This window comes from Physeter macrocephalus, chromosome 4 (assembly GCF_002837175.3).
Source record: "Physeter macrocephalus isolate SW-GA chromosome 4, ASM283717v5, whole genome shotgun sequence".
Lineage (NCBI taxonomy): Eukaryota > Metazoa > Chordata > Mammalia > Artiodactyla > Physeteridae > Physeter > Physeter macrocephalus.
In genome coordinates, this window is record NC_041217.1 from 76,320,001 (window position 1) to 76,435,633 (window position 115,633).

Below are 115,633 nucleotides of genomic sequence, written 5' to 3' on the forward strand. Positions count from 1 at the left end.
TCCCCTGCATCGGCAGGCGGACTCTCAACCACTGCGCCACCAGGGAAGGCCAGCCATGATTATCTTTATGGTTCCTCATATTTGAGACAATTTACAGTGTGTCAAGCACATCCACACACATGATTGTGTTTAGTTCTTATAAAACACTGAGCTATTATGGTTATTTAAAAATCTGTCATTTGAACTAAGCATATGGAGACTTAGGCATTGTGACCAGCTTAAAATCACAGCTTCTAAGTGCGGGAGCAAGGATTCTAACCCCCAAGTTATGGGGTCTTTCTCTTGGAATATCCTTTGCCTCTTTTCTCACACCCATCCAGCCATTCAGGAACAGCTGCAACACAAGGAGGACTCTGATAACAATAATAAGGTCATAAAGTATATCAAGGAATAGGGAAGGAGAAATTCTAAATGAGGGATCTGGAAAGGCTGCAAGATGGCAGTGGAGTTAGGCCTTGACAGATGTCTGCTGACTTTGGGGAGCTGGTGCCTTACAGGTACAGTGGTGAGTGTGCTGGGGAGATTTGGCTTCCAGTCCTGGCTCTGCATTAGCTAGCTGTGAGACATTGAGAAGGTCATATGCCTTTTCCCGGCGTGGTTCCTTAGGGACTGGTGCAGCGGGATGGGAGGGGGCAGGGTAGGGACTGCTTCCAAGAAAAGAGCGGCAGACAGGGTGGCCGGCTCGCAGGCGCTGATGCAAGAGTGGTCGGGCTTCGCGGTGCCTAGGGACGAGCTGAAGCAGAGTGTGTAAGTCTGTCGTAGGCCGTTGTGGAGGGCTGTGGGTAGGTGGGGTCCGTGGGACAAGGATGCTCCTGGAATAGGTGACCTTTGTGCTCCGGACAGGGAGCACCCTAGTGTGGTGCAGACAGGGCCCTGCTGGTTCTGCACTCTGACCGCTAGAGGGCGCTGCCTTCCAGTTGAAGCCTTCCTGAGACCAGCCTTTGGCCCCCTGAACGGCCGGGGCGCAGGGGTCGTGCGGGCTCGCCAGGGAAAACCTAAACTAGTAGCGGAGGTCTGGGGGGTGCAAGATCGGGTCTGGTGGGTCCTGGGGTCACAGCCTGTACTAGGGCGGCAGCTAGCCCTCACTAGCAGGAAGAGGTGGTGGGGAGGGAAGTCTGGGGACTCTCTGGGTCCACCAGGTGCTGGAGGCAGTCTCCTCTCCCTCATAAAATATGGCCAGTCCCGGAGCGGGCAAGGATGAGGGTGCAGACTAGGTTGGCACCAGTCTGGCACCCTCAACTTTCAGCCTTTTCCCGGGGATTCCTGAACTCCGTTGGCGCCCAGGGCCTGTGGACTCTCAATATGGAGAGCTCGCAGCCGCAGCCGACAGGACACGCCCTCCTTTCCCCCGACCTTTTAAAGCGGGAGGCACCTGGGTTCAGATCCAAGCTTCGCGTGATTTCGTGCACGTTCGTAAAGTTGCTCAGCCACACGTTCCTCTTGTGTTTAAAGCTGCCTCATGGGAATGTTGTGACGATTAAATGACACATGAAGCTGTGCCCAAGGTTTTCTGGTGGGGACAAGATTGTAAAAAAGAGTCTCCATTCTCTCCTCTACCAAAGCCCAGACCTAGCCTGTCAGAGGAGCTGGAACACTAGCAACCCACTCCACAAATACCTCTGTTTGCAGATCTCCCACAAAAGTGAAAAAGATGCCTCAGGCCCAGAGATGGGATCTCAGTAATCACCGTAACACCAAATTCCTTAGAGTAGAGCCAGATTTGTATGTAAGCCAAAGTTAGGGTCAGGAGGTCCTTGGAGCGCTTGTCTGCTTTCTCAGGCCTCCGGCTCTGACCCCTCTCAACACACTAGAGCAGGGCTTCTCAACCTTAACATAAATGTGCTGTGGACACTTCTGTTGTCTCGTGAAGCCTGTGGAGCCTGTTCTCAGAATAACATTAAAAGATTCATAAAATAAAATACATAAGATAACAAATTATTTCAAAACGGTTGTCCAAACATTAGAAGAATGTGTGATAGAGTAGTATAGATGCCTTTTTAGATGTGGCATCAACCTAATAAACTATTGTAATTTCATAATAGTGCTGAGCATATAGGACATTTTGAGAAATCTGTGACAACCATAAGGAGATTTGAAAGTAACTAATTTCTATTGATGGCAAGTTCTAATGTGGTTTGTTGCCTGCATTCATAGTTGAAGCAAATGCTTTCAACTAGAGACTGGTGAACATAAAGATGTAATGTTTCCCCCCGATTCACGATCCCATGGACCCTCAGTTAAGAGCTCCTGCAGGACAGGGTCCTCATTTTGCATGTAGGGAAACTGAGGCAACCAGGTCTCCTGATTCCTAGGTGAAGGGTCTTCCCACTAAAGTGTATAACTCTGGAACTTGGGGAAAACTATCTCCAAACCATTATCTTCACTCTGGAATTCCCAGGTTTACTCTGCCAAAAATGTGCCAGTGACCCAAAGTCTCCCTTTTTTGCATCACCCCCAGAGCATACATCTGGGATGTGAGCTTCCCTCAAGGTGCCTCACATGGCAAGCACCAAGCTCCATGGAGCCCAGTGGCTTTTCCCAGGCCAGGCTTTGAGGGATCCAGAGGAGAGTTTATTCAAACCTTGGTAATTTTCCTCTGGGAACTATCTCCTTTTCATTGATAAGAACAACCATTTGTCATTCATCCCCCATGAGGACTGAACAGAAGAAAGAAGCCTGGAGGATTTAAAACAGCACAAGGAATTTAGGCTTTGTCAGGTACAGTTACTTCAAGGAGTTCACCTGGATTTCCCTCCCATGAACACACAGTGTGGTTCTTTCCCATTTGAGGATATTGTCAGAACAGGCTGTATCCCTGAAAGCCCCCTGGAGAAGAGCGGGCATGCCAGCCCCGTGGGCATGAAGAACACTTCTCTTCCCAGGCTCCTGAGGGCAAAGAACATTTCAAGAAATGGGGTTTTTCAGGGACCTCACTGGAAGCCTGTCCTTGCCTGAGCAGTCCTGTCAACTGTCCCATCCCTGCTCCCAGACCCCAGGTCCCCAGTGGGGCTCTTTACCTCAGGACAAAAATTCTTCTTTCCTGCTCTCAGGCTGGGGGCTCTGGTGAAAGCACTTTGAATGAGCTCTCAGCCCTTGACTTGTTCTTCATTTTTGTTAAAACTCCATCTCCCACTTCTGTCATTGCTGGTGCCTTCATTACTGGTAGTTATGGCCTTCGAAAGCCAGAGAATGGGTTCTTTTTTAGCAGTCAGGGGTCTTCCTGCTGTTCTCCTCCTCCTCCACCCTCACTGTGAAATTTTTTCTCCTCTCTCTCCTCCACATCCTCCTCTGCCACTTTATCCTTTTCCTTTTCCTCTTTTTTTTTTTTTTTTTTTTGTTGCATGTTAGAAATAGACTAAGGTGCTGAAAGGGCTGAGAAAAACCACTCTTTGAAATTGTTTTCTTCACCTTGAGGGAGAAAGCTTTTTCACTTGATAGTTCATACTAAGGATAAGACTGATAATAGAATAACTAGAAGATATAAAGACAGAATGTGCCCTCAAGTATAAAGAAAGGTGCCTAGTCTTTTCTTGAGAAAAGACTTTGCTTAGAAGTAGGACAGAGAACAGAGCTGCTGCAGGATGAAGGGGAAGATGGGCTAGGAGCAATGCAGGGAGGCTAGGGGAGCAGGGGATATGAGGGGTGAGGGCGGCCAAAATGGTCCTGTATGTACGGGTGAAGGGATGGATGAATGACCTTATTTCTTCACTTGTGACCCCCTCACCCGTTTCTATTCTGTTCTGTTCCTCCTTGGTTGTTGATGGCTGGGGAGATTGCAACGATTATTCCTAAATTCTAGGGTTGTGCACTTTGGTGGAAAGAGCATTGGTCTGAGAATGAGAAGCTTTGGGTTCTAACCTCTGCAAGAGTGGGCCAGGCTCTGTGCCAGAGGGGACCCAGCACAACAGGAAGTCTCCTGGTTCTGCAGCAAACACCTGTCATGATTACCAGCCAGTGCTGTGCTGCCCAGGATGCCAAGTGGGGTTGGGGGAAATTTTTCATGACTAATCTAGAGTCCCTTTCACCCTTGTGTGGACAGGGAATTCCTGTTTTGTAGTGCTCTGTGCCCCCCTGCTCCAAAATTGTAATAGGACCTCTGGGGTTCGAGGTCCTTTCACGTGGCCCCATTGAAGCCATCATCCTAAGTGTTGTCAGGTGAGACAGACATCAGGAACACCTTGTTACTCCACCAAAGTATTCTGGTTTCACAATAGAATGAGTCAATTCCAGGAGCCTGGGGTATAGAAACCCTTGTTGGGGAGGGGCGTCTTTCATCCCATTTCCCTGTCTCTCACCAGCATCCTGGTCACCCGGCCAGTCCACCACAGCCCACAGGACACCTGGCCCTGCAGACATAAGCTGTTAAACTGGGCCTGGTATCTGGTGACCCAGTATCCTTCTTTGCTGTCCTTACACTAGTGGTCTAATTTATGACCTCTCTGTTCTCTAAAAAGGAGCTTGGTCCATGCTTGTCTCTGTGGGATACTTGGAAGGTTGGCTGAGAGGGCATTCAGTATTTCACATCATCCAGGGATTATGCAACGAAGATTGTTACGAACATGAAGAGGAGTTGAAGATAACAGGGCTGTAGCTGCGTGGAGGTGGGACACCTTCATCCCGGCAGCACACACATGTATTCACAGTGGTTATTGCAAAAACCTCAAAGTTCTGCAAAGACCTCAGGACTTGAAACTGAATCACAGAGGGCTCCCTTCTCACCAGTCAGGCAGCGTCGGTTCATCTTGTAAATAGTTGCATACATCATTTTCCTAAAATGTTGCCTCTTATCCCTCCTCACTGAGCATTATCGTACGGTAGGCGCTGGGGGGCTGACATGACTGAGCGCCAGGAGAACGCCGCTCCGCTGAGAGGCTCCACCCCTGTGAGACGAGGCTGACCGCTCTAGGTGCTGCGAGTTGCCCAGAAGTGAGAGAAAACCCAGGAAGGAGAGAGGGAAGGAAGGCTGCCCCGTGCACCAGATACTGTCTGCAACTTTCATGGACAGTAACATTTGAATTGAGCTTTCAGAGAAGGGGGGATTTCAAAAGGTAAGTGTTTTTCAGATAGAGGAACAACAGGAACGAACAAGGAGTGGGGACGTACGGGGCTTGTTTGGAAACCCGTGGAGCGACAGGTGGCTAGAATGTAGGCTGCTTCCTTGTCGTGGGGGGAGGTGGTGGGGCTGGAGGGGCAGCCCCTTGCCCACAGCCTTCCAAATATTTATTTTGTCAGCCTTGGGATGTCTAAGTTACCTGAGTCCAATCACACAATTTAGCAGTTGATATATTGTTTCCAAGATATTACTAGAATGCGCTCAATGTTAAAAGAAAATCTGGTTAGATGTTAAATCATATTTGTATCTCGCTTCTATAGAACTGTGAGGTCTTAGAGACAGAAGGGACCGTCAGCTAGTCCAGTCCCTCGCCGGGTACAGAAACTTCTGTGCCAGTGGTTCTCAAACTTGAGCGTGTATCAGAATTACCTGGACAGCTTGTTAAAATACAGGTGTCTGGGCCCAGTCACAGAGTTTCTGATTCAGTAGGGCTGCGGTGGGGTCCAGGGATTTGTACTCCTAGCAAGTTCCCAGGTGCTGTTGCTGCCGCTGTAATTCTCCTTGCAAACTGTCTTACGTAACACCTCTTGCCTGCCCTGCTTTCATCTCTCTAGTGGTGTGTAGCTCATGACCACCCAGAGCACCCGCCCACTGTTCTTTGTTGCCTCCAGTTGTTTAAAAATTCTTTCTCGGGCTTCCCTGGTGGCGCAGTGGTTGCGCGTCCGCCTGCCGATGCAGGGGACACGGCTTCGTGCCCCGGTCCGGGAAGACCCCACATGCCGCGGAGCGGCTGGACCCGTGAGCCATGGCCGCTGAGCCTGCGCGTCCGGAGCCTGTGCTCCGCAACGGGAGAGGCCACAACAGTGAGAGGCCCTCGTACCGCAAAAGAAAAAAAAAAAAAATTCTTTCTCATGTTGCCTTCAGATCTGCCTCACTTTCACTTCCAACCACTGCGTCTCGTTCTGCCAAGGGCTCCACACAGAACATGTCTCTGGATGGTGGTTAAGTCGCAGGCCTGGGCTCATCTGCTGACTCTACCACTAGGTATGTGACCTTGGGCAAGACTCTCAACCTCTCCGAATTTTCCTCATCTGTAGAGTGGGAATAATAATAGCACTGATGTTTAGATTAAATGACAAAATGTGTGTAAAATAATTAGCCTGGTGCTTGGCACATAGTAAGTACTCAATAAATGTTGGCTATTAGCATCACCTGGTTTTCCTTTTCTACATGGGGGCTCATCAAATCTGTGAAGAAAGCTAATCATTCTAGCTAACATTTCTCCCTTCTGGGCTAAATATCCTGTTCCTTCAACTATTCCTTATGGCACAGTGTCAATATTTCTTTCATCCTTGTTACTCTCCTCCAGAGTCTAGTTTGTAAAGTTCCCTTGTCAAGTGTGTGTGGGCCTCAGACCTGCCACCGGCCTCAGCATAGTCAGAGCTTAGTATATTCACTGCAGCCAAAGATCACTTTAGCTTTTGTGACTAATTTCCACATTTCACTCCACCACATCAGACTTTTAGGCAATGAAGATGCCTGAGACCACATCTGCATGTAGAGAAAATTTTGTTATTCTGGCACATTTCCCCTTGAAGCTCACCTGGCTGCATCTACACGTGGCTCTTACTGTGTGTGAGTGTGTGGGGTGTTGGGTGGGGAGAGCACCTCTGAACCTTGGTCTGATCTGGGGCTTACACTTGCTTTGTGACGGGCGTGACAGTCAGCAACCTGGGTGACAGGCCATGTAAGGAAGCACCTCAGAGGCTGACAGAGAAAAGGGATCTACTCCCCTTCTCTGCCTTGCCCTCAGCCTTTCCTGGCTCCACGGGCCTGGTGGGAGACCCAGAGTCTCCCCTGGGAAAGGGCAAACTGACCCCTCTGGCACAGCCAATAGTTTTCTGGAAGGAAACCAAACCTCAGGGCCAGAGGGCACTTAGAGCAAAGCCGTGTAGGCATTTCAATCCCGCCGCTGTCTCCGCTGGCCTCTTGCCCAGAGTCCTTGGTAATATCATATGAGGAGGGAGTCAGGGCTGTTTTATTGTGGGGACGTGGTGGCAGTTTCAGGGGTGTGGGTATCAGGGCGACAGGGCAGGCCCTGAAAACAACACCTCTCAGTTTCAATTTTAACTTCCAGCCTGTAGTGTGAATGGCTCACTGGGAATATTGACCTCAAGTTCTGTCTTTTAAATAGAAGGCAGGGAAAATCTGTCTGCCCAACTCACTGGTATGAGGGAGAGTCTGTTTTGTATCTTCCTGGTCACAGAGGACAGCGGTTCCTTTGCAGCCAGGCCTCCCTCCTGCAGAACTGCTGGCTCAGCAGCCCAAACACTGCCACCTGCTCCACACGCAGATCGGGATAACCTGAGCTTCTCCAGGACACAACAGCTTGACGGCAGAAATGGCTGCAGTTGCATCTCTGTCTGTCTTCTGGGCTGGGATGTCCCCTCACCGCCACCACAAAGCCACACTGTGCTGTATGAGCAAATCGGAAGATGGTTCCTCTCGGCATCTCCCTGCCTGTTGGACGCCAACGTCATGTAGCACGTGGCTCTAGAGCTGCAGATCCCCGTCCTCCTCCGATTATCACCCCTTGAGAGCTGCCCCACAAGCTGCAGGCTTGTGAGTCCCAGTGCTGAGCTCCTCGCTAAGCCTCCTGCCAAGCTTTGTCTTTGGCCAAGGGAGTTGAGGAAAGTAGCCTCACACATTTTGTGACATCTGCACTTCTTCAGCCTTCCCACAGCCGCTAGGAATCCCAGGCCTTCCTGATGCCCAAGTCTTTGAATCAGGGACTTCACATTTTGTCCTCTGGAATATTTCCAGTCTGATGTAGGGGAAAGGAAAAGATAGTGTTTAACAAAGGATCCACTGCTGAGGGTAGAATTTCAGCACTCCCATAGCTGCCTGGGAGCACAGAGGCTGTACTCCACCTTGAGGCAGATCAGATGGGATCATCCTTAATCTGACTTGGGCTTTTGAGAAGAAGATGTACTGTCTTCAGTGGATAATGAGTATTGTTTTTTTTTTTTTTTTTTTTCTGGCATGTTAGAATTCTAAGTAATGGGGAAAAACAGGGTGCACATGAATTCGTTTGTTCTCCAAACTAGAGTGTCAGGAAGTCCTGGGACCATCCTGAAGGAGGCAATACTTTGAGGCAGGGGTGTCTTTTAAATCATGCCACAGACTTGGACCCACTAGGCTGTTCCTTGTCTTGATTCTCTCTCACTGGCCTTTCACCCATGGATGGGCTGGTCCCCAGTCTCTCTGTGAGGGCTGGAGTCAGGCTGAGGCTTTGGCCTTGACATCCCTGGCACTTTCCTTGCTGTTTTCCTATCCGTAAGCTTGTCCCTTTGGGGCCCCTGAGAAACTGGCTCTTTCAGACAGGGTCCAAACTTCCCAAGGACCATTGATCCTCCATTTCTGTGTCTTTCAGAAAGAGGCAAGTAAGAGACCCTAATCCATACTCCGAGAGTGCCCAAACTTTGGTACATTCAGGAACCCAGGACGTGGCCTGTTCTCGTTCTGCATGTCAGTTTCTTTCCCCCCAGTGGAAAAATACTGTGTATTCTGACCCCTCAGCTGGGAAAAGGAAGAGGGAGGGAATGACTACTAAAGTATCCTTTGCAGCCAGCTTGCAAGTATTAATAAGTCACAGCTCTCCAGGGGTCCTCAGGCCTGCCCTGACCTGCTACCTGGTTGCTGAAAAAAACTAGAAAGTTTGGATCAGCAATCATGTGGGGCCACAATGTGTGAACCAGCCGAGGACCACGGCTTTGCCCTTCCTCCTGCCCATTGCCTCTCACTGCTGTAAAACATTTATCTCAGGTCCAGCATCTGGACCCTGGCCTAATAAATCCCTCCAAAGGTCTGCAGACTACACAGACTGCTCCTTCAGGTGTTGGATAAGGCCAGAGTAACATAGGGAGTAAAAGGGGAGATTGTCATAAACATTGACTCAGGTCAGGGACAGAAAACCACTGGAGCTTAAAATGTCAGGCTCTGAGTAAGTTAATGAGCTACTAAGAAGACAAGGATAATCAGATCTGAAGTTGGAGTAAAAATTTGAGCATATCAGGGAATATCTCAAATGTGAAGGGTGGAGGCTAGAATCTTGTACTAAACCAGGCAGACTGGTGTAGTAGAAAGGGCATCAGCCTTGGAATTTTTTTTTTTAATTGAACTACAGTTGATTTACAATATTATATTAGTTTCTGGTATACAACATAGTGATTCAATATGTTTATAGATTATATGCCATTTAAAATTATTATGTGAGGCTTCCCTGGTGGCCCAGTGGTTAAGACTCTGCTTCCACTGCAGGAGGCACTGGTTAGATCCCTGGTCAGGGAACTAAGATCCCACATGCTGCATCATGCCGCCAAAAGAAAAAAGAAAAAAAAATAAAGTTACTACAAAATAATGGCTGTCTTGCCCTGTGCTGTAGAATATATTCATTTAAAAAAAATAAATTTACTTTTATTTATTTTTGGCTGTGTTGGGTCTTCGTTGCTGCGTGCCGGCTTTCTCTAGTTGCGGCGAGTCGGGGCTACTCTTCGTTGTGGTAGCTTCTCTTGTTGCGGAGCACGGGCTCTAGGTGCATGGGCTTCAGTAGTTGTGGCGTGCAGGCTCAATAGTTGTGGCTTGCGGGCTTAGTTGCTCTGTGGCATCTTCCCGGACCAGGGCTTGAACCCGTGTCCCCTGCATTGGCAGGCGGATTCTTAACCACTGCACCACCAGGGAAGTCCCTGTACAATATATTCTTGCCACTTATTTATTTTATACATAATAGTTTGTAACTCTTAATCCCATACCCGTATCTTGCCCCTCTCCCCTTTCCTCTCCCCACTAGTAACCACTAGTTTGTTCTCTATATCTGTGAGTCTGTTTCTGTTTTGTTATATTCATTTATTTGTTTTATTTTTTAGATTCCACATATAAGTGATAACATACAGAATTTGTCTTTCTCTGACTTATTTCATGAAGCATAATGCCCTCTAGGTCCATCCAGATTGTTGCAAATGTCAGAATTTCATTCTTTTTATGGCTGAATAATATTCCATTATCTATACTACATCTTCTTTTTTCCTGCATCTGTTGATGGATACTTAGGTTGCTTCCATATCTTGGCTATGTTAATAATGCTGCTACGGGCTTCCTTGGTGGCGCAGTGGTTGAGAGTCTGCCTGCCAATGCAGGGGACATGGGTTCGTGCCCCGGTCTGGGAAGATCCCACATGCCGCGGAGCGGCTGGGCCCATGAGCCATGGCCGCTGAGCCTGCGCGTCTGGAGCCTGTGCTCCGCAACAGGAGAGGCCACAACAGTGAGAGGCCCGTGTACCGCAAAAAAAAAAAAAAAAAAAAAAAAAAAAAAAAAAAAAAATGCTGCTATGAACATTGGGGTGCATGTATCCTTCAGATTAATGTTTTCATTCTCTTCAAATGTATGCCTAGCTGTGGAATTGCTGTATCATAGGGTAGTTCTATTTTTAGTTTTTTGAGGAACCTCCTACTGTTCTCCACAGTGGCTGCACCAATTTACATTCCCACCAACAGTGTAAAGAGTTCCCTTTTCCCCACACCCTCTTCAGCATTTATTATTTGTAGACTTTTTGATGATGGCCATTCTGACTGGTATGAGGTGACACCTCACTGTAGTTTTGATTTGCATTTCTCTAATAATTAGTGATGTTGAGCATCTTTTCATGTGCTTTTTGGCTATCTATATGTCTTCTTTGGAGAAATGTCTATTTAAGTCTTCTGCCCATGTTTTTATTGGTTGTTTGTTTTTTTTTTTGATATTGAGCTGTATAAGCTGTTTGTATATTTTGGAAATTGAGCGCTTGTCAGTTGCATCATTTGTAAATATTTTCTCCCAGTCTGTAGGTTGTCTTTTCATTTTGTTTATGGTTTCCTTTGCTGTGCAAAAGCTTATAAGTTTGATTAGGTCCTATTTGTTTATTTTTGCTTTTATTTCTTTTGCTTTGGGAGGCTGACCTAAGAATACATTGCTATGATTTATATCTGAGAATATTTTGCCTATGTTCTCTTCTAGGAATTTTACGGTGTCATGTCTTATATTTAAGTCTTTAAGCCATTTTGAGTTTATTTTTGTGTATGGTGTGAGACTGTGTTCTAACTTCATTGAATTGCATGCGGCTGTCCTGCTTTCCCAACACCATTTGCTGAAGAGACTGTCTTTTCTCCACTGTATATTCTTGCCTCCTTTGTTGAAGATTAATTGATCGTAGGTGTGTGGGTTATTTCTGGGTTCTCTAGTCTGTTCCATTGAGCCATATGTTTGTTTTTGTGTCAATGCCATGCTGTTTTGATTACTGTAGCTTTGTAGTATTGTCTAAAGCTGGAGTTTTGAGAGGAAAAGTAACTGCTAAGTGATAGAATCATTTCTGGAAACATGGCAGACTAGATAATCTGAAAACCCTTTCTCTACAAAGTTCGTAGAAATACTGGGTAAAATATACCAAACTTTTTTTTCAAATAGGTAGTTGAATGTGGATGAAAGGAAAGAAATCTCTAAGTTCCAGAAGTGAAGAGAAAGCTGAAAACCAGTAACCAAGCAATCTGTTCTGCAGGGTCACTTTGGGACAAGAGAAAAGACCTAGAAACTGAGACCCTGCATGGACACCAGACCCTCAGAAGGCTACACTCTCAGTGAAAGGGTGGGATAAAAAGCAGTCCTGTTGACAAAAGGAGATTCATTTATTCACTCACTCATTCAATTCATTTTTGGAAAGCCTGCTATAAGCTAGGCTTATATTCCAGGCACTTGGGATACAGTGACAAAACAAGTACAAATCCCTACCCTTGGGGAATTTATATTCTGGTGGGGAAGAGACAGAAAATAATTAATAAACATATAAATATGATAAAAGGAGATATGTTTATGGAAAAAACAGGACAGGGTAAAGCGGATCAGGAATAACAAGGAAACCATCTGTCTTGGCCTGGACTCTGGAGAGAAAAAAGAATCCTCTCTTGCAAATTCCCAACCACAGATCTGCCTTTAGGAGGTGCTAGTGAGTACTGTAATTGACATGAATTATTTTCATGATCTGGGAACACTAAGGCAAGTGACTAACATAAATTGACCCCAGGTTTTTCATGCCTTTCCTCATCATTCTAGGGCTATGGAGAGGTGCTGCTTGACAAAAACAACAGAAAACCCTCCACTCAAGCTGCCAAGGTTTCCAGAGATAAAGCCCAGACAAACTTGAGCTCACAATAAAAAATATAAAGCTATTAATGGCAGATTTAAGATCTTAAATCTGCCATTAATGGCATCAGCATCTGATGCCAAATCCCATGCTCGTAACTCTTATCTGCATGTCCTCTACGCACACACCAGGGCAGGACTCAACTATACCGTCACGGGCAGGACCCACAGCATTTAGGTGCACAGAACCTTAGAGTTGGAAGCAATCCAAGAAATCGCCTACTCCAGTCTCCTAACAATGCAAGACATCTTTCTGTAACATGACACAGGTCAACATCAGCCTGTGCTTGAGTACCTTTAGGGAAGTAGAGCACATTCCTTCCCTGGATAGTGGGAGGCCTTATTGAAGAGGCAAAACAGTACTACCTAAGGAGACAGACAGGCTCTTTAAGCCTTCTGAGCCAGGAGATCTCAGACAGGGTAATTAACCAGATGAATGTAAGCCTTCTTATCTGTAAAAGGGGATATTGTCTCATAAGATCATGCTGAGTGTTAACAGAATAATAGATATAAAGGCTTACTAGACACACAATAGACAATGTTATTTTCCCTTCTGCATTAACCAGATCAGAGCCACTGATCTGGTAAATCTCATTCAGTTCCACATAACAGTGGGAAAGAGTTTTGTCATTAAAAAAATAAAAAAAACCAAACAATTTCTCATTTCTGTTTAACTTTGAACCAGCACTGTCTCTATATTTCCAGGCCTCTTCTATTCCCAGTTTGAAGGCTTGTGGTTATTTATCCCATCTGGACTGGGGTAAAGGATGAGTTTGAGAAGTCTCTTGATTGGGGACTGAGTGTAAGCTCCACTGTGAAGGCTGCCTTTTTATTTTTTTGACCCCATGGCATGTGGGATCTTAGTTCCCCGACCAGGGATTGAACATGTGCCCCCTGCACTACAAGCGCAGAGTCTTAAACACTGGATCAACAGGGAAGTCCCGCCTTTTCTTTTGATCAGCCAACTTTTTTCATTTTAGAAGTTTCAGGAATAAATTCTACTGATTTCGGCTCCTTAATTTAAAAATTAAGACATTATTTAAATGTAATAAAATTCATCCATTTTAGGTGTATAGTTTGGTGAAATTTGGTAATCGTAGACAATTGCATAGGCACGCCACACTCAAGATATAGGACAATTCCCTCACCTTCAAGTTTTCCCTTTAGGCCTTTGATTTTAAAAGGGACATTGACAAGTTGGCTGGGACCCAGGGCAAGAAGTCTTGAAGTCATGACATAGGCAAACCACCTGAAGGAATGAGGAGCATCTGTTGCTACCCAGAGAAAAGAAGGCTTATGGGGGATACATCAGCCTTCAAATAGTTGAAGAGCTGCTATGTAGAATAAAGAGTAGACTTAGTGTAGCTCAGGGGGAGCCATCAGGACTCAGGGACAGAAGTGAGAGATATTTTGATTCAATATTAAAAAGTTTCTAAAACCAATATTATAACAACTATTTACAGATGATGAAGGTAAGTGAGACAGAGTTAAAAATGAATTCTTCAGGGCTTCCCTGGTGGCGCAGTGGTTGCGCGTCCGCCTGCCGATGCAGGGGAACCGGGTTCGCGCCCCGGTCTGGGAGGATCCCACATGCCGCGGAGCGGCTGGGCCCGTGAGCCATGGCCGCTGGGCCTGCGCGTCCGAAGCCTGTGCTTCGCAACGGGAGAGGCCACAACAGAGGGAGGCCCGCATACCACAAAAAAAAAAAAAAAAAAAAAAAAAAAATGAATTCTTCAGCAGAAGCTGACACAGCAGTGTAAAGCAACTATACTCCAATTAAAAAAAAAAAGAATTCCTGTAGATCAAACACTTGGGAAGTGATGGAGTCAAAATTTGAACCCAGGTGTTCACATCTTTTTAAAAAATTTATTATTTATTTATTTATTTATTTATTTATTTATTTATTTATTTATTTATTTATTTATTTATTTATTTATTTATTTATTTATTTATTTATTTATTTATTTATTTATTTATTTATTTATTTATTTATTTATTTATTTATTTATTTATTTATTTATTTATTTATTTATTTATTTATTTATTTATTTATTTATTTATTTATTTATTTATTTATTTATTTATTTATTTATTTATTTATTTATTTATTTATTTATTTATTTATTTATTTATTTATTTATTTATTTATTTATTTATTTATTTATTTATTTATTTATTTATTTATTTATTTATTTATTTATTTATTTTTCCCGGACCAGGGTTCAAACCCCTGTCCCCTGCATTGGCAGGCGGATTCTTAACCACTGTGCCACCAGGGAAGTCCCCAGGTGTTCAGATCTTAAATCCAAATTTTTCCTCTTCTACCCTCCACTTTGGAGGCTCAGGGAGTATAAGAGTGAAGGTAGAGGTGACCTGGTATGAGTTATCTGCTCAGATGTTTGTCATTGACCACCATTTACCCCCTGGCTCCAGCCATGCCTTCACCCCAGGGCAGCCAAGACCCAGCAAAGATAAGAGGCCCTTGGAGCATGGCTGGAGGAGGGCAAGGCCACCCTGTCCTCAGCCTGTGGTTTGCTTTGCTTCACTGCTTGGAGCAATCTTTTGCCCTGATTTCCAGTGTGGGCTGAGGATCCAGGTCAGTGAGAAACCCAGCCCTAGGTTTGCCTGTGTGGGTGCTGCTGACAGGGGTCAGCTGCTTGTGGCTGGGACGGAGCACAGATGCCAGCCAGCTGGCCAGGCACTGGCCCAGGAGTTGCGGCAAGTACCTCCACCTGCCCAGCGGGGCTTGCCTGAGAGGTTCTGAGCGTGGATGGGGAAGGCAACTGTTGGAGAATAGAGACAGAGCACCCTCCGGTGAGAGAGAGAGAAAGAAGGAGGAGAGAGTGTCTGAGAAGAGGAAGGGAGCTGGGAAATAAGAGCAGGGGCTTTACTGGTTCAACTTCCAGGGAGCACGCAAGTAAGAACTCGCAGGCAGGCGGAGGAGGAGGAAGGATAGGTGCGCAAGGGGCTTTGCTCCATTTGCTGGGACTCCTTGGCCTGCTGGCCTCCTATTGGGTGGTGGTGACACAGGTACTGCTCCCCAGGAAGTCCTCAGGGCTCGAGGATGGTCAGGTGATGGTCCTCAGCCCTGCCCTCGCCACGGGGGATGGTGGAGGCTCCCGAGGCTTTGGGTGTTGCTTGGCTGTGACTGAGGCATCTGCCGAGGGGACAGAGCCGAGGAAGGCCCCTCCTCCCTAGCTGGCCTCCCCCTCTCCCCTCCTTTCCTCCGGAGGGAGGGAGCGGCGGGAGGGCCAGCAGGGCGCCCGGCATCACTAGGCAGGTGGGCCGGAGCGTCGGGTCGGGTTTGCTGAGCGTTTTCCAGGTTTGCCCAGCTCAGGGCCCAGCCAGTTGGCAGGAAGCAGGACAGAGGTCACTTGAACTCAGACCACACGTCCCTGTTAAATACATCAGCTTTTAAATCAACCTTTGTTCAAAGTCCAGCGAGTTCCAAGACTAGAGCTCACCAGCAGAGAGAGAATTCCCTGGTGAACCCAGTGGCTCCTCTTCTTCCAGGACCCGGGTAAGAAATGAGTCGGCTTCCCCGTGACTGAGGGCACTGACCACCTGGGCCCGAACCCCCTTCTTTTTCCTTTTCCTTTTCTACACAGTAGCTGGCTGTCCAGGGCAGAAGAGAGGCTTGTGGGGAAGGAGCCAGGTGGTGCTGGGGGTGAGGTGGAGGGATTCTCCACACTCTGAGATTCTCTCTGCTTGAGACGCCCCGACCCTGGCAGGCTGGGGTCTGCTTCACAGAGGAATTGGTAAACTGATCCCGAGAAAAAGCTTTCCCAGGGTTGCATGGGGGTTCGATGTGCAGACAAAGGGAGTGAGACAACAGACTTCACAGGTCGCGGGGAGATTCTCTCTCGCGGGACCTTCCCACCGTGCAAGGGCTTTGGGTAGTAAAGATTTTCTTCTGGAAGCAGCCCTTAAAGGATACAACCTAACAGCTTTCTCACTGGATAATAAAAACATGCGTCTCTCCTCTTTTTTAATCACATTATAGCGCTGAGAATTGTGGAGAAACCAGTGGATTTCTAGGCTGGCTGAGTTTTAAAACGTAGATCCCCAGGCTCTGCCCTTTGGAGTGTCTAGTTCTTTGGGTCTTGTGAGGTCCTGAAAAATCTTTTTTTTTTTCCCCCCAACATCTCCCCCACTCCCTCCCCAGATGATTCTTGTGGGCAGGTAGGTTTGGGAACCACTAGTAGCTTATTTCCTAAGCAGAAGTGGTCAAGGGATTTAAATGTGACTGTCATCTCAGGGCTTCCCAGCTAAGGAGACTCCTGATCTGGGCTGGCTCTGCAGGAACACGTTCCTCTTTAATTATAGTCCCTGCAACGTTGCACCCACGAGCTCTCAGTCCCCTTTCCAAAAGTCACAGGGGCTCTTTGTCTCAGGCCACGGTTGTCTAGTCACCTGGAATCACATGTTCTTTCCTGCAGCAAATAACTCAGGGACTTTGAGTTTGTGTGTTATGACAAAGTAAATTGTTTTTATCTTTGACTCTTTTGTTTGTTCTTTGTATCATAAACCATGAAGTGGCTAGTAATGATGTCCTATGTTCATAGACCAGTGGCTAGACAGCCGTTTCTCATCCTGGGGAAAGAACATGGGACGGGAATACAAATAACTTGGGTTTTGATTCAGTTGTTTGTGACGGGCCATTAGACAAGTCGCTTCACCAACCGGAGCCTCAATTTTATTGTCTATCAGACTCTCATCTTTTCCCCAAGGCTGTATTGAAAATAAAATTATAAATACGTGTCATGCATAACCACAAGTGTGCTTACATTTCTTGTTTTTAAAATTTATTTATTTTTGACTGTGTTGGGTCTTTGTTGCCGTGCGTGGGCTTTCTCTAGTTGCGGCGACTGGGGGCTACTACTCTTCATTGCGGTGCGTGGTGGCTTTTGTTGCGGAGCGCGGGCTCTAGGCACGCAGGCTTCAGTAGTTGTGGCACATGGGCTCAGTAGTTGTGGCTCGTGGGCTCTAGAGCGCAGGCTCAGTAGTTGTGGTGCACAGGCTTAGTTGTTCCACGGTATGTGGGATCTTCCCGGACCAGGGATTGAACCCATGTTCCCTGAATTGGCAGACGGATTCTTAACCACTGCACCACCAGGGAGACCCCTGTGCTTACATTTCAAATGCGTCTTTCCAAGGGCTCTGTGGAACAGTGGGGCAGCCTTGCCGTCAGCTGGGGGATCTTGTCTTTTAATCTCATCCAGCCTCTATTTACTCATTTATCAGTAAAGAGTTGAGACTAGATGATCACAAATGTTCTTTTCAGCCCACCAAGTACAATAGATCCTGGAGCTTTGAAGGCTGGCTCCTGCTTGTCATTTGGGTAGGAATTAAAATGTTACCTCCCCAGGAATGGCTTTTAAATTTAGCTTCCTCCCTCCACCTCACCACTGCATCTCATCATTTGTAGCCTTTATCATCAGAAGTCATCTTCTGCACTTTTCGTCACCTTTGGCAGACGTTAAACTTCAAGAGAGCAGGGGTCTTGTCCTTTGTGTTACCTGCTGTAATACCAGTTCTTAGAACAATACCTGGCGTAGAGTAGATGCTTAGCTATTATGATAAATGGAAGTTAGTGTGGCAGGGAGGGAGCTACAGGCATAGAGTCAATATGTTTGGATAAAATGCTCTTATCAAAGACGAGGCTGAAGAACTCTGATAGTCTCTCAGGCACCTAAGGTCCCGAGTCTGGTCAAGTGGGAATGGGTATCTCTGGTCACACCTTGGTTAAATGATTTTCACATTTGTTGCATAGGAGTTTGATGAGAGTAGCAAGGTAGAGCTAGATGTATTTTCCTCGAGATCTCAGCATCTCCTTTCCTTGGCCCTTCATGATAATCTCTTTGCCTGGTGGGTATCATGGCTAAATGATTAAAAATCAGAAACCTGAATTCCAGAGCAGATGTATTCTTCCTCTCTTATTTCCTCATCGGTCAAATGGGCATAATAGAACCTAGTTCTTAATGAGGATGAGATTGGAGAAGCTCACAGTGTCTTGTGCACCCTAAGTGCTACTATCCTGATGATCTTCAGACAGCTTTATGACGGGCATGACCCCAGGGAAGGAAGGAACCCAGGCAGTGGGAAGGAGTTTTGATAAATATGAAAGAGAGCCCCTCGTCAACTCAATGGCAGCTGTGGTCTGAGATGGCCAAGCCTCACAGGACAAAAACACTGAAGCTCCTCTGTAGTCTATAGAACTAAGTCTACAGTGCTTCCCAGTCTAACCTGACCTGCTTCTTACTTTCAACATATGCCTATTCTCTGGGCTTTGGGAACCAGTCACCATCCCTGAACATGCCTGTGCTACTCCTTTTGCCTGGGATGCCTTCCCCCTCCAAGTCTAACTACTTGGGTTCCCTAACACAGCCCTCAAGGTTGGGAGGCTGGGGGGAGGAACCCAGACTCAACTGGGTTTGAATCCAGGTTCTGTTGCTTATCCAAATAGCTATGGGAAACCAACTTATATTTTCTGGGACTTTTTTTTCTTGTAAAATGGACCATTAAGATGAAATGAGAACTCATAAAAGGTAACCTAGGCTGGCACTTGGAGCCTAGCAGGAGCTCAATAAGTGTGTATAACAATAGCAACCATTTTCTTTTCCATATTCCAGCACCCGTGTTTGGTAGTTGTGTCTATAACTTTCTCCACTTCACTCCGGGCTCTGTGAGGGCAGAGCAGTGTCTAATCTGGGTTGAGCCTCGGTAGTAGGTACTCAATGTAAGTTGTTGATTATATAAATGGTACTTGAAATTTAGAGGCTGGAGTGATTCCTTCAGACTGTGGTGGTTGGGAAAGGATTTGTATTGATATAACCTAAAATTTGAACTGAGCCGTGAATAGGTCTTGAATTCATTCACTTGGAAAAAATGTGACCTACTATAAATAAGTAATTGGAGGGTGGGGCGGCAGGTATTTCAGGCAGAGCATGTGGTGTGAGCGAAGGGCAGGCTGGGTGTGGGTGAACACACGTGGGCCAGTTTGGTGTCACTGGGGAGCAGAGGGGGATGGAGTCGGGCTGGATTATGTTGAGCCTCAAAGCCTGAGAAAGGAGTCTGGACTTTAGGTTCTTAAATGTTGTTTTTAGAGACTAACATGGTGAGAGTAAGATCAGGAAGTTTGTCTTGGGGCAGTGGCTGGGAGAGCCTAGAGGCTGGATACATAGGAAGAGAGCGAGGGTGCAGAAATGTAAGTTCAAAAGGTCTTATAAAACAAGACGCCAGTTTTGGGAGATACTCTTGTTCCAGCCAACCCTCGGCTATTTTCAGGTACCAGTTCTATCAGCAGCACAAAGATATCCTTTCTCCGAGGGCACCTTTGTGTCCACACGATATCGACTTTATCTCTTTCCCAACTTGCAGAACTCTTAGATAAGCAAGTAGAGTGGGGAAGGTCTTGAACTCCAACCAAGAGTCCTATCATATAGGACAAAGTATCATTCATGATGCATGGGTAGGGGGAAGCGACATTTAGTACCAGCAGGCCAAATGAACTTCAAGATAAGCAGATTCCATTCCTTATCATAGATGAGAAATAAGAATTACTCACTGGTCCTATGATCACCCTTCTCCATTGGAACACATTTCATTAATTTCCCACACTTGAAATCTATGGCTACCTAAGACCAAACAGTAACCATCACAGTGGGAAAGTATAATTAGCATAAACATATTTTAGAACCCCACTTATTTTTCTATTTTTGACACTAATCATTTAAAATTAATAAACTTGAGTGTTTGAATTTCCACACCTCTTGCTTTTTTTTTTTTTAAATATTTATTTATTTATTTTTTGGCTGCATCAGGTCTTAGTTGCAGCATGCGGGATCTTTCTTTGCAGCGCATGGGCTCTTTGCTTCGTTGTGGTACATGTGTGAGCTTCTCTCTAGTTGTGGTATGTGGGCTTAGTTTCCCTGTACCACGTGGGATCTTAGTTCCCAGACCAGGGATCGAACCGGTGTCCCCCTGCATCGCAAGATGGATTCTTAACCACTGGACTACCAGGGAAGTCCCCCACACCTCTTGCTTTTCAAAGGAGAAATCCAGGTGGCTTAAATATAATCTGCAGCAAAGATATTGGATCTGCTCTAGATAAATTTTTCAGCGGCCATGGCTCACGGGCCCAGCCGCTCCGCGGCATGTGGGATCCTTCCGGACAGGGGCACGAACCCGTGTCTCCTGCATCGGCAGGCGGACTCTCAACCACTGCGCCACCAGGGAAGCCCTATGTAAAATATTGTTGAAGAAGGATGAAATTGAATTGCATTTATCTCCTCCTAGCTCAAGACATCTGTCAACACCAGCTGAGATACACTAGGATTTCTTTTATGCTGTTGGAAGAAACAGTGTGTCCTGAGGCTCTGAGGCAGGCTTTGATAGAAGGCAGACATGCCTGGCCCAGGGCTGGAACCCCTTGATCAGGGCTGATGGTTGTAGGGAATTCACCATCTACAGTTGCTGACTTAACATCCCCAGTCTCCACCAGTTGTATTTTTCCAACAAAAGTCTAGTGATTTCTTCGTCTTACTCATGACATGGATGCATGCAAATGCTGAAGAGGCAGCATTTCTCACAAGGGCACGATGTGCAGACATGCCTAGTCAAGCTTCCTCCTTGCTGAAGTTCAAAGTGTTTTATAAACCAGCATGGAGTTTAGTGCAAAGTGAGTCACATTCAAGTTGAATGTTACCCGAGAGTTCCTGCCCTCTCTTCCCCTCAGGCCTCAATGAAACAGAAATAATTTACTCTATGGTTACATCCTAGGTTCTACAAATATCCTTCCCCAGTTGCAGTAACTAGGATTAAACATTATTCCCCACTGTCTTGCTAAGTTTTCACTGTTTAGTTTTTCATGGCTCAGGTGTTGGTTACATAAGTGCCTTGTGAGGAGAGGCTATGTTTTCTTTGTGGTCTGATAATGACTGCACCATTGATTCCTAACTGTTAGATAAGATGGTGGTGGGTCCAGAGTACTCGTGACTAACAGTTGTAGGATTACTGTATTTATAGAATGATCCACTACATCCTGGATTTTGGGAGACAAAGAAAACAATATTGGGGCATTTTCTTTCCTGACAGTAGTCATTGCACCTGGCTGTCACTAATGACAGTGCCCTTCTGATTTTCCCTCTCTAAGAAGAATGCTGTTTATCCCACATACTTTCTCTAATCTTTTGGAAATCCAGTGATGTTGTCTGGTGAGTGAACCTGTTCACTCATCACCCCCCGGTGACCATGATCCACCCATACATCCGTATATCAGGTGATGCTTCCCTCACTCCATCTTCTCCACCCTTTTCTGTTCCTGGGTCCCTTGGCTGGTGTATCCTGTACTCACATCTATTAGAGCTCATCTGCTACAGGTGTTGGGACTCTCTGGTCAGCTTAGTTCTGTAAAAGCTCCCTGGAATCTTATACCTCCTCGATATATGGCATTTGGTTCTATTTTTGTAATTCCCTAGCTTTCAGACTTACATGATACTGCTGGGTTTAGGGAAATCTGAGTTTATTATTTGAGCTTGACTTCACGGAGAACAAAATCTCAGCCCTGACTTTTCAGCAGCTAAAACTCACGTTGCAGAGGTGGTCCAGAGTGAGGAGATAAGAGAATCCCTGACCTAACAATCAAGATTCCAGCCCATCCCTAGTCCATCACTCAATCTCTTGACTGCTTCAAAAGGAAAATCAGGAACATTGCTCAAATGTCCTCACAGGAAATGGGCTTCCCATTGACTCAGGACTCTCACCAGAGAGCAGGGAAGATGGGGCACCTGGAGTGGGCTTCTGTGCTCCAGATGCTATGCTTAGATTGCTTTACATGATCCATCTTCAGTAATCTTTGCTGGGTCCATATGCATTTCCTATTTTAGGTGTATTTCTATCTCCAGCTCAGAATTAAGGAAGTCACGCATGTTCTCACAGCTGGCAAGTGGTGACACCGGAATCCAAAAGTGGGTTTGGCTTTAAAACTCTTGTTCTTTCTAATGTATTTACCCAGACTAGAATGCTGAAGGAAGATGGAAATAAAAATACAAACTCCCTTCGCATCAGCTGCATACTTATATGGCCACTTTAGACTTTTTGTTAACTGGAAACTGCTCCGTTCTAGACATCGTTTAAGAAGACTTTTCCTGTGTCAACCCCTTAATTTGCAAAACTGCTCTCTCAGCCCCTTCTTCTTCCCTCTCCCCATTCATCCTGCCCAGCCAGTCCCTGGAGCACTTCATCTTTCCCAGGGGACACTTGTGGCTTCTCTTCCTCGAAATTCACACTGGCCCCCCCGCAGTCTCACATTCTAATGAGTTCTGGGCTCAATGTGAACATAGAAACCCTCACCTCCTAGCCTTCTGTTTTTAAACATGTCACGCTCCAACTTGGGGTGAAAGTTACCACTTTCTCCTTCTATTCTTGTTATATATTATGGTGAGAAAAAGCCATGAGAAACCATGCTGATTGTTCTGCTATAAATTCGTGAGATTTGTTTATCTCTCTAATGAAGAAATATATTTAGCCTAAGTTGTTTCTTAGAAATTTTTATTCAATGTGTTGACTCATTATAGTGAAACAATGCTTTGGCTTTGGATAGCCTTTTTGCCAGGGTTATAACCTGCCCGTCGAGGGATTCAATTCTGTTACTTTATGTGAAGTTTCTTAAAACTTTGAAATAGCTGCCAGCTTTTAAAAATGGGGACATTTTGTATAAATCTAGACTTCCAGGTTCTCTTGAGAGATTGGAAGATCTGGCACACTGGGCTCTTATTTCCTCATAGCAGCTGTCTTTTGGTGGTAAGTACAGCTAATCCACCATCCTCTCCTGGCCACCTTCATGGATTTATCAGTTTGAGCTCAGTGGAGATTTTGGTCCACATTCTTTTTTTTTTTTTTTTTTTTTTTTTGCGGTACACGGGCCTCTCACTGCTGTGGCCTCTCCCGTTGCGGAGCACAGGCTCCGGACGCGCAGGCTCAGCGGCCATGGCTCACGGGCCCAGCCGCTCCGCGGCATGTGGGATCTTCCCGGACCGGGACACGAACCCGTGTCCCCTGCATCGGCAGGCGGACTCTCAACCACTGCGCCACCAGGGAAGCCCTGGTCCACATTCTTGAAGTTCCTGATTTGTCTTGGTAAATTGACCTTGTCTTCCTCTTTATCTCATTTTTTCCACTTCTCTCCTGCCTCGGTAGAGGTATTCCATCTCATCAAGGCCAAACCCATTTGCTGTGCTCTCCATATCATCCCTTGATATACAAACATTAAAAATAAAACCACCCACCAACCCTGCTTTCCCCTTAAGCTGCTATCCCAACTCTCTCATTTATCTGTTTCAAGATGTAACTTTATTCATGGCCTCTGTTATGTACTAGTATTCACTTGCTTCTTAGTCCCTTATCTGTCCTGAAATTGAATTTCCTAAACTTAGTGGCATTTTCTGTTTTCATTCTCTTTACCTCTTAGCATCATTTTTCATTGTTAACCATCCTGTCTTGAAATTCTTCTTTTAGCTTGGACTGTAAAATCTTGGCCTTCGATCATTCCTTCTCAGCTTCATCTTCTTGTTTCCTAGATGTCGGTATCATGCAAGGCTTTATCCTCGGCTCTCTTCCTTTCATGTTCTCACTCCCTTGCATCACCGACCACTGCCATGAGGACTCTAGTCCATCATCTCCTGAGCTCCAGGCCCACACTTCTGTCTACCTGCAGGATGTTCTGGCAAGTCCTCTGATGTAAAACTACCTCAAACTGACTTTGCCATCTCATTCCTCATAACTACACCATCTTTTTTTTTGTAATTTAATTTTAAAAATTTTAAATTTAGTTTAATGTTTATTCATTCATTCATTCATTCATTCATTTTGGCTGCACCGGGTCGTTGTTGTGGCATGCGGGATCTTTTAGTTGCAGCATGTGGATTTCTTAGTTGTGGCATGCATGTGAGATCTAGTTCCCTGACCAGGGATCGAACCCAGGCCCCCTGCATTGGGAGCATGGAGTCTTACCCACTGGTCCACCAGGGAAGTCCCAGCACCATCTTTTATCTTTTTATTTTTATTTATTTATTTATTTATTTATGGCTGCGTTGGGCCTTCGTTGTTGCGTGCGGGCTTTCTCTAGTTGCGGCGAGCAGGAGCTACTCTTCGTTGTGGTGCACCATCTTTTATCTTTTTATTTTTATTTATTTATTTATTTATTTATGGCTGCGTTGGGTCTTCGTTGTTGCGTGCGGGCTTTCTCTAGTTGCGGCGAGCAGGAGCTACTCTTCGTTGTGGTGCACAGGCTTCTCATTGCGGTGGCTTCTCTTGTTGTGGAGCATGGGCTCTAGACACGCGGCCTTCAGTAGCTGTGGCACAGAGGCTCAGCAGTTATGGCTCGCGGGCTCTAGAGCACAGGCTCAGTAGTTGTGGCTCATGGGCTTAGCTGCTTCGCGGCATGTGGGATCTTCCCAGACCAGGGATTGAACCCGTGTGCCCTGCGTTGGCAGGTGGATTCTTAACCACTGCGCCACCAGGGAAGTCTCCTGCATCATCTTTTAATGGTACAACTTTTATGCCAGTCACCAAGCATGAACTTGTGAGGTTTTGTTTTTTTTTTTGACCTCTTCCTTTCTAACATCCAGCCCAAGTGGGCAGCATTACTTGGAAGATGTATTAAGTCTTGAGCTGCTGTAACAGAATACCACATGACAGAATAACAGAAGCCCATGTGGCTTAAACAGAAATTTATTTCTTCACAGTTCTAGAGGCTAGAAGTCCAAGATCAAGCTGCCAGCATTGTTGGTTTCTCCCGAGGCCTCTCTCCTTGGTTTGCAGACAGTGGCCTTCTTACTGTGTCTTCACATGGCCTCTTCTCTGTGTACATGCACTTCTGTGTCTTCTTATAAAGATGCCAGGCCCCACCTTTGTGACCTTATTTAGCCTTAATTATCTCTTTATAAGGCTCTATCTCCAAACAGTCATAAGGTTTCAACATAGGAATTTTGGGAGTGACAAAACTGATTCCATACAGAAGGGGAGTCTAGGAAAGGTATGAAGGGTGGTTAGTAGAAAAAACTGAGCAAGGGTAATGAATCCAGAGAAAGTATACCACTTATGGGGAAACAGACAGAATGAAAAGATGGCCACAGCTATGTTCACATTGAGTGGTGACCTTAGAAGACTGAACAGTGCATGTACCACTCTGTGCAACGAGACCTCTTGAACCCACAGCAAAACTGTGTGTGAGTGAGGTAAGCTGTAATTAGGGAGAGTAATAGGGACCTCTTGTATTTCCTGGACACTAGCCACGGTCAGTGTAAATAAATATTTTGGACATCTGTATTGTACCTGTCCTGTCTGAGGCCATCTCTGCATGGAGAAATCTGAGAGGACAGGATTGAAGAGTTAATACCATATGTCACTCAGTCCTCTCTGTAGTTCCTCCACCTCTGTCACCTCCATTCTATTCTCACAGCTACCGGCGGGGGCAGGCCTTCGTTGCATGTGAGGAGGACTATTACAAGAGCCTCTTTCTTGACTTACCCCCAGTACATCTTTGCTTCAGGCCGTCCCTCTTGGAGCCCAACTCTGATCCTGTCATTCCTCTGCTTATAACCTTTGCGTGGTCCCTGACCACCAAACTAAGGCCAGATCCCTTGGGCTGGTATTCGAGGCCTTTACAGTCTAACTTGTCATCCATGACAAAAGGACATCTTGGCTGTCCTCCTGTTGGCTCTTCTTCAGTCACGTTGAGTTTTAGCTCTTCTTTGACCATACCCAAGAACTTTCCCACTTCCATGCCTGAGGTCCACACTATTCTTTGTGGCTAGAATGTTCTCTTCCTTCTTCTGTACCTATTGAAATCCTACCTATCTGTTGTCAATGTCTAAATCAGATCCTACCTAATTAGTGAAGCTTTCCTTAATTTGTCCCATGTTGTAGGTCTCATGGCATTTATACTCTGCTCATAGTGGTAGCCCTTTTTGTACTAAAACTTTTCCTTCACCCCCATTTAACTATAAAGTCCTTGAGGATAGAGCTGTTGTTTCACTTTGTTCCATCAACCACTTAACAGTGTTTTGTGTATAAGTGTGAGGCAAATATTTGTGGCATGGACAAATGAAATCACATTTGGGGTAATATGTCTTCTTGACGTTCAGTAGAATTTTGAGGGGCCTGTGTGCACGATCCCAAACAAGCTGCACCCACTCCCGTATGCTAATTGGAGAATCTAATTGATTGTCCTCAGACAGGAATGGAGCTTGGGTTTCCACCCATAGCGTGATGGAGGAGGAGAAATGGCCTCAGCTCTTAAGGTGGTTAGGTTTGCTGGCCAGGGGAGAGCCCCCCTCAGACTTAATTCCTAGGACAAAGAGCCCATGGGAGCTGTTAAAGGTTGTTTTCAGCTGCTGGATTCTGTTTCCTGGCTCAGAACTAGAACGTGGGGAGGGAGGCAGGGTCACAGCCTTTAGGTTGCCACACACTTCCTTGCTGTTGGCCGGGCAGGACTGTGGGCAGAGCTGGATCCTGAGGGCCTCTCCTAACCAGACTGCCACCTTGGTTTCTCAAGTTGAGTAAAGGTGAGCTCAGGGTAGCCGTTAATATTTCACCCAACCTTGACATTCTTCTCTGACCCCTGAGGGTGTTATCCCAAGACTGAGGGGAGAGAAGGGAAGCTGGGAGCAGCAAAGGGTGGTTTTGAGCACTAGTTTCTTAAACTCGTGGAGATTCTAAAAATGCTTATGCTCAGGTTTCAAGCCTGGATTGAGTCAGTAGATCTGAGGTGGGGTTTAAGCATCTGTTTTTATAAATCTCTGCAGGTGATTCTGTGGGCCCACTGGGATTGAGATTAAATTTGTAAGGTGATTGTGAGGATTAAATGAGATACTGTAGCATGCCTGACGTGTGGTGAGTTTTTAAACGGTAACGTGATTTATTATTACTGGCATCACCTGATGGTCTATAGATTTACACTGTCAACTAAGTAGATCTGTTCCCTCAGATGAAACCAGCTGCTGACTTTGGGTAGACAGCTCCCAGGGCTGAGGAGGCAAATAAATATCCTCTAATTCTTGCTGACTTCGCTTTTCCAGGAGTTGTCTTCTCCTTCCTCAGAAGAATTTGCTCTTCCCTGCCTTGTGTGTTAGCTGATCTATGGCAATTTCAGGATTCTTTTACAAAATAATACCTGGAAGCTTACAGGAGTTGGACAAATAATTCTGCTTTAGAGCAGGAAATAATTCGGAGAACGCTGTGTTCCATTTTGTATTGGGAGATGCTTGGTGTTCTTGTCAGGTTCCCACTGACCTTGAGACTCTCAAATATTTCTCAGGAGATCATGGATTTTTGATGAGCTAAGTGGCTTTAAGATCCCTTCACTCCTAGCCCTCCCCTGCACTGGAGGGGTATGGGGGGGACTATACTTTTTCTTCTTGACCTTGGATATATTATTGCCTTTCCTGGTAGCAATAATCTAATCCTTTTAGAAGAAGGTGGGGTCTAAAGGTCTGATTAATAATAAAGTTTGATTTAAAAAACCCTTTGGCTCTCACCACTGAGTCTTTCCTGCACTTTGTTCTCCTTCCCACAGACAAGCAACTTTGTTGCCAAAAATTGACTTTTTCCCCCAGAGTTCAGAAATGGTTGGAGCTTTCTTCCATTTCCAGTATTTTATTTTGGCTATCTGAACTGGGGAGTAAGGCCTGCTGAGGGTTTGATGGACTCCAGCCTGCATCAGATGATCGCTGATATGATATTATGGAAATCCATAGGCCTTCACTAATTGCATATCTCTCCACCATAGGGTTCTGATCTCTGGATTCTCAAGAAGCAGAAGATGGGGGTGGGGGCTGAAGAAATAGGAAACCAGTATCCTCTTTTTTTTTAAAAAAAACTATTACCTTACTTATTTTTAATTTTTAAAAATTGAGGTATATTTTATTTACACTATTATATTAATTTCAGGTATACAACATAGTGATTCAAGATTTTTATAGACTGTACTCCATTTAAAGTTATTACAAAATAATGGCTATATTCCCTGTGCTGTACAATATATCCTTGTAGCTTATTTATTTTATACATAGTAGTTTGTACCTGTTAATCCCCTACCCCTATCTTGCCCCTCCCTCCTTCCCTCTCGCCACTGGTAACTACTAGTTTGTTCTCTATATCTGTGAGTCTGTTTTAAACAAACAAACAATTCATTTGTTTGTTTTATTTTTTAGATTCCACATATAAGTGATAATATACAGTATTTGTCTCTCTCTGTCTGACTTATTTCACTAAGCACAGTACCCTCCAAGTCCATCCATGTTGTTGCAAATGGCTAAATTTCATTCTTTTTTATGGCTGAGTAGTGTTCCATTGTGTGTGTGTGTGTGTGTGTGTGTGTGTGTATCACATCTTCTTTATCCATTCATCTGTTGACGGACACTTGTGTTGCTTCCATATCTTGGCTATTGTAAATAATGCTGCTATGAACATTGGGGTGTGTATCTTTTCAAATTAGTGTTTTCATTTTCTTTGGATATATACCTAGGAGTGGAATTGCTGGATCATATGGTAGTTCTATTTTTAATTTTTTGAGGAACCTCCATACTGTTTTCCATAGTGGCTGCATCCATTTACATTCCCACTAACAAGTGTACGAGGGTTTCCTTTTATCCACATCCTCATCAACATTTGTTAATTGTGGTCTTTTTGATGATAGCCATTCTGACAGGTGTGAGGTGATATCTCACTGTGGTTTTGATTTGCAAGAAGAGGAGGAAGAAACAGGAAACAGTATCCTTAAATACAGATATCCTTCCTAGTCTTCCATATCTTGGCTATTGTAAATAATGCTGCTATGAACATTGGGGTGTGTATCTTTTCAAATTAGTGTTTTCATTTTCTTTGGATATATACCTAGGAGTGGAATTGCTGGATCATATGGTAGTTCTATTTTTAATTTTTTGAGGAACCTCCATACTGTTTTCCATAGTGGCTGCATCCATTTACATTCCCACTAACAAGTGTACGAGGGTTTCCTTTTATCCACATCCTCATCAACATTTGTTAATTGTGGTCTTTTTGATGATAGCCATTCTGACAGGTGTGAGGTGATATCTCACTGTGGTTTTGATTTGCAAGAAGAGGAGGAAGAAACAGGAAACAGTATCCTTAAATACAGATATCCTTCCTAGTTAGGCCCTGTGTTCCAGAGTTCCAGGCATCCTTATCATGGAGCAGTGACAGAGTCTTGCTAAAGTGACTGATGCCAGCCCTGATTTAGGGGCCAGTGTAAACCAGCCTGTGGACTAGACAAACCCAGCACTGGAGCTGGACCAGAGCCCAGCCCTCTTGATTCCTCGTTGAACTGTCTCTCTACAAGATGGCACAGGAAACAAATAGTTTCAGGGCCCTAGGTAAGGCCAAGCTTTGGGGGTTTTGATCAGCTTTCTCTATTGGTACAGTTGAAGGTGTTAAATATTTCATCAGTTTGGTGTGGGGGGCAGCATTAATCCTTTAGTGGCTGAATTGTGGGAAGAGCAGAGAGGGTGGAAGGACGTAATCCGGGCCTGGGGACAGCAGCTGTTTCCAGCTGAGAGTGGTAGCATCTCTATCAGTATTTTTATCGTTGTGAACTGGCTCTAAGTCTCTGTGCTTCAAACATAGATGTGAAAAGAAACTCTGACCTCGAACACCTGAGGCTTCAAAGACATAAGTGCAGATCTGAGTGATTACTGTCTGGCTGTTTGAAACTTTAAAGAAAGAAAGAAACACACAAACAACTTGAGATTTTGCCCAGAAACAGGGATTTGTGTTTCCTTGTATATCAGACTTTCAGGTTTCTATTGAGATACAGGAAAACTTTGTCTCTTCTTCTCTCCCCAAACACTGGAAGGCCCTACGAGCAAGGAGGATTGAGCTTCCATCCTTGAGAAAAAGAGTAAGATCCTGTGGCTGCCATTGCGGAGTGTGAGATGGCTGAATTGTAGGGGTGGGTTCCTTAGAAACGAGCATTCATTCGCTGATCAGAAACAGACTCATCTCTTGATGAAAACATAGCATCTAATGGCCCTTATTTTTTTGTGTGTGTGTGTGTGGTACGCGGGCCTCTCACTGTTGTGGCCTCTCCCGTTGCGGAGCACAGGCTCCGGACGCGCAGGCCCAGCGGCCATGGCCCACGGGCCCAGCCGCTCCGCGGCACGTGGGATCCTCCCAGACCGGGGCGCGAACCCGGTTCCCCTGCATCGGCAGGCGGACGCGCAACCACTGCGCCACCAGGGAAGCCCCTATGATTATTGGTACTTCCCAATTTCAGAGGGCTTTTATTTTTTTTCCCTTCAAGGCTTTTCAGGCCTATGAAATTGAGAGCTGATAGGGATCTAGGGGTAAGTTTGGACATAGATGTGGATTCCAGTTGGAAAACAGAATGCTTGCAGGCTGGATGATCAGCAGAAAGAAAAGTCATGGGTCAGAGTCAGAGGGGCCACACACAGGTTCCTGCATGTGAGGAAGCCCCACGCTGGCGCTGCCCTCTTCTCCCCTAGCTCCCTACTTTCCCCCTTTCCTCCCAAAGCAGCATCTTCCTGGCGGTTGGTCACGATAAGGCAGAGCTGCAATGCTCTCCCAGGTGTGGGTGGTGATCGTGGTGACAGTGTTTTCACTTTTCTCTGCCCTTGATCCTCATTGGGGTGGGCTTAGGTCTCAGGCCCTCATAAGAGATCACTTGAAACATTGTCTATTTATTTTTTTATTTAAAAAAATTTTTATTGGCGTATAGTTGATTTACACTGTTGTGTTAGTTTTGGGGGTACAGCAAAAGTGAATCAGTTTTACATATACATATATCCACTCTTTTATTTTTATTCTTTTCCCATATAGGCCACTACAGAGTATTGAGTAGAGCTCCCTGTGCTGTACAGTAGGTTGTTGTTAGTTATCTATTTTGTATAGACTAGTGTGGAAACATTGTCTATTTATTTCTTGTTTCCTTGGCTTCTTAGTCATTCATGCCCCTGGTGGCTTGGCTGCCAGACTCTGCTGAGAGAAAGTGCAATAGCCAAGGGATTGGGCTGGGGGAGGCTTTCTGCCCCATTTGTACTGTATGTTTCTGTGGGCACAGAAGTCAGAGATGGCCATCTCCACTCACCATGGTGTGGCTTCTAGGGAGCCTGGAGCACTTTGTTGTCTCTCCTCCGCCCTCTACCCCCAAACCCTGTGCGGGCATCTGCTCTTGTCCCTCCAGGAGAAACATGGTTTATTCTGAGTTACTGGAGGGAGCTGTGACGAGGGGAACATGAGGGCTTGCCGTGCAGGCAGTTTAACCAGCAGAGTCTAGCCTACTGCTCTCGGGCCTCTGCTCTACACCAGCAGTTCTTGGCCTCTATTCTCAACTGCTTAAGCCAGGAGGGGTTGGGGACCCCTGGCAGGAATCTTTTTTTTTTTTTTAATTTTATTGAAGTATAGTTGATTTACAATGTTGTGTTAATTTCTGCTGTACAGCAAAGTGATTCAGTTATACATATTTTTCATATTCTTTTCCATTATGTTTTATCACAGGATATTGAATATAGTTCCCTGTGCCTAGCAGGAATCTGACCCTTAATGACTGGGTGCCAGGGCCGCAAGCTGTTGGTTTTCACACTTTTCCTTTCCTCCTCCTGTGGCCCAGAGCCTTGCTCTTGCAATGGGGTGAAAGGAGGGGCAGGAAGGGTGGAAACGGAAGCGCTTCAGGAGGGAGAAATCTGACGTGGCAGCGGGAATCCTCTCTCTGTCGGGCATCCCTACTCTGTTCTGACTAGAACTTCAGCGTCCTAGAAACCACTTTTCTATCTGTTTCCAATGTACCAGGTCAGCTCTCAGGCCTGGCTTCTCTGATTTTTAATTGTTTGAGGTCTTCCTTATCTTGTCTCACCTCACCACTCCTACTAATTCTTCAGGTCTTGGAAAAGTCATTTCTCCAGGAAGCCATTCTTAATTCTTCCCACCCCATTCCCTACTCCCAAGACACTCTGTTATATTCTCCCTTATCACTCTATTCTTCCCTAGTAGATCATTCATCACATGTTTCTGTAGAAACATGTTCTCCCTGATATGAGAGGCAGAGTATAGGTCTGTCTTGTCCACAGATTTATCTTCAATGCCCAGAACTTGGCAAGCTCTTCAAATATTTAAATGAAAGTGGACTTGGATTTTCTTAAAATTTTTAGGTAATGTATTTGGAACTAATTTCTTTTGGTCAGGAGACAAAGGGGAATTTGGTTTTGGAGCTATTGAAATGGAAGCATCTCTGTCCAGTACCTAGCTGAATACATGGGTCTGAAATTCAAGTGAAAGGTCATCTTTGGGGAGAAATAGATTTGGAAGTCACCAGCAAGTCCTGGAAGATGGCTTCCTATACCCCTAATGTTGCTACCTGAACAGTCTGGATTTGGTGTGACAGAAGAATAGAGGTATAGGAGATGGAGGACAGATTTCTCACCCCAGGTAGATTTTCTGTCTTGTGGATTTACCCATTTGTTTTTCATCACAGAAATGGCCTCCACTTTCAACCCCCGAGAATGCAAGCTGTCTAAACAGGAAGGGCAAAGCTATGGCTTCTCCTTGCGAATTGAGAAGGACACTGATGGCCACCTGGTCCGGGTGGTTGAGAAGTGTAGCCCAGCAGAGAAGGCAGGTCTCCAGGATGGAGACAGAGTTCTTAGGATCAATGGTGTCTTTGTGGACAAGAAAGAGCATACGCAGGTAAATGGGACATTTGGGGTTCTTCTGCTTCTAGGATCTCTTCAGCTCCCACATCTCTGCTGATTCTAGTTTTGGGGGTCAGTGGAGCCTTCTTGGCTGCCACTGGCAAGGCAGGACACCTTTATGGCTATATTCTGCCGGCTAATCAAGTCTCCCATGATTAACCAAGAACTGTAAAAATTATTCCTAGGTTTGAATAGTGTCAGGTCTAATATGCATTGCATATTTGCTACATGAAAGGAACTATACTAGGCAATTTCATATTCATTATTTTGTTAAATCCCCACCACAACTCATGAGGTTCATATTACTATTTCATAGATGAGGAAGTGGAGGCTCAGTTACCTTAGCTTGCTAATGTGTTCATGTAGTGAACATGGGGGAGGGTCTGACTTTACCCCAATTCTGTCTGCCTCTAAGTGGGTGCTCTTTTCACTGTACTATGCTATCTCCATAGACCCAGGAGGACCTGTTGTGCTCTAGGACAGCATTCGTCCCTGGAAAGGACCAGTCCTAGTAAAAGTCCACTGGGCTAGGGTTGGGCTATACTCTAGATTACAGTAGTGCTAGAGGCCCAGCCTAATCTGTACCTGGATCTCGGGAGGGGCCTGGGCAGAGACGGCTGGGGCACGATCTGCTAACTATTCGGGTGTCAGGGGTCAGCTAGTAGAATCTCCAGGGCCAGATAATGAGCCAGATGGTGAGCCCTCCCCCGGCCCTCACCCCAGTGGTTGATAGAGGGTTATCGGTTAAAGTTAATCTTTTTCTTTCTTCCTGCTAGGTTGTGGATCTGGTCAGAAAAAGTGGGAATTCAGTGACTTTACTGGTCCTGGATGGGGATTCTTATGAGAAAGCTATGAAAAAACAAGTAGATTTGAAAGAGCTGGGTCAAAGTCAGGAGTTGAGTTTGAATGATAAGAAGCTGCCCTCTGTGATGAATGGAGAAGCACAGACTTGGACGCAGCCACGGCTCTGCTACCTGGTGAAGGAAGGGAGTAGCTATGGCTTCTCTCTGAAAACTGTCCAAGGTGAGCTTGAGGGTGGGGCAGGGACAAACAGCTTTCCAAAGAAAGATACTGTTATCTGTTAATGACTCCTTTGACTAATTTTCAGTTGCTATGGAGATCCAACAGCAGCCTCTCTCTCCCTTTCCCTCCCTGGCCTTTCCCTTGCTTTGCACAGTTGTGCAAAGAGGGATCAGGACATTGGACACTCCGGTCCCCCAGTGTTTGTCAGGCTGAGCCTTTGAGGCCAGAGGGTTAGAGGGTTGATGCTTCTTCGTGGGTAAAGACAGAGGGGAGAATGGAGAAAAAGAGGCAAGAGAAGGGAGGTTCTCCATGATAGCCACTCTTGAATTAGAATGATATCTCTTTTCATCTCTCAGAATGCCCAGGTAGTCACTTATTCAAAAAATTCTTGAGTACCTATTTATGTATCAGCCACTGTTACAGTTGCTGAGGACACTGCAAAAATCCTCACCCTCCTGTGGCATTTAAATAGTACCCTCAGCTGTGGCCAAGCTCTGAGGTGACTTCCTGACCTCTAGCTGAGAGGTACAGTGATTTGAGAAATCCCAACCATCAGAAAGCACTAGAAGTTCTGTTTCTAGAATTTCAGAGCTGCAGGCTGACCCATGCTCAGTTGACCATGGTTTTCTTTTTTTTTTTCCTGGTACGCGGGCCTCTCACTGTTGTGGCCTCTCCCGTTGCGGAGCACAGGCTCCGGACGCGCAGGCTCAGCGGCCATGGCTCACGGGCCCAGCCGCTCCGCGGCATGTGGGATCTTCCCGGACCGGGGCAGGAACCCGTGTCCCCTGCATCGGCAGGCGGATTCTCAACCACTGCGCCACCAGGGAAGCCCTACCATGGTTTTCTAATGATTCCACTGGGATTGAGGTTGGAACCATAACTGTGTTAGCCTTTTGGTTCCACCTCTAATGTTGCTCCTTCCCTGTTCTTTCTGGTATTGGAGAGGTACTGATAGTGGGTCATAATTTGGTAAGTGCTAAACAGCAGACCAATAATAAACATAAAATAGTGTCCAAGCCTTATTTAACCTGTAGGAAGGGAAATAAACTACCTATAAGAGGTATTTCTCAAGTTTGTCAGTTATTAAAACACAGTGATGTAGGTGGTCAAGGGAAGCTTGGCATTTCTCAGAGGTTGGTTATCAGTAAAATGGTAAAAAAAAAAAAAAGAAAAAAAAAGAAAAAAATTGTAATTCAGACTCTACTCATTTGGCCTTTGTGTAATGTCCACGGAGAATGGTTTAGGTTAGCTTTATGAAGAAAATTTTTTCATGACAAATACATAACGAGGTAACAGGAGAAATGTTAAGTATATAAGGAAGCAGAGTTTAAATTACTGTTATTCTTTGCAAATTGTGTATGTAGTCGTTATGAAGCTACCCTTTGCCTAGGCTGATATATTAATATCTTGAAAGAATTGACAGCATTTCTTTAAGAAGCACCTAAATCATACCACCTACTAATATACAATGACTGTGTGGATGCTTTCCTCTCCTCCTGTGCCTCTGCCCTCTTTAGCCTGCACCAGTGAGATTTATTCACTCCACTGGATGTGGTGGTTGGTGACAGCATTAATTAAAGAGGACAGAATGGAGCAGATGCCTTCTAATTCTACAAATGCAAAGAAAGGGAGTATGACACACTGATGCAGTGTGGGCATGATTTGGTACTTTCTGCTTCAAGAAGCCAGTGCCACCTGAGATTGCTTCTTTGCATTTAGTTGGGCTCAGAAATCCTATTCAAATCAACAAAAACCAGCTGAGTAATGGCTCCGTCAAGCTTTGCGCTATGAGTGCTAATTGTCATTCTAGATCAGAAGCCAAAGTCTATTTGAGTTAGCCCTAAAATTCGAAGTTCTAATTTTGTATTACTGGGAGAAAACCCTTTGCTGTTGGACTTTCTGTGTAATGGGAGTTGTGATGCTTGTTCACCTGCTACCCTCTTTCAGGTAAAAAGGGAGTGTGCATGACTGATATAAAACCTCAAGGTGTGGCTATGAAAGCAGGAGTCCTGGCTGATGATCGCTTGATTGAAGTGAATGGAGAGAATGTAGAGGATGCCACCCATGAGGAGGTGGTTGAAAAGGTATATCCCAAAGGAGTACTTTTCTTACCATATCTTTCACTCTGCTCTCATTGGAAGTGACAGGAAGACAGGAATGGTAGTTTATGATGGGAGGACTATAATAATGGGAAGCTAACCCTTTGTATTAAGAGCAAACAGACTCACTATTGGTATAAAGTGTTAATATAGGGTTTTGGAATAAGGCCTTTGCTAGTTTCATGTTGTCTTGAAGAAAAGTGTTCCAAAGAACCATTAACTTTATCTTTTGGCTCTTATTTGTAATTGATTGGAATTAATTCCAATTTAGAGGGGGGTTGGAATCCCCCTCTAAATTTATAATAAGGTGAATGTTGATCCAATGTTACTAAAATGTTTTAATACAAGCTGGAAGATAACCAGTGTGGTGATGAATATTGAGCTACACATGGGGAGTATTTGAAGACCTGTTATATCCCCAATTTTTTGTCTAGCCTGGTTCCATGACACATGGAAAACACTCAGAGGTTTTTTTTTTTATAAATTTATTTATTTATAAATTTTAAAAATAAATTTATTTATTTATTTTGGGCTGCGTTGAGTCTTCGCTGCTGCGCGTGGGCTTTCCCTAGTTGCGGCGACTGGGGGCTACTCTTTGTTGCGGTGTGCGGTGGCTTCTCTTGTTGCGGAGCATGGGCTCTAGGCGCGCGGGCTTCAGTAGTTGTGGCATGTGGGCTCAATAGTTGTGGCTCGTGGGCTCTAGAGCACAGGCTCAGTAGTTGTGGCACATGGGCTTCGTTGCTCCGCAGCATGTGGGATCTTCCCGGACCAGGGCTCGAACCTGTGTCCCCTGCAATGGCAGGCAGATTCCTAACCACTGCACCACCAGGGAAGTCTGTCAGAAGTTTTCCTTTGGGGTCATATGGAACCTTGAAAATTGACCAACTTTATCTTCTCTTGGTAGAAGGATCTTTCAAAGTAGACCTTTACTTTCTTTTTCAAACTCCTTTCTTAGTCTTCACCTATGTACCTTTCTGGGTACACAGCTTTCACTTGGGTTCAGTTAGCATCTGTGTGGGTGAGGTCATATTTAAGAAGGCGAAAAACAACAACTATATGAGGGAAGATAGATAAATACCAGTGAGGTGGTAGAAAATAGTATTACAGCTTAAACTCAGGCCTCACATCTCGTATTTCCTGTTGAATCTATAGACTGTGTGCCTTGATACAGAAACTTTACTATTTCCCAGCATCATTCTTGGAGATTGATGTTGGTCCTCACCTGTGTGTGTTGTTGCAGGTGAAGAAGTCCGGAAGCCGCATCATGTTCCTGCTGGTGGACAAAGAAACTGACAAGCACCATAGTGAGCAGAAGATAAAATTCAAGAGAGAAACAGCCAGCTTGAAACTGCTACCCCACCATCCCCGGGTTGTGGAGATGAAGAAGGGGAGCAATGGCTATGGTTTCTATCTGAGGGCAGGCCCAGAACAGAAAGGTAAGGCACTAGAAGAGCAGAAAACCTGGCAGTGTAACCATCCAATTCCTCATCCCAGTCTGACTCCAGAGTTCCATTAGGCCCCCAACCCCCCATCAGATTCATGAAGGAAGTAGTAAGAAACTAGAAAGCATAGCTGGGTCAGTTTAACTCCATGCATATGGGGGCCTGATGATGGGCATCCCTAGGTTTCCACAGCAGAATTATAAGGCAGAATTTTGGATCTGGGCAGTAGTATGCTGGTAAATTGGCTCTCTGTAAAAAAAAAAAAAAAGCCCTAATTTGTAGTATGTGTTGTTTTTTGTGGTGTAAATACTCCCACCATGTCTGATTTCAAGCCACCAACATGCTGTCACAGAATGCAAAGTTGAGAAGTGTTTTCATGAGCTGGTGTGAGGCAGCTCCAACACACCCCTAGATCTGAGGCAGAGGTGTGGGTTGGGATCTGCGACTTGAAGAGAACCAGGAGTCTTTCTGGTTCTTTGTAATCCAATAAGGAAAGAACTAAGGTCCTCCTACAGAAGCTGAATACATTAAAAAAAATGTAGGTTCAGGCCATGTGAACTGTTATTCACCCAGAAGTTGCTATTTTCTTTTAATCATATATTTATATTAATTTATGAAACATTAATTTGGTTCATATAATGTAAAAACATCCTCACGGCCCTTGAGAATATCAAGTGAATCAGACAAGAATTCTTCAGTCAAGAAGCCTCTTGTTTAGTAGAGGAGATAAGACATGTGTGTCCATAACTGAAGGTAGATGGTGAGAAGCACCTTAATACAGGGCAGATAAAATACTGTGGAAATTCAATGTTGGAGCAAGTTTTTCTCACTAAAAATGTACTGGGAGGCCTCTTAGTAAAGGCAGCACTTGAGCTCAGGCTTCGTAGTATGAATAGAATTTGGGCAAGTTGATGGAGTGGGGACAAGAAGGCCAGTCCATGAAGACAGGATTGTGTGAATAAAGCAGGGAAACACAGGCACAGTTTTATTGGCATCTAATGTGTAGCACAGAAAACCAAGTTAGAAAGGTTGGCTGGCGAGAATTGATGGACCTTTAGTGCGTGTTGAGGAGTTTGGACTTGTTTCTATAGTCAGTGGGGAGTTAAATGTTTTTTGAACAGTGTGAAAGTGAAGAAAAATTAAGCCTACAGTGTCTCAGGGGCTTTACACATCTCAATTACTCCTAATAATTCCGCAAGAATTGCTGAAATTGAGGACTTGAAGAAGATAGGATAATTTCTATAAGGTCAGTTAGTTGTGGTACAGCTAGGATCAAATTCAGGTCTGTTTAGTTTCAAAGCCCATGTTCATGCTGTTGCCCTGGGGAGTGACTTGGTCAGACATTGCATCAGGATGAATCTGGAGGCAGGTCTGCATTGGAGAAGGTGAGCATTAAGGACAGGGAGAGCCACTGGTAAGGTGCTGTGGCGGTTCAGGTAGAATTTCAGGTAGAGGATCTAGGACTCGAGAAGAGGAGATGTATAAAAATATTAAGGTAGCACTGAAGGACTTGGCTGATTAGACATGGGGAGTGGATGCTGAGGAAGAATCAGTTGCTAAGTGTCAGTGCCTGGGGAGATGGTGTTCCCACTAACAGGTGACCAAGATGAAGGAGATGGGCCAAGATGATTTTTGGTTTGAATACATTACATTGGAGGAATCTATGGGATATCCAGTTGGAGATGCCAAGGAGCTAGCTGGAAAAGTGAAACTGGAGCTTGTTAAAACTGAATGAAGGACAAAAAAAAGTGTGAGAGATCTGGAGGCATCTGGTGAAGATAGTTTAAGTCACGAGAATAAGGCTAAAGACACATCCTTGTGGCGTGCACACACAAACGTGTTCACAACTTAATTTGCCCAAGTGCTACTAAAATGCCAGCATGGGTTTCCTAGGGTCTGAATTCTTTGGTTTTGTTCATCATTCTTCCCTTCCCCCTTTTTTCTTTACGGCAACTTCTACATAAGATGTACCGATACAAGTATGCACACTGACTTCCTGGGACCTTGCTGACCCTTCTTACTGCTGAGCATGCTATTTTGTTAAGATTGAATCCCAAACACTTTTAGTAACAACATTCTTTAAAACCCTTTCATTATTATTATTATTATTATTTCTTTTGTTTTTTGTTTTGTTTTTTTTTGTTTTTGTGGTACACGGGCCTCTCACTGCTGTGGCCTCTCCCATTGCAGAGCACAGGCTCTGGATGCGCAGGCTCAGCGGCCATGGCTCACGGGCCCAACCGCTCTGCGGCATGTGGGATCCTCCCAGACCGGGGCACGAACCCGCGTCCCCTGCATCGGCAGGCGGACTCTCAACCACTGCACCACCAGGGAAGCCCAAAAACCCTTTCATTATTAGTGGCTGGGTTTGTTCTTGGAATGAGTTCTGACCAAAGAATGAGGCTGGATAGGATGTGTATAGAGATCCTAGGGTGCCAGTGGGAAGGACAGGAGTTGTACTCAGCATGCCTTTTATATCTACTTTATAAGGGCCTTAGGTTCCAGCAGAAATCCCCCAGTTTGTTTTTTAGTGGTCTTTCTGATAATTTTATTAATTTATTTTGGTGGCGGTGGGGAGTAGGTCAAATCGTTAAGGACATAGATTCCGGAAGTCCAGCAGAGAAAGCTGGCTTGAAGAACAATGACCTGGTGGTTGCTGTCAACGGCGAGTCTGTGGAGTCTCTCGATCATGACAGTGTGGTGGAAATGATTAAAAAGGGTGGAGACCAGACTTCACTCTTGGTGGTGGACAAAGAAACGGAAAACATATATAAACTGGTAAGTAATACAAGGCCGCATATTCATGAATTAAGGTTGGGTCCCTTCAGTCATGCCCTCAAACTTTGGCTAAGTTACCACTTTGATCTTCATACTGGAAGGGGCATAAAATCATCATAAAGGCTGCATTGAAGCTCAAATTGGTAGAGATAAGAGAATGCCAAGTGATTGGTACATGAGTTTTAAGTCCTTAGATTCAAGATTTTGAAAGAATTTGCAAATATACCTGCAGAATTTCTCTTGGTGACCTGGGAAAAACCTATGAACAATAGCCTGGAAATAAGCAGATGTAGCCCGAACTTTCCCAAATAGGGAATAATTGGATTTTAAACTATAGACCAATACATTCTATCAATCCCGTGTAAAAGCCTAGAAAGGATTATTAAATAGTTTACAAGCCCTTAGCAAGGGAGTAGAAACACAGATTCACCAAGACCAATTGGTGTCAAACTAACCTTATTTCCTCTAATCACAACAGCTATTATCTGCACATTTTAAGGTTTTTATTAACACTTTTGTCACAAGAACTGAGGTTCACTCTAGCTTAGCAGACATTTGGGGGCTTCCTAAGGCACCATCTGCCTTGCTGGGTGTTGGTCACAAAAATGAACAAAGATGAACTTGTTCTATGTGATATGCAATAATAGAAGCATCCAAAGGTGTATAAGTGATATAGAGGGAGGAATATTATGAGAGGTGGTGGTAGTACTAGCCCCCTTTTTAGATGAAAAAAATGGAACTTAGAGAGACTAAGTGATGATTGGTGAAAGTCACACAGCTTAGCAGACTGAAGCCGGTGTGTGAATGCAGGTTTTATTATGCCATAATCCCTCTCAGCACAACATTTTGATTAGATATTTTGTCTTGATGACACTCTGCCCCTATCCAAAAAATGCAATTTAAGGTTACATTAATTGACACTTAGCTTCTGGAGATGGTAGTATTACTGTACTGAGTTGCTCAGACTATACCTGAAATTACCAGTAATGTAATCTTGGGTAAGTTACCCTCCCTGTGCCTGTTTCTTTCGTTGTAAAATGGGCGTAGCTACAGTGAAGGTTGGCTATGAGTGTTAAATGAGTTAATATTTAGAGCATTCAGAATAATGTCTGGCACATATAAATGTTTGTTAAATCAACATTGTGTCCAGTTCTGAGAAACTCACTTTAAGGCCAGTGTCAAGAAAGGTAACCAGGGCAGAGGTTTCGTAAGACACTACGTGAATATTTCGCTTGAATAAGCATAGACTTTGGGGAAGAAAGAACATCTTCAAGAATTTGAAAGGCTAAATGGTAACTATGTTAGGTGATGGATGTGTTAATTTAACTTGATTGTGGTAATCATTTCACAATGTATATGTCTAGCAAGTCATCATGTGTACATCTTGAATATACACAATTTTATTTGTCAATTATACTTCATTAAAGCTGGGCAAATATATGAAGCAAAAATTGACAAAATTGAAAAGAGAAATACAGTTCTACAATAAATAGTTGGAAACTTCAATATCCCACTCTCAATACTGGATAGAACAACCAGACAGACGTAAGGAACTAGAGGACTTGAACAACACAAACCAGCTAGATCTAACAGACATACACTCTATCCAACAACAGCATACACATTCTTCTCAAGTGCACAAGGGATATTATCCAGAACAGACAATATGTTAGGCCACAAATTAAGTCACAATAGCCAAAAGACGTAATCAACCCGTGTCCACTGACAGATAAATGGATTTTAAAAATGTTATATATATATATTATATATCTATATACTATCTATCTATCTAATGAATTTGGAAGGCTATTACATGCAGGAAGTAGACTTATTTTTGAGGTGTTCTATGGGGCACAGCTTGACCAAATAGAGAAGGCACAGGGAGATAGCTTTTGGCTTAAGGACAACTGAAGCTGCCAGGAACAAGCTCTGCAGAGCAGGGAGCTCCCAGTTGGTGGAAAAAAATCAAACAGAAGTCAGGACACTGCTGTAGCTGTTGTAAAGGGAATTCTGGCATCAAGTCCTTTTCAATGCCACCTAAACTTATGACAGCATGACTGAACTATAATTTTAATGTTTTGGTTAATATGAGAGAGATTAGACCTAAAAAGATGCTTGTTGCCATCTTCTTCCTCCCTCTTCACTACCCCCTCCACACCCAAAGTTCCATAGATGCGTAGGTGGGAGGTGGTTGGATCTTTGATATATATCAGTGAATAAAACAAACACCTAAAACAGTTCCTGGCACATACTAGACACCCAAATATTTGAGTGAAGAATGAGTAAAAACTCATTGTTTAATGTTACTGTCCTCTGCCTCAAGATTAGCTCCTACTGTCAGATACAGTTGATTTGCTTGTTTGGGTAGTGACATCAGTGGTATTTTTGCATGTGACGAGTCACTTTGACAATTTTCCACATTCTATTTTATTTTTAAAATTTATCTTTGGCTGCATTGGGTCTTTGTTGCTGTGCACAGGCTTTCTCTAGCTGCGGCGAGCGGGGGCTACTCTTCATTGTGGTGCACAGGCTTCTCATTGCGGTGGCTTCTCTTGTTGCAGAGCACGGGCTCTAGGCACACGGGCTTCAGTAGTTGTGGCTTGCGGGCGCTAGAAGGCAGGCTCTGTAGTTGTGGTGCATGGGCTTAGTTGCTCCACGGCATGTGGGATCTTCCCGGACCAGGGATTGAACCCATGTCCCCTGCATTGGCAGGCGGATTCTTAACCACTGTGCCACCAGGGTACTCCCAATTTTCCACATTTTTTTAAATTATAAATTTATTAATTTATTTTTGGTTGCGTTGGGTCTTCATTGCTGCACGTGGGCCTTCTCTAGCTGCGGCCAGCAGGGGCTACTCTTTGTTGTGGTGCGTGGGCTTCTCATTGCGGTGGCTTCTCTTGTTGCAGAGCACGGGCTCTAGGCACGTGGGCTTCAGTAGTCGTGGCACAAGGGCTCAGTAGTTGTGGCGCACGGGTTTAGCTGCTCCGCAGCATGTGGGATCTTCCTGGACCAGAGCTTGAACCCGTGTCCCCTGCATTGGCGGGCAGATTCTTAACTACTGTGCCACCAGGGAAGCCCCCAATTTTCCACATTTTAAAGAGAAAGAAATGTGGTAAGATTTGCAAGTATATATCATTGAAAGGTCTGAAGTTAGCTGAATTGGGTAACTAGCAGGTTCTGTGCTGGTGCTACTCTTGATAAGAAAGGAAGATGTGGTCTTGGGGTTAGTAAGACAGTTGATACCAGGACCCCAAATCCAGTTTTATCCAGGTTGCTGAACAGTATGATTTGGGGCAGAGCACACATACTCACCTTCAATTGCTTGATTTTCTACTCATTGCCTAACAAATGTCCTGGACGCTTGTGGGCAATAATTTAACTACTGATCCAAGATCTTACTATACCCAAATATACCCTTTTAATTCTCTCAACTAAAACCCACACTCAGCTAAACTCTTCATTCTGTAACACAAACCAGTCATATGTTTCCTGTTCTCTGCCTCTTTTATATTTGAGACCATCACTGCCTTCTTCACATGGATGGTCTGGGAGTTGGGATGGATTAGAAGTATTTAAAGATAGTGAGGAGTCTGGCTTAACAGAAGTGTCAGCTAATGGTTACAATAAATAGTAAAAAACAAATTGAGTACAGCAGATACAGGACTGGATGGGGAGTGGGGGAAGCAAGTAGCAAATGATTGGAATTGACTTTTGTTACCATATGTGATCACATGATTGCCAACCTCCTCTACCCCCTCCCCCAAGTAATTACTGCGTGTAATTCAAATAGTGGTAAAAATAATGTCTCATGTTTCACTTTCTCTAATGTGTTAAAGGAGCTCTGAAGAGTTCTGAAGACCATCTTATTGAAGGGGAAGGGCCAGGTGAACCTGCTCTGCATGAGGTACTGGGCAAGTCACTGAATGTCTATAATCTCCTAACAGGGAGATTGCCTATGGTTTGTTCAGTGACTCGCTCACTATCAGGGAATCAGAATAAACTGGCAGTTCTGTTAGACTTATTTTTGGATCCTTGTACAACATTCTATACTGCTTTTATTTTATATATATTTACATTTGTTTACATGTTTACACTCATTACTCTATAACCAAGCTCAATCTTCCTTTTCTGTTTGGGGTAGTAGAGAAATTTTACAGCCCACAGCCAGATGTATCTGGAAGAGGAGTGGAACATGGAGGATACCTTATAAATTAAACCAGCACATTTAATAAACTGTAACTTCTCATACTTACAGTTAATGGGGTTTTTTTCCCCTTTATTTTCAAAAGGCTGGCTTTTCTCCATTACTCTACTATCAAAATCAAGAACTGCCTAATGGGTCTGTCAAGGAGGCTCCAGTTCCTACTCCTGCTCCTCTGGACGTCTCAAGCCCAGATACTGCAGAGGAAGTAGCAGATCATAAGCCCAAACTCTGCAGGCTGGTCAAAGGTGAAGATGGCTACGGCTTTCACTTAAATGCGATTCGGGGTCAGCCAGGCTCATTCGTCAAAGAGGTATGGCGATCTGGTTCCGGCAGCCCAACGAACAGTCACAATTAGGAGAGTCCCAGTTTCTCCCACTCACTGATGGCTCAGTAAAAAGGTTACATTGAAGGCTTACACTGAGGGTCTCACGTGGGTTCAAATAAATGCTGTTATGGTCTTGTACCCTTTAAGATAGGTACTAGTACATCCTAAGCTCACATCTTTCATCTCTTAAACATCTGTTCCACCTAATTGTCTCTATAGATACTTTCAAATCAAATACTGTAAACAGAGTGAGTTGACATGACTGTGGTGACAGTCACTGATGATTCTGGGAGTGATACTTGTTTGCTTCTGTGCATTTGGCATAATGCCCCTACCCTGCAGGGACTGACAGTGAGAAGACTATCTCTACAGCTCTCAAGTTGGGAACAAGGAAGGCAGACCTATGAAATCTAATGCCTTCAACCCAGAAGACATATGATATTCAACCACTGTGACACTACTCATTTGAGTACGGAAGTTGTAGCTTTCATAAGGAGAAAAGCAATAGAGCACCATTCTCAACTTCTCTACCTCAAGGAGAAATAATAACATGATTAAGAATAAATTCTCAATGTCCTCATCTCTCCTCTGAAGAATAGCTAGTCTAACATTCTGTTATCTGTGTTTGGAAGTGATAACTCAGAACCTCTGCCCACAGGTACAGAAGGCTGGCCCTGCTGACCTGGCTGGGCTAGAGGATGAGGATGTCATCATTGAAGTGAATGGAGTGAACGTACTGGATGAGCCCTATGAGAAGGTGGTGGACAGAATCCAGAGCAGTGGCAAAAATGTCATACTCTTAGTCTGTGGAAAGAAGGCCTATGATTATTTCCAGGCTAAGAAAATCCCTATCGTTTCCTCCATGGCTAATCCACTGGATGACGCCCCTGATCCCGAAGAAGGAACGCCGGAGGAAGCAGAGCAAGACTCGCACACGGCAAAAGAACGAGTGAGTGGTGATACATTTCTTTTAGTGATCTAACTAACCAGAGTCTGGTAAAGTCCTTAATAAGTGCACCATGTGTCTGTGTTCACCACAGATTTCCTAAAATACTAGAAAATGACAGTGTAAAGAGAACTAGCAAATTTACTTATCGTGGCAGAGAGGAGATGGTATAAGAACAGCAAACATCTTATTTTTCATAGCATGGAGTTGATGGTAACTTATCAAAATTATAATGGGAACCACCAGAAGAAACTGAATCAGACTATTTATGTACAAATTCTGGATCTACCGTTTATCAGCCTTGGGTAAATGGATTTATTCTCCGTGCCTCAGTTTCCCCACCTATAAAACAAGGATAATTTGTCAGATTGTTATCAGGATTATATTAATTAAGACTGTTAAAGTGCTTTGAGCAGTGCCTGCTTCATGGTAAGCATGAAAATGAATGGTGGTGGTTAGTGACAGTATTGTTTTTAAAATAACTGGCAGCTATTCAAGTTTTATTACTGGGGAAGAGTAAGCATTATTCCATATGTATTTGGATTAGATAAATTCCTTGGTAAGTCTCAATTTCTTTTCACATGTGAACTTGAGGTCCAAAAGTAAACTGACCTAAGTTCATAAAGAAAATGTATGGCAAAGCCAAGACTCTAAAAGTTTTATATTCTTTCTGTTACATTATTTCTATTGATTGGTAATATAAAAAACAAATACTCATTTTTAATGAATACCTGCTGTCTTCGTCTGTTTGGGCTGCAAAACAAAATAGCATAGACTGGTTGGCTTATAAACAAGAAACATTTATTTCTCACAGTTCTCGAGGCTGGGAAGTCCAAGATCACGGCACTGACAGATTCAGTGTCTGGTGAAGGACCTCTTCCAGGTTGCAGACTGCTGACTTCTGGCTGCGCCTTCACATGAAAGAAGGGGCTGCAGAATTCTGGGAGGCCTCTTTTATAAGGGCACTAATCTCAATCATGAGAGCTCTGCCCTCATGACCTAATCACCTCCCAAAGGCCCTACCTCCTAATAACATCACCCTGGGGAACATGATTTCAACTTACCCATTTTAGGGAGACACAGACTTGCAGACCATAGCATACATGATAGTCATTGACTTTGTATTCTAGGTGTCTTTAAAAAATTCTATAATAACCCTATAGGAAGTCATTATAGTACTATGCTAACTTTATAGAAAAGAAATTATATATATATATATATATGGACATTAAGAAATGTGTTAGTGTCAAACAGCAAACTGGAAACAAAGCCAAGTATAGAATTCAGGTCACCTGGCTTCTAGTGAGTGACTCTACTCCCTGATTTAAGTCATGCAACTCTAGAATAGATCATCCACCTCCTGATGTTCACACTCTTACCACTTATAGATCCTTTGTTTTCTTTTGCACAGGCCCACAGTACAGCCTCTCATGCTTCTTCCAATTCTGAAGATACAGAGATGTGATGAGAACAAGCAATAGCTTTGGCTGATAGCTGTTTCTGGGTATTTAATAGGAATCCTTTCCTAAGGAATGAGCTACCACCGGTTTACTGTCTCTGTTAGAGAAGAACTCCTCTGGAAACCAGTTTGTCATGTGTGATTGTCTTCTGTTGTCATCTGTTTTAGGGGCGGCTACTGCAGATAGCTTTTTGGTATTTATGGTCAACTTAGGAAAAGTTAAGGCAGGAGCCAGATGCTTTTCATTTGATTTCTTTCAAGCTTCAACTTAACTACATTTCTCTGTATGCTGTTATCTCTTCTGTAGGTTCCTAGAGCACCAAAGATGATTTATAAATTTGTATATGTGAGAACTGCTAATTAAAGTATCTGAGCAGATAAGCCTATTAAAATTATCCTTTGTAAGAATGTTGTTGTTGCTAAAATAAATGCCATTAAAAATGCCTTTTGAGTATGTTTAAATTTTGCCTATTAGCTGATGTAACCTTAATAGTGCTTTTGTTTTTGGTAAACTTTTTATGCTTTAACCTTCATGTTGCCTCTAGAAACCCAAAACACAATAAAACTCAGAATAAGATCTTAGTAAAAAAGAGACTTCCCGGTAATAAAATTCAGGATTTTCTTAAATTGCATATCTGAGTGTTCTACAAATTTTCCAACAGCTTCCTTTTACAGATGAAGAAATTGAGTCGTAGGATAGGAAAGTGACTTATTCCAGTTAACAGTTATTCATTGTTTTACCCCACAGCACGAGGGGCAGATGAAAAGAAAAAATGAGATATCATCACTGACTTGAATTTAGAGTAACTCACTTTTAAATAATAAGTTGAAAGGAAATCAAGAAAAATGACATACTTTGAAGTCTCTCTTGGTAGACTCTAGTTCAGTTGCATACCATTCATTCCCCAGGATAGATAACCTCTTGGTTATTTTAAGGGGACAGGGGTTGGGGAGGAAGGGTGGGATGCCAATTCATATTAGATCACACAAGCATAACTTTTTAACCAAGCTATCCTTGATAAAATGATGCTAAGTCCAAAGTGTTAACAATCTCTGATTTTAATGATAGTCAATCTCAAGGGAACGTCATAACCTTTTCCATGTGATCCTTGACTTGAACAGAATCTCATGTGTTTGGCCCAGCTACCTTAGATCTCTCTTAGCCCAGAATTCTAGTGTATTTTCTCCCCTTAGTCTCTTGGCTCTGTCCAGTCCCACCACCCAGCATACTGCACCAGCCTCAAACCCAAACAGGGTGCTCTTGGCTGAGTACTAGCTTGAGTTACTTATCTCTCTCATTTCTGTGATCATGAGTAGCATCAGCTACTCATGATCACAGTATCATCTGAGGAGGAAGGTGTAAGCTGGAGGTAGAATATGCTACCACAGCATTTTGTTTGCTTAAAAAATGTTAGGCCCCGGTCCCCTCCATTTTTTCCCTCTTATATCCAAATTCTGACACCACTGGCCTGTAGCAGTCTATAATAGGCATGAGTTCAAGGTGCCATATGCTTCTCTGGTGCCTGTTTGTGGGCCAAATAGAGGAAGAGTATGCTGGAGAGAGCACTGACCAGGAAGATGACATCAAACCAACGGTGATAGAAGTTGAACTGTAGCTCTCCAAGGACTTCGGTGACTATGGTGCGGTACTCCAGAGGCATGCTCATTCGGATCAGCAGCACAGAGGAGACGAAGTACATGCCCTGTAAGTCAGATTAATCAAGAAGTCCCTTTGAATGTAGTGACAGACAAGTCCCAGGACATTGTTAAAATATTTAAAAGTATAGAACATATTTCTGGCATTTTACAGCTGTACACATAAAGCTAGTTCATTAAACTTACCATTATCTGTGCTAATAGCAGGACAATGACATTGGAGGACTTACTGCTGGATATGGCATAAAAGAACTGTCAAGAAAGAGAGGAGAGATGAATTTATACAGTACTGCTAGTTTCCTGTATCAAAAACATTAAGAAGTACAGTTAACATTTAATTAAAAATGTCTCTTCCATGCCACAATCCTGTATAGAACCATTCATGTGATTAAGGCTATAAATAAGATATTTAAATAGACTGCCCCAAAAGGATCCAGTTATACTTTTCCCATATGGGTAAGTTGGTGGTTTTAGGTATTATAACATGAAAGGATTCCGCCTTATCAGAAACTATGTGATACATATGACTTTAACATCATTATAAATCATTAAAACAAATTACTCCAGGCCACTCCAAGCCCTTGAAATTGTTACTAGGCTCCTGAGCTCTTCCTAAAATTGTGCTAGATGCTTGGTAATCCCTTCTCCCCTCCCAACCTCTTCTCTCCTTTCATTCAAACAATTCTTGGATTTTGAAATCCCTACCTCTTCTACCAGAGAGGATTTACCGTCCAGCTCCATGAAGCCTTCCTATGTTGATCAGAAAATAGCTGAACATTCTGCTTCTCCTACTTCCATATCCTCCTTACAAGCAACTCTCACAGTTATTCTTCTAACCTCAAATACTATCTCATTTATTCATTCCAAATACCTGCTCAGTAGGTATGTGCCACGTTCTGTTCTAGATGCTGGTGACACATCAGTGAATGAAACAGACTGTTATCTCATTCTATGACCTTTGGTAACTAACTGTACTTATCTGATTGGTGTATGATGTAAATACATCATCATCAACTTATGCATTAGTTTAACTTTTTCTTTTATTCTGTTGTATGTCTTTTAAATATTTGCGACTGTTGTTTAAGATCTCAGAAGGCAGAAATGTTAATTAGGTAAAATCATCTCACAGTGCCACATGTAATTAAATTAGTACTTTTAAACTCTGTGATACAACCTACCTTGGTAAGAGTGATCAGCAGTCCTCTGATAGACGTGACAATGATTATTCCAACCAGAATGAAGGAAATGTGTTGGGACCAGAACTTCACCTGTCAACACAATAGGAAGGAAAAATATTTGTTAAATCTCTGTTCAGAGAGATGGGAAAGCTAAGAAGATGCATTCTTATCACTTATGTATCTGTGAGAGGGAACTTCATTAGCAAGTAAGTGGCAGCGAAAACATGTACAGGAAGACTGCAGTGGATATCTTAACTAGCAGACTTAAAACTTAAGGACAGAAGAAAGCAAGTGCAATGAAGTGATGAAAATAACTCTTAATAACCAGAAGAAACACAAAGCTAATAACACAGCTTCAAGTGAAAAAGCATCAATTAAAAGGAAACTAAATAGCAGCCTGATAATTTTTAATATTGGTGAATGACAGTTCTCTGATCACCCAAAACTATAAGAAACTTTTCTTCTTATAATAAAAGAATATGTAGACATTCTCAGCTATAGTCTAGGAAATAGCTGACCTTCATCTGAATCACATGATGATACCTTCTTCTCCTCTTGGATTGCTTCAGAGTGAGAGGCAGCTGTGATACCCTGTGCTTGATTCAGGGCTGAAAAGCATCTGAGGGTGAGCTGCATTGCTAACATCTAAGAGATGTTATTCAGAATTAAGAAACGTGAAGTACGTATATAGATGAGTTATAGATGGAATACATATACATACACAGCAGCTAGCCTCAAAGCACTGATAAGGGCATTTCTAAAAACTCACCCCAGTAAAAAAAATTTAAAAGAGGAAAACACATGTGAAAAAAGAGCGAAGCATACTTTACCGTATAATTTATACACTACTTGAAGGAAAGATACCATGCTCTTTCACATGAAAAAGGATACACTATTGATCTATCATCAAAAAAATGTGTGCTTTGAGCTGTTTCTCAAGGACTGGAGCTCAATTTGCTCTGGTGTATTTTCATTTTATCCAGCTACCGGGGGCATGTCCAGCTGAGATGGCTGGCTGGGGGTAGCATGCAGTCTGTGGCCAGGATCATAGCACAGCTAAATGGCACTCATAGGGACTAAGAACATGACATTGGTCTTATTATCAAAGTGCTAATCAGCTAGAATCATTGGCTATATGGAAAATATTCTATTCTACAAATAAAGACATTAAACTTAAATTGGGACAAGAGTGTGTTTAATAACAGTGGTAATATAAAACACGTAGAAAGATGATTAAAAAAACCTTTGTGCACAGGTGACAGTTAACATTTTTAGCTCAAAACCCACATGAATTAATTGATAGTTAATTTTTATAGCAGAAATCATTTCAGTTCTAACACGAAAACACTAATTAGTATTTAATTTTCTACCAGAGGAATCAAAGGTGAGTTATGTTTGAAGATGTCATCAAGTATCACAGAGAGAAGTATTTGAATATTTGTTACGGAGAAGCTGGTGAGTGGTAGCTGCTACAGAGAAGAAGAGGAGGAACTACAGAAATAATCACTATCCATGACAATAATAATTGCCAGTCGTTACTTATGGTTTTATGCCCTTTACAAATTTGCCATATGAATATGCCAAAATATAGGGGAGAGTGAGAAGAATGAAAGCAGAAGCAAGTACCTAGAATAAGGAGTTAGAATCTAAAGAATTGTAATTTAGAGCAGATAAAATAGAAAGAAACATAACAAACAAGGATTTTGATACAACTCTTACATCAAATTGGATCCCCAGATAATTCACAGTGATCTCAATGCCTCTTGTGACTGGATCAGTTTTCCCAACTCGGTCAAAAACGATATTAATGGTTGCCTGCAGAGACACAGACCTTTACATTAGAGTATCTCAATAATCATCATTTTAAAAAATGATTCACAATAATGAATTAATCACCAAATGTACCTTACAGGTGGATATTCCTAAAAATGCAATTCTACCCTCAATCTAAATCATATATAAGAAATCTATTTTGGCTATTCACACGTAGGCAAACAAAAGTCCCTATCTACACTATCTTTCTTTTCTGTAGAGTATAAAGGGGAATAAGGCTATGACATATACAACTTAATTTAAAAGGATCCAGAAAGGAAACATTTTGGTAGACGAACTCAGGGTAAGAGAATAAAGGAATTCCAGGGTCATTCCCTGTGGTTATTTTCTGACAGCTCTAATAGCAATCATTAAAACAACAAAAAGAGAGTTATAGCTGACAAGCCAACAAAGAAGATCAAATGGAATTGCGAAAAATACCCAATTAATCCAAAAGAAGGAAGAAAAAAAGGAAAAAGGGGAAAAAAGAACACATGAGATGAATAAAAACATACAGCAACATGGTTGTTTTAAACTCAACCATATCAATAATCACATTAAATATAAATGGTCTAAACCAGGGGTTGGCAGACTCTGCCACTGTCATATAACTGTAGCTACAGACAATATGTAGATAAATGGGCTTGGCTGTGTTCCAATAAAACTTTTAAAATAAAAGCAGGTGGTGGCTGGATTTGGCCTGTGTGCTACAGATGGCTGACTCCTGGTCCAAATATGACAATTAAATGGCAGAGACCATCAGATTAGATAAAAAAGCAAGTTGCTTACAAGAAACCCACTTTAAATATAAAGATACAAATAGGTTAAAAGTAAAAGTATGGAAAAAGATATATTATGCTAACGCTAATCAAAAGAAAGCTGGAATGTCTATATTAATATCAGACAGAGTAGATTTCATAGCAAAAAATAAAAGGGTCATTTCATAAGAATAAAAGAATCATTTCAACAAGGGGCACATAATGACCCTACATGACATACATGAAGCAAAAAAATGATAGAATTTTTAAAAAGGCAAATCCACAACAATAGGTGGAAATTTCAACACCCCTCTCTCAGTAATTAAGTAGTCAGAAAATCAGTAAGAGTACAGAAAACTTTAACAATACTATCAACCAACTTGACCTAATTGACATTTGCAAGCCATTCCACCCAACAGGAGTAGAATACACATTCTATTCAAGTGTAGATAGAACATTAACCATGGTTAACCATATTCTGGGTCAGAAAACAAGTCTCAATAAATTTAAAAAGATTCAAAGTATATTCGCAGATCACATGAAATTAAATTAGAAAGCAATTACAGAAAGATATTCAGATGATCCCCAAATATTTTATAACATACTTCTAACCCACAAGTCAAAGAAGAAATCAAAAAGGAAATCAGAAAGTATTTTGAACTGAATGAAAATAAAAATATCAAAAAAGTTGCATTTTGTGAGACGCAACTAAAATAGTGCTTAGCAAGAAATTTATAGCATTAAGACACCTATATTAAAAAAAAGGTTTCAAACCAATAATCTTAGTTTCCACTTTAAGAAATTACAAAAAGAAGACCCCAAAAAGGCAGAAGAGAAATAATAGTAGAAACCAGAAAAACAACAGAGAAAAATCAATTAACCCAGATGCTGGTTCTTTGAAAAGTTCAATAAGATTGATAAACTTCTACAGAGACTGATCAGAAAAAAAGAGAAAAGACACACATTAACAATATCAAGAATTAGAGAGATATAAATTCACATCCACGAAAATTATTATAATTTAAAAGATAGATAATAAGTGTTGGAGAAGATGTGGAGAAATTGCAACCATTACACATTGCTGGCAGGAATGTAAATTGGTACAGATGCTTTGGAAAACAGCCTGGTAGTTTGGCAGTTTATTAGAAGGTTAAACATATAGTTAGTGTATAACCCAGCAATTCTACCCCTATAGGTATATACCTAAGAGAAATGAAACATCTGTCCACATAAAAACTTATACATGAATGCTCACAATAGCATTATTTACAGTGGCCAAAAAGTGGAAACAACTCAAATGTCCATCAACTGATAAGTGGATAATTTAAATTAATGTGGTATATCCGTATAAGGAAATAAATATTACTCAGTCATAAAAAGGAATGAAGTACTGATAGAGGCTACAACATAGATGAACATTGAAAACATTATGTGAAGAAGCCAATCACAAAAGACCACACTGTATGATTCCATTTATATGAAATGTCCAGAATAGGGAAATTTATAGAGACAGAAAGTATCAATAGATTAGTGGCTGCCTGAGGCTGGGGGAGATATAGGGAATGACTGCTAGTGAGTATGGGATTTCTTTTTAGGGTGATAAAAATTGATTCTGTTGATGGTTATGCACTTTGTGAATATTAAAAACCACTGAATTGTACACTAAATGGGTGAATTGTATTGCATGTGAATTATATCTCAATAAAGCTGTTACATAAAAAGAGAATGAGAGAGGTGACATCATTACAGATTTTATAAATATTAAAAGGATAATAAGAGAATACTATGAACAATCTTATGCCAATAAATTTGACAACTTCAATAAAAATGGATAAATTCTTTGTAAGACACAAGTACAAAAGTTCACTCAAGAAGAAATAGATAACCCTGAATAAACTTTATAAATATTAAAGAAATATATTTGTAGTTAAAAAACTCTCTGCAAAGAAAACTCTAGACCTGGAGTTTTTGGCTGATGAATTTGGCTGATGAAATCCACCAAACATTTAAGAAAGAAATAATAACAATTCCACACAAACTCTTCTGCTAATTAGAAGAGAAAGAAATACTTCTCAACTTATTCTCTAAGGTTAGACACCCAAACCAAACAAAGACATTAACAAGAAAATTACATTCTGGTATTCCTCATAAACATAGATGCACAAATTCTTAACAAAATTTTAGTAAATTAAATCTAACAAAATATAGAAAGGATAATACATCATGGCCAAGTAAAGTTTACTGCAGGAATGCAAGGTCAGTTTAATATTCAAAAATTAATGTAATTCACTATATTAGCAGACTAAAAAAGAAAAACCATATGATCATCTCAATAGATGCAGAAAAGCATCTGACAAAATCAAACATGCTTTCATGATTAAAAACACTCAAGAAACTATGAATAAAAGAAAATTCCTCAGCCTGATAAAGGGCACCTAGGAAAAACTGACAGCTAACATCATACTTAATGGTGTAAGACTGGATGCTTTCCCCCTGAGATCAGTAACAAGATCAGGATGACTGCTCTATTTAACTCTGTAACTGGAGGCTTTGCTCAGTGCAGTAAGGCTGGAGGAGGAGGGGAAGAAGAAAGGTAGGATGGAACTGTTTATGTAGAAAAATCCTACGAAATTTATAAAAAGCTTCTAGAAATAATAAGGGAGTTTATCAAGGTTGCAGAATATAAGATCAATATAAAAGAATCAATTGTATATCTATATACTAGTAACACTTGGAAATTAAAATTATAAAAACATTTTCATTTATAATAGCATCAAAAAATTAAATACTTAAGAGATAAGTCTGATGAAAGTTTTGTACACTAAAAACTATAAAACACTGTTGAGAGAAACTAAAGAAGATCTAAATAAATGAAGAGTTGTACCATGCTCATGAATTGGAAAACTCATTGATCAAGACAGTGTGGTATGGGCAGAAGTAAATATATAAGATACATATAAATCTCAACAGAAAAAAAGAGAGCACAGAAACAGACCCACACACATATAGTCAATTAGTTTTTGACAAAATTGCAAAATCACCTCAATGGAGAAAGGATACTCTTTTCAACAAATGGTGCTAGAACAATTGGCTATCTATATGAAAAAAATGAACTTGGATTCATACACCAATATCATATTAGAAAATTAACTCAAGATGGATCATAGACCTAAATGTAAAACCTAAAACTATAAAATTTCTAGAAGAAAACATGAAAAAAATATTTGTGACAAATCTTTAGACAAAGATTTCTTAGATACAACACCAAAAGCATAATCCATAGTAGGAAAAAAAAGATAAATTGGACTTCATCAAAATGAAGAATTTCTGGTTTTTGAAAGATACTGCTAAAAGAATGAAAAGCCAAGCCACTGACTGGGAGAAAATATCTGAAAATCACATATTTGATAAAAGGCTTCCAGACTATATTGAAAAACTCTCAAACCCAATAAAAAGAAAACAACCTAATTAAAAAATTGGCAAAAAAATTTGAATAGATACATTGCCAGAGAGGATATACAGGTGGCAAAAAGGCACATAAAAAGTTGTTCAACATCATTAGACATTAGGAAAATGCAAATTAAAATGATTCAATACCACCTCATACCTATTAAAACATCTAAGATTAAAAAGACTGACTACACAATGTTGGTGAGGATGTGGAATAACTGAAACTCTCAAACACGGCAGGTGGGAATATAAAATGGTGCAACCTCTTTGGAAAAGTTTGGCTGTTTCTTCAAAAGTCAAACATACATCTGCCATATAATCCAGCCATTCTACACTTAAATGCTTTCTCCCAAGAGAAAAGAGAGCATATGTCCAAATACAGACTTGTACACAAATGTTCACAGCAGCTTTATGGTAATATCCCCAAATTGAAAACAAACAAATATCGATCAGCAGGCGAACAGATAAACAAATCGTGGCACATCCATACAATAGAACACTACTCAGCAATAAAAAGGAATAGAGAGGCATTACAAAGGGGCCTGAGGAAACTTTTGGAAGTGATGGATGGATATGTTCTCTATCTTGATTGTGGTGATGGCTGTTGCACAGGCATATATATATATATATATATATATATAAACTTACCAAATTGTATACTTTAAATATGTACAGTTTGTTGAATGTCAATTACGTCTCAATAAAGCTGTTAAAAATGTTATGCTCTCCTAAAGGCTGCATCTCAGAAAAAGCCTTTAGTAGCTTAGTTAACTGAATACACTATCTTCATTTATCCTCTCCCACTGAATGAATCAAGATTTTAAGATGTCATCTGAATGGGTATTAACATCAATTTATTATAACATTAGATCTGTTAAATCCAGAATCCTCCATTCACCTACACTGATGAAAATTAACTAACAAGCTGACAAAGCTTCTCTTTGTGCAAGCACAGCCCCAGTGGGAAAGTCACCAAACTAGAACGTCAAATCAGCCTTTTCTATAATCACACTGAAATCCATTAATACCTGCAGATGAGTCACAAGTAAAGACAAATAATGCAGTACGTAAAATGCACATAAAGAATAGAGCGTTAAGGGAGAGCCACAAAAGAATAAGAGCTGTAAGCACAGAAGATGAATTTATCTGTAGAAATATGTTTTAGAATTTACTTTTTTGGGTATATACAGATTATTAAAAAGGACAGGTGGTTTCTATTCTGAGCTGAAGGTAGGAATTGCATTATATACAGTCACGTACTCATGCGTAATATGGAAAGCAGGGTGTAAAACAAGAAACTTCAATATTCACTCTTCATATATTTCATAATCTAAGAACTTATTCATGATTTCTGACAGAAGAAAAATGTAACCTCCCTCTTCTAGGTGACCCAAAAAGGAGAGGGTGAAAAAATGAGGCTCAGAGATGTGAAAGATCACATTTTCTATTGACTCAACTGGATTTGGAATTTAGTTCAATGCCTCAACCGAACTCAATTTTCTCTCTGCCATTACCAGGGAAAATCACCTAAATCCTGACAATTAAAAATAATATACTTACCATGAAAATTTTCCAAACACAGTAAATAGAGAAAAAGTAACCCAGAAAATTAAAATATTTCCCCTTGAAAGTTTTGGAGTATTCTATTCTCTCCTGAGGGAAAACAAACACAAAACATGGTTAGACTCAGCAAAATTACATTTATATTCCACAAAATTCCTGCTTCTATGAATCACTGTTCAGGCTAAGAATTAAAACCACACATGATAATAATAATAATATTAAAATAACAGTAAGAGTAGTAGTGGGAAAAATTTATTGAATGATTACTTTAAGCCAGAAATTAAGATAAACACCTTACATGCATTATCTACTTTAATCTTCATAACAACTCTTATGAGATATGTTCTCTTTAATTTTACAGATGAGAAAACAGAGGCTTAGAGAGGTTAAATAACTTGCTTAAGGTTGCAGAGCTAGTGAGTAAGGGAAGTTAGGCTCAGGTCTATCTGTCTTCAAAGCCTATGTTTACCTCTATCCTACATGGCTATTCCTGTGAAGTAATCCTCAAAAAGGATTAAAATAGTTTGAACAAGCTTAACTAATAGATTTTGCATATTTAAATTACATTGCATTTTAGGTGTACAAAGGAAAGTTACTTCTTGTAGTTAGGTCCCTTCTTGATCCGGATCCTTTAAAATAGGGTTAGACCACGGCAGATTGGTGTCCTACTGCTCTTACACTATTACTAGCTTGCAAGAGAATAAAAAACAGAGGGGCTACCATAGGAGCTACCCTCTTGATCCTGGATCATCAGTAGGAAGTGGTGTGTGCCACCTTCCTAGATGATTAAAAGCCTCTTCTGAATATCCCACTAATTTCTGTTTTTGAGAGTGTTCCATTAGGGGTTTTGCTACTGGTAGGAGCAATGTCACAAAGAGTGCAGCCATCAGTGCTTCATGGCTGATATTGAAGCTATGAGGTGCCTCTTACATGGCTCGGCCATAGAGGATGCTAAAAAGCTATTTAGTCTTGTTCTCTCTTCAATCATATTAGTAAAAACCACACTTCAGTTTCCTTGCTCTGTACCTTGGTAGCATATAGATCAGCCGTTTCCAGAAAAAGCTGCCTGCTTAGTTCTTCCAAAGCATCCACTTCCTGTTGAATAAGAGTAAGATCTGGCACAAAATGGGCATCAAGGTTTAAATCACATAGAAGTTTCAAGGAATAGCAATAAAGAAAGCATATGCTTTTGGTTTCTTCTACAGTGGGTCCTAGGAACTGCCCATATTTTCAATTTCCTGTTTATAGCCAGCAGTGCTACTTTAGAACAATTTTTCCAACCTCAGACACAGGTGTATAAAAGCTTTTCCATCAAGAGCATCACCACCAAACACCTACTACTCAGTTTCTCACTAGCTCAAGTAGCTCAGAAGATGGTTCTGTTTATTTTTGCTTTATCTAGTTAGATTAAGTCAAATGTAATCTTTGGAATCTCAAAAGGTTACATAGTAAGAAAAACACCTATAATATAGCAAAGTTTTCTCCTGAAATATCTGAAAAAATACAATGTTAGGGAAGGGAACTAATGTTTACTGAGTTCTAATACAGGCTGGGATTTATAGACATTACCTTCTTTAGTTCTTTACAGATATTATCTTCTATTATTTACAACAATCCCATGAGATAGGTGTTATTATCCATTTTGCAGATAAGGAAAGTAAAGCTCAGAGAGTCAAACAACTTGCTCAAAGCCACACAGCTAATAGGCATGGAAGCAAAGTCAGATCTGCCTTACTCCAAAGCCTGCTCTTTCCATTACGCTATGCCACTTTCGAAGAACTCAGTGAGGTTGTGTGATTATCCTCTCCATTTAGGAAAGGACCTCAGAGATCTTAAATAATCCCGATACTTTTTTGACTTGACTTAGTGTTGCTAAGATAGCTTAAACCTAAACTTTGGCCTTTATGAATTTTTAAGTAATAAAAATAGTGAAGACAGCCCCTTCTAAAACAGAAGCATTGGCTTTAATACAAATCCTGCCTCCACTCTGTGAGTTTTCCACTATTACCCAAATCAACAAATGCCCTTCAGCTCCTTCCTCAGTAGTGGCTGCTGTTGGCATGGTCCAGGCCACTGAATAACGCAGTTTAATGAGTTACACATTTGGCTGTTCCATGATTAGGCAGTAAGCTCCTTGAGGAGAGAGGCTATCCTCTGCTCATCATTTTACCCCTTAGCACTCTGTCTGGAAATAGGAGACGAGAAATGAATTTAAAGACATCTTTTTTTTCTCTCTCCTGTGGTCATCCTACTTTTTTTTTTCTTTTTCTAATTCTTACCTGCATTTCACACCAGAAAGATATAACATAATTTATAGCAAGAATAGGTTACATTCTTTTCCTCCAATTGAGGCACAGGGGAATCTGTTCTTCCTCAGGCCAGAGAATGAAGCAGGAATATGCTATTTCACCTCTAGTCCCCCACCCCAAATTCTGGCTTAATAACCTGGTAGCCACAAAGAGATTTGGTTACTCAGTTTGGGAATCAGTTTAACACTGCAACCAGCTGGGCCAAGACAAGTCCATTATCCCAATCTCCTTGATTCTTTAAACCAAAAAGTCACTGGAGATACAGAGCTGCTTAAAATTTGTTTGTTTCTAAAACTGACTGCTTTAGAAATGGGCGCTTACAATCTCATATACAAACCATCCATTTGGGGGAGGCATTGTTTTGTGGTGGTTTTTCAGAGGTGGGAAATACAATAGTGTAGTGGAAAGAACTGAGGAGACCACAGTTCTGGTCTTATCTTTGCCACAAGCCACTGTGTGACAACTTCTCTGGGTCTATTTTCTCATCTGTAAAATGGAAAGACTGACATGTTAGGACCCCTTCAGTTCAAAGACAATGGTTTTATTATTTTATGATCTTCTATGGCTGTTGGAAAGATGACTGTACACATTGTATTTCCTAAGCCCAGCCCTGGCCAGCTGAACTCTGTTGCAGTCAGGTATCTTAGAAGAGACTATCCCAATACTATTTTTTCTTCTGCCCTTGGTCCAGAGTTGAGAAAAAGAATCAAGCAGAGGGATAAAGGATACTTTCACTTCCTGGTGCTGAAGTGGTAACACTCTTTATCATTCCCCAGAATCCTGATGGTTTGTTATGCACCTCCCCCTTCTGGAACATAGTCCTCCGTGTCATTGCCATCCTGAAATAAAATATAAAACCTCAGCAAGGAAGCATGGACCCTTGCAGTCCATTCTCATCCACTTTCCAGTCTCATAACTGCTCCTTTCATTTGCTGAGCTGTTCAGGGAAGGATTCAAATTCTGGAGTCCCACTTTTTCACTGCTTACAACTGAGGGAAAAGCATACACTCCCAGAAGGAATGTGGAATAGATGAAGGAGCACAGAATTGGAGTAGGCAATAAATTTGAGGACTGGCTCTACAACTTGGAAACTGTGAGACCTTAGAGTTTTCATTTCCTCATCTCTGGATGATTGTGAAGATCAATGAAATAATGTATTTAATTATTTTTTAATTTTAAAAGCAGACAAAAGAAAAACAAACAAACAAACAAAAACCACAGAAAATCACATAAACCTGGCCTCTTCTAAAACACCATTCTCCCTTTAATGACAGTCTCCCCCTACTACCGAATAAATCAATGGAAAACTTGTCCTTCCTCTTGTCCTGTCAGTCTGTGGAAGGACCTACCACCTCAGTGGTGGCTGCTGGCAAGTTCCAGCCCACCACATAGAATAGGGTCCTTGTGAGGAAAAATAGATCATTTGTGCATAAATGGCTACTTGAAGAGTACAATAGGCCAAGGCCTACAGGCTTAAAATAAACCAGAATGAGTCTAATAAAAAGAGTTGTAGAACTAAAGAAAAATTTAACTCAAGGTTAACCTCAAAAGGATGACAAGAGATAGAAGTGGTAAGGATAAAGCAGCAGCACTGGTATTCATGGTTAGGACCAATACAAATGGAACCAATGGTACCAAATACCAAATGGTATTTTTGTGGGCTAAATTCTTTAAGCCATTGGCTAAAATGATATTAACAATAAAGAGTATTAAGTGTGTTAGCCACACTGACTTAACTGTTTCCTCCTTAAAATGACCTTTACTGGGATACTGAGTAAATGGAATGTAGCTCCCAAGTTGTATTAGCTCCTTCTGCCTTTTCCTTTAATTACGCATGTTCACTGTAACTCAGCATTATCGGAAGATGTAGAACAGCCAAGAAGAGGCTCAGACCTAGGGAGATTTTGACTTGGCGAGACTCATAAGTCTTAGTTTTCCTATTTCATAGTTGGGAAAGCTGGAGCAAAAGGGAAGAGGTTCTATCCCACTCATTTACATCAACCTACCATGCTGGATTAAAGGAAGGCAGAGGAGACAGGGCGCACAGAAGTGCATTTCTGTGGTCCTTAGTTTCAATGTCTATAATACAATAAACATAATGACTGGCTGTGGAGTGGAACCTCTTGAACATGTAAAGATGACAGACACTGCATTGTGGTACCACAACAGGCAAAGAGGTAATCACTAGGAGAAGTATGTACTTGGTGGTAGTTTGCACATAAAGAAGCTGAAAAATGTCTACTATGGTTTAAATACGCCATTCGCCAGTTTTCTGGTATCCATCGCTTCTGGTTGGAAGTCAGCAATTACTTTTTTAATTAAACATTTTCTTTTGAGATAACTGTAAATCCACATGGGGTTATAAAAAAAATACAGAGATACCATGTACCCTTTCCCCACCTTTCCCCAATGGAAATCTTGTAGGTACAATATCACAACGAGGATACTGACACTTATAGAGTCGAAATACAGAACATTTCCATTACTACAAGGATCCCTCATGTTGCCCTTGTATAGCCCACTTTCCTCCTCCCACCCCCAGCCCTTCTTTAACCCCTGGCAGCCACGAATCTGTTTCCACTTCCATTTTGTCATTAAAAAAATGTTATATAAATAGAATCATACAGTATGTACCCTTTGTGGATTGGCTTTTTTACTCAGCATAATTTTCTGGAGATTAATCCAGGTTGTTGCATCTATCAGTAGTTCATAACTTCTTATTACTCAGCAGTATTCTGTGGTATGGATAAACCACACTTTAACCATTTATCCATTAAAGGATATCTGGATTATTTCCATTTCTGGCTACTATGAATAAAACTGCTATAAACATTAAGGCACAAATTTTTGTGTGAAGATAAGTCTTCATTCCTCTGGAAAAAGTACCCAGGAATGCAATTGCTATGTTGTGTAATAGTTGCATGTTTAGTTTTTTTAAGAAACTGCTAAACTGTGTTCCAGAGTTACTATACTATTCCACATTCTAACCAGCAATGTATGAGTGATCCAGTTTCTCTGCATCCTTACTAGCATTTGTTGTTGCCACTAATTTTTATTTTAGTCATTCTAAGAGGTATGTAGTAATAGCTCATAGTTTTAATTGCATTTCTCTAATGGCTAATGATGTTAAAAACCTTTTCATGTGTTTAATTGCCATTTATACATGTACAGTGAATGTCTGTGCAGGTCTTTTGCCCAACTTCTAACTGGACTGTTTGATTTTTTTTTTTTTTTCTCTAAGTTCTGAAAGTTAGTTCTTTCTCAGATATGTGGTTTGCAAATACTTTCTCCCAGTCTGTAACTTCTCTTTTCATCCTCTTCGCAGGGTCTTTCACAGAGTGAAATTTTTTCATTTTGATGAAGTCCAATTTATCAATTTTTCCTTTTATAAACTGTGCTTTTGATGTCAAGTCTAAGAACTCTTGTGTAGCCCTAGATTTCAAATATTTCTCCTATTTTTCTACCAAGTTTTATAGTTTTACATTTTGAATTAATTTTTGTATAAGGTGTGAGACTTAGACTGCGATTCATTTTTTAAAAATCTATGGATGTCCAATTGTTCAAGCACCATTTGTTGAAAAGGCTATCTTTCCTCCATTGAATTGATTTTGCAAATTTGTAAAAAATTAGTTGGGTATTTTTCTGTTGATCTGAGTCCTCTATTCTGCTCCATTGGTCTATGTGTCTATACCTCTGCCAATATAATCCTTGATTATAGCTGTATAATAAGTTTTGAAATCAGAGAGACTGATACTGTTCATTTTACTTTTTCAAAATTGTTTTAGCTATTTTGAAAAAGTGTCTAGTACTTTTGTGTCTCCATATAAACTTTAGAATAATTCTGTGTGTACCTACAAAAAAATCTTGCTGGGATTTTGAAATGACTTAAACGTGTACATCAATGTGGGGAGAATTAACATCTTTACTATGTTGAGTCTTCCAGTTTATTAAACATGGTATGTTTCTCTATTTAGACCTTTGATTTCTTTTATCAGCACTTCATAGTTTTCAGCATATAAGTCCTGTACATGTTGTGTTAGATTTATACCTAAGTATTTCATTTTTTTTGAGTGACTGTAATTTGTACTGTATTTTTAATTTCTAGTAATATAAAAATATAATTAATTTTTGTATGTTTACTTTGTATCCTACAATCTGGTTCAGCAACCATTACTTTTTTTGTTGTTTCCCTATATTTATCATTTTTCTCTTGATGGTTTCAAGATTTTTTTCTTTGTCTTTTAGCAATTTGACTATATAAACCTAGGTGTAGTTTTGTGGTTCCCCTACTTAAGACTCTTAGATCTGTAAATTAATGTTTTCCACCAAATTTGGAAGGCTTTTGGCCATTATTTTTTCAAGTACTTTTTTGGCCCCTTTCTCCTTCTTCTAGGACTCCAACTACAAGTATTTAGACTGCTTGATATTGCTTCATCCTGAGATTTTGTTCATTTTTCTTCCATCTTTGATTTCTCTATTCTTCAGACTGAATAATTTCTATTGATCTGCCTTCAAGTTCACTGATTCTTTCTTCTGCCATCTCAACTCTGCTAAGCCTACATAGTAAAATTTTCATTTCAGTTACTGTAGTTTTCAGGTTTGAATTTTCTTTTGTTTCTTTTTTAAAATATAGTTTCTATTTTATTATCTATTATGTTTTATTATCTATTATGTTTTAGTGGCTTTGGAATCTGTTTTTTATTTTTCTGAGGACTGCTCTTATTTTGTTCTAGTAAGCAGTTAATTTACCTGGACTCGAAATGTGAAACTGTCATATTTATTGTGTGCAGTAACTAACGTTTCTGCTCAGTTTTTCAACTCTTAGCGGCTCTTTCTTTAGCTTGACTCTCTGGTGGTTTCCTCTGAGCCTGAGCAGGTTAGTGGTCAACAAAGAATTTGGGCAGATTTTATAATCAGATTTTAGGCCTTCCTTACCCTCTCTGTGGTCCCTTTGTTTCTAGGGATCCCTCCTAAATTTTTAATTGCTTTGCCAGTCCTGAGTTCTACCTTCTGACACCTCAAGCCAGTAAGAATTTCACTTTCTGTCATCCAACTTGTCTAACTTACATACTTGTCACTTTCTGTCATCCAACAATGTCTAACTTACATACTATTCAGACAATGCACTCAGTCAAAGACACAACAAACTTGCAAATCTCATTAAGAGGCAATGCTGTCTTTCAAGGGTAGACCCCTTTCTAGTTTCTGCCTACTTCTCAGCTCTCTGGTATTTCCTCTACACATGCATACGTTAGTGATGAGGCAGGGATTTGGGCAGAGTTTATATGTAGATTGTAGATCTCAGTCCTTCTGCATCTCTCTTGCTTCCAAAATTTTCCCTTTAAATTTTCCAGCTACTCTGCTGATTTGAACTCTATCAATCTGTATACTTGAGTGGGCAGTGGTTGAAGAGCACCCCGAGGCAAGAAAACCACAAACATGCAGTTACCTGACACTCTTCAAATTTCTACCTGTCTCTATTCATTTTCCATTGCCTTTGAATATTTGTTTTTAACAAGTTTTCCTGTTTCTAATTCAAGGGTAGAGATAAGGTTTTTCCTCATAGTAATAGCTTGCATTAACTTTTACATACTCTACGTACTCTAGGTTTTTTGTTTTTGTATGTCATAAGCTGTGTGAAAAAGTATAAATTCAGAATTTGTGGGTTGAAAGGGATCCTAGAGACCCTTTAGTTAACCCCACCATTTTACAAATGAGAAAACTGAGACAGTTTAGTATTTGCTCAAGATGACTTAATAAGTTTCTTGTAAAGTGATTGTCTAGTTCAAGTTCTTTTCCTTATACCATAGTGTGTAGTTGCATAACTGTATTTTCTATCTTCTACAAAACTACAATTTCAAAACTAGTATTGTTTGTGAAAAGAGACTATACTTCAGTTATATCATAGATCTCCAAAACAAAAGCTTTAAAATCTAAGTCAACAGAAAAATAAAACAAAATAACAGGTCACTTAATTCTCTCAAACTGAAAAAAGCTGAAAAGCTTTGATCACTAACTCAGCATATTTATACTATCTGAACTAGGTTTTTGATGAATACTTTCCAAATACTATAAACCTTATCCTCTATTCAGTGTTCCAAGTGAGAAGACAGTATGCCTCTTTCCTGCCCCCATTTTCAACCATCAACTTTTCTGTACATAACAGATGCTATTTTTCGTGGATGTCATCTCACTAGGGCCCTCTGCTGTTAAATTGAAAGATGGTTTTCTGGTCACTATTATTCTGCAACTATGAGTGTTTCTGAAAACATTTTTTCAATATTTTGGTAAATACCAAGGACACTGTATGAACCTCAAAGGTCGCAGTGTTGTCATGTTAGCTGTCTATCTGCCCTGTTAGCTCCACTGGGTAAAGAACTGTGATAATTAGGTCAAGTTGGGAGGCTGATTCTTCTGAGAGCCACTCAAATTAGTAAGACCTACTGCAGGACCACAAACCATCCCAGATCCTGACTTAACGAGGTCTATAGGGGTACATGTATAGATCAGAGCCAATTCCTCAGCATGACTAGTGATGAAATGGCTTAAAAGTGCACATCCACAATGACATGGGTCATGACTTTATATTCATCTCTCTATATGAATAAAATAAATATAGTACAAGGGAGAACGATCATGGGAATCAAAATAGTATGTTCCTATACAAGTATCTTTTAATATTGAACAATGTTGCTCTTGTTATATTCTAAAAACCTACATTCATATTCATTCATGTAAAATAAACTGTAGAGCATGAATGTGAACAAAACATATATAAGTAAACACATGTGTATCTACTTCCACTCCCTTAGTAAAGATGTATACAAATGGAGATAAATAATAAATAATTAGTTGGTGAATTTTGACCTCTTTATCATTCTAATGTCTATTGTTCTCTCTTATATTAAGTCTTCTTTGACTTGATTATGTATCTTACTACAGTAAAGTGTTGAAAGAAGAAACATGAAATGGAAAAACACTCATGCCATTTAAAACTTCTGACATCATTTTTATATGAGTACTAATAACTCTAATAAAAACAGTAGACCAATAACTTCTTGAAGGTAGGAACTGATTACCTTGTTCATCATTCTATCTCTATGTAGTATTCAGCATTTAGTACAGTGCCTAGCATAAAGTAGGCTTTCTATATAATTATTAAGTGAATGACTATATGAATGAATAAAGGCAAAGTATTAAAACCAAATGATTGTCCTGCCGAGATTATGAATAAGTTAGATAGTTTTCCTTGGCTATGTATAGTTCGCTGTTCTAAGAACTCTACATGTTAGTCAACTCATTATAATTATTTCCATTTTACAGATAAGGAAACCAAGACATAAAGAAATAAAGCAACTAGCTCAAAGTCACACTGTGAGTTGTAGGCCAAAGATTCAGATTCAGATAGTCTGAATCTAGAGCCTGTGCTTTTACCCACTGTGATACAGATTTCTAGAAATGTCACCTCGAAAACATACATTTTAAAAGTAGTTTTTAAATAATAAAAACAACAACAATAGCTGGAAGATTTGAAGGATTTTTTAAAGTAGTTGGAGAAAGGGAAGTTGAAATAAGGCATGAAAAAGTTTGTAAAAATGCAGCACAATAGACTTTTAAAACATCCAGTGTAGAATACCTTCAAATATAAAAGTTATTCTAAAATTTATCTCAAGAGAATTTATCTAAAGTTAGGAACTAAGGTTGAATTTGAAAATTTTCTTTACATAAGATTAGACACTACGTCTTTGATGGTTCCCTAACTTAAAAATGAAATGAGATGAAATTCCCTGTTAGCACCAATTCATGTCAAATTTCCTTGTTGAGAAATTCTAACAGCATTAATGTGCTGATATCTTACCTTTTCTTTTTGCTTATGATCATATCCATGGTTTGGAGTAGTCGCCGTTCCAGGGCTACAATATCTGTGTCAGTCACATTCCTATAATAAGCACAAGCTGTTAGCAAAGTTTTGGGTTCCATCCCTGGGCATAATACAAGGCAGCTGGAGAAACACATAAACCTCAATTGTTACCCTATAATTCAAGGAACTGTATTTTTTCTGAGGAATATTAAAATAACTATAATAAGCAAAAATGTTTTTGTTGTCATTTTTTAATAGCTAATTCTTCTGGGGCCTCAGGGAAGTGGAAGGTAACTAGCTCTCTTATAGACTTGCTTAACTTTGATCCAGTGACATTTAGGATATACGTGTATGAACAGTTTTAACCTGGCATTGTCATCTACTGTTCTACTTTTGGGAGGAACTGATTTGCTGAAGTTGAGACTAGCTCACATTGCTGTCCACTAAAAATGTGTCTTTAAAAAGTGGGGGTGAAAAGGGGGTGGAGAAGGTCAGATTGAAATTGCCATTTTAAAAATAAATAAACATAGGACAAATAACAAGGGCAAGCAATATAAGTGATAAGACTTATTTGAAAGATTCCTAGGTCAATGCCCATAAGGACAGAGAAGAGTAAAAAGGCAGTGTCATAGATCTAATATTTAAGTATTAATGATGGTGGCACGATGTGACATACGTATTCAATAAGTAATGGGAAAAAAGAAAAGAGAAAAACTCTTGTTACCTGAGAAAGTAGGACAGGTAAGTGTATGGGCAGTTGACAGCACCAAATCCAGAAAGAAGAGCCATGAGAGTCACCCCAATCACACCTACCCGGCTGATGAGTTGTTCTATGGACAAGATCCCTAAAAATATCAAAGCACATTAATGCCAGGTGATACAGGTAAAACGGCTTTCATCTGCACAGCAAAAGGAAACATCACTGAAAACAGCAACCATTACGTTTAGCTAAGTTACATAAGCTAAATTTTAATTATTAATATGTAGATTTTTCTCTAATAAATATGTCTATTGATTTTCTTCTTATCCCAAATGCTTCCAGAATCATCTCTATTCTTGGGTAATGGAAATAATAAAATAATAATAATAACAACAATTATAAATAACACTTATTGCCTATTTATTCAAGGTAGTGTGAACTCTAACAAAGTAAGGTAGTACTTTTAGTAAAAGGTTTGGCAAAAAAATTAGGAAAGCAAATCTGCTGGAAAAGTATAAATAGCAGATACCACTTCTTACTATAGTTAACTTCAATCTATACATTTTCCTCTAATGTCATAAGCTCTTTACCTACCTTTGTCTTATTCATTTTTGCCATCAATACGCACATAATGCATCTAATAAATGGGCTGACTTTATAGAATGAGTAATTCAAATGTAAGTACGTGAGTTTTAGATACTCAGTTGTATTCTAATTATCAATTATTTCCTATTATTTGAGAAGGCTGAAAATCAACTTTGTAGTTAAAATAAATGCTATTGTTGATGTATTGGGGATACATGAGAGAAAGCAATGCTAAGAATAACTCAGGAAGTTTGAAGTCACAGGAAAAAACTAGTTTAAGTTTGTTTTCACTTCCTATTTCTAGGCTAGAATCACTTCAGCCAACCACTCCTAAGGCCTAATGCCAGAGCTGCCGTTCAGGAATTCTACTAGCTTTGAAGCTGAACTTCCAATATTTGAGTCCTCTTGTGCCTGTATTTCCACTATACCATTTTAGAGGTCATTATGACTGCTGGTCTCTAGTCTTTTGCCTCCTCCGAACTTCCATTTCCTTCTTTGCTGAACTTGGACTCCAAGCTTGTTTGCTTTAACTTCTCTCTCCAGGACTTTCAGTCCTCTACTCTTCTCCTGAAGCCCTGATCCTGCAAACTCCCAACTCTGGATCAGTCTAACACTCTGCCTTCCCTGTGCCCATGACTGAGCTGTCCCAAACTGCTAGAATGCATACTGACATTGATGCCATTACAGGTGTATGGTCTCCAGTCTTGACAGAAATCACACACTACTAAGGAATCCTTTTCTCACCCTTGGTCAGCCATTTCTCCCCCTACCCCTCAGCAGATACTCTTTAACTCATTTTTCCAATCTGTTCTTTTTAGCTAATGTGCTTATTATATAAGAAAGAAGTCATTAGACATAAACTACCTTCATTCTACTATAAATATTTACATCTGTAATCATCCTTCCAGCTTGCCCCCCTCAGAACAAGATGGTGTCTGAAGCTAAGATCTAATTTCTAATTAGAAATTAGATCTAAGATCTAATTAAAATTAAAATTTTAATTAAATTTTAATTAAATTTAATTAATCTAATTAAAATTAGAATTAGATCTAAGATCTAATTCTCTACCTGCTCTTTTGATCTAATTTCCCTTCCACCTCCTCTAAAATCTTGCTCCATTTCCTGTCCTCTATCTCTCGTATCTTCAATCTTTCCTCCTTTGCTGCTTCTTTCCTTTCAGTTTCAAGTCTCTTTCCTAAGAAAAAGTCTGTCCTTGGCCTTGAGTTTACATTTAGTTACCAATCTTCTCTATCTACCCCTTAATAGCCAAGCTTCTTTCACCTCCATTTATTCTTCAATTGGCTGCAATTCTTTTAACCCATTCTTCTTCACCCAATGAAAGTACTTTCATTAATAATTGTAATGGCAATAGAATAGGTAACACTCACCAAGCACCTGTTATATAACAGGTACTGTTTTAAGTATTCTACTTACAATTAATTTAATCCTCATAACAACCCTAGGTGGATATTATTGAATATCACATTTTACAGATGAGGAAATGGAGGCACAGGGAGGTCAAGTAACTTAGTTAAGGCCACACAGCTAACAAGGGGCAGAGTCAGGATTAAAACCCAAACAGTCTAGCTCTAGAGCTTGGACTCTTAGCCATTATTATAATATGGTCACAAATTTTCTTCTGGTTGCAAAATTCAACAACATTTTCCAATCCTTGTTTTATTTAATCATTTATGACATTGAATCATTCCTATTTAAAATTATTTTCCTTTCTTGGCTTTCATACTACAATTTCCCTTGGTTTTCCCGTTTCCTTCTCTACTTGCTTTTTCTTGGTCTTTTTTTTTTTTGCTCTGCATGGGCCAGAATTCCTTCTTTCATTTCTGTCTATACATTTTCCTTGGGTGATCTTGCCTGTTTCCCCAGTCTCACCTAATGGCATTTAGCTGATGTCTAACTTTTCAGATTCCTGAAATTATCTCCAAGAGGACAGATAAATCCATATCTTTTTCCTAAGTTCCTGACTTGTGTATCCAATTACCTACTGAATATCACTTAGATGCACACAGGCAACTCAAATTCAACATATACCAAACTAAAATTATCTTCCTTCTTCTGTATTACTTATCTCAGCAAATGACATCATCAGCTATCTAGTCACCCAAATAAAAAAATCTATACCACTAGTCTCCATTCTATCTCTTACTCACTCTTGAATACACCAGTCTTTTTTACCTCAGGGCTTTACATGATGTTTTCTGTGCCTTCCTGCTGGGTCTACCTTTGATCTTGTCCTTTAAATCTCAGCTTGAATACCACCTCCTCAGAAAGGTTGATGCTAAGGGCTTGCATTAAATTTGATATTCTTATCTGCATTATTCTATATCATAGCAACCTGTTTGCTCCATGATGACACTAATCACAATTGGCAACTATGTGTTTATATATTTACCAATTTACTGTTTAGTCCCTCCTTCTAGACTGTAAGTTTCATGAGGGCAGAAACCAAGTTTATTTTGTTCATGGTTGTATCTCTATCACTTAATATAAACTAAGTGCTCAATAAATATTTGCAGAATGTTAAATGAATGAATAAATCCTCATCCAAATTCTGTTGATGCTACTTTCCACATATCTCTTGAATTTGCATCCTCTTTACAGGAAGGAATCATGTCTTATTGATCTTTGCTTTTCTTACTGCCTGGCACATGGAAGGTGTTCAACAAATGTTTGTAGACTGTGGGTACATTATTATCACCCAGTAACATAAAAAAAATCCAAGGGATTAATACAGGTTGTTAAATATAAAAAACTGAAAAAAAAGTCCCCTCTCCTTTTATTCTCTTAATAAAGGTGATGTCCCTTTATTAAGTATCTTTTTCTGGTTTAAGTACCTTTAGATACTATCTACTTAATCTCAGCATCTCTATGAAGTAAAGGTTAATCATTATAATTCTTGTTTTCCAGCTCATAAATGGAAAGTCAGATGGATAAGTGACTTGCAGAAGACCATTTCACTGTTGCTATTTACTCACAGAGATTCCTTCTAGCTTCATATGATTTCTTATTCTCTCTTACTCGTTTCCACTATGGGAACGAGTAAGAGAGAATAAGAAAAAGAGAAAAGAATAAGACCCACTAGGTCTTCCAACCTTCCCAGGTTCAGGCACTGCACAAGGAATACTTTCACAGACATTTTTTCATATAGGTAAGGATTGGGTCTTATAGGTTTTTTGTGGTCTCCATAGCAACAAACCATACTGGTTGTTGGGAGAGTCCTGGGAAAGCTCTAAAAAGGCGCCTGGCTGCTTCTCAGCCACTGTCTAAACTTTTCTTCCTACTTATTTCTCTTACTGGGTCAAATTAATTAGATGCTTGAACATTCAGAAATAAAACCAAAATGCTTATTTACCAGAGCACAAAAGAAAGACTAACACTGAAACTATCTTCTTAGCTCTTCTTCTCGGTGTATTCTTCAGGACATTCCCACAGAATTTTAAAAAGGGATGGATGAAGGTACTATTGATGTGAAGGTCTTCATCTCCCCTTGGGCATGGTCTGGCTGCACTGGTCACGTGAGCCGACTGCTCACAAGAAGAAAGCTGGAAAAAGGTGTCAGAGTCACATCTTTGGACTGCATGTGAGCTTGCGCTATTGTTGTAAGCAGCCCTGGGGTCCTTTTACAACTACTGTCCCTCATTTCCAGTATCACAAACAAATCTGTCTCTCTGGGGGTTTATTTGAAATAGCTTAAGAGTTATATTATCAGGGCCTCTCTACCCCAAATCTTTCCATACAATGACATGGGCATGCTGACCATATTAGCAAATCCTAAATTCCTACCCAGAGTGTTACATTCTTGAGCTCATCTACCACCTTGGAGAACCAAAAATTTTTTTTCATTCACTAAGTCAATAAATATGTATTAAACACTTATTATGTGCTAGGTTCCATGCTAGGCACTAAGGATACAAAGATAAATAAGACGTAGTTTCTGAGCTCAGGGAGCTCACAGGTTAATGAGGAAGTTGGATAAGGAAACAAGTAATCATAAGTTTAAAGGTGATAAGTACACTGAGGCAGGAGCAATTAATATCTCCTAATGATGGCCAGGAAAGTCTTCTTAGAGGAAATGACAAGAGTTGAATACTGAAAGAATAAATAGGTATTTTCCAGGTAGACAAGATGTGAAGCATTGTCCAGGCTGATAGAACAGCTCTAGGAACTTCAAGTAATTTGGTAGGACTGGAGGACAGATAGAGAAAGAGAACAGTCGTCAGGACTTGGAAAGTCTTGTATGACATGATAAGAGTTTGAATGTTTTTGGTATGCTGGTGCTTCTTAACTTCGGGGGACTTATTTAATGTTATGTGAAATTTCAAAATAGCTATTTTTGTTTTTAAAATATACAGTTATTTATGATGCTGCACATGCTTTTAAAAACTGCACGTTTCCTCTAACACTCCTGCAGGAGAGTCTTATGACCTCTCTCCCCCAAATCCCTGCTCTAGGTAATGAGTAGACACTGAAGGACGCATGGGAGGTACGGCAGATTCAAGACACTGGTTCATTAAACATTCATTCCAATGCCTTTCTAGCATGTCTTCCTGTACTATAGAATCTGGAAAGCCAAAAGCTCTTTCCCAGATTTCCTTGAAGCTAAGGTTCTGAATACCTAGGTTGCATCATATTCACTTGCCCATGTAAGACCTCAAATACAGAAGTGAATAATGTGGGAGTGGTGACAACACTTGGGAGCTGGAGCAGCTGAAGCAGTTTCTAATGTCTGGTCCCTGATCATATGTCCTGAGTGGCAGGACATATGGTTTCATGGTTTTTAACTCCCTAATACACTGTAATAAATCACTTTCTGCTTTAAACTAGTTAGAGTAGAATCTGTTTTCTGCTATAAGAACCTTGATAGATACAGCAGGATAATGAAATGATGTGTATTTTTTTAAAAAAAAGCTCCACTATATGAAAGTTCCAGTATATTTATTACAGGTAGGCTCTAATCTACTTTTTTTATCTTTATAGGAAATTTAATTGGTTTTTTGTTTTGTTTTGTTTTTTGTTTTATTTTTGGCTGCATTGGGTCTTTGTTGCTGCATGCGGGCTTTCTCTAGTTGTGGTGAGTGGGGGATACTCTTCATTGTGGTGCGCGGGCTTCTCGTTGCAGTGGCTTCTCTTGTTGTGGAGCACGGGCTCTAGGCACGGGGGCTACGTAGTTGCAGCTCGCAGGCTCTAGAGCGCAGGCTCAGTAGTTGTGGCCCATGGGCTTAGTTGCTCCGCAGCATGTGGGATCTTCCCGGACCAGAGATCGAATCTGTGTCCCCTGCATTGGCAGGCGGATTCTTAACCACTGCGTCACCAAGGAAGTCCTATTTTATATATATATTTTTGGAGTAGTATTTATTTCTGGAGAAGTTCTAGAAGAACTTGTTAGGTGAGGGATTTTTGTTCATTGTTTTTAGCACAGAAATTAGGGCTATGTCCATGACCTGTTCTTGTATGTAAGATGAATTTTTTTTTTTTTTTTTTTTTTTATTGTGGTACGCGGGCCTCTCACTGCTGTGGCCTCTCCCGTTGCAGAGCACAGGCTCCGGACACACAGGCTCAGCAGCCATGGCTCACGGGCCCAGCCGCTCCGCGGCATGTGGGATCTTCCCGGACCGGGGCACGAACCCGTGTTCCCTGCATCGGCAGGCGGATTCTCAACCACTGGGCCACCAGGGAAGCCCAAGATGAACTTTTTTGTGTGAGGACAGACACTGACTCCTAAAAAGCTTTTCATCTACTACTTGTGGTTTATGTCATTGCTCTTTGCCAAAATACATACATTCCCTAAACAGGATCTTTATTATCACTTAAGCAGGGGCCATTTCTTCTGGGTCACAGACCCCTTTGGGAATCTCATAAAAGCTTATGGATCCCTCACTTCCAAATACACATACAAATACATCCCCATAATTCTGCATAAAATATTAGGAGGTTAAAGTTAAGGATACCTTTCTCAACCCATTACTCCCTTAAAGTTCATTCACTAACCTAAAGTCAAAACTCCTGCTCTAAAATGACAGAAATCTGTTCCCAAACCAGCATTTGATACCTCCTAGGACAAAAGAAAAATTCAGTTCAAAACCAGACTTTTTTAGAGAAATAACTTGCTATGTTTCCCATAGTCAATAGTTTTAAAAAAATGATTTTTTTCATATTAGAAAATTATAAACAACACTTTCCCTCTCCCCACCACATAAACACTCACCATGTTTTGGGCTGAGAATGGGAAATGGATCTCCTAGTTTCCAGAAGAAATACATAAAGGTCAACCATAAGAGACAGGAAAAAAGCAGTCGCTGTTTATGCACTAAGAAAGAGGAGACAAGGTGAAATAGATATATGTTAAAGAGCTTTCTCTACATAAGTTTATGGGATCATGCTAATTAATATTTGGCTGGCTTGCTCACTTGGCAAACGAATGATGGAACAATATAAGTTTTAGAAATTGTTTTCTAAACCTCTTACCATCATAAGAGAAATTTGGCTGAAATTAAGATGTGGGTTGAGTTAGGGGAGACATTTTTTTTTTTTTTTTAAGAATGCAAGAATTCTTGGGTTTCCCTGGTGGCGCAGTGGTTAAGAATCTGCCTGCCAATGCAGGAGACAAGGGCTTTAGCCCTGGTCCAGGAAGATCCCACATGCTGCGGAGCAACTAAGCCTGTGCATCACAACTACTGAGCCTGTGCTCTAGAGCCCGTGAGCCACAACTACTGAGCCCTTGCACCGCAACTACTGAAGACTGCACGCCTTAGAGTCCGTGCTCTGCAACAAGAGAAGCCACCGCAATGAGAAGCCCCTGCACCGCAACAAACAGTAGCCCTCTCTCCCCGCAACTAGAGAAAGCCTGAGTGCAGCAACGAAGACCCAATGCAGCCAAAAATAAATAAATAAATAAATTTTTAAAAAAGAATGCAAGAAGTCTTTTAAAATGACATTTAAAGGGGGGAAAAGGTCATTTTCTGATAAAGTACTTATAACAATTCCCGGTACAAATCAGAAAGTACAAATAGTACCCTGCATTGGAAAAATGAAAGGAAAGATATTATAGTAGAAACAAAGCTGTGGCAGGACAAATAACCTAATCATTCATTATTTATTTTGTACCAATCTTTTAAAGATGCTGTGTATGAGGTGCCCTCAAACAACAGTAGCTACTGAAAGTAATATAGAAATGAAGCTCTCTACAGCCTCAATCCGTAAGAATACTCATCTTATGTGCTGACACGAGGGTAAAATACTCACATAGTCGGATGTTGCTCACAATAAAATAGCCAATGTAAAAAGGCACCATGAAAACCAGGATCAACAGAATTACACACAGGTTCATTTTCCAGTGAAAATAACGGGAGCTGAAACAAATGTCAAAGAATATCACTAGGAGGGGAAGAGGGCAGCTACTTTCACTCTCTTTAGTCTTCCAAAGGCTTTCTTGCTCTTTGAACTCAATACTGAATATATCCCATCTAATTAGTCAACTAGGTTGTTACTATCTGCTCATTTATAGAGATTAAAAAATACAAAGTTCTGAAAGGTATATATGGCCATCTTAACCTCCTAAGAATTTTACTTATTAAATTGAGAATGTTAATGCTCTAGTTATATTCATAGACAATGTATAATAACATTTATCAATATATATTATTGGTAGAATGACTTGTTTCACTTACCACTGGGAGTCCTATTTCAATATGAGTTAAAAGAAAATAAATGTTAATAATAATATGTGTTATAAAGACACATAAATACTTCTTCTGTACCCTCAGTATAAACATCTGATTTGCATGACCACTTTTACTACTGCTTATAAAATATATTTTACTTATTGACTAAAATATTTTTAGGGCTTTTTCTTTTTATAACAATTTATTGAGACATAATTCACACGTTTAAAGTGTACAATATAATGGTTTTTAGTATATTCACATCATTGTGCAACCATCACTACAATCAATTTTAGAACATTTTTCTCACTCCATGATGAAACCCAGTACCCATTAGCAATCATTCCCCTTTCCTTTCAACCTCCCCAGCCCTAGGAAACCACCAATATACTCTCTGTCTCTATGGACTTACATATTCTGGACATTTCATGTACGTGGACTCATGTGATATGTGATCTTCTGTGACTGACTTCTTTAACCTAGCATAATGTTTTCAAGGTTCAACAATGTGTAGCATCTATCGATACTTCATTCCTTTTTATGGCTGAATAATATTCATACCATTGTATGAATATACCACATTTTGTTTATCCATTCATTAGTTGGTGAACATTCGGGTTGTTCTACTTTTTAGCTATTATAAATAGCAATGCTATAAATATTCATACAGGAGTTTTTTGTGTGGACATGTTTTAATTTCTCTTTAGGTATCTACCAGGGAGTGGAATTGTTGGGTCATATAATAACTCTATATTTAATTTTTTGAAGACTGCCATTATTTTGCAAAGTGGCTGTATCATTTACCTTTTACCCATAGCAAATGAGGGTTCCAATTTCTCCACAGCCTTGTCAACACTTGTTATTGTCTTTTTGATTATAGCCATCCTAGTGGGTACCAAGTGGTGTCACATTGTGGTTTTGATTTGCATTTCCCTGATGGCTAAAGATGTTGAGCATCTTTTCATGTGCTTATTGTCCATTTGCATATCTTATTTGGAGAAATGCCTATTCAGATCCTTTGTCCATTTTTAAATTGTGATATTTGTCTTTTTATTATTGAGTTGTAAGAGTTCTTTATATATTCTAGATAGAAGTCCCATAGCAGATTCATGATTTACAAAAACTTTCTCCGGGCTTCCCTGGTGGCGCAGTGGTTGAGAGTCCGCCTGCCGATGCAGGAGTCACGGGTTCGTGCCCCGGTCCGGGAAGATCCCACATGCCGCGGAGCGGCTGGGTCCGTGAGCCATGGCCGCTGAGCCTGCGCGTCCGGAGCCTGTGCTCCGCAACGGGAGAGGCCACAACAGTGAGAGGCCCGCGTACCGCAAAAAAAAAAACTTTCTCCAATTTGTGGGATATCTGTTCACTTTCTCAATGGTGTCAAGTTTATTGATTTTAAACTTACTTAAAACTAGGCCTTGTTTCAAAAATGGTTAAGTGGTTAAGTGGTTTATGAGTACATATAAAATACAGGATGATGAAATAAACTATAAGGAAGTAAGAAAGGAAGGAAAAACAGTGGCAAAATATAGGTAGACTATCAGGCCAGGCCTGATGGTTATTATGAAAATGCTCACCATAAAGTTCTAGAAACTTGCTACAGGTGGGTCATAAATTTAGCTTCATGTTTTCTAATAGTCAATGTAAAATAGAAAAATTGATCAGTTAGATAAATTCATAGTATATGTAAGAAAAACAAATTACATAAAGTAAGCATAATTATTACTGATTTATTATTACTGAATTATTACCACGATCATATTGAAATTTCTCCAAAGATTTCATAAAGAAGAAAATATGAGGGCAATTAACAATGTTCTTAACAACATCCTTTCAAGAGAAACACTGATATGAGTTTCAGAGGGCTAATTCTTACTGCTTACTCCTTAGTGTAGATGGCAGGAATCATAAAACAAAGAGCTATTCAGTAAAGGCTACCCTACAGAGAGCCAATACCATTTGGTTTAGATAAACTGACAGCTTTTGCTCATCTGGATTACCCACTTTTGAGCATCTAGAGAAACAAACAATATGCACATCCTGCAGGCAATCATACTTAGTATTTCAGGTAAGTTTCTGAAAGATATTGGGAGGCAGTGGGTTTGAAATGACAAGTGTAATCCATATTGCCAGTTAAAAGCAAACCATATATTTTAACTGTCATTTGAGCTGAGGGTAAAGTGACATTCTCTTGAGAAAATTAAGGATACCAACAAGATTACATATTTCAATAGGAGGCTATACCACTTCTGTTTAGAGAGGAGCCAAAAGAATACTCTTGGTCAGGTACAAAATTTTCCTTTGAAAAGTATTCTGAATAGTCAATGCACAGGTAATAATATATGATCACGGTCCATAATTCTGTTACATAGTAGGACCAAATGTTAGTATGAAAAAATAGGTATAACTGAAGACATGTCTCAGCCTACCCAATCCCCCAAAAAGCACCTAAAGAAGAACCAGATTTTAGCAATGCTACGTCCATACTCTTTAAGATAAGCTATTTGAGGAATATAAATCCAAGTAACTGAGTGAGGTGTCTTACTATATGGGATTGTTAATTATAAATGAGTCAAAAGTTGGGGGACATCAGCTACCAAAAACAATAATTTTGGTTTTAGACTATTTGAGTCATAGTCCTTTCTACACTACTTAGATCACTACTTATGGCCAGCCAGGCACCTTTTATATAAATGAAGATTTACTGGAACACAGTCACACCCATTTGATTACATATTGCCTATGGCTGCTTTGGTTCTACAACAGCAGGGCTGAGTCGTTGCAATAGAAATGGTGTGGCCCACAAAGCCTAAAATATTTACTATCTGGCTCTTTACAGGAAAGGTTGCTGACCTCTGCTTAGATATCAGTAAAACTTCCAGGTTGTGATAATAAATTTTTTTTCTAGTTTTATTGAGAAATAACTGACATAGACCACTGTATAAGCTTAAGGTGTCTAGAATGATGGTTTGACTTACATATGCTGTGAAATGATTACAAAAGGTTTAGTTAACATCATTCTCTCATATAGATACAAAAAAAAATCTCCTTGTGATGAGAACTTAGGATTTACTCTCTTAAATTGCCTATATATTACACAGCAGTGTTCTAGAACTTATTTATCTTATAACTGGAAATTTGTACCTTTTGACCACCTTCCTCCAATTCCCCCTCCTCAAACCCCCCGCCTCTCACAACTACCAATCTGATCTCTTTTTCTATGAGTTTGGTGTTCTTATTTTTGTTTTTAGGTTCCACATATAAGTGAAATCATACAGTATTTGTCTTTCTCTGTCTGACTTATTTCACTTAGCATAATGCCTTCAAGGTCCACCCATGTTGTCACAAATGGTAGGATTTCTTCATTTTTTATGATTGAATAATATTCCATTGTATATATATTCCACACTTTATCCATTCATCCTTTGATGGACACTTAGATTATTTTCATATCTTGGCTATTGTAAATAATGTTGTTATGAACATGGGGTGCAGATACTCTTTCGAGTCAGTGTTTTCATTTCCTTTGGATATATTTCCAGAAGTGGAATTGCTGGATCATATGGTAGTTCTATTTTCAATTTTTGAGGAGCCTCCACACTGTTTTCCATGGCGGCTATATCAATTTACAATCCCAGCAGCAGTGCACAAGGGTTCCTTTTTCTCCATATCCACACCACTATTTGTTATCTTTTGTCGTTTTTTTTTTTTTTTTTTGAAAAATTTATTTATTTATTTATTTTGGTTGTGTTGGGTCTTTGCTGCTGCATGTGGGCTTTCTCTAGTTGCAGTGAGAGGGGGCTACTCTTCATTGCAGTGCATGGACTTCTCACTGCAGTGGCTTCTCTTGTTGTGGAGCACGGGCTCTAGGCACACAGGCTTCAGTAGTTGTGGCATGCAGGCTCAGTAGTTGTGGCTCACAGGCTCTAGAGCGCTGGCTCAGTAGTTGTGGTGCATTGGCTTAGTTGCTCCATGGCATGTGGGATCTTCCCGGACCAGGGCTCAAACCCGTGTCCCCTGCATTGGCAGGCGGATTCTTAACCACTGTACCACCAGGGGAAGCCCTCTTTTGTCTTTTTGATGTAGCCACTCTAACGGATCTGAGGTGTGGTTTTATTGTTTTCATTGCGGTTTTAATTTGCATCTCCCTAATGACTGGTAATGTTGAGCATTTTTTCACGTACCTGTTGGCCTGTAAATCTTCTTTGGAAAAATGTCTATTCAGGTCCTTTGCCCATTTTAAAATTGGATTATTTGTTTTTTTTGCTATTGAGTTATATGAGTCCTTTATATGCTTTGGATATTAACCCCATATCAGACACATGGTTTGCAAATGTTTTTTCCCATTCCAAAGGTTGTCTTTTCACCTTGTTGATGGTTCCTTTTGCTGTGCAGAAGCTTTTTAGTTTGATATGGTCCCACCTGTTTGTTTTTGATGTTGTTTGTGCTTTAGGTGTGATTTCCAAAAAAATCGTTACCAAGACCCATGTCAAGGAGTTTTTTTTACTATATTTTCTTCTAGGAGTTCCATGGTTTCAGGTCTCACTTTTAAGTCTTTAATCCATTTCGAGTTAATTTTTGTGACTAATGTAAGATAGGGGTCAAGTTTCATTCTATTACATGTGAATATCCAATTTTCCCACCATCATTTATTGAAGAGACTATCTTTTCTCCATTGAGTATTCTTGCCTCCCTTGTCAAATAGTTGACTGTATATGCTTTGGTTTATTTCTGGGCTCTTAAATAAAATTTAATAACTAGCATGTCTTGACGGTCATAGGATCTGTATCTAGCTCATCCAAGAAAGGTTTGGATTATTAAAGAACAAGTTTAAAAGCAGCCGAGTCAGAACATATTCCTGTTCTCCCATACTACAAGTTCTTAATTTATCTATCAAGAGACCATAATTATCAACTCTGATTCTCAAAAAAGGAATTTGAGAATATAATCTCTCTGTAAGTCTCAAGTATCAGAGGTCTATAATGAGTTATACAGCTTAGCTCAGCATTGATTCCTGACTACAGAGCCAATGCTACTTTATTCTTAAAAGACTTTTTCATGTCTTAAAAGTCTTAAAAGACTTTTTCCATAAAAAAGTACAAGACTCTATATAGAATAGCTGATGTTCTCTACACACAAACATTGGCCCCAAAAAAACTCAAGCTTGCAGTTTAACAAGCAAGAAATATTTTGGATAGACTGTTCAGTAAACCAGACAGGTCTGTTATTTGGAGGAAGAGAGGAGTTGCTTTTAAAAAATGCTTTAAAGACACTCTAAGTTCAATCAGACTTGAACATGCCTATGAAATCAACAAAATTAACTCGATTAGTAAGAACTGGAGTTCAGTCTTCATAGAAGCCCTTAAATAGCTCTGAGAAATTCCGATCTTTTCAGGTAGAGATTTTTCAATCAGCAGGACAACGTGAAGGGCTCTTACTGGGATTCAATCAGAGAGCAGCCTGAGAAAAATAAAACTTCTCAGAATGAAGCCTGGGACCTAGGCTCTCACAGCCTCAGTCTCAATTAGTACTTCAGAACTAATGCTCAGACTTGTTTACCTGCTATTTCATAATCTTTGTCAAGCCAGTTACTAGGTGCCAGGGACCTGTATTTGCTATGATTATTACAGTTACTGAGACTAAACTAACCACATGGTGGATTTTTTCAGATATGGGATCCCAGTAAATCTTCCACCATAAAGAAAGTAACATAGGTCTCTTTAAGAGGAGAGCTAATTAGTACTCTTACTCACCTGCTATTCAATACTCCTAAGATTTCAAAGATGATGAGCTCAAACATGGTGCAAGAAAATGCAAAAGTCACAGAGAAGATCACCTGTACCACATACTGACGCACCTGTTAAAAGTCAAACAGAGACTAAAAGTCATTTCCTTGTGTGAAATATTGAGTTGATAACCTTCTGGTTACAAGTCAGAAAACTTATATTAAGGAAATTCTCAAGTTATTAGAAACAGGGCCATGACAGTAACTTGTCTGGAGCTGAAGAAATAGATGAAAGTAAGTAGTACTTCTAATTCATGGGTCACTATTATCATCCTCCTCCTGTGGATGAAAAATTTAAAGCACAAGAAGATGAAGTGACAGGGTCAGAAGTAGCATTTAGAATTCCTGATGCACGCTGGCAAAAAAAATTACAGATTTACATATACAGGTTAGTGCTAAAAGCGTTTCTTCAACATTCTGCAGACCTTGGACCAGTTTTAGAACCTCCCCTAGGAGGCCTTAAAGTATTGAGCAGAACAGAATCTCTGGAATTCCGGGCTCTTTCAGACAACCCAAACTCCCTGGGGAAGTTTAATGGAGAACATACTAGAAATGACCCCAGATAGTCCATAACCATTGAGCTTATTACTAAATGAGAAAGATTAATTAGGAAATGTCCAGTGTAGGCTGCTGTCTTTCTGAATTCAAGGCTTAAGATACGAATCAAACCAGCCTTAGAATTTGGTATTAACTTAGGATGTAATATTGGTAATTAACACTGAAGGTCAAATACCAAATGAATGAGCACATTTATGAGACATTATAAGTTAAATTCTCTCCCAAAGAATAACTATCTGCTATTGGTATATATACTGATATGACTAAGGCATGATATTTCTTGATCCTGGCTTCTGGGCTATACACGACTTGCCTAAAAAAAAAAAAAAAAAAAAATCAACTAAGCTTAATTATATTCTCCAATTTAAGAATTATATAGTGGCAAAAACTTCCCATCTTGGGAGTGAACATGATTTTTCTTTTTCTTTCTTGACCATCACAGGTCATGGAAGTTCAAGCATAACTCATTTTGTTTTTAATTGAAGTATAGCTGATTTACAATGTTTCAGGTATACAGCTGATTCAGATATGTACATATATATATATTTATATATATATATATACGTTTTCAGATTCCTTTCCATTATAGGTTATTACAAGATACTGACTATATAGTTCCCTGTGCTCTACAGTAGGTCCTTGTTGTTTATCTACTTTATATATAGTAGTGTGTATATCTGTTAAAACCAAACTCCCAGTTTACCCCCCCCAACCCTCCACTTTCCCCTTTGGCAATCGTGAGTTTGTTTTCTACGTCTGTGAGTCTACTTCTGTTTTGTAAATAAGTTCACTTGTATCATTTTCTTTAGATTTCACATATAAGTGATATCATGTGATATTTGCCTTTCTCGAACATGATTTTTCTTTAATGGAGGTATTTTTCTTGTCTCATTTAAAACAATCTAAATTCATAAAATATTAGCATAATCAAAATGATCTCTTCTCACCTCGTAGTCCTTAAACAGTTGCCTCATGAAAAAAAGCCACCCAAATCCAAAGAAAAGTATCTGGAGGAGAAAGAAGATAGAAGGTCAATATACATAATCTTTTGAGAAATGCCTTCTACAGACTATTTTACGATAAAAGGTCGCCTAACTAAATAGCTTATTTCAGAGATTAAAGATGACATCCACCATATAAGATCTACTTATTAAAGTCCTCAACACTGGGACTAGATGTTGAAATGCTCTTCAATTTTTGACATTATCCTTGTTTAAGTTAGACAAAAAATTAAAGTATATATTTTTCCTGTAATCTTACGATAATCATTTTATGAGCCAAAGAAATTAGCAAATAAAAAAGGAGTTACTGAAACTTGCTTCTTACAGATGATTCCTGCTTGCAAGTATTTAGAAAAACAAAACAAAACAACTTCAAGGAAAAGGAGTTTTTTAAAAGATTTTTTTAAAGAAGGAAAGTAGTAGAAAGAGTGATATTTTCTATATGTTTTCCTTCATGGACCTTTCTCAGATTCTCCACCATCTTGCCTAATCCACTAAAGTGGTTTCCATCTCAGTATAAAGCCAAAAGATTGCAGGATCTCACTTTGTCAGTTTTGGTTCAAGCTGGCATCAGAGACAGTAGCCGCATGACAGCTCTGTTCAGCTTTCTAAAGCTCATTTGTTTTCCACTGGTAAATAGAACTTTCTCTACATACACACACTCTGACACAACTCCTCTTTTCTTCTTATATTGGCTAGGAACTTTATTGAAGAATAACATTTTTTTTTTTTAATTATAGTTGCTTTACAATGGTATGTTAGTTTCTGGTGTACAGCAAAATGGTTCAGTTATACATATATATACATATTCTTTTTCATATTCTTTTCCATTATGGCTTATTACAGAATATTGAATATGGTTCCCTGTGCTATCCAGTAGAACCTTGTTGTTTATTTTATATATATAATAGTTTGTATCTGTTAATCCCAAACTCCTAATTTATCCCTCCCCCACCCTTTTTCCCCTTTGGTAACCATAAGTTTGTTTTCTATGTCTGTGAGTCTGTTTCTGTTTCATAAAAAAGTTCATTTGCATCATATTTTAGATTCCACATATAAGTGATATCATATGGTATTTGTCTTTCTCTTTCTGACTTACTTCACTTAGTATGATAATCTCTAGGCCCATCCACTTTGCTGCAAATGGCATTATTTCAGAAAAAAAATTCTTTTATGCCTTCCCACTGACTTTAGGAGCAAGTGTGAACTTTTGAGCATGGTTTAGCAGACTCCTCCTCCTCTTGTTGTGTTCCTCCTACCCACCAAATTCATATTTTCAGCCACATGGAACTGCTTTTGCTTCTTTAGATACAACATTCTTTCATACCAAGACCTTGGCAGATGTTATCCTCTGATGGGAACTTCTCTCCATTCCCCTCCCTACTTATCCTACAGATGGTAACTTAATTATTACTACCTCTTGAAGGCCTTCTCTGGCCTCCCAAATACAGGTAACTTGCTCTTTGTATATAATCCTATTCTACCCTGTATTTCCCTTACCAAAGCACTCACCACACAGTTTTTTAATGTCTAATTTAAATACACGCTTTTTAAAAAGGCATTAGACTATAAGTTCTGTGAGGATAAGGATCATGTTTGTCTTGTTAATCTTTGCATCTTCAGCACCCAGCACAATGCCTGGCACACAGCAGGCTCTCCATAAATGTTTCCTGAATGGATAAATGGTCCACAGTGAAAGATGTTTTGTTCTTCAGGAACATTCAACCTCAATTCTTTGGTAATAACTTCTATGTGCTGTGCTAGGTGCTGGGGACAAAAAGATGAGTAGGATAGTTACTACCCTCAAAAAGGTATAGTATAGTGGCGAAGACACTAAATAATTATAATGTGAGACATGCACATGATATTGTAAAAGAATATGAAAGAGGGAGACTAAACCAATCTGGCAGGGGACTAGGACAGATTTTTTCTGGGGACGATAATACCTTAGATGAAGGAGGTTTTAATTTAGGGTTAAAACCTGATATCATGTGCAAATTTGGGGGTTATATGAATTTCTCTAGAGAGAGGTTCCAAGGTATTCACTACACACTCAAAGATTTCCACCATTCCTAAAATATTAAACAAACAAACAAACAAACACTCTTAAAAGATGAAAAAGAATTAGGCAGGTAAAAGACAGATAGTGGGGGTAGAAGGATAGGGCTTTCTTTTCAGACAGCAAAGAGCATGAGTAAAGGCACAAAGGTAAGAAATATTGGGTTGGCCCAAAAGTTCGTTCCGGTTTTTCCATAAGATGTTATAAGATGTTACGGATGGGCTTCCCTGGTGGCGCAGTGGTTGAGAGTCCGCCTGCCGATGGAGGGGACACAGGTTCGTGCCCCGGTCCGGGAAGATCCCACGTGCCGCGGAGCGCTAGGCCCTTGAGCCATGGCCGCTGAGCCTGCGCGTCCGGAGCCTGTGCTCCGCAATGGGAGAGGCCACAACAGTGAGAGGCCTGCGTACCGCCAAAAAAAAAAAAAAAAAAAAAAGATGTTACAGAAAGACCCGAATGAACTTTGGGGCCAACCCGATAGTATGGTATATACTGGTAACTACACACGGTTTGGTGCTGCTGGAAGATAAAATTCAAAGAAAGAAGTGGTTAAAAATAAGGCCAAGAGAGGAGGCACAGAGAACTAATGACTGAAAGCCCTGGAGGCCACTGTAAAGAGCTTGGATCATAGTCTGTAGGTGATGAGGAGTTATTTAAGTACAGAAAAGACACGGCTGGGTTTATTTTGTATAGAACACTATGGTAGCTATTTGAGGGAAACAACACTTTAGAGAAAGAAACATGACAGGAGGTTGTTGCAGCAGTCCCGATGAGAGATGATAAAGGCCTGAATTAAGACATCGGTGGTTAGAGAGGAGGCAGCAGATCTGAGTACTTAGAAGGTAAAGTCAGCAGGGAGGAATCAAGGATGACTAGTTTGGGATACAGGACGAAGAGTGAGGCCACCCACTTTACATAAAGACTACTGAAAGAAAACAAAGGTTTGTGAATGGGGGTGGGAGATAGGACGAAGATGGATTCACTTTTAGATGTGCTAAGTGCTTGAGGGCAATCCAAATTGACATAAAAGACAGATTAGGAAGGTAGGGCTGAGATGCACCTAAGAGCTGAAGCCACAAAAGAATATGAGATCACCCAGGAATAGTACGTAGAGTGAAGAAGGCAATATGCCAGGAAGAAAACAGTAGAGGGGAGGAATGGGAAGAAGAGACCAGGAAGGAGACAGAGGAGGAATGGTCAGAGAAATAATAGGCACCAGGACACTGTGGTATCCTGAAACCAAGGGAATAGAGTTTAAAGGAGTGTTAAATGAAGCAGACACGGGCAATAGAACCAGGACTGAAAATGCTCAAAGGACTTGGTAACTTGGAGGTCAACGCTGACCTTCGGAAAACAGTTTGAGTAGTGAGGTGGAGGCAGCAACCAGACTCTAGTGGCTGGGGATGCCTGCGGTGGGGAGGGGGGGTGGTGGGTAAGGCAGTAGAGACAATAAGCATGAATTACCCAAGGTACAGCCAAGAATGAGACAGAGAGAAAACATTAGAGAGTAGCCTAAAGAAGCATGTGGGGTAAAGAGAAAAATTTACAGGCCAAGGGGAAGAAAGCAGTAAAGAGATAAACAAATATGAGAAGGAACTGATAGAACACTGGAGGTGAGCTGATGATGTTATTAATTTATTATTATTAGCAACAGCTACCTTTTACTGACCATGTGGTATATTCCAGGAACTCTAAGTGCTTAGCCTTGCAATCTCATTAATCATGAAAACCAGATAAGGTAGGTTTGATTGTCTTCATTACAGAGAAGGCTGAGGCTTAACAGAAGTTAACCCATTTATAGTAAGTTTCCGAATCAGGATTCAAGCTGAAGTCTGGGTGGCTGACTCCAAATCTTGTGCTTTTAACCACCTCCCAATAAGCTGCTCCATGATCAAAGGCACGGGTGGAAAACATAATCTTAAACAGGAGTAAGGGGCACCTTATTTTCTCACATGAGAGGAAAGGAATTGGGAATGGTTGAGGATATAAATAACTGCTTAGTTAAGATGTAGGAAATAGAAGGAGCTCATACCTCTTGGCCTCAGTTTTGTTGATAAAGTAGGAGGCAAGGTGATCTGCCAAGAGTAGGAGAGGTGAAAATGGAAAAGGGAGCTTTGAAAAGAGTGATAAAGACTCAGAGAAATTACGAGGGGAAGGGAACAAACAGCTGATTAAAGTCAAGAAAAAAACGATTCAGTGAGCTAACGGTGTCCATAAACTTATGGCATCGGCAATCTGCACAGTTGTATGATTTTCTACAGAAGGCTTTAGGCCCCTGAGTTAGTAGTAGACAAACTATAGCAGTGATCTGAGCGTGGACTTTTATATGTAGGTAAAGAAACAAGAGGGTATGAGAAAGTAGCTTGGATCCATGAATCCAGACTGAGTAAAAAAGGAAGAGGGTGAATAGATTAGGAGAAAATACCCCTAGACTACCTGGGAGATCCTTTGGCTATTATAAATCATTACCAGTGGAGACATTTAAATTTATAGTTTAGAGGCCATGTTTAAATGACTTCTGAAGTCATGACTGCAGGTGGAGAAGTTAGAAATGTAGGGAGTAGTGTATATGGTGGAGATGGATGAAAAAAGAATAAAATATTTCACTAAGAGCGCTCTGAAATGGGATTTAGACAAGGAAAAGAAAACAAGTGAAATTGATAAGTCTATATGAGGGGGTGGGAAACGGAAGAAAAAGAGAAAGAGATACATACCTTTATATTTCATTGTGGGCTCCTTTCACATTGAAGAAATGCTTAGAAAGAGTTTTACACAACTAATATGAAAAAAAATACCAGAAGAATTCAAGAAGTCCAAGATTAATATGAATTCTGGCAAGATTACAGAGGATCTAAAAAGCATGCAAAAGGTAAAAGCGATTTCAAACATTTTTGCAAATAAAATAGAAAGTGCACAGCTCTTATTCAAAAAGAATATTTTTGAAATTGTGCAGTCTTGACCTTGGGACTTAAGAGTGTACTTTGGAACTGATAAGTCTTATGACTGTAGAGAAGGCTGAAAACAGAGGTTAGATAACAGTTGCTTTTACAAAAAATAACTCCAACATTGAAAATTAGCTACAGATTTGAAAAAAATAGATGGCCATTGGCAGGACAGTTATTAAAGAACTGACAATAAAAGATCCCTTTCTTGGATCATTTATTTATTTAACAAATATTTATTAGTGTCTAATACGTGCCAGGCCCTAGGGGTAGAATGGCAAACCAAGAGAGCATGGACACTGCCTTAAGGAGTTTATAATCTATGGAGGAGATAGACAAGTAATTATGAAACAATGTGATAGTGCTGTTATAAGTGAAGTGGGCAAAGGGTACTAGGAAAACATGTATAGGGACATCTAGTCCAGTCTGGAAGAGGTTTTTTGGATATCCATGTTGGGATCTGAAGGCTGAATAGGAGTTAGCCAGGAGAAAGAAGTGGAGGGATATGGGGAAAAGGTCCAGAAAGAGAACAGACTGGTGGAAACCAGGAGGCATGGTAGCATGGCCGGGTTAAGGAACGAAAAGAAGTTTAGTAAGGCTAGTGTGTTATAAATTGAAGTGAGAAATGGTAAGGGCCAAGGCTGAAGTGAAGAGGTAAGAGCTGGGTCTCATCATAAGAGACCCCATAAGCCACATTAAGGATGTGAACTTTATCCTGTGACAATCTCTACACCAGGATGTTGCCTGAGGCAGACCAGCTTCAATATGTGACCTCTGATTTCAAATTTCGTTTCAAATAAATCTTTCAGTTCATACAAAACAGGAAAAATGAGGGGAAGGTGTTTCTAAGGTAATCACACCTCTCCAGAAAGGTGCTTTTTATTAAATATTTACTAGGACTACTATGTGCCAGAAACTGATCTAGATGCTGGGGAATACAGCAGAAACAAGACAGAGAGTATCCTGGACCTCATGGAGTTTACATCTAACGAACACAAACAAACAAGTGATAGATATGAAGAAGAAACTAAAACTGGGACATGAGACAGAAGGTGGCTGGAATGGAGGCTACCTTGACTTGGGGTAGGGCGTCAGGTAAAGCCTCCTGGAAGTGACATTTTTACTGATACCTAAATGATGATGAAGTAGCCACATAAATATATGGACAGAGAACAATTCCACACAAAGGATTCTTCGGGTCTTAGTTCCTCACTTGTAAAGAGCAGGTTTGAGAATTAAATTTAATATTGCATGTGAATGCATGTGTGAAAGTTAAACTATTATATGGCATACAAGATCAGAAAGCCACTTTCTTGGTTCAACTTGTCAATCAATTATATCCATGTTAAAAATGGCTATAACCATCTTAGTGGTTATAATGCAATGCCAATTTCCTCACTGACATTCTTATTTTTATTCTGAGTGAAAAAAATGCTACTTAAATATTGTCATTTTTCTTGAGTTGGTACTAGGGCTAAAAATAACCCTGAGTTGTCATAAAGGGCAACAGGAAGCCTTGGAAAAGTTAGAAAAGCAAGAGAATTACATGTCCAGATTTTTGTACATTGATGCATTTGAATATTACGCAGCCAATAAAAACTATAGTTATGAAAACTTTAAAGAATGGTAATTTTAAAAACAAAAAGTTTATCATCTCAGGATGTTCCTTGTTTCATGCTCTCTAAAATGTTTTAATAAAAGGTTTTCAAGAAACAAGGACAATGCTCCACTCCGAAGACAGAAGCATTAGGATAAAGCAATACAAAAACAGGAAAAAAAAAAACAACCCTAAGATTTAGTTTACTTTAAACCCCCAGAAGGAACTGTTTCTGTCATGTGCCACTTGAAAAAAAAGAACAATTAGGAAAGAATACTTTAAATTACTGGAAAAATGGGGGGGTTGTGGAGGGAAGATCAGTAATTAGGTAGTCTGAGCTTCTACAAATTTTAACATTTGGCCAACAAATATTTATTTAGTGCTCGCACTTGGAGGGAGGATAGAGCTATGAAGAATTTATCTCAAAAAATAAATTCATAAACAAATACGTAAATGATATCAGTGCTATGATAAATGCTGTGAAGAAAATAAAACAGAGTAACTCAACGAACTGACATGGTAAAAGCAAAAGGCTCACTAGATGAAGTTTCTATAGAGCAGGGAAAAGTCAGTGTCTTATTTTAGGTTTGTATCCTCAGAACTTTATATAATGCTCGATAAAAGTTTGCTGACTGTACGAATGAATGAAGGTGGCCAATCGGGAAGGAAAGAGGGTTAGAAAAAGATCCGAAAGAGTGGGCAGCAAATAGAGGATGAAGGATGCAGGTGTTACTGTACAAACGAAACATGATATTTATTAGATCTCTGAAGTGACGGCGGCAAATTTCTCCGCATCCGGATTCAGGATTTGACAGCTAAACCAGCAAAGCCCTCACGTGTCCCCAGGAGCCAGCAGGGATTGGCGAGTCGCGCCCTCCGCGCCCGGAACCACACTCTTCCCTAATCCATGAATCAGCGGCGCAGTCCAGACCTTCGGGGCGCTTTGGGGGCAGCTCCCTTCTCATGGCACCCGCTCTGAGCGCTAAGGCCACCTGACCTCTCCCAAAAGTGAACTGAAAACCTGGGGGAGGGTTGGGGTGAGGAGGAATGGAGGCTGGGCGGGGAGTGCGGACCGCCGCAGGATGCCTCCTGACAGCTAGGGGGCAGGGAACCGGATGCAGCAAATCCCACACCCTCCCAGAGCTCTGGGCACGGGTGAGGCGGGCACTGGCCGCGGGCGAGAAGACCGAGACCCCGGGCCAGCCCGCTGACCCCGGGCCAGCCCGGAGGAGACGACTCGGGAAAGGGAGGCTGAGGAGTCCTGGGGCGGAACGCGGTGGCTTACCTGGGAGGTAATCATGATGCTGGAGTCGATCAGGAAACTCATGGCGAAGTATAAGGAGGTCTCGTACCTCCACTTCCCACTCCCCAAGGCCACAGCACGCTCTGACCACGAGCCCCCTCACACTGGCAGCTGTCGCCCGCGGGCCACTGCCGGGACCTCCGCTCGCCAGCCCGACGCCATCAAGCTGCGCCCCAGCCAGCCAATCAGCAGCTACGTCCAGCGTTTCCCGCCTCGGGCTAGAGTGGGCGGGTGCTGAGGAGCTGAGGGCCAGGGGAGGGGCCAGGGAGGGGCCGCTCTGGGGGCGGGGCTTAATTAGAGGTGGCCCGGCTAAAAGGGGCGGGATAGAACAATGTAGTCTGAAAATTCGAAAGCAGATGTATTGCAAGGTAGAATTTTCATTTCTGAGGCTAAAGGAGGTGGGGCCTGAGCTAACATTTTAAGTGGTAATTTTATGTTATAATGGTCATAGCTAATAAGATGAAGTTAATAATAATGATTATTATTATATTGAGTTAGACCATTTAATAAAAAATGAGTTAGACCATAAATCAGGCATTGTGTTCTAGATGTTACAACTTATACTTGGCTCCACAAACAACTGCATAAAGAGGGAAGAGTGGAAAGGCAGGTTTTAGCAAATATAGCTAACCCAGTACATTTCTGATGTGATAACAACAATAAAAGCACGCCATCTTTAAGAAGGGAGTGATCCATCTCATTGTACTTGATGCCCATCAGACCACACCTGGAGTATTGCATTCTTTTACCACGCTTTTAAGAGGCAACTAGATGTATTGGAGAATGCTCAGAGGTGAGTCACCAGATGAGGACAGGTGAAAGGAATCGAAGAAAGAAGACTCAGGAACATTGACAGCTGTCTTCATTTGAAAGAATGGATAGACTTGATATGGCCCCAAGAGATATTTGTAGGACAAAGGGCTGGAAGTTAAATGAAGATCGATTTAATTCAAAACAAGGAATAATTCTTTAAGAGTCTAAAGACGAGTTATTTTAGGAAATAATCTCCCCCACCCCCTCAACCCATGTTGGAATTGCTCACATGTAGACTGAATCACTACTTCATCCATTCAATACTCATTGCGTGAAGGCTTAATGCACTGCTGTAGGGCTTATCCTTTCCAACCAGGACGCTACCTATTCCTTGTAGTCCCCGTAGTCTTGTCCTGAAGCCGGCTCCAGCTGAGGGCAATCACCCAGTGTGGGATTCAAGGCTGCAGTCAATACTGGAAGCACAGCCTTGAGTGGACCTGCATCTTCGACCAGAGTGCTTAGATTACTGCAATCTGAGTAACTGAGACTCAGATTTATTACACACAAGGGAATGTGTCTTTCTTTCTTAGACTTGAACTCTACTCATACTAAGCAGCCCAAACTACCTATCAGATGTCCAATCCCCAATCCCGAAGGCGAGGGAGCAGTGGAGGCAGCCCTGCTAAGGGAGAGTCTCAAACCAGAGAATTTTGTGTCCCTGGCTACATCTATCAGGGAAGCAGTAGCATCTGTGTACGCATATGATGAGTTAGACTGTCATCTATCAAGACTGTGTGATAGTGCAGAATGCTGGGTTAGCCTATCAAGGCAAACAGTTTACCTTGGTGGCTTACTGGAGTGCATGGTGGGGATCAGGGTCTCAACGAATCTGGCAGCAGAAAAAGGTATGCAATCTCATTGGCCCCAGGGCTGTGTAAAACTTTGAAAGACACCATTCAGGATTCTCCCTATTGTTAATAACTGTGTCCAGGTCAAGGACAGGCATGGGTGACCCAAAGAACCACTGCCCCCTGCTTTTGATGGAATGTCTCCAGAAAACCTTCACACTAGATTAACGTCCAATTGACTGTCCTTTCAAAGCAAGTCTCTTTCCTGGTGGTGGTGGACTCCGTCACCAAGATGGCTTGTCCTCTTACCCTTACCTCAATACCGTTCTCCCAATTCACTCTAGCTGCTGCAGTCCTGTTCAACAGTGAGATCTGCTTCTGCCTCCATGGACTGTCAAGCTACCTGGGCTCTAACTGATCCCCCTGTTTGTATCCATTTTCCAAGGTTGCTTTCCAAAATAGTTCATGTTCATAGTTGCTGGCCATTGTTTACCATTCATCTAGAGATTGACAGCCAGACAGCCACATAGATCTACTCTTAAAGAGTCTGCTGACAACATGACCAATCTGTGTCCCTTGGACCAGTGTTTGTTCACATCAATTTTTTTGCACTCTTTTTCATAGCAGCTACAGCACCTATCTTCTCACACCGTCCAGCACCATCCACATCCTGACAGCTAACTGTATTCCCCTCTTCCTCCAAATTCATACAAAAGACTGAGCCCAGGAGCTGACACGAACACTAGATCCTTGGGAAACATCCTAGCATCTCTTCTCCTGCCCATGCCAGTGGCTGGATGACTTCTGTTAGGAATTTTCTTTTTAAACTTTTTGTTGATATAGTAGTAGATTCACATGCAGTTATACTAAACGTACAAACAGATTTTTGAGATATATGACATCACCAATTCCATGGCATCCTACTCCAGTTGTCTCCTTCCATGTATAGCCATCCTACCATGTAGCTTTCCTTGCTATGTCAGGTTCACTGAGACCTTGAACCCCACTCTATACCCCAGTAATCCACCAAGATAGGCTGGCCAGGAAACCCCAAATCTTCGGAGAGGAGGCACTTCCTTCCCAGTGGTCCCGTGGAAAGCATCTATACTTGGTACCTAAAAAGTGTATAGGTGCAGTTTTCTCAAAGTGTGGTGCTGTAACTGCTTGGGAAGCTTGTTTAAAATGTAGATTCATAGGCCCTAAGGCAGACCTGTGGACTCAGGATTTCTGAGGGTGGCTCCCAGGAATCTGCATTTTTAACAGCTTCCATACACACTGACAGAACTGGAGGACTGGTTGTGAGACTCTGCTTCCCACCTCAAAGCCCTTCTTCAATGGGGAAAGGTCAGCTCTGATTTGCCTGGAGAAAGGGGACCGAGGGCCAGAGTGTTTTTTCTGTGTGTGTTTTTTTAAATTGATTTATTTTATTTTTGGCTGTGTTGGGTTTTCGTTGCTGCATGCCGGCTTTCTCTAGTTGTGGTGAGTGGGGGCTACTCTTCGTTGCAGTGCGCAGGCTTCTCATTGCGGTGGCTTCTCTTGTTGTGGAGCACGGACTGTAGGCACGTGGACTTTAGTAGTTGTGGCACACGGGCTCAGTAGTTGTGGTTCGTGGACTCTAGAGCGCAGGCTCAGTAGCTGTGGCGCATGGGCTTAGTTGCTCTGCAGCATGTGGGATCTTCCTGGACCAGGGCTTGAACCTGTGTCCCCTGCATTGGCAGGCAGATTCTTAACCACTGACCCACCAGGGAAGCCCCTATTCATTATTATTATAATGAATTTACATTCACAGTTTTCCTTCATTATTACTCTGTTTAAACATATTTAAAATTTCTGGTTGCCAATTATTCCTGTTGGATTGAAAAGACTGATGACTGTATATCTGCTAAAGTTGGAAAGACTCAGAGGCATTATTTAAAATATATAACATTAAATCTTTTCCCATTTATTAAAGCTAATTTGGGGATTCCTTATTAATATAATTATAATGCAGTTAATTTGATCCATGTAATTTGTGAATAAAAGGGAAGAATATATAGAGAGGAAATTTAAAATTGAATATATAAATTGGAATTCACGAAAAAAAATAAAAGATGTGGGCTTCCCTGGTGGCGCAGTGGTTGAGAGTCCGCCTGCTGATGCAGGGGACGCGGGTTCGTGCCCCGGTCCGGGAAGATCCCACATGCCGCGGAGCGGCTGGGCCCGTGAGCCATGGCCGCTGAGCCTGCGCGTCAGGAGCCTGTGCTCCGCAACGGAAGAGGCCACAACAGTGAGAGGCCCGCATACCGCAAAAAAAAAAAAAAAAAAAAAAAAAAAAAGTAAAAGATGTGCATGCTTTTCCCGTAAGAAATGTTGTGAACTTCTCCACAGTTAAATTTGGGTTTCCTGTCCTCTGGGCCTGCGCAGAGCAAAAAGATTTCCTTATCTCCCCACCACTTCCTGGTCCAGGACTAACTTCTCCCTTTTTTTTTTTTTTTTTGCTGTACGCGGGCCTCTCGCTGCTGTGGCCTCTCCCGTTGCGGAGCACAGGCTCCGGACGCACAGGCTCAGCGGCCATGGCTCACGGGCCCAGCCGCTCCGCGGCATGTGGGATCCTCCCAGACTGGGGCACGAACACGTGTCCCCTGCATCGGCAGGCGGATTCTCAACCACTGCGCCACCAGGGAAGCCCCCATTCCCTCATTTTAGAGAAGCCCCCACCTTTCTCACTGGATTGTGATTTACCATCAGGACTTTGGAAAGACAAGTACCAAGGAGCTCAGTCCTGGCATATTTCCAAAGTCTGAGGTATTCAGTCTTATTCTTGGTTACTCTGTTATATGCCCACACTTATGCAGGTATACTTTTTCATTTTTCCCACAATGGATACAATGAGCATGATATTTTGTTATATACTTTTTCCACTTAGAAATATATCATGAACATATTTTCTCATGCCAAAGATTTTACATTTTTCATTGATTCAATAACATTCCAATCATCTGATTATGCCATGATTTATTTAACCAGTATGCTTTTCTTTGTTTTTGTTTTTGTTTGTTTTCTGTAATAAGATAATAATGTGGTGAAGAATTTGGCCCACAAGAAACACTTACCCAAGCCCTCAAGTTTCCCTGGGCAAGGGGCAGTCACCATGTCTGTGACTCAGCAGATCTGGGGCCACACACATTAGCTCCTCTAAGGTTGGCTCCTGTGGCAGCCTGAGGTGGGCCTGAAAACTTCTGAAGATTAGTAGGTGGCTAATGACTAGTAAGATGTCAGGCTTCCCTCCAAGCAAGTGTTTCCCAGAAAAATCTCAGCGGTTTTCCTTGAACCCTTATTTGGAGGGGACGGGAGGCGAAACATTGCAGCACTTTATTTTCATCTGACCACTCTCTTCAAAGAATGCCCTCGCAATTCAACCTTATCATTCTCTTAAATAATCTGGAGCAGATGGTGGATTAAGGGTTGCAAGACCACTTGGGGGGCCACTTTTTTTTTTTTTAATAGCAGTTCTGGATTGTTTTTGCTTTGTTTCACTCTTCAGAACGTATAGGCACTGAGCATTCATCGTCCTTGGTTTTGCAGCCTTGGCTGAAACTCTAAGACATAGGAAATATTCCATTTAATATTCTGTTACATATCCACTAAGTCGGACTTGTAAATTATATTCAGGTCCTCTATATTTTTTGTGTTTATTTGTTTGTCAAGAACTGAAGGAGGCATGTTAAAGTCTCTAACTACTACTATTTTTCTGTCTATATCTCCTTGTATTTCTGAGGGCTTCTTATAGACGCCATATTTTACAGTGCAAAATGATCCGTACTATGTCTTTGTTCCATGTTATATTTTATATCAATACAAATAAATATTTGGTTTGATTTAATGATTCTGCCTTCTTGTTTTGTGTGTCTGTTGTTAATTTTTCTTTTTTTCTGTTCTCTCTTTTTTTCTGTATCGACTGTGTGTTCCTTAATTTTTTCCCCTGGTACTTTGGAAGGCATACATTTTGTTTTAAAATAACACACGCAACCCTATATTTTTCTAACTGCTAAAATAGAGAATAAAATAATATCTTTGTAAGTAAAAAATATCAGGGCACTCTACTTCCTCATATTTCTCCTTCTCCCTTACTCCTTCCACCTCACACAGTTCCCAAGTTTATGTTGGTATAACCTGGGTTTTTTTTTTTTTTTGCGGTACGTGGGCCTCTCACCGTTGTGGCCTCTCCCGTTGCGGAGCACAGGCTCCGGACGCGCAGGCCCAGCGGCCATGGTTCACGGGCCCCGCCGCTCCGCGGCATGTGGGATCTTCCCGGACCGGGCACGAACCCGTGTCCCCTGCATCGGCAGGCGGACTCTCAACCACTGCGCCGCCAGGGAAGCCCATAACCTGGGATTTTAAGCCTTACTTTTAAAAAATTACTATGTGTTAAGAATTATTTTTGACATTTGTATTCTGTTTTGTAACTATTCTTACTACAGTTACATTTAATTCATTTTATGTTTAATATCTTCAGTATTCATCACCAGCCTCTTTCATACTTGGCCTTCTTAAATTCTTTTTAAAAATTCTTTCTTTTTTGGCTTGAGTGAATCATGAGATAAATTTTTCTTTAAAGAAGGGTTTGCAGGAATTTTGAGTTTTGGCATAATTGAGAATGACTTTCAATTGCCTTTACTCATGAATGCCATTTGGCTTGTTGTGGGGTTCCTGGCTTAAACTTTTCATCCTCAATATTTTACAGATGTTCTTTTCTGAAATGTAATATGTTATGGAGAAGAATGAAGCCAGCCTGATATTTTCTTCCTTTGTAGCTAACTTAATAAATATCCTGTTAATCAAAGTTGGCTTCGGAGGGACTAACTCCACATTGGGAGGGATGAGATGGCTACAGTTGAGAGCCAAGAGTTTTGCTTTCTTGTCCTCACCCTAGCTTTTTTCCTTTAGAGCTATCACTGATCCCCATGGCCAACAGTGGTCTCTGAGAGAGAGGGGAGATTTCTCCTTCTTATCCCTCTAGACCAAGTGCACAAACCCTTCTCTCAAATCTCTGTATCCCAGTTGAGTCTAAGGTATATCATTCAATAATAACACTATACTAAATGACAGTAATTAATCACATAGAAATAATATTTATGATAATGACAAGAGCTAGCACTTACCAAGTGCTTACTATGAGCCAGGTAATGTTCTATGATCTTGACAAGTACTAAATCACTAACTCCCTAATTTAGTCCCTGACTTGCTTCTATATGGCACATGCCATTGTTCCTTTATCTGTTGGAAGCATATTGAGCACATTGGAACTCTTTGGATTCCAGGCTTAAGAGAATGAGGCAGAGAAAGGAATTCCCTCTTCTTTCTATTTAAGGCTTACCTTCCAAGTCCTCTTTTCTCAACCAAGATCTTTCCCTTTCCAGGATTATACATTGAAATATATATTTTCTTCACAGGAAGCCTCAGCTCCTATTGACAGGGTGTGATCCTACTCTATGTTCACAACTGGGCAAGAATGTGAAAACTTAACTGTTCATTAGCAGTACACAAACCACAGCAGGAGTTGTTTCTTATATTTCTAAAATTGTAGAATTATCTCTTTATACTTTCAAATCACAATTTATCTAGTTTTTTTTTCTGGTACATGGTGAATTCCTTCCAATTTGTGGTTTCAGGTCTTTTATCAGCTCAAGGAAGTTTCCTCCCATTATGTCTTTGATGATTGTGGTTCTCTTGTCCTGACTCTCCTCAGGAGAACCAATACCTATGTATTGGATTTCTATTGCCTTCTCTCCATATCGTTTATCTCCTCTCCGATAACTTTCATCTCTTTGTTCTTCCCCTTGGCATTATGGGAGAATTTCTGATGTTGATACTTTACAAAACTGATTTGGCTTTATGTGCTGTTAATTCTGCTTTTATTCTTCTTAAATTCTGCCATGACATTGTTTGCTAACTCTGCCAGCTCCTTTTCCAATTCAGTTTGTTATCTTATTATCTTGTGTTTCATCTCTTGTTTTATAGAGCCCAGGTTTTCTTTACATCTTTCTGAGAGCATAAAATAGATTTCAAGATTATTTTTGTTTTCTTAAGTAAATATATTTTGAAATTATTCTATTCTTTTATTTTGGTGACCGCTGTTTTCTTCTCATGTCTCCTATACCTTTCATAGATTCTAGGCTGTTAGCTGTCTCTTTGTTGTTGTTTTCCTTGTCTGTTACTCATCTGTAAAGATGAGAGTCTCATCTGTCCCAGTCTATGTATAGGACCTAACTAAACACAGTAATTAGGTCAACAGGATTTTTTACAAGTCAAGAAGGGTCTTTGACTACTGGATAAGTATATAAAAAATATTTAAAGGGAGGACAAATAGTCTGTAATTCATGAAAGATGGAGTTGTCCTGGAAATTATTGCTTCATTCTGATACAATCATGAAAAAAAAATTGGAGGTTGAGGTTCTGGTCTGAGAGACATTAGAGATGTCCCTATTTGTTGTAATGTCATAAGAATGTCCCTTGTCATAATGTCTGCCTTAAAGATGTAATTGGGGGCTTTTTTGTTGTTGTTGTTACATTATATTCTGCTGGTTTAGCTCACTTGTGTTTATTTGATCTCATCCATTTTCTGTTGGTTTTATTAGTCTAACTCAATTCCGGAGGTGCCTTGTTCTTTCCTCCATCTACAGATCTAGCCAGTGTGGAGATGACAACTGTAGCAAATGAGAAAGATAGAAAAATGCATTTGGAAAACTTAGATGAATTAGAAAAGCTGAACAGTTTTCAGGAAAGCTGAATGTTAGAGAAGAACAGAAGCTGGAGGGGGAAAAAAAGAACTCATAACTCTGTCCTGGCCAAAAACATTATCCTTGGCTGAGGGCTTCCCTGATGGTGGCAATTGTACTGTGGTCTGGGATTTGCATTATAGTTATCATTTATGATTCCAATCCTGCCTACTTCCAAGAAGCATTTGGAGATGATTACAATACATATCATATGTACAAGGAAATCATTAAAACAGAGAAAAAGGAGCTACAATTGGCATCTTTATCTCAAATCTTGCTCTTCTCTAGTTTATTCTCTGTACAATAATTGGAGCAGTCTGAGGGAAAGTGACTAATAAAATGCAGTGAAACTGATGGTATGTGACTTCCAAGCTTAGGTCATAAAAGACATTGAAGCGTTTGCCTTGATCTCCTGATTCGGTTGCTCTGGGGGAAACCAGACACCAGGTCATGAGGACACTCAAGCAGACCCATGGAGAGGCCCAAGTAGAGAGATACCAACTAGCCAGCACCAACCTTCTGGTCAAGTAACCACGTGAGTGTGTGGATCCTACCACCTCAGTCAAGCCTCGGACGACTGCAGGCCCTGTCAAAATCTGACTGCAACCTCATGAGAGACCCCAAGCTGCTCCAGAATTCCTGACCCTCAGAAACTACGAGAGATAATACATGCTTATTGTTGTTTCAAGCCATTACGTTTTGGAGTGATATGTTACCAAGCAATAGATAACTAATACACAAATCATCACAGGCGACATTTTTACTAAATATTTGCATGGTATAGCCTGAGGCTCCATCCTTGTAACCTTTGAATTTCATTTCTTCATCACTCACTGTTCAACTGTTAAGCCAAAGCCACATAGTTTAGGTTTTTGTTATAGCCACACCTAACCTCAATTTCTGTAAACAGATGAGATAATGCTAGATCCTGTAACAGATAAATCTTGAGAGCTCAGAAGATTAATACAATAAAAGTTTATTTTTTGTTTCATGTAAAGTCCGAAAGTCCAATTAGTGGGAATTGGTAGGAGTGTGGTGGTGGGGGGCTGGTCCTCTAGTCTACAGTCATTCAAAGGCTCTGACTGCCATCGTCAACATATGGCTTCCAAGGCTTCTCTGGGAGATGATATCCAGCAACTCATGTGAAAATTTCCCTGCCTTCCTTTATTTATGATAAAGAAAGCCTGCCTGCCTTCAGCCTGGAACTCTTGGGACCTTCACGGAACCTCTTCCTCAGATATATTGCTATGTAGTGTCAGCCTGCTCTGGTGCTGGGGAGTGCTTAGCCAATTATCTCCTTCCTGCCCTGGGAGATGTCTGAGTAGTGTTCATTCTTTCACCAAACATTGCTATGTTCTAGGCACTGTGCTAAGTACCGAATATTCAGAGATATATAGTATGAAATCTCTTTTTGAAATCACTTTTGATAAGTGCTATGACAGAAGTGTACACAAATACTGAGAGATCACAGAGGAGGGAGCAACTCACTTTGTATAGGGAAGTTTGTGAAATTTCATAAAGAAGACAACTGAGCTGAATCTTGAAGGATGAGAAAGCTGATTACAGAAAAAAGGCAGGACAGGGCAGAGTCCTGAAATACCATGGAGTTTCTTCATCACTAAGTGCCAGGCTTGTCCATATTTGGGGACCAGCCAATGTTTCTGTAAGGCTGGGACACATGCATACGTGGTTGGATGTGGGAGAGGAGGCTAGAAAGGTGGTGTACCTACCAGTCAGAGGCATGTAATTAATAGAGACAATTTTGGCAACATTAAATTAAAAAAAAAAAAAAAGGAACTCTGAACTGGCTTAGCGAACTGAAGGAAGGCTGATGAATCATGATCTGAAAAAAGAGGAACTAAGCATCTCCCAGAAATCTAGGTAAGCAGGAACTAATTGTGAGTCTCTTTATGGGGTTCTGTCAAGATAAATGAATCTCAACCAAGTTTTGGTCCCTCGGTTACTCCACTCAAGATTCACATTCGAGGGAGTGAGTGTATGGCTGGCCCATATGAGTTAAAAACAAAAAACAAAAAATAAAAACAAACAACAAGACCTGACTCCTGACCACGGGAAGTCAGGGTAAACATTACTAAGAGTCCCACCAAGACTATATCCAACTGAGGAAGAGTATTTCCCAATAGAAGATGTTATTATAGAAGAAGGGAGAATAGATTCTGGGCAAGTAAAAATAGACATCCTCTCTAGGTGGGTTACAATCAGTTATAAAGGCTTTGTAAGTCATGTTAAGGAATTTAGAGTTTCGGGGTAAGCAACTGAGTCATTGAAGGATTTTAAGCAGAGAAGTGACATGATAAATCTCAGGCAGAATCTTTTGGCTAATTTTATTTTATCTATTTTTATCTGTAATGAATAACTTTAACTCTTTCTACAGTTCTCAGTGACATGGAAGAGAACAAATCCTATTATTTTGTCTCTTCCCAAAGCGCCAAAGAAGTATACTTCGATTTTTCCTGAGATTTGTGTAGAGAAAGAGAGGGGACAAACTGACCAAACCTCAATTGATAAGGAGAGTTTCATGTTCTTTCTAAATCAGATTCTCCTCTATTCCACCCAGCTGTGTGCTGGAGCTGGCTTGTACTGGCTCATAAGAGCCATTTGCTAAATTTTTTGGAATTTTGTGAGGCAGTTTTAAGTGTACAGTCATTATTAACAATTAAACTACATAAACTTAAAAATGAAACAAAGGTAATGCACAGAGCTCAATCACTTCTTAATTATTTTACTATTATCTATGCTCTTGAGGTTATTTATATCTATTGTATGGTGGAAATATTTATAATTTTATGCTACTGTACATCTCTTCTCATCTCTGTGTCTAGTGACATTATGTTGGTGGGTTGAAATTGGTGATGGTGGGAGAATTTATAGCAAGGAAATTGGCAAACACTACAAACCAGGGCCTCTTTACCCTGGAAAGATCTGGTTGTTACACGTTTACCAGCATATCACTGCCCCTCCCAGTCCCCCAGTGCTCTTGTCCCTCAACCCCTTAATTTCAAGGGAAGAACACCAGAAACTACTCTTCACAGGGTAGCATGGCTGACAGGTCAAAAGAAAAAACAAAGATGGTGAGAAGTCAAGTTAGTTTTATTGCTTTGTAACAGTCTCACATGTAACTATTAGCTCTGACATAAAGATGTGGAAGGTTGGAGAATTCAGGACACAATCCCAATAATGCCTTTGCCAGAGGTCTTCCCCAAGAAGTTTGTTGTGAACATATGTCTTAGCTGAGTTTTTACTAATCCTGTTTCATAGATGGAAAATTTGCAGAAAAAGGCAGTGACGCCATCTACTTTTCCCTCCAGGAGACTTTATGAATTCTTCCATAATATACTTTGTCTGCACGGGAGAACTTCCAGAATGCGTGGGGCTGGAGGCTACAGTATATCCCACTGCTACCCTGTTGGCTGCAGTGGAGTACCACTCTCTCCTGGCTTTGGGAGCAGCAATGTCTAGGGCAGTGGAGATGACTTGTCTTTCATAAAAATCTTTCCTCTTATTTAACTGCTGAACCTAGAATTTTATTTCCTTTTTCTCCTTCCTCCCCCAATTACATATTTAGTTGTAATATGATAATTACAGGAAGGAAAACTCTCCGTTCCTATTTCACTATCACTTCTAGGTACACACCTACTTCGCTTTACAGATTGTATTTATGTTTAAGAGTAGTTTCCATCCAACCAGGCAAACGTTTTTCATCTACACTTTGCTACCTTGGGTTGTGTGATGATTTGCTCACAATATGCGTAGAGGGGTAACTCAGGGTTAGAAGAAGGAGAGAGGAGGAGGTGGGGGGGATGGGAGGTTCTGTGTGGGTGGTATGCTCATTCTTACCTGGGCATGCCCCCGTGACCCTCCTCAGGAACTCAGGAAGAGCAGCTGTTTCCACCCGTCTGGCCCCAGGCCTTCCCCATGGCTTGGACTAAAGAGCTGCTGTATGTATTCCTTTCAGCCTCCATGAACTCCCTTCTGCCCTGAATCAGAGACTGTCTCAGGGGCTGGTGCATCTCTATACACGAGCCCTAGTAAGCTGAGCCCCTGCAGCACCACTTTCTGCAATGAATTTCTTGCATGATTAAAGATGTTCTTTTTTTGCACTATAATTCTCAGGAATTTAAAACGACAGAAGAATTAACCTCCCCCCACCACTCCCATTTTCTTCCTTCACTTTACTCACTGGCTCACTTTTAATCAGCCTCTTAGTTAACAATCTGTGCAGTTTATGAAAGTGGTGGCTGTTATTGCGTCAGTATACATTTTACAAAAAGGACTTACAACAGATTTGGATAACACCTTCTTCCCTTTCCTTTTATTTCCAAATGAGTGAGTTTAAAAAAAAAATCACTTATTTCTTCTAGCATGCTCCTAGTGTTTCTTGCATATCAATTCACTTGATCTATCTTGTGGAGGAGGGGCAGAAATTATTACCCACAATTAACCTAAGGAAAATTGTCATATCGAGCAGGTAAATGACATCTTGTGGTTCCCAGAGTCAGAGAGGTGCAGCCCACACTTCTGATTTGAACGTCAGTGTTCTTTGTGGGAAAATCTGGTCCCCAGGTTGCACTGATCTTCAGGAATATTTGTCCAATTCTGTGTTGCATGCTTCCTCTGGGTGCCAAGTAACAAGTCATGATGAAAAGCAGATAGGCCTTTCTATGATGCCCCAAATATGAGGCCTAGGGATTACAGAGCCAAGCTTGAAACTTTCTAACTGAACTTGAGTAACTCTATCCCTCCTGGTCGTAGATCTCCCCTGATGGAGGTGTTATAACTGCTATTAGGCAATTAGCCCTTTTATGCTGGAGAGAGCTGCGCTTTTGATGTCATGCTGTCCAGTGCTTTTTTTTTTTTTTTTTTTTTTTTTTGTGGTATGCGGGCCTCCCTCTGCCGTGGCCTCTCCCGTTGCGGAGCACAGGCTCCGGATGCGCAGGCCCAGCGGCCATGGCTCACGGGCCCAGCCGCTCCGCGGCATGTGGGATCCTCCCAGACCGGGGCGCGAACCCGGTTCCCCTGCATCGGCAGGCGGACGCGCAACCACTGCGCCACCAGGGAAGCCCCCAGTGCTTTTTTTAATTTGGTAGATCCACATACTGTAAAGGTTTAATCTAACAGGGGAAGGACCACGATTAGGATTTAAAGCTTGGCCTTCATGGAGCCCAGGGGCGATTATCATCTTGAGTCAGTCATAATTATCTGCCTCAGAAGAGATACTGAGGGATCCAGCTGTACAGGGTAAGGTCCTCCACAGACACACCACTGCCTGTGAATGGAACCTGGCAGCAGTTGTGTGGCAGCTTAAGGTGAGGCATGAGGCGACATTTTCCATGGGTAGAAAGTAATTGCCCATCTATCCCCAGCCATTTTTCAAGGTCAAATATGTTCCTACCAAACATATGGTGTCAAGATTCTGTTTTGAGCCGTCTCTGAGAAAATGGATCTCCTGAGTGTCTATTCCACATTGAAAAACTCTCGCCAGATAACTGCAAGGCAGGTTGGGAGAGTCAGATAGAAGCTACCCACCTGCCCTTCTTCCCAGTCTCCCTGCTGCTGGAGGAATCTCTCAGACACCACTCAACAGGCTCTAGACTTGGCAGCTAACTTATTAATCCTTCTGATACCCCTGAAGGTACGTTGGCGGTAAATGCCATCTCTAGTTTGTAGACAGAAAACTGAGGTACAGAGAGGTTAAGAGATGACAATAACACAGCTACCAAATGGCAGAAATAGAAAAAACAAGTCCTGATCCCTTGATGCCTGTGTCTGTTTCTTCCAAAATAAGCTTCCTCGTTTGTTGGGAAGACTGAGAGGGAAAATGGCAACTTCCCTGCTGGTGGGGTAGGTACAGACACTGAAGCAGGATGCTGCTTCATTCAAGGAAATACACTCACACACTTAGGCCCCAGCAAGACAAGGAGACAAGCAGCCTTCACCTACACCTCTACAGCTGGTTCCAAAGAGCACCAGCAGTTTTCACTTGGAACAAGATGCAGTTTTTTTCTTTTCACTTTTGGATTAAGTCCTAGTTGATATAGACATTTTATTCTGGTAATGATCAAGCTATTTTTAGGCTCTGAGTTTACATCTTCTTAAAATGGGTCTTCAGGAGCAAAACTGTAGGAGCAATAGTGCAGCCATTAGGGAGAGTGCAATGATGTCTGGTTCTAAGGCCTGGGATTTTGTTACTTCTGTCATCATACTGAAGAAAGTCTGTCTGGAATAGTGTTGATTGCAAGGGGAAGGAAGATTCAAGTAGTAGCCAGAAAGTCACTTGTCTACAAGACAAATATACCTCTTCTATTCAACTGTCCGTTGCCTGATACATTCCTTCATTGAAAGTTTGTCACTTTGGATTAACCTAGGTAAAATACATTTTAGGCTTTCTCTTTTAAAATGTAAAATTTCCCTGGATTAATTATAAAAAAAAATCATACCTTAGAATGAATTTCATTTTTAGACCATTTTGCTTTAGAATGGAGCACCAAGGAATGGGAATACTGTCACAGGGGAGGAATAGTTTTGGAGGAGGCTTTGCTCTAGAAAAGCATATCTAAAATGAGTATCTTAAAAGGAAGGTGGTAAACAGAGGGCAGCACAAGGGATTTGCATTCTTTGGGATGGTGCTTGTTGGGGGGAAGATAGAATGAAGGCAGTTTTTTTTTCTGGGTACTCTGGTGGTCTCCTGTCCAGATCCCAATTGTGGTTTCTTTCCCTCCTATCTTAGCCTTGGCACTGCAGCCCATGAAGCATAGCTTTGTTTTAGATGGACCAGCTTGGATATCAATTTCTCCCTCTGCTCTGGGAACTGATTGGCTCTAGGTAAAATTGCTCCCTGTGTGAAATATGTACTTCCACCTGAGGATTTTCCCTGACTGGACTCTATGTTTGAAGAGAGTTGGTTGGGGGGATAAAGGGTAGGAGACCTTCAAGATCCCTGTTGTTCCCTTGTTAAGCCTTTATGTCCCTTCCTGGGATGAAGTCTGGCCTGGGGCTAGACTTTGAGACCCTGGCTGTTTGTGTTCCCAATTTGTAAGAGGCTCTCTCTAGTGCCACTCTGACGGTCCTTTCTGTACATGTCTTTTGCCTGAGCAAGGCCTGAGGGTTAATCTCCTCAAGACAGACCGGGAGGCAGATGTCGTCTGGCTCAGAGCTGGGCTTGCTCCCAGCCCCTGATGAAAGGAGGTGTAGATTTCAGGCTGAGCACTGATGTTGGAAGAGGACAGGAAAGAAAAGGACCTCCTTCGCTTCAGGGAAGAAAACTGCGACCGGGGTTCAAAGCCTTTTCAGTTCTGGGAGAGGCTATGGGGTTTGTTCTCCTTTTCTGAGAGCACCCAGTGCAGAATTCCCACCAATAAAAGGGATGTAATTACATCAGAACCCAGGGGCTACAGTGACCCAAAAGAAAGGCCAGTGAGAACTCTGGACATCTCCTAGACTGATGATTTAAACCAAACACTCCAAAATGGTGAAATGAGGTTTGGAAGCCACAGGAACAAGTTGAGACCCTAAATAATATGACCAATTCCATAGGAAAGCTGGGCTCATGAGTATAAGCTGAACTTGCAAATTGGTGCCCCACAGGTTAAATTTGGCTTGCACACATTTTCTTTGGCCCACATGGCATATTTAAAATTTAGTTGGCAACATTAAAAATGTGGGAAACTTCACTTAAACGTTTGGATTTCTGGCTTCTCTTGAAAAATCAGATGGCCATGTAACACTGTCTGGTAATCGCTGCCTGGAAATGAGCAGCAGTTGCCCTCTGCTTTCCAAATTTCACAGCCCCAGCTCTCCCATGGCATTAGAACAGGCGCACTTCACCAATGTCAAGCACCGGCCTGCATCCTGTAGGCTTTTAAGTTTGGGATCCCTGATATTTATGTCACACAGTGTCTGCTAGGGAAGTGCTGGGGTGATAAAGTTCAGCGGAGTTTGTGAGCTTGAGACAAGACTGGTGAAAAGCCATGAGACAACCACAATTCTGATTGAAAGGATTTCTATGGGGACATGGGGATGAAAGCAGAATTCCCTGTGGCGTAGAGGGGCAGGGCAGTCATGAGATTGGAAACTTTGACGGGACAATGGGTTTATCTGGATAGCCTTTATATACAGGAAAGGCAGTTTCCTAGTTGTAAGGCATGCACGGTTCTACCGCAGTGCCTGTCCAACCAGGGTGGGTGTGAGGGGAGGGACAGAAGACTCAAAGCACGTTGGCAACTTTAGGTTTCATCTTGCCATATGTGAGCTCGGGGGTTTTCTTTTCTTTCTTCCTTGGGCACTGCTTCATACCGTTAGATCGTCTGACCTGGCCCGGCTGCTGGCTTTGCTCAGCCTGCTCAGGGGTCTGGTGTCATCCCCAGACAGCTCCGGACACAGTGAAGGCGCCTTCTCAGGCGGCAGCCCCTGCTTTGATAACTTCTCAGGCGTCAGCTCTTCTTTCTCAACCTCCTTCCCCACTTCGGGGGTCTCCACGTTCTCCCCCTCCAGCACGGCCAGGGGCTCCTGGCCTCCCGTGCTCACTCTGTCTGCCTCCTGCCTCTTCTCTCTCGCCTCTGGTTCCGCTCCCGCCTCCGCAGGCTGCCCCTCCTCCTCCCCCTCCTGGCCTCCCACCTGAGCGTAGGAAGGCAGTGTCTCTTGGTAGGCCCTGGACAAGTCCCCTAGGGGACTGGTGCCCATCTTCTCCTCGAACTGACTGGAAGGCTTGGCAGAGAGTGGGCTGGCCTCCGCCATCCCAACCTCAGTAAAAGGGAAATAATGGGACACGATTTTCTCTTCTTCGAGGAGTTGGTAGCCCTTGGCCTTCTGGATGGAGGACACAGCAATGGAGTGGAGGGACTTCTCAGGAATCTCCCCCAGTGGCTGCTCCACTGGCTTCTTGAAGGCAGATCGGATTCTCTTCAGGCCCAAGTAACTCACCTCCAGAATATTGAGGAAGAGGGACACAGAGGCCATGGACAGCATGAACAGGATGAAGATGGTTTTCTCGGTGGGCCGTGACACGAAGCAGTCCACCACGTTGGGGCAGGGCCACCTGCTGCAGCGATAGAGAGGTAGAATCCGGAAACCGTACAGGAAGTAGTGGCCCACGATGAAGCCCACTTCAAAGAGGGTCTTGAAGATGATGTGGCAGACGTAGGTCCTCAGCACGGTCCCCTCCAGCCGGAACTTCTTGGCGCCTTTGCTGCAGCTGCTGCCCTTCTTGATGCTGCCCTGGTCCGCTGGGGGGGGCGCCCTCTCGCCGCCGCCGTTGCCGGGCGACCCCTGGCACAGCTCCTCGGCCGCGCGCTCCTTGCGCTTCTCCTCCATGCGGATGTGGTGCACCGCGTGCCCCACGTACACCAGCGACGGCGTGGAGACGAAGATGATCTGCAGGACCCAGAGGCGGATGTGGGAGATGGGGAAGGCCTCGTCGTAGCAGACATTCTCGCAGCCTGGCTGCTGGGTGTTGCACACGAAGTCGGACTGCTCATCCCCCCACACGAGCTCCGCGGCCGTGCCAAGGATGAGGATCCGGAAGATGAAAAGCACCGTGAGCCACACGCGGCCGATGACCGTGGAGTGCTCATTCACCTCCTCCAGGATGTTCCCCAGGAAACTCCAGTCGCCCATGTCTCACCCGCCTGGAGGAAGGAGAAAGCAAAGCTGAGCCGCTACAATGCAATCTCGAATCAGCCTCTCTTTGCTAACGCTCAGGGTACCTACCTCTCCTTCCTGAGTGACTGGCACGGTCAACGCGTAAACAGCATGTACTGAGTGCTTCCTCTGTGCAGACTAGTATTAGGGAACGAAAGAAGCATAAAAGAATCTGCTTCCACTGGTTTCCTCACCTGTAAAATGGGTTCACTTCACAAGCTGCCTGAAAGGATAAATGAGTCAGTATCTGTATAAGCCTTGAACTCCACCCCCAAATAAGGATTCATTGTTGATCATAAATAGAAACCCATGGTTACATGGATTTAAATCAGAACCGTAAGCTGAACTGAGGTTCATGAGACATAATGCTGAAGAAATATTCTAATCCAATTGTGTCTGGGCCCCCAACAAAATTTTGCTATGTATGAAATTGCCCGTAGTCACCTTAGTTTTGACTGTGTTAGGGTATGTAATGATTGGATGTTGGAAGTGGAAGGAAACATTTTTTTGAATGTTTGTGGCTTAAAACAATACAAAATGATTTTCTTACAGTTCTGTGGGTTATGTGAGCAACATGTACCTTACTGAGCTAAAATCAAGTTCTCAACAGGACCGTGTTCCTTGTAGGGGGCTCCAGAGGAGATTCAGTTTCTTTGTCTTTTTCAGCTTCTCGTGGCTGCCCACATTCCTTGGCTCGTGGCCCTCTTTCTCCATCGTCAAAGTCAGCAATGTTGCAACTCTCCCACCTTTTTTTCTTTGTGACTCCTGTACTCTTAATTTACATTTTCTCTTCTCTAGGTTGAAATCTGGAAACCTTTCTTAATAAGCTTTACAAATTGAGAGCAGTATATATATATATATATATATATACATATATATATATATAATTATTATTACTCTTTTAAACCCAAAGAATGGGAAGAGTGTTTTCGGAAGAAATCATGTTACGGGGTAAGGAAAGTCCTCTAAGACGGTTTTAGTGTCCCACAGAATGAAAAGGGTTTAGGGTCTATAACTGTGGCTTTTTTTTTTTTTTCCCGGTACGTGGGCCTCTCACTGCCACGGCCTCTCCCGTCTGGAGCACAGGCTCCGGACGCGTGGGCTCAGCGGCCGTGGCTCACGGGCCCAGCCACTCCGCGGCATGTGGGATCTTCCCGGATCAGGGCACGAACCCGTGTCCCCTGCATTGGCAGGCGGACTCTCAACCACTGCGCCACCAGGGAAGCCCTGTGGCTATTTTAATAGAGCTAAAATTTGGTCTGTAGGGAAAAAAATACCATTAAACATGCTAGTATATAATGCCCCTAGCAACAGCAATGACTAATGAACATGGGATTGAACTGACAGGTGTGATGTGTGCAAACTGGATCATTTGTCCAGTGCGAACCTGTGGGGCAAGCTGGTAATCTCCAAAAGACTCTGATCAAAACCTCCACCTCAGCTGATGTTCCCCATGTTGAACTTTTCTAGCACTGTGACATTCACTCATCACTGCCCTAAGACCAGAGCATGAGCCCATGCTAGAGATGCTGGTCCAGGCTTCTCCAGCGGTGCCCCACCTTATAGGATCAAAAGTCCATGGGGCCAGAGGAATACACCCACCACATTTAATGACAGGGATATTTGCTAAACACTTGAATGAGTGATGAAAAGTGTTATCTTAAATTAGGTGGGATTTTCATCTTTAGGAGAGGATAAGCTTCCTTCCAACCTGTGGTTTGGAGCCTGGCCAGACAGAACTTGGTGGCAGATACTGATTGCAGGTGTGAACAATGCCCAAGCTATGCTCTCAGCTGTTTCTTGGTGAAGAGCAGAGAGTGTTGCTCCTCTTGGACCAGAAACTTCTAGTTAGGCGAGGCATCCAACAGCAGCTTCTCTCCTCCTGGGAAGGTGAGAGCAGCTGTGGCATCCCTAGTCATGACTCTGACATTGGGAAGAGTTCCATTTAGGAATGGGGAATTGAGAGTGGGAGAGGGTCCTCTACTCAAAACCAGCCATTCAGAATCCCAGTCACATGTATGTAGTTATACTTCTACCTTTAACACTCCTCAAACTGCAGCTAAATCTAGTATTTGCCCTATTAAAGAGTGGCAGCCATTCCCATTGCCTTCTGGAAAAAGGTGGAAAACACCACAATCAGGTAAACAGCCCAAGCATAAATCCTATTGGTGGAAGAACCAGGAAAATCCAAGGTTTTTTTAACCAAAAAGTTCAATCTAACATTCATGTCAAAACAATAATTTGTGTAATTTACTCGTATGAGATCAAGTCTGGCTTTAACGAATTCTAAATCTAGTGGTGTTGATGCCTTATCCTCATTGATATATCAATTTAGTTTACAATCTTACTTGTACCGTATTAGTCCCTTTGGGATTTTGTGTGTATTTCACTCATGTACCCACATGAATGTGTGTGGCGAGCACAAGCTCTCAGGACTGTATGTCTACCAGTCTTGTTTCCCCTTTTTAGGATCAAAAGCTCTTGGAGGACAGGGACCATTTTGTCTTTATCCTCCATGAACCATCATGATACAGAACAAAGACCTTACAGACTGGGAGCTCCATAGATACCAGTGGATAGGACTAGTGGTAATCATTTGAAACCTGAAATTCTCAATCCCTGAGTGCATGTAGTACCAGTATTATGCACAGCCTAGGGAACTCCAGTCCTCTTCGCTGCACTAGCAGTGGGAGACTGACAACTTGCAAAGAAATGGTAAATTCCAAAAAAGAACAGTAAATTGATCCAAAACTAGCTATTTTGAGGTATTGTTTTATATAAAATTAAAGCTATAAACTGGGGCCAACAATTCTTGACACGTGAGTGTCATGACACATGTTCATGACACATGAAGGAAGACCCTCCTGACCAACCCATTCATAATTTCCAAACTAAAGCCAGACAGAGCTGTGTCCTTCCATACCCACCCTGCAATGCTAGGATTGTTTGAGTGGTTTTCTTTCTTACTTTTATTTTAAACATCTAGTTACAAAATTTCTTGTAATATAATGGAAGAAGAGAAACTATAACTTAGGACAAAATCTTTCCAATGTCATGCTATTGAAACAGGCCAACTATGGCGTTAAGGAGAAAAGCTTTAGAGGTGCTAAGGAAAAGTGCCTTGGGTTCTCCACTTCTAAAAGTGAAAATTATAATTAAAGGAAGTCAGATCAGAGTAAATCTGGGCAAACTGTTCCACTAGAGCAGGGCAAAATCTAAACCAAAGGATTTCTCTTCATCAAAGAGGCAATACTCTGTTTTATTTTCTTGTGAAAATCTATTGCAGGTGGAAAATAAGCTGCCAGAGTTCAAGCCTCCACCCCCAGGGTATCCACCAGAACACCCCACTAGAGGATTATGGTGTTAAGTAATGATTGAAATAACACCTTATGTTTGGGTAGCCCTTATCTATTTATAAATGATACATTTTAGCAAATCTTGTTTCAGTCCTCATAACAACCTGTGAACTATGCCAGTGGCCCTCAGACTTGGATTTCAGAGACTAGTACAATAACAACAACAAAATAGGTTAACCAGCTTAGGGCTACTGACTCCTTATTTTGCCAAACAAGGACCTAAAACTTATTTAATTGCTAACTATGACTGCAGTCTATTTTCACCATCATTTCATAAAAGGGGAATTTTAATACCATAAACCTAGGCAGGACATAATTTCAGAATAAACGACAGGCCTTTAAATCAAACACATTTAACTTGGTGAAAAATTTACTACATTGTTTACTACGTTATTGTCACATTTTTGTCACAGGCTGCCAAAAAATTCATCTCGGACCAGAACTGACAGGTCTACAGATGGATGTTTGAGAACCAGGGAACTAGGCGTTATCAGCCCCCGTTACCAGAATGGTAGACGGAGTGGGAGGTTAAGTAAGTCTCCCAAGAGGAGGGGTCAGCCAGTCAGGGCAGAGCCGGGATGTGAGCCCTGGTCTTCAGCTTCAAGCCCAGGGTGATTTCCAGGATAGCATTGCCTTCTCCTGCCTTTTAAGAGGCAGAACAACACATACACATTCGTGTTAACAAGTTCCACAAAAAGGATTAGAGGCCACTTACCACTCTGGTGCGTAAGGGAGTGTAAATGCGCCTCTGTGTTTCTAGAGCAGTCCCTTTAACCTCCAGCTCTTGTAGGGACCGTGGAACCTGCTCCCAGGAAGAGTTTAATGGTCCTTAGCAAACCCATCCCTGTGTTCTAGTAAATGCTCCAACATCAAGAATGCTGAGCATGAAGCCTCTCCTACACCCACAGCACTCAACAATTATTACTATTACTCCTATCGCAGAGTTTAGGTAAAAAATTACAGAACTCTTTCATAAACCTCAAATACTTGGTTTAGGTCGTCAGGATAACTGGGGACATGTTAATTCATTCTGAAAAATGAAAGCCCTTAACAAGTCAAGTTGTAGTTAGAATTTGGACATCTCTGCCACCACCCCACCCTTGTGCCCCCAATTCCTACATTTCTTTCCCTTCCAAACCTCTGCCAACGCTTAGGGCGATTCCAAGGTTTTCAGAATTGGACTCTAACTCCAGACATCCCAGTCCAAGACCAAACTTTAGGGGCAACCTTTTTCCTTGAGGAGAATTCCAGATATAGCCCTTAGATTAGGCTGGGAAAGGAGGGGGGCGTGGGAAGCCTGCAAACTAATATCACCCATGGAAAACTTGCCAATAGGAGTAGTGTCCCCCGGAGAAATAGGTACTCTCTTCTTCTCTTGGCGCTCAGCAGTAAAATGGCGAGCTTGGCCTCGAAATTTCCTTTGGTGCCTAAAAGCCCACCTCCCACTTCTCTACCCCGCCCCTACTGTGCTGCACGACTGAGCAGATATGACTGGATTGGCCCTGATGGGTAGGTTTTACTGTCCAGCAATATTTTAAGCTCCCAGCCAGACAGCTTTTATGAAGGGAGGGATGTTGGAAAACAATAGGAGAGAGAGAATGGGAGAGCTGTGTTGGGCACTGATGGGAGGAGGGGTAGGGAAAAGCTGATGTGGGAAAGCTTAGCTGGGGCTTCTGCAGTCTCCAAAAGTTTCTTTTAGCAGCAGACTGGCCTTCTACAACAGGAAATCTTTGGCTTCTCTCCAGAGGGCATGAGCCCTGGGGGTGGTTTCCTAGCACCTTTTTATCAGCTTAGAGAATCTTAGGGATGTAGGACAGTCTGAGGTCACCGAGTCAGACTGGGCCAGTCACCCCAGCAAGAGGTCAGTTGGTCCCTTTAAAGGATGATATTTCATCTTCCGTTGGTGGTTTGTTCTTGTGTCTCATAACTTTCAGCAGGGCAGTCTCCCTTTTTGAAAAGGAGTCTTAATACTCCAAAGAATTCTGGTACCATTTGTCAAGGCAATGACATTTCCCACTTTGTTTCACCCATAATTACAAATACTTTTTTTTTTTTTTGTGGTATGCGAGCCTCTCACTGTTGTGGCCTCTCCCGTTGCGGAGCACAGGCTCCGGACGCGCAAGCTCAGTGGCCATGGCTCACGGGCCCAGCCGCTCCGCGGCATGTGGGATCTTCCCGGACCGGGG

General features: G+C 41.4%; 3 protein-coding genes across 5 annotated transcripts; 1 reads left to right on the top strand and 2 right to left on the bottom strand.

The window, feature by feature from the left end:
* The first annotated feature begins 32,792 nt into the window (after positions 1-32,792).
* Positions 32,793-47,728, top strand: PDZK1 (PDZ domain containing 1). Its single transcript, XM_007130786.4, has 8 exons — positions 32,793-33,004; positions 33,786-34,032; positions 35,980-36,116; positions 37,372-37,567; positions 40,155-40,351; positions 44,641-44,865; positions 45,539-45,829; positions 47,238-47,728. Exons 1-8 carry the CDS (start codon positions 32,795-32,797, stop codon positions 47,289-47,291), a joined length of 1,557 nt encoding a protein of 518 aa, XP_007130848.1. The 5' UTR covers positions 32,793-32,794; the 3' UTR covers positions 47,292-47,728.
* GPR89A (G protein-coupled receptor 89A) lies at positions 45,915-92,260 on the bottom strand. 3 transcript variants are annotated; one of them, XM_028488909.2, is made up of 16 exons: positions 92,058-92,242; positions 84,124-84,183; positions 82,587-82,690; positions 76,418-76,524; positions 75,381-75,482; positions 68,597-68,717; positions 67,870-67,950; positions 60,741-60,850; positions 58,729-58,817; positions 57,700-57,792; positions 51,839-51,934; positions 50,120-50,209; positions 49,128-49,193; positions 48,857-48,988; positions 47,206-47,271; positions 45,915-46,737 (listed from the first exon to the last, which is right to left on the bottom strand). In XM_028488909.2, exons 1-15 carry the CDS (start codon positions 92,097-92,099, stop codon positions 47,209-47,211), a joined length of 1,356 nt encoding a protein of 451 aa, XP_028344710.1. In that variant the 5' UTR covers positions 92,100-92,242; the 3' UTR covers positions 45,915-46,737; positions 47,206-47,208. The 3 variants fall into 3 exon arrangements, with proteins under 3 accessions (XP_028344710.1, XP_007130845.1, XP_023975368.1); XM_024119600.3 differs by lacking the exons at positions 45,915-46,737; positions 47,206-47,271 and adding an exon at positions 50,638-50,764; XM_007130783.2 differs by lacking the exons at positions 45,915-46,737; positions 47,206-47,271 and having other exon boundaries at positions 48,327-48,988; positions 92,058-92,260.
* A 16,481-nt stretch (positions 92,261-108,741) lies between these two features.
* Positions 108,742-110,067, bottom strand: GJA8 (gap junction protein alpha 8). The gene has a single exon (XM_007130788.2). The coding sequence runs from the start codon at positions 110,065-110,067 to the stop codon at positions 108,742-108,744; it is 1,326 nt and encodes a 441-aa protein (XP_007130850.2).
* Between the last annotated feature and the right edge of the window lie 5,566 nt (positions 110,068-115,633).

Coding starts and splice junctions, on each gene's coding strand:
- PDZK1 (XM_007130786.4), top strand. CDS start 32,795: ATGGCCTCCACTTTCAACCCCCGAGAATGCAAGCTGTCTAAACAGGAA. Junction 36,117..37,371: donor ATGAGGAGGTGGTTGAAAAG/GTATATCCCAAA, acceptor GTGTTGTTGCAG/GTGAAGAAGTCCGGAAGCCG. Junction 37,568..40,154: donor GGCAGGCCCAGAACAGAAAG/GTAAGGCACTAG, acceptor GGTGGGGAGTAG/GTCAAATCGTTAAGGACATA.
- GPR89A (XM_007130783.2), bottom strand. CDS start 92,099: ATGAGTTTCCTGATCGACTCCAGCATCATGATTACCTCCCAG. Junction 84,184..92,057: donor GCATCATGATTACCTCCCAG/GTAAGCCACCGC, acceptor TTTCTCCTCCAG/ATACTTTTCTTTGGATTTGG. Junction 57,793..58,728: donor CTGATCTATATGCTACCAAG/GTACAGAGCAAG, acceptor GTTTTCCCTCAG/GAGAGAATAGAATACTCCAA.
- GJA8 (XM_007130788.2), bottom strand. CDS start 110,067: ATGGGCGACTGGAGTTTCCTGGGGAACATCCTGGAGGAGGTGAATGAG.